The sequence below is a fragment of the Schistocerca nitens genome, chromosome 4 (assembly GCF_023898315.1).
Source record: "Schistocerca nitens isolate TAMUIC-IGC-003100 chromosome 4, iqSchNite1.1, whole genome shotgun sequence".
Classification (NCBI taxonomy): domain Eukaryota; kingdom Metazoa; phylum Arthropoda; class Insecta; order Orthoptera; family Acrididae; genus Schistocerca; species Schistocerca nitens.
Genome location: NC_064617.1, coordinates 980,755,718 through 980,899,896, shown reverse-complemented (window position 1 = coordinate 980,899,896; position 144,179 = coordinate 980,755,718). Strand labels below are relative to the sequence as shown.

Sequence of the window (144,179 nt, the reverse complement as noted above, 5' to 3'; positions counted from 1 at the left end):
TATCCAGGTCCCATCTCCTTAAATTCCCACCTTTTTGCAGTTTCTTCAGTTTTAATCTACAGTTCATTACCAATAGAGTGTGGTCAGAGTCTACATCTGCCCCTGGAAATGTCTTACAACTTAAAACCTGGTTCCTAAATCTCTGCCTTACCATTATATAATCTGATACCTTCTAGTATGTCCAGGATTCTTCCATGTATACTGTTGAGTGGTACTTAAGTAAATAAATTAGTGAAATCAAAGTGAACTAGAAATTAGAATATAAACGAAAAACTTGGTTTAGTTTAGAGAGTTACATACTCGCAAACAGCGGGCCGAACAGCAGAACAGAAGAGACAATGACCGTGAAGTCAGCAAGTTCCACATAAGCGGGCGCTGTCGATTCAGCCGTCAGGGCATCGCTCGACCGGCTCACGTGTTTCTCAGTTGTCGTATGTGAGCAAAGGCCCTCGCCTACATCCCAAGAGCCAATGACCGACGTTAAGAAGGTTCTTCGAGAAGCTTTTCAACGTGACAGAAGAGGCAATGACCGGCTCACGTGTTTCTCAGTCGTCATGTGTGATCAAAGGCCCTCGCCTACATTCCAAGAGCCAATGACCGACGTTAAGAAGATTCTTCGAGAAGCTTTTCAACGTGACAGAAGAGGCAATGGCCGTGAATTCGTTCACCTCCAGTGAACTGAAGTAAATAAATACGCGAGACGCAGTGAGCCAGACGGGATGAAGACAGACGAAGACGGAGAGGAAGACGGGGACGGAGACGGAGACGGAGACAGAGACGGAGACGGAGAGACGAAGAAGTCTTCGGTCAGTTTCGGTGCTGAAGACCGTCATGCAAGAAGAGTCTGCATCACGCACAGACGAACCAAGTCTGCCGCTGTAATGGAATAGCAAGCAGCAGCCGCGGCGCCAGAAGACCGAAGTTAAAAGGTATTTAAAGTCGTATTTTTACATACCCGGGTGACTCGTGAGGACGGGAAGGAGACGGCCTCACATCAGCAGTCACCTGTGAGCTGGGATGAAGACCTGACAGCCGAAGACTGGCAAGCGGGAGTCCGTGGTTCGAGTCCGCCACACTGGCCTTCCCCCGCCGCGCCGCTCCGCTGGCCGACGCACAACACACGCAGCCGCTTAGAGAAGAGAAACACTGGGACGCCACACCCAAGGTATCATCCGATGCACGACTTCTCTCGCAATAATTAAACGGGCCACCTCGCGCTGCGCGTCTCCAGTCAACTGGGCAAGACGGCGACACGAGATACACACCGCTACGCGTAATCAGACGCCGCCGCCGCCGCCGCCGCCGCTGCCGCAGCAGAAGACTTCACAAACGACACAGCTGCCGCTCTCCGAACCAGAACAATAAAAGTTATCTTATGTAAAAATGATGTTTCATTCGACCTCATACCCGAGCCAAGGAAGAACCCACCCTGCCCACATGTTGTTAAGAGAGAAAAGTTAATTTAGTTAATATTTTCACCCTGACAGAATGCTTTAGAATGCTCATCCTGACAATTGACTTGCATCAAAAGAGAAAACCCAGTTACATTTAGTGACAGAAGTGTCACATTTAGTAACACAACTGTTACAATACAACCTTCTTTCATGATTCTTGAACCAAGTGCTAGTTATGATTAAGTTTTGCTCTGTGCAAAATTCTACCAGAAGGCTTCCTCTTTCATTTATCTCCCCCAATCCATATTCACCCACTATGTTTCCCTCTCTCCCTTTTCCTACTCTCGAATTCCGGTCACCCATGGCTATTAAATTTTCGTCTCCCTTCACTATCTGAATAATTTCTTTTATGTCATCATACATTTCATCAATTTCTTCATCATCTGCAGAGCTAGTTGGCATATAAACTTGTACTACTGTGGTAGGTATGGATTTCGTATCTATCTTGGCCACAATAATGCATTCACTATGCTGTTTGTAGTAGCTTACACGCATTCCTATTTTTTATTCATTATTAAACCTACTCCTGCATTACCCCTATTTAATTTTGTATTTATAACCCTGTATTCACTTGACCAAAAGTCTTGTTCTTTCTGCCACCGAACTTCACTAATTCCCACTATATCTAGATTTAATTTATCCATTTCCCTTTTTAAATTTTCTAACCTTTGGATATTGTTACAGGGCCAGATCAGTCAATCATCCAGACTATTGCCCCTGCAACTACTGAAAAGGCTGCTGCCCCTCTTCAGGAACCACACGTTTGTCTGGCCTCTCAACAGATACCCCTCCGTTGTGGTTGCACCTACGGTACGGCCATCTGTATCGCTGAGGCACGCAAGCCTCCCCACCGACGACAAGGTCCATGGTTCATGGGGGGGGGAGGGGTAAAATACAGGGAGCGAAAAGCTGTTTACAATTTGTACAGAAACCAGATGGCAGTTATAAGAGTCGAGGGACATGAAAGGGAAGCAGTGATTGGGAAGGGAGTGAGACAGGGTTGTAGCCTATCCCCGATGTTATTCAATCTGTATATTGAGCAAGCAGTAAAGGAAACAAAAGAAAAATTCGGAGTAGGTATCGAAATACACTCCTGGAAATGGAAAAAAGAACACATTGACACCGGTGTGTCAGACCCACCATACTTGCTCCGGACACTGCGAGAGGGCTGTACAAGCAATGATCACACGCACGGCACAGCGGACACACCAGGAACCGCGGTGTTGGCCGTCGAATGGCGCTAGCTGCGCAGCATTTGTGCACCGCCGCCGTCAGTGTCAGCCAGTTTGCCGTGGCATACGGAGCTCCATCGCAGTCTTTAACACTGGTAGCATGCCGCGACAGCGTGGACGTGAACCGTATGTGCAGTTGACGGACTTTGAGCGAGGGCGTATAGTGGGCATGCGGGAGGCCGGGTGGACGTACCGCCGAATTGCTCAACACGTGGGGCGTGAGGTCTCCACAGTACATCGATGTTGTCTCTAGTGGTCGGCGGAAGGTGCACGTGCCCGTCGACCTGGGACTGGACCGCAGCGACGCACGGATGCACGCCAAGACCGTAGGATCCTACGCAGTGCCGTAGGGGACCGCACCGCCACTTACCAGCAAATTAGGGACACTGTTGCTCCTGGGGTATCGGCGAGGACCATTCGCAACCGTCTCCATGAAGCTGGGCTACGGTCCCGCACACCGTTAGGCCGTCTTCCGCTCACGCCCCAACATCGTGCAGCCCGCCTCCAGTGGTGTCGCGACAGGCGTGAATGGAGGGACGAATGGAGACGTGTCGTCTTCAGCGATGAGAGTCGCTTCTGCCTTGGTGCCAATGATGGTCGTATGCGTGTTTGGCGCCGTGCAGGTGAGCGCCACAATCAGGACTGCATACGACCGAGGCACACAGGGCCAACACCCGGCATCATGGTGTGGGGAGCGATCTCGTACACTGGCCGTACACCACTGGTGATCGTCGAGGGGACACTGAATAGTGCACGGTACATCCAAACCGTCATCGAACCCATCGTTCTACCATTCCTAGACCGGCAAGGGAACTTGCTGTTCCAACAGGACAATGCACGTCCGCATGTATCCCGTGCCACCCAACGTGCTCTAGAAGGTGTAAGTCAACTACCCTGGCCAGCAAGATCTCCGGATCTGTCCCCCATTGAGCATGTTTGGGACTGGATGAAGCGTCGTCTCACGCGGTCTGCACGTCCAGCACGAACGCTGGTCCAACTGAGGCGCCAGGTGGAAATGGCATGGCAAGCCGTTCCACAGGACTACATCCAGCATCTCTACGATCGTCTCCATGGGAGAATAGCAGCCTGCATTGCTGCGAAGGGTGGATATACACTGTACTAGTGCCGACATTGTGCATGCTCTGTTGCCTGTGTCTATGTGCCTGTGGTTCTGTCAGTGTGATCATGTGATGTATCTGACCCCAGGAATGTGTCAATAAAGTTTCCACTTCCTGGGACAATGAATTCACGGTGTTCTTATTTCAATTTCCAGGAGTGTATATGGAGAAGAAATGAAAACTTTGAGGTTCGCCGATGGCATTGTAATTCTGTCAGAGACAGCAAAGGACTTGGAAGAGCAGCTGAACGGAATGGATAGTGTCTTGAAGGGAGGGTATAAGATGAACATCAACAAAATCAAAACGAGGATAATGGAATGTAGTCGAATTAAGTCGGGTGATGCTGAGGGAATCACATTAGGAAATGAGACACTTAAAGTAGTAAAGGAGTTTTGCTATTTGGGGAGCAAAATAACTGATGATGGTCGAAGTAGAGAGGATAATAATGTAGACTGGCAATGGCAAGGAAAGCGTTTCTGAAGAAGAGAAATTTGTTAACATGGAGACCAAGAGAGACCAAGAGATGAATACACTAAGCAGATTCAGAAGGATGTAGGTTGCAGTAGGTACTGGGAGATGAAGAAGCTTGCACAGGTTAGAGTGGCATGGAGAGCTGCATCAAACCAGTCTCAGGACTGAAGACCACAACAACAACAACAATGCACCAATTCAGACAGCCAGGACAGTACAATCGTGATGTGAAGAGCATGCAACTGAACTGCAGCGTCTTCACTGGCGAGCATAGTCCCCGGACTTGAACATTACCGAATCCTTGAGGACAGAACTGGAACGCAGACACCGAAGCAGATTTCCGCCTCCCTCGTCACTAGAAGAGTTAGAAGAGTTTCTGATTGAAGAGTGGCGTAACATTCCACTGGAGACTAAACAATCATTATATGTCAGTATTCCAAGAAGAATCGCAGCTGTATTACTAGCAATTGGGGGTCCAATCCCTTATTAATAAAGCCGGCCGGAGTGGCCGTGCGGTTCTAGGCGCTACAGTCTGGAACCGAGCGACCGCTACGGTCGCAGGTTCGAATCCTGCCTCGGGCATGGATGTGTGTGAAGTCCTTAGGTTAGTTAGGTTTAATTAGTTCTAAGTTCTAGGCGACTGATGACCTCAGAAGTTAAGCCGCATAGTGCCCAGAGCCATTTTTGAACCTTATTAATAAACCATTCCCATGTAAGCACAGGTGTTCAGGCTATTTTGCCTCTCCCCTGTTACAGACCGATTAAACACATGAATGTTTCCACCCCAACTGCAGCCATGTTCGTTGACCAGACAAAAGCTTATGACAAAGTTTGGCAACAGTACATCATCGTGATACTTTAGGAACAAATACTAGACTGTATATCCATGTCGTAGACAGTTTTCTAGTAAATCGGACTTTGAGAATAGTCAAAGTTCTCCACTAAAGCCACGAACACTGGCTTACCGCAGGGTTCTGTTTTATCACCTATGTTTATTTTAACTTATACACAAACAATGACCTTATCGCTAATTTGCGAATGATACAGTTTATTTTGCTGTTAGTGGACAACAACAAAGGAACATAAACGAAGTACAATGCCATATAGAAGCTACTGAAATCCGGTGTAGTAAGAGAAGGACGCAAATCAACGTTACATTTTGTTGACCAGAAACCACTACCACGTCAGTCTGCAATAGCTACGGAAATGCCATCGCTGTGTTCTTGAATAACAAAATGCAGTGTTTTCGTGCGAGACCCGCTCTCATTCCTCCTGCAATGACGGTTGCAAGATTACATCTGTGGATTGGCGGGGGGGGGGGGGGGGGGGGGGGGAGACCAGGACTGGACCGATGGCCATAGCGCTCCGACTGGCTGGCACATTTCCCCTACCTCCACGCCTCCCTGTCTGAGCGCTTGGATGGGATAGAGGGGGGAACCGCGAAAGCGCCCATACGACTTTGCTTTATATTACCACATTTGTCAACAACATAGGTCACAAGCAAAACAAATGTACAGTATTTAATTTTTTGAGGCCCTGAACACATAGGGTCTAATATAATTGTTATTTTGTACAAACTGTCGGCATACGGTCAGATGTATACAATTCCACAAATTTTCTCATGTTGCTACGTAATAGTGACTTATTTAGTTTCATAGTCGAAAAATGTTCTTTCACACAAATATGTCGATCGTAATATTGTCGTACTTTTGCAACCTCATCATGGAGATGTAGAAACTCTACCTGAGGAAAGCAATGTAGACGTCCTGGGCAGTTTTAACTTAAAAGAGTCTCTGATCAAAACTGGAATTACATCCCAGGTCAGTCAGTTACATCTGTACATGTACAGGTGCGCTTTTAACGGAAACGGCAAACCGTCTCGAAAACAGCTGTAAGACTGACAGTGTCGTCAAAACGTAGAGGAAATTATCCTTGTAATTCTTTCGAGGCCACAATGAGTTGTTCAAACTCAGCGTTCTCTTTAATGGAAGTGATCTTAGGGAACAGGATTGTGTTTGTCAGAATGTATCCCTCCTATACCACGATTTGCTTTTCAGCTGTATCACTACCAAATCAGAAAGAAGTTGTTTCTCGTCATGCATACCTTACAGTAAATAGTGCGCCGTCAAGTCCATTTAAAATGCGAGGTGTGCAATCTATTCCGGATGTTCTAATTTTCGTTCCTGCACTGCTCCTCCCTCATAAGCTCAACAACTACGAGTTTTAAACTGGAGAAGTTTTCCAGACATGCCCCTTGTATTAAGGGGCTCCGGAACGCCCTATACTTGCAATGTTAAAATAACGCTTATAAATTACATCTTTCCTCACAAAGTATTTGAGATAGGAAGTTGAACTTTTTGCAGATTATTTATTGGAATATGGGCTACAACTTAACACAGGGATTTTACAAAATTTTAGTTCAGTTATTAAAGATGATTTTTTTTCCAATTGTAACGAAAATTCACATTTTTTGCAATTTTTTATTTATATATTCAAAAATATACAGTTTTTTGGAAAAAGGCTGTGTTAAATTATGCAGAAGGTACTGTGTAACATTTACTGAAACTTTGAAAGAAATATGTTTGGAAGATCCTTAGAAAACATGTAATTAGTATGAGAAAATAAAAGTTTTGGGAATCGAGCGACAAAGATTGGATTAACTATTTAGTGCATTCCAGGTCCATAGGATGGATTATCTTCATCCTCTGCAAGCTCCTCCTCCAGCTTCCTCTTGTTCCTCCTCCTGTTTACTCTTGCTTGTATTTCTAGACTCTTTACTGCCCTGTCTGCAGCCCGAAGGCGTTCCTTGTCTAAAGCAAGCATCGCTCGTTGTTGTGTTCGTAGATTTTGCTACCATTTTCTTCAGTTGCAGTTACTGCAACACTGTTCCAAAAGGTGGTCATGTATGAACACTTATCACATTTCAGTTGTATTTCACTAGCAAGTCCTACGTGCTTTATTATGGAGAGTTCCAGACCAACTTCACTACAATGAATACATCTTACACAGTTTGAAAAAATTCCTTTGAGAACCGACATATCAAATATTTCATTCACATCCGATTCGCCCATAAAACATTCATAGTTTTCACTCATTGAACCAAGCTTCTTCTGTGAAGTATTTTCTTTCCCACTTTGACTGCTATGGGCAGGTGTACTTGAGAGGTTAGGTTCACTCACTTGGTTATCGTCTTTATTGTTTACAGTAATAACACATACTTTTGGCTTTCCAACATTTCTCCTTTTCTTAAAAGCCTTCAGAGGATTTCTAATAACTTTACTTTTACTCATTATTATACTTCAACAAAACAGAGACTCAAGAAACAGAATTAATTACGAATATTTTCGAGATAACGACAGAGTAAATAAACATGAAACAATCGACAATCACACCAGCGATATATATTGAACCATCACAGGTTAGTAACAACACATACTTTATCTCACATCACTAAAATGTACCTGATGAACACGGACGTTAATAATAACACCATTTGACAGCAGTTTAACAGCGCCACAGTGGGTCACGCCCATGTAGAACACATTTCAAAAAAAATGTAAAAATAGTTGTAGTCTTCGGAATTGAATAAATTATATATCTATTAAAAGGTAATAGTCTGCAGATTCAGAAAACGCAAAAAAGTAAAAATTGAACTTTTCATGATTTTGAGCCTTTCCGGAGCCCCTTAACCAATGTACTTTTTAGTAATGTATTGCTTTGGTGCGGAAGCATGTAGTATTTTTCCATAATTTTAACAAACACAACAGATACACAACACAGAGACTTTAGTCACCAAGAACATACTCTCTTTCATTACTTACAACAGTCTGCCAAACCTAGTGCAACTTCTCGATTTTGCGACTGTGAAATCACTAGATTTTGAGGCTAAGAACTTGTCCCCGATGTTGGGGACACATTTTCATCTGGAAACGAAGTTTCTTGAAAACTGTTCGATGGGGAGCGGAAAAAGTTAAAATCTGACGGCGCAAGATGAGGTGAATAACGTGGGCGCAGAATGACTTCCCCATTCAGCTCACGTATAACCTTTTTTTGTCAGTCTAGCAGAATGCGAGCAGTCTTTATCGTGGAATAGCATCGCTTCACGCAGTCTTCCTCGTCGTTCTTCTCTGACCGCGTCTGCAAGACGTCTCAGTTGTAGACAATAAATGTCAGCAGCGAGGGTTGCACCTAGCGGAAGCAATACACGGTACACCACACGGTCGTTGTCGCACCAGATGTGTGACATTATGTTTTGTGGATGCGCGCATGTCTTCCCGCTGGGATTTGCTGCTTTGTTTGGGCTCAGTCATTCCCATCTTTTCCTTAGGTTAGCATGAACATACCATTTCTCGCCACGAGTAACGATATTGGATAGGAATGGTCGGTGTTGATGAGTAAGCAGAGATGCATATATGGCCACGCACGGATTTTTCTGATTTTGGCTTAAATCATGTGGTATCCGTACAACCAATTTCTGAACATTCCTCGTTGCATGCAAATGCCGCAAGATGGTGCAGTGGTCACAGTTCATCACATTTGCCAGTTCTCCAGTCCACTGACGTGGATCGTAATGGATTAATGCGTTTAAACCGTCTTCATCAAGCCACAGAGGCCTTCCTGAACGTGGAGGGTTTCTTGCTGTGCATTATCCAGTAGCATTATTCTCACACAAGGCGCGAATGTTTCTGGCTGCCTCCGCTGCTGTCACCCCTTTATTGAACTCAAACAGAGGACAAAGTCCGAATGTTTCGATTTCTCCACATGGTATTCCATTCTATAGCATACACAATTACGCTCACTGTTCCCAAATGACGGAATGATAATGTGTAAACTGAAATAGCAACAGTGAACAACAAATACAAAATGACAATCGATAAACCCATAGCAACTGGAATTCCAAGACGCTAAACAAAAACGCTACGAAGTTACGCACCAAACTAATATAAAGTGAATGTAGGTTGATTCTTACAAAGAAGAAGGCAGCAACCATCCACTATTAATAATGCTATTTATTTAAGTAAACAGCGCCGTAACCGGTTTCGAACTGGCAAGTTCATCATCAGACAGATGTTCACATGATTTGCAAGATACACTTTATACAATCGTCAGTTTTCGATTTTTATTCTTCCACTGTGCCGAAGTATTCTTGGTGTGTTGGTGCGCTAAGATAGAAAATAATGTTAAAATGGCTCTGAGCACTATGGGACTCAACTGCTGAGGTCATTAGTGCCCTAGAACTTAGAACTAGTTAAACCTAACTAACCTAAGGACATCACAAACATCCATGCCCGAGGCAGGATTCGAACCTGCGACCGTAGCGGTCTCGCGGTTCCAGACTGCAGCGCCTTTAACCGCACGACCACTTCGGCCGGCAAAATAATGTTAGAAGCGCCCTATGTGAAAATAAGTAACCTCGAAACGATGAAATACAGAGTAAGTAAATATGTGAGGTTAAGTGGTTATGATAGTTACGTCGCAAATTCCGTGCGATTGTGTTGCGAAGTTGCAGGATTGTATTTTTCAAATGTTCCAAAACGTATCCAGCACTTATGTTATTTGTACATCACCATATTGCATATTGTGCAAAGCACCACACACACACACACTTACACACACACACACCAAAAAGTATTTGCCACATGTGATGTTATCACAAAGATTGCAGATTTACAAATACAACAGTGTCAGAGACGTTCTCTCTCAGAGAGATTACAATATACAGATTGCTTTGATTTCACAGTATGACTTTTTTTTAAAGAAAAGACATAACGTAATGGAAATTAAAACACAGAGATAAACCTTTCATTATAAGCGCGTAACATTACAGATGAAGTTGACAGATGTAGTAACCACCTTGTGTAAATGCTACTTATTTGGTATTATGTAAGTACTGTGCTATATACAGGGAGCAACATAGAGGTGAGATAAAATGAATAATATGACAGTAACAATTATATTAACATCATCAACAAGTATTTATATTAGAAACAATAAACGTTACATTATGAGCATACCATATTCAATGAGCATTAATTACAAATAAATTGGGAAAATGTGGTGGCCAGTTGTATGAATGTTACTTATATGGTATTGTGTAAATACAATGCCATAAACAGGCAACAACATATACATGAGATACATGAATAATGTGACAGTAGTAATTATATCAATGTTGTATGGCAATATATACTACATCTGTCAACTTCATCTGTAATATTTCGCGCTCATAGTGTAAGGTTTATCTCTGTGTTTTAATTTTCATTACGTTATGTCTTTTCTTTAAAAACAAACATACTGTGAAATCAAAGCAATCCGTATACTGTAATGTCTCTGAGAGAGAACATCTCTGACACTGTTGTATTTGTAAATCTGCAATCTTTGTGATAACTTCACATGTGGCAAATACTTTTTGGTGTGCGTGTGTGTGTGTGTGTGTGTGTGTGTGTGTGTGTGTGTGTGTGTGTGGTGCTTTGCACAATATGGTGATGTACAAGTTACAGAGGTGCTGGATATATTTTGGAATATTTGAAAAATACAATCCTGCAACTTGGCAACAAAATCACGCGGAATTTTCGATGTAACTACCATACCCCCTTAACCTCACATATTTATCTACTCTGTATTGCATCGTTTGGAGGTTAGTTATGTTCACATAGGGCGCTTCTAACACTGTTTCCTACCGTAGGGCGTCAACACAGCAAGAATATTTCGCCACAGTGTGAGAATAAAAATTGAATACTGACGATTATGTAAAGTGTATCTTGCAAATCATGTGAACAGACGTCTGATGATGAAATTGCCAGTTCGAAACCGGTTACGGCGCTATTTACTTAAATAAGCAGCTGTTTGCTGTCTTCTTCTTTGTAAGAATCAACCTACATTAACTGTGCAACAGCCACGGTCTCACTATGTCAGTTTTAGAGAAAATATCATAATATAAAGAGTCCATACTCTTTTCGTTCAGTTGCAACTAATGGGTGCGACTTTACAAATTTTACTGTACATACCACCAATTTCTTCACGTGCTGTTTCCCTGCAAATTTAGCACTAAGTGCCTCTTGATTTACTGAACAAAGAATTCTGTCTGTTTATCGTTATAATATTTTCCTCTTCCATTGTCAGCTAAATCTTTATATTCTTTCTGCGTGGTACTGCAATACCGTTTTATAAGAAATTTCAGTTACCCGTCCCTCATGCGACTGACAACTCTCGTCCCCAAATCCTGTCGTTTCCATTCATGTTTAAAGGTTCGTGACGATGAATTGCTGGACTGCCTCTTTTTGTCAACGACCTTCATACCACGGACAAATAGCGGAGGGTAAACAGAGCTGACACCACGATTCTGCCGAACTGAAGAGAGCTGTGACGACCGAAAATTGCCACACAGCAGTGCTAAATGAAGTGTGCTGCTGCTCCTGGTACCTCCGAGAAGGAGCGAGCAAAGCCGAGGAAGGCCGAACGCGTGAAGTTTGGCCGGCTCTCTGTTAGACGCTCCCAAGGTGGCCACAGTTTGTTACCCTATACAGGTTGCCGCGTGGTTCTTCACTGGACACAGCAGTCAGGAACAGATGCCGTTCACGAACAAACAATGCAGACATTAATTTATTCTACATGTAATACTAAACAGTAAAAATAATACATATCATTGTTGACAGAGCACTTAAAGACCTGAGTCGAAACAAGGCCCCGGGAGTAGACAACATTCCATTAGAACTACTGATGGCCTTGCGAGAGTCAGTCCTGACAAAACTCTACCATCTGGTGAGCAGGATGTATGAGAGAGGCGAAATACCCTCAGACTTCAAGAAGAATGTAATAATTCCAATCCCAAAGAAAGCAGGTGCTGACAGATGTGAAAATTACCGAATTATCAGTTTAATAAGTCACAGCTGCAAAATACTAACGCGAATTCTTTACAGACGAATGGAAAAACTGGTAGAAGCGGACCTCGAGGAAGATCAGTTTGGATTCCGTAGAAATGTTGGAACACGTGAGGCAATACTAACCTCACGACTTATCTTAGAAGAAAGATTAAGAAAAGGCAAACCTACGTTTCTAGCATTTGTAGACTTAGAGAAAGCTTTTGACAATGTTAACTGGAATACTCTCTTTCAAATTCTGAAGGTGGCAGGGGTAAAATACAGGGAGCGAGAGGCTATTTACAATTTGTACAGAAACCAGATGGCAGTTATAAGAGTCGAGGGGCATGAAAGGGAAGCAGTGGTTGGGAAAGGAGTGAGACAGGGTTGTAGCCTCTCCCCGATGTTATTCAATCTGTATATTGAGCAAGCAGTAAAGGAAACAAAAGAAAAATTCGGAGTAGGTATTAAAACTCATGGAGAACAAGCAAAACCTTTGAGTTTCGCCGATGACACTGTAATTCTGTCAGAGACAGCAAAGGACTTGGAAGAGCAGTTGAACGGAATGGACAGTGTCTTGAAAGGAGGATTTAAGATGAACATCAACAAAAGCACAACGAGGATAATGGAATGTAGTCAAATTAAATCGGGTGATGCTGAGGGGATTAGATTAGGAAATGAGACACTTAAAGTAGTAAAGGAGTTTTGCTATTTAGCGAGTAAAATAACTGATGATGGTCGAAGTAGAGAGGATATAAAATGTAGACTGGCAATGGCAAGGAAAGCGTTTCTGAAGAAGAGAAATTTGTTAACATCGAGTATAGATTTAAGTGTCAGGAAGCCGTTTCTGAAAGTATTTGTATGGAGTGTAGCCATGTATGGAAGTGAAACATGGACGATAACTAGTTTGGACAAGAAGAGAATAGAAGCTTTCGAAATGTGGTACTACAGAAGAATGCTGAAGATAAGGTGGGTAGATCACGTAACTAATGAGGAGGTATTGAATAGGATTGGGGAGAAGTTTGTGGCACAAATTGACTAGAAGAAGGGATCGGTTGGTGGGAGAAGTTTTGAGGCATCAAGGGATCACAAATTTAGCATTGGAGGGTAGCGTGGAGGGTAAAAATCGTAGAGGGAGACCAAGAGATGAACACACTAAGCAGATTCAGAAGGATGTAGGTTGCTGTACGTACTGGGAGATGAAGAAGCTTGCACAGGATAGAGTAGCATGGAGAGCTGCATCAAACCAGTCTCAGGACTGAAGACCACAACAACAACAACATATTTACCGCGTCAGTTGCTAACGGTAGATTTGATTGTAGAAATGGATGCAGATACAAAAGATTTATCAATCTGTCACTCTTCAATACAGTGTCTCTTCAGGAGATGTCGAGCGCTGGGCACTACGAAAGTCTGGAAATGCTATTCAATTGGCAAACACAAAAAATGGGCCTAGTGCGTGAATGTTCGAACTTAAGCACACCCGCCGCTGGAACTAGTGAGAGGGGATGCTTGCATCCCATTGGCAGAGGCGTGACCGTTCGTGGCTGAAGGAAATGCGGCGTTGTAGCTGGGGGCGCGCATATTTGAAAGTGATATCGAGCGGGTAACAGCTGATACCGCCTCCATAAAGTCGCGAAATCATTCCACTAAACCAGAAGTTGGAAACTATTAGAGAAAGGGAATCGTGGTTTGTTGTAAAACGTTTAGCATATCTCACGCCTCTTTTTCTTCCTTTGTTGCACATTTGACTTGAAGTACATCGAAATGGCGGCAGAGCACGAGTCTGTCATCTGGTATGCACTCCAAATACACTCCTGGAAATGGAAAAAAGAACACATTGACACCGGTGTGTCAGACCCACCATACTTGCTCCGGACACTGCGAGAGGGCTGTACAAGCAATGATCACACGCACGGCACAGCGGACACACCAGGAACCGCGGTGTTGGCCGTCGAATGGCGCTAGCTGCGCAGCATTTGTGCACCGCCGCCGTCAGTGTCAGCCAGTTTGCCGTGGCACACGGAGCTCCATCGCAGTCTTTAACACTGGTAGCATGCCGCGACAGCGCGGACGTGAACCGTATGTGCAGCTGACGGACTTTGAGCGAGGGCGTATAGTGGGCATGCGGGAGGCCGGGTGGACGTACCGCCGAATTGCTCAACACGTGGGGCGTGAGGTCTCCACAGTACATCGATGTTGTCGCCAGTGGTCGGCGGAAGGTGCACGTGCCCGTCGACCTGGGACCGGACCGCAGCGACGCACGGATGCACGCCAAGACCGTAGGATCCTACGCAGTGCCGTAGGGGACCGCACCGCCACTTCCCAGCAAATTAGGGACACTGTTGCTCCTGGGGTATCGGCGAGGACCATTCGCAACCGTCTCCATGAAGCTGGGCTACGGTCCCGCACACCGTTAGGCCGTCTTCCGCTCACGCCCCAACATCGTGCAGCCCGCCTCCAGTGGTGTCGCGACAGGCGTGAATGGAGGGACGAATGGAGACGTGTCGTCTTCAGCGATGAGAGTCGCTTCTGCCTCGGTGCCAATGATGGTCGTATGCGTGTTTGGCGCCGTGCAGGTGAGCGCCACAATCAGGACTGCATACGACCGAGGCACAGAGGGCCAACACCCGGCATCATGGTGTGGGGAGCGATCTCCTACACTGGCCGTACACCACTGGTGATCGTCGAGGGGACACTGAATAGTGCACGGTACATCCAAACCGTCATCGAACCCATCGTTCTACCATTCCTAGACCGGCAAGGGAACTTGCTGTTCCAACAGGACAATGCACGTCCGCATGTATCCCGTGCCACCCAACGTGCTCTAGAAGGTGTAAGTCAACTACCCTGGCCAGCAAGATCTCCGGATCTGTCCCCCATTGAGCGTGTTTGGGACTGGATGAAGCGTCGTCTCACGCGGTCTGCACGTCCAGCACGAACGCTGGTCCAACTGAGGCGCCAGGTGGAAATGGCATGGCAAGCCGTTCCACAGGACTACATCCAGCATCTCTACGATCGTCTCCATGGGAGAATAGCAGCCTGCGTTGCTGCGAAAGGTGGATATACACTGTACTAGTGCCGACATTGTGCATGCTCTGTTGCCTGTGTCTATGTGCCTGTGGTTCTGTCAGTGTGATCATGTGATGTATCTGACCCCAGGAATGTGTCAATAAAGTTTCCCCTTCCTGGGACAATGAATTCACGGTGTTCTTATTTTAAATTTCCAGGAGTGTATGTGACAACACTGCGGCGGAATTATTGGCGGCAGTATGAGAAGGTACAACTGGCAAAAAGAGAAGCTTAATGATGTGGATGACAAACTTTAAGGAGACAGGCGGTGGCAAAGAAGATCATCACACGGCCCCCGCAATCCACATGTCACGCCATTAGCCTTCTTTTTTTTGTTGGGTTATGTCAAGGATCGTGCGTACACAACAACAGTCAATGAGATTGCTACCCTTGGTGCACGAATCAGTGAAGAAATCACGACTCCAGATGCTGCCATGTTGACCCATGCTAATATCGCCTTGATGTTGTGAGAGAGGCGAGTTGGGGCACAGACTGAAACTCTGGGAAAACAAAACTCCGAAAGCTGCTAAAAGATTTACAACAAACGACGATGCTCATTTTTTTGCTAGTAATAGAACCCAGTGTTTTCTGGATGTCAAGTAATCGTCTCGTACATAGGTAATTCAGCAGTTCCCCAGAGAAGTGTGGTAGGAATGCTGCTGAACTCCATGTACATACACGACACGTCGGCTAGGCTGCCAGCTAGTAGAGCTATGTGTAGGGGAGGGTGTCATCGTTGAATGGGTTTCAGGATGTCTTGAATAGAATGGCAGCGTGCTTTACACGTGGGTAGTTGTAAATTAGCGTGGATGAGTTAGAGAAACGTTCCTTTACTGTTAGAATACGTTATTAATTCTGTACTGATTGACTCAGTCACGCCTATTAAATATTCACGTTTGACATTTGAAACGTCCCCTTAGAAAAATTATACATGACTGTGCTTAAACTGACACACAGTATTTTTAGCGCAACGCAATCTGACTTTCAAAAATCCCTGCAAAAGAATGGCCCGGACTAACATTAACCTATACCTTTCACAAATCACTTACCTCACAAAAATCTTCGTTACTCGCACTACTGCAATACAGCGAGCGCCACTACTGCCAGCTAAATAAAAGATTCAAACTACGGAAGGCACTAACTACTGATAGGGATAGTTAGCAAATGAAAGATTTTAATAGAGAACAAACAATGTATTCACCTTAATATCATCAAAAGTCATAATATATATAGCAGTTCATGACATCCAGTCTTACAAATTTCAAACCTCCGCCATTTCTTTCCCCACATCCACCACTGCTGGCGGCTCACCTCCAACTGCGCAACGCTACGCGCTGTTCACATCCAGCTGCCCAACACTACAATGGCAGCGAACAATGCAAACTAGCCACAGACTGCATACAGCACAGCCAGTGATTTTCATACAGAGCGCTACGTGGCGTTACCAATACAAAAACCTAAACAGCTTACTTACACATTGCGAAACAACAAGAAGTGGAACAAGCATATGTCAGTTTTAGGGAAATATGGGGAGAGATATTGTAAAGTTCAGGGAAGCTATAAAGGAAAAGCGCGTACAGGTAACTGTGCAACCGATTCTTGAGTACTGCTGAAACGTTTGGGAACACCAACACTTCGGATTAGAGGAAGCCAGAGCAAGTCAGAGGTATCTCCTAGATTTGTGGCATCTAGGGAATCTTAACAGGAAAGCTCCATGTGTTTGAATTGGAATCCTTGTTATTACCCCTGGGACCACGTTAGGTGATGGTCTTAGATCATCGATGTCAGGAATAGGGTAGACCATCAAGCCTTGGGCGCGGGTGAGCTGTAGGTGGGTGGGACATGGCTTGCTTTGCACCTGAAGGCACTTATGAAGTACCGTTAACAAACAAGCATTTAGAGGGACTGCAATGGCTCCCGCACATGTAGTGCGTCTCGTCCGCTGCAGCTGTGGAGGCTCCGTGACGTCACGGCACGTTGGTCTCAGCTCGGTCGGTGTCATCCACGCTGACTCTGGTGTTAGCAGCTCAGGGCAGCGCCGTCGTTGACATCGCAGACTGCGCCCACCTGAGCGTTCACTGGTTCTGCATGGAGTGTGTGACCTCGAGCTGGGCGACACTGCGACCTTCGACGAGAGGAAGGCCCGCAGCATCGGAGCTCGTCTACGAGGATGGAAGGGGGCCGGCGGCTGTGGCGCGCCCCTCCGTGATGACGACTGTTACCTGCCTGCTTCCCGGCCCCACCGGCTAAGTCTCCCGGAGGGCTGATGTCAACGTCGCCCACAGCTTCCCACCAGTCTCAACTACGACAGGTGCACTGCGGCTTGCGATGACGAAGTCCTCCGGGCAGGACCCGCTGTTCCGTCAGAGTCCGAAGAACTCTCGATGAACAGATGATAGGCCGACACCGGCCTCACGTCCAGGTTGGTCAGCTGCGAACGGAGTATGTAACATGCCAGGCTGAATCCTTGTATTAGTGGCACTTAAAGTTCACGTCACAACCGGATGTATTGAAACATTTCCTCACCCAGTACGAGGTGCATTCAAGTTCTAAGGCCTCCGATTTTTTTTCTCAGGACTGGAAAGAGAAACATGCGCAATGTTTTAAAATCAGGCCGCGTTCATTGTCAATACGTCCCAGAGATGTCAGCACCGTACGGCAGATGGAATTTTACCACCAGCGGTGAGAACGAGAACTGTTTTAAATACTTAAAATGGCGACGTTTTCCTTACTTGAACAGCGTGCAGTCATTCGTTTTCTGAATTTGCTTGGTGTGAAACCAATTGAAATTCACCGACAGTTGAAGGAGACATGTGGTGATGGAGTTATGGATGTGTCGAAATTGCGTTCGTGGGTGCGACAGTTTAATGAAGGCAGAACATCTTGTGACAGCAAACCGAAACAACCTGGGGCTCGCACAACCCAGTCTGACGACACGATCGAGAAAGTGGAGAGAATTGTTTTGGGGGATCGCCGAATGACTGTTGAACAGATCGCCTCCAGAGTTGGCATTTCTGTGGGTTCTGTGCACACAATCCTGCATGACGACCTGAAAATGCGAGAAGTGTCATCCAGGTGGGTGCCACGAATGCTGACGGACGACCACATGGCTGCCCGTGTGGCATGTTGCCGAGCAATGTTGACGCGCAATGACAGCGTGAATGGGACTTTCTTTTCGTCGGTTGTGACAATGGATGAGACGTGGATGCCATTTTCCAATCCAGAAACAAAGCGCCAGTCAGCTCAATGGAAGCACACAGATCCACCGCCACCAAAAAAATTTCGGGTAACCGCCAGTGCTGCAAAAATGATGGTGTCCATGTTCTGGGACAGCGAGGGCGTAATCCTTACCGATTGCGTTCCAAAGGGCACTACGGTAACAGGTGCATCCTACGAAAATGTTTTGAAGAACAAATTCCTTCCTGCACTGCAACAAAAACGTCCGGGAAGGGCTGCGCGTGTGCTGTTTCACCGAGACAACGCACCCGCACATCGAGCTAACGTTACGCAACAGTTTCTTCGTGATAACAACTTTGAAGTGATTCCTCATGCTCCCTACTCACCTGACCTGGCTCCTAGTGACTTTTGGCTTTTTCCAACAATGAAAGACACTCTCCGTGGCCGCACATTCACCAGCCGTGCTGCTATTGCCTCAGCGATTTTCCAGTGGTCAAAACAGACTCCTAAAGAAGCCTTCGCCGCTGCCATGGAATCATGGCGTCAGCGTTGTGAAAAATGTGTACGTCTGCAGGGCGATTACGTCGAGAAGTAACGCCAGTTTTATCGATTTCGGGTGAGTAGTTAATTAGAAAAAAAAATCGGAGGCCTTAGAACTTGAATGCACCTCGTAGAGAGTGCGCAGTGTTCCTGACCTACCTTGCTTTGCTTATTCAATATTGTCTTCTCGGTAGCTGCGTCCGTCTCACCCAAATCACACTGCAATTAAGAAGCCAGGATCCTAGATCATATTTTCCAAAATCAAAAGTCAAGACCGTATTCATCGTTCAACACTTATGACAACCACAGTGCGATGTATTTGTTATCACTCACACACACAATATTCATGTGACCAGGCCACTTACACTTAATAATCGTCACATTAGTGGGGTCAAAAACTTCCAGTCTTTAACAATGTTCACAATACGCGTTAAATGTTCAAAGCCGAATACAGTTAAACTTTTTTGGTACCTACCCGAGAAAGTTAAGCTTCTGTTTCAATTATTATCACACCGCATTCCGGCACCGACTTGCCGCAGTTTTGCTCCATGAGAATCTGACCGAGAACTAACTGAGAACTGCACCAGCTCGGACCCTATATAGGCGAGTGCTTCAATATTTAACTATTTCTGTTAATATATTATAGTTTATAATTTCCCAGGGTTAAAATGATCCTTTCTAATTGGTTTTGAAGTTAACTATTGGGTTTTATTACTTAAATAATATGAGTGAGCTGTATCAGTTTAAATACGTAGAACTAACTTATGCATCCGCAGTGGGAATCCCCGACTTATAACCATGCCTGCCCTCTTGAACAATAATTTTTACTTATTCAGATTCACTTAATTCTTAATTAATGCACTTACAAAGTTGACACTGGAGTCATTTTACGTAGAAAAATATAGGTAGCAAAAGTATCAAAAGAGATCTCAGAATTATTCAGTAGTTTGGTCACAATTGACACTGAAAGTCATACAGGCTACAGATTTCAAGTCTTAATATCTATTTAAGTAATAGGCTTTAGGTTAATTTAAACACTTCGCTGGAATCAGTGAAATTTAGGCTTTCTTTTGGATGCAGTCTTATAGCTGAATTCGATCTATTAGCTCACTCGAATTCTACTTGATATGTATTGCACAATATACGTCATTGTTCATAACTTTTAATAGAATGCATTTCCAATAAAACTAATTAGCTCATTACTTTCAGAGTACAAATGGTTCAAATGGCTCTGAGCACTATGGGACTCAACTGCTGTGGTCATAAGTCCCCTAGAACTTAGAAGTACTTAAACCTAACTAACCTAAGGACATCACACACATCCACGCCCGAGGCAGGATTCGAACCTGCGACCGTAACGGTCGTGCGGTTCCAGACTGTTGCGCCTTTAACCGCTCGGCCACTCCGGTCGGCTTCAGAGTACACATTAGAATGTTCTGAAATAATAGATTTTACTAGGGAAATTTTATTTAAACTATTTATGAATTCTGTGCTATGACGCTGATGGCCACAGAATCTGTAGTCGGAATCTGAGCAGTGAAAATAAAAAAAAAAATAAAAGTTCATTGCTTAACTAAGTTACTGAAGGAGTGTAAAACCAAAACAGGATAGCAGTGGGCAACCCTGCTTCGTTACAAGTAGAAGTAGATCAAACTACCAGATAGGAGCAATGTTTATACAGCAACTGTCTCACATGTGTTGACATTGCGAGGCGACAATGACTTCACTTGGCCTGCTTTTCTAGACTGATGAAGTTTACGGACACTTTGGCTGTAGTTGAAAGGTGTCTTAACTTCGCTTTTTAGAAACAGATCTGGATGTATACTGCATTGACAATGCTTTGAACAATCGTTCTTATGTCTGACTTATAACTTGTTACTTCATTCACTCAGCATGGTCAACACATTTATGGCCTCCTTCTCTCTCTCTGATGTCATTCTGTTGTATTGTCACTTTGGACAACCAAGTCTTATAATGTGTAGCAATTAACTTTGTCTTGTGGCCACATTGCATGTAATAACAGTAATCCTGCCTTATTAGCATTCCACCTGGCCTTCGTGCAGTAACCTGATTTACTTCTAAAATTCTACTGCACTCCCACACATATTATTTCGGCGTGCTCTGCTTTAAAATTCTACTCCACTCCCAAGCGTATTATTTCGGGGCGATTCATCTTGGAAGAAAGAATATGATTTTTTCATAAAATGCTATTGGAGGAGTTTAGAGACAAATATTTCAGAGAGATTGCAGCACTATCCTAATGCTTCCAACATATAACTCGCGCATGGACCCTAAGGACAGAATAAGGGAAATTAGGGTTCACAAGGGGCCATGCTGGTAGGAGCTTTTCCTTCGCTCAGTTAACGAGTGGGACAGGAATATGACTTACTAACCGTGCTTCGAAATTTTCTCTGCCATGCACTATACAATATTTTCGGATTATTTATGTGCGAGGGCGGTTCAGAAAGTAACCTCCGATTGGTCACAGTGCGGGTTGTGGGGGGAGTAGCGACGCCATCTGTGCGTTCACGCACTCAACAGGTCAGTCGGCGTCAAGCCGTGGTCGAGTGAACGTCGTACCTGCGCTAGTTTAGTTTTTGTGGCAGTTTGAAATGTGTGCTGCAATAGAAAACCCCGCCAAATGTGAAGTGCGTGCTGTCATAAGGTTTTTTACAGCCAAAGGATATTCTGCAGCAGCTATTCATCGTGAGCTTTGTGCCGTGTACGGACCGAGAGTTATGAGTGAAGGAGTTGTCCGTGAATGGGTACGTTTATTTAAAAGTGGACGAGAAAACGTTCATGATGAAGAGAGGAGTGGTAGACCATCATTGGTGACTGACGAACTCGTTCAGACAGTTGATGCAAAAGTTCGTGAAAATCGACGTTTCTCAATGTCGGAGTTGTCTACTGGTTTTCCACAGATTTCTAAGACTCTCTTGTACGTGATAGTGACAGCAAGATTGGGTTACCGTAAGTTCTGTGCACGATGGGTGCCCAAAATTCTTACCGACCACCACAAAACTCAAAGAATGGCCTCTGCATTAGACTTTCTGTCACGTTATGAGGACGAAGGAGAACCATTGTTAAACAGAATCGTGACTGGTGACGAAACCTGGATTAAGTACGTGAACCCTGAGACAAAAGAACAATCAAAGATGTGGGCACATTCAAATTCGCCTACCAAACCAAGAAAAGCCTCGCAAGATTTTTCTGCCAGAAAACTGATGGCAACGGTGTTTTGGGATGCCAAAGGGGTGTTGTTGGTTGAATTCATGGAACGTGGTACGACCATTAATCAAGACGTGTACTGTGAAACAATAAAAAAGTTACGACGGGCTATACAGAACAAACGCCGTGGTATGCTGACTTCCGGTATCGTTTGTTTGCACGATAACGCCCGTCCTCACTCTGCTCGCAGAACAACGGCCCTTCTTGAGTCCTTCAAGTGGGACGTTATCAACCATCCACCTTACAGCCCAGACCTGGCGCCAAGTGATTATCACCTCTTCATGCATTTGAAGAAATGGCTCGGGTCACAGCGGTTTGATGACGACGAAGAGCTCAAAGATGCGGTCACAGGCTGGCTCCAGGCACAAGCGGGTGATTTTATTGCAGAAGGAATTTCAAAGCTTGTGAAGAGATACGATAAGTGCCTCAATCGCTATGGAGACTATGTAGAAAAATAGTGCAAAGATGTAGTTGTAAGATGTATATATTAAAATATTTTTATTTAACTTGGTGTATTTTTTTAAATCAACCGGAGGTTACTTTCTGAACGGCCCTCGTAGATATACAGGGTGGTCCATTGATTGTGACCGGTCCAAATATCTCACGACATAAACATCAAACGAAAATGCTACAAAGAACGATACTCGTCTAGCTTCAAGGGGGAAACCATATGGCGCTATGGTTGGCCCGCTAGATGGCGCTGCCATAGGTCAAACGGATATCAACTGCATTTTTTTAAATAGGAACCCCCATTTCAATTACATATTGGTGTAGTACGTAATTAGTTGGACCACTTTATCCGCTTTGTGATAGATGGCGCTTTAATAGTCACAAACGTATAAGTACATTGTATCACGTAACATTCCGCCAGTGCGGACAGCATTTGCTTCGTGATACATTACCAGTGTTAAAATAGACCGTTTACCATTTCTGGAAAAGGTCGACATCGTGTTGACGTATAGCTATTGTGATCAAAATGCCCAACGGGCGTGTGCTATGTATGTTGTTCGGTATCCTGGACGACATCATCCAAGTGTCCGGACCGTTCGCCGGATAGTTACGTTATTTAAGGATACAGGAAGTGTTCAGCCACATGTGAAACGTCAACCACGACCTGCAACAAATGATGGTGCCCGAGTAGGTGTTTTAGCTGCTGTCGCGGCTAATCCTAACATCAGTAGCAGACAAATTCCGCGAGAATCGGAAATCTCAAAGACGTCGGTGTTGAGAATGCTACATCAACATCGATTGCACCCGTACCATATTTCTACGCACCAGGCATTGCGCTCTGAGCACTATGGGACTTAACTTCTGAGGTCATCAGTCCCCTAGAACTTAAAACTATTTAAACCTAACTAATCTAAGGACATCACACACATCCATGCCCGAGGCAGGATTTGAACCTGCGACCGTAGCGGTCGCACGGTTCCAGACTGTAGCGCCTAGAACCGCTCGGCCACCCCGGCCGGCCTGGATGTCTGGCACATAGCTCGCGTGCGGTTGAAGCGGTATTGAATAGCATATTTCATGACAGGTGGATTGGTCGTCGAAGCACCATACCGTGGCCCGCACGTTCACCGGATCTGACGTCCCCGGATTTCTTTCTGTGGGGAAAGTTGAAGGATATTTGCTATCGTGATCCACCGACAACGCCTGACAACATGCGTCAGCGCATTGTCAATGCATGTGCGAACATTACGGAAGACGAAATACTCGCTGTTGAGAGGAATGTCGTTACACGTATTGCCAAATGCATTGAGGTTGACGGACATCATTTTGAACATTTATTGCATTAATGTGCTATTTACAGGCAATCACGCTGTAACAGCATGCGTACTCAGAAATGATAAGTTCACAAAGGTTCATGTATCACATTGGAACAACCGAAATAAAATGTTCAAACGTACCTAAGTTCTGTATTTTAATTTAAAAAAACCTACTTGTTACCAACTGTTCGTCTAGAATTGTGAGCCATATGTTTGTGACTATTACAGCGCCATCTATCACAAAGCGAAAAAAGTGGTCCAACTAAAACATTTCTTTACGTACTACTCGAATATGTAATAAAAAATGGGGGCACCTATTTAAAAAAACGCTGTTGATACCCGTTTGACCTATGGCAGCGCCATCTAGCGGGTCAACCATAGCGCCATCTGGTTTCCCCCTTCAAGCTAGACAAGTTTCGCTCTTTGTAGTTTTTTCGTTTGACGCTTATTCCTTGAGATATTTGGCCCGGTCACGATCAATGGACCACCCTGTATATGTATGGTAGAAGCAGGTGTAGATGCGCGCTAGATTTAAGGTGCACGTGTGGATGTAGCTCTAGCTGTAGATGTACATATTTGTGCAGATGTAAGTGCTTGCTGGTTTAGATAATCTGAACAGACAGTCTCTACATGATGGACCATAGTCCTTCTTGATGCAACATCATGTGTCGTACTCCACTCTTCGAGGAATGTGCCAGTCTTCTCAGAGTAAAGAACGGCACCATTGCTTCGCTGGATCCCACATTAGCTTGACTCACCATCCGAAGAACTGCTCTAGGATTTGGTGGTTGACAGCTTTCTCGTCAGAGTCGTCCACCTACAATTATTTATTGTTTGGCGGCTCGCATACGCAAGGCGTGGATCAGTCCTCCTCAGGATATGTGTCACAGCCGTACTTGGCTCCTGCATGAATATGTAGACACATGGGAGCATCACACAATTTTGTATTTCCAAAGTCAGAGATCGTGTTCAGTTCTAAGTTCCTAGTCACTTTTACAGTGGAGTGTACCTACTATGGTACAGGTCATTTCCGACACGCATATCCTTTCTGTTGCATTTGTCACACAGTTGGGAAACAAATGATAAAATAGGATTTTAGTCGGTTCGGAAACATTAAAAATACAGTGTATTTGACGGTTAGAGGAAGTAAAACAAGAATTTGTATAAGAAAGTGCTTATTTTCATAACTGTGTTACACAGTGAAGTCACCAGCACAAGAATAGACACTATATGGTTCTGCTGATTAACAAAGTAAAAAAATAATTAAATATATCGTGTTTCCTGGTAGTAGGATGTACTGCAGTCCTTCATACAGTTGTAACCGTAGACCCTGGAACAGGACGACCACAGACGCCGCCCGGAATGTGTTTCGTGTAATTACTCTCCCGTCATCACCTCCATAAACTCTGCAACCAGACAGAAAAAAAATCATAAAAATATGTTCCACAAAAGTGAGCCTAACTATCATGAGTAGAGAATGACAAATTCACAATGTTAAAGAAAATACACACGAGTGCACACATACATATTTTTATTTTTGTGTGGGAAATGGGCATATTTGTCATGGAAAAAAATTAAAAATAGCTGGTACAGTCCGGTTCCGCCGGAAGTCTTCTGGAGGTTTCCTTGGTTGTAAGGTATATGCTGAAGCTGGTAATTCCCTACCGACTACTCCTAACTGGGAGCCAAATAGCGCCATTTCCAGCTGGTGGGGATTTGTCTGAAAAGACTCAGCCCACTGTGCTGTCATGAGAAGGAAATGAAACATGGTAACACCATCAGAAAGCGGAATAGAATGCGCCACACGATTTACATGGGCAGATCTCAATGGACTGTCCTGAAGTTTGGACAGGACAGCTGAATCACAAACATAATACGTGCAATGAGATGATATTCAGGCTATGTCGCATATTTCCCATGGTCAGTAATTGGCTACTTCAGCCGGGCGTGTTACGTTTATAAACCTGTGATAGAGTAAATAGCTCGCGTATCAATAAAATTCGGATGCTTCTGTTAAAGCAAAACGTTCACTTTAAACCTTGCTTTCGACAAGACATTCAATGCTACAGTAACCAGCCACTAATTAGTACGCTTTCAGCTTTTTCTGTACGGTCACAGCAAGAATACTACTTTCCCAGTAAGCACGAAATATCATCTGCAACAAATGTTCAACATCGAGAAAATAACAAATTCCAGAAAAAGCTCCGTTTATAGTCTTTTGTAGTTCTGAACAGTACAACATGCTGGGGATTAATTTTTCGGGTTAGTGTAGTTGAGATCCGCAATGAATCAACGCTGTCAAGTAGGTTGTGGTTTTTACTGGTGTTCGAATTTTGATCACGCAGATTGTCGAGTTGGTGCCCAGTCTAGAACTCCGATATCCATCACGTCACGAGTTAAAATAAGGAAGTATGCAGGAAGTTTTGTTAATAATGGCCACACATTATTTCTTCTACTTAGCTGATATTTTACAAGTAAGATGACACAGGAGACGAATAAACATACGAAATCGTTTATAATTACCGACTCATCATATGGCATATAATTAATGATACGGGATAATCTCACACCGAAGTCAAATTGTAAATGACTTGCGACCCGCCCCGCCCTCGCACTGGTGTACTAAGTAACTACGGCCCCATGATCTGTCCAGTGCACAGACAATAAATTATTTACTCAAACCAGACTAACGAATAAGTCTGTGTAATAGTGCAAACTATATCAAAACTCTACAGTAGTTCCTGAGATTAGCGTTCACATACAGACAGAAAAAGGCGGGGACGGACTTTATAACACATATAGAAGAGACAATCATTACAAAACCATTCTATTTGATATCCAAGATACACTTAAGAGCCAAAGAAACTGGTACACCTACCTAATATCGTGTAGGGCTCGGAGATATGCCGCAACACGACGTGGGATGGATTCGACTAACGTCTGAAGTCGTGCTGGAGGAAACTGGCACAATGAATCCTGCAGGGCTGTCCGTAAATCCATAAAAGTACGAGGGGGTCGCGATCTCTTCTGAACAGCACATTGCAAGGCATGCCAGATATGCTCAATAATGTTCATGTCTGGCGAGTTTGATGGGCACTTATAAGAGTGCTCCTGGAGCCACTCTGTAGCAATTCTGGACGTGTGGGCTCCTGCTAGAATTGCCCAAGTCAGTCGGAATGCCAAATGGACACGAATGGATGCAGGTGATCAGACAGCACGCCTACGTACGTGTCACCTGCCAGAGTCGTATCTAGACGTATCAGGGGTCCCATATCACTCCAACTGCACACGCCCCACACCATTACAGAGCCACCACCAACTTGAGCAGTCCCCTAAAGACATGAAGTCTCCATCGATTCATGTGGTTGTCTCCATACCCGTACACATCAATTCCGCTCGATACAATTTGAAACGAGACTCGTCATGTTTAGGTCATCAACAGACCAATTTAGATGTTGACGAGTCCAGGCACGCCGTAAAGCTTTGTGTCCCGCAGTGATCAGGGTGCACGAGTGGGCCTTCGGCTCCGAAAGCCCATATCGATGATGTGTCGTTGAATGCTTCGTACGCTGACATATGTTGATGGCCCAGCATTGAAATCTGCAGCAATTCGCGGAAGGGTTGCACTTCCGCCACGTTGAACGATTCTCTTCAGTCGTCGTTGGTCCCGTTCTTGCAGGATCTGCCGCAGCGATGTCGGAGATTTGATGTTTTACCGGATTCCTGGTACTCACGGTACACTCGTGAAACGGTCGTAGGGGAAAATCCCCACTTCATCACTATCTCGCAGATGCTGTGCCCCATAGCTAGAGCGCCACCTGTATCACCACGTTGAAATTCCCTTAAAGCTTGAGACCTGCCATTGTAGCAGTAGTAACAGATCTAATAACTGCGCCAGATACTTGTTGTCTCATAGAGGCGTTGCCGATGGCAGCGCTGTATTTTGCCTGTTTACATTTCTTTGTATTTGAATACCAGTCTCTTTGGCGCATTAAGTGTGTAACGGCACTAGTTAGATCCGTAATTCTACATACGAGAATATGAAGCATTTTGCTGGTCTCTGGATGGAAGGTAAATGAGACGTGACAGGTTCTTCCTACTACGTCTACGTTCACATTGAATGGAAATCTATTAAATCGTACGAAATATTATCAGAGAGACGAGCGCGAAGTAACTAAATGCGATCACGACGATATTTTCATTTAAACTACCCAGGGCGGTCTTCTATTTACTAATGTCCCACATGCCACAGCTGCGAGAAATGAGTAAGCCTACAGCACGAATGATCACATTAAAATCACGTGAATTGCGAAAGGAAAGGAGTTTAAAATTTCATAAACAAACACTTATTTAATTCAGGAATAAACCAGTGCACAATTGTTTTGTAAATACCTGTGGGAACAGTTTCTGACGGACAAAGGCTGCCTAACCAAAACACGCTCTACACACGTAAATGAATTAAGTAGAACCGAAAAGTGACCGTAAGACAATTATTGAGTGTTAGGTCTAAACGAAAACCTATCGAAAGCTGCTTTATGATCAAAGATCAACTCAGTGCCTAAATCCAAACCACATCAGTAAGCTCAAGGAAGATATCGTCCTGTGCTTACGAGATGCTGACCAAAAGTAAAGTGCCTTCCCGTTCGTAAATTTCGGCAGGATCATCCTCCTCGACAACTGCGTGGGGGGGCAATGATAGCACTGTAATTATGTTAGAGACGTCAAATAACTTCGAAGAGCAGTCGAATGGAATGAATAATGTCTTGAAAAGCAATTATAACATAATCATCCTCAAATATAAAACTGGCTTAACGGAATGCAGTCAAATTAATTCAGAAACGCTTTTCTTCGTGTTCATCTGAAAAGACCGCCCGTCGCCACACAGTGGGAGTTGAGTTGTTGAATTGGCGTGCAAATTCCAGCCTGTGAACAGCAGTCAGCATTGGTATAGGAACCAGGCACCTGGTGCAGGGGCCCATACGCAGTGGCGTTTGTTGAGCGCTCGTTGAACATACGCTGTTGGCAGCCACTCGGTTCGTCTGGCGGTCAGTTGCTCAACAGCTGCACCTCTGCACATCTCCGCAGCTGCCATTCACCCCTGTGCACCACAGTTACTTCGGCGCCGTTTTTGGATAGCGCTATTTTTTCATCCACGGCAAATGTAACCCAAAGCGGCACGTTGTTTACAGACTTCGCCGTTTGGAAAATTCTTCCACCGTAGGCGCGAAAGCCAATGATTGTGCCCTTTTAGACGTCAGATGACTCGCTCCGTTTCCAAAATACGACAAGGACTGCATTGTTTTCTGCGTCTCCCCGACATACTTTATACAGCTTCCACTGCTAGTGCTTGCGCCTGCCGTTGTGAGTGGCTACTGAACGTTGACGTCGATCATAGGCACTTCCACGTTAATGTGGCTGGACCGTGTGTTTACGTAACGTGAAACGGAAAGACGTGCTTCGTTTGAAAATCTTCCTTTTTTCTCATAACAATAAAAATACACTGAAGCGCCAAAGAAACTGGTATAGGCGTGCGTATTCAGATACAGTGATATGCAAACAGGCAGAATACGGCGCTGCGGTCGGCAATGCCTATAAAAGACAACGAATGTCTGGAGAAGTTGTTACATCGGTTACTGCTGCTGGCAGAAAACCCAAAGAGATTCTGGTCATACATAAAGCACACCAGTGGCAAGACACAATCAACACCTTCACTGCGCGATCACAACGGTGAAGTCACTGATGACAGTGCCACTAAAGCAGAGTTATTAAACACGATTTTCTGAAACTCCTTCAGCAAAGAAGACGAAGTAAGTATTCCTGAATTCCATTCAAGAGCAACTGCCAAGATGAGAAACGTAGAAGTAGATATCCTCGGAATAACGAAGCAGCTTAAATCACTTAATAAAGGCAAGGCCTCCGGTCCACATTGCATACCAGTCAGGTTCCACTCAGAGTATGCTGATAAAATAGCTCCATATTTAGCAATTATGTACAAGCACTTCCTGACAGAAAGATCCGTACCTAAGGGCTGGAAAATTGCTCAAGTCACACCAATACCCAAAAAGGGAAGTAGGAGTAATCCACTGAATTACAGCCCTATATCACTAACGTCGATATGCAGTACGGTTATGGAACATATAATGTATTCAAACATTCCGAAGTACCTCGAAGAAACCGATTTATTGACATATAGTCAGCACGGATTCAGAAAATATCGTTCTTTTGAAACACTACTGGCTCTTTATACCCATGAAGTAATAAGTGCTATCGACAGGTGACGTCAAATTGATTCCGTATTTTTAGATTTCCAGAAGGCTTTCGACACCGTTCCTCGCAAGCGTCTTCTAACTAAACTGAGTGCCTACGGAGTATCGCCTCAGTTGGGCGACTGGATTCGTGATGTCCTGTCAGAAAGGTCACAGTTCATAGTAACAGACAGAAAGTCATCGAGTAAAACAGAAATAATATCCGGCGTTCCCCAAGGAAGTGTTATAGGCCCTCTGTTGTTCCTGATCTATGTTAACGACATAGGAGACAATCTGAGTAGCCGTCTTAGATTGTTTGCAGGTGATGCTGTCATTTACAGTCTTGTAAAGTCATCATATGATCAAAACTTGCAAAATGATTTAGGTAAGATATCTGTATGGTGCGAAAAATGGCAACTGACCCTGACTAAAGAAAAGTATGAAGTTATTCACATGAGTACTAAAAGAAACCAGCTTAATTTCGATTGCGCGATAAGTCACACAAATCTTAAGGCTGTAAATTCAGCTAAATACTTAGGGATTACAATTACAAATAACCTAAATTAGAACGATCACATAGATAATATTGTGGATAGAGCAAACGAAAGACGGCGATTCATTGGCAGAACGTTTAGAAGGTGCACCAGGTCTACCAAAGAGACTGCTTACACTACGCTTGTCCGCCCTACTCTGGAGTACTGCTGTGCTGTGTGGGATCCGCATCGGTTGGGACTGATGGATGACATCGAAAAAGAACAAAGAAGGGCAGCTCGTTTTGTATTATCGGGAATAGGGGAGGGAGATAGTGCCACAGGCATGATACGTGAATTGGAGTGGCAATCATTAAAACAAAGGCGTTTTTCGTTGAGTCGGGATCTTCTCATGCAATTTCAAAGACCAGTTTTCTCCTCCGATAGCGAAAACATTCTGTTGCCACCCACCTACATAGGGAGAAATGATCATCACGATAAAATAAGAGAAATCAGAGCTCCCACAGAAAAATTTAAGTGCTCGTTTTTCCTGCGTGCCGTTCGAGAGTGGAACGGTAGAGAGAGACAGCTTGATGGTGGTTCATTGAACCCTCTGCCAGGCACTTTATTGTGAATAGCAGAGTAATCACGTAGGTGTAGATGACTGCACGACACAAAGCTTTACGCCTCGCCTCGGCCCGTCAGCACCGATATTGGACTGTTGATGACTGGAAACATGTTACCTGGTAGGGCTAGCCTCGTTTAAAATTGTATCGAGCGGATGGACGTGTACGGGTACGGAGACAGCCCCATCCTGTCTGATCACCTGCACCCATGCATGTCCATTGTGCATTCCGACGGCACTTGGGCTATTCTAGCACGACAATGCGACACCCCACACATCCATAATTGCTACAGAATGGCTCCAGGAACAGTGTTTTGAGTTTAAACACTTCCGCTGGCCACCAAACGCCCGCAGACATGAACATTATTTGAGCATATCTGGGATGCTTTGAAACGTACCGTTCAGGAGAGATCTCCACCCCCACGTACTCTTACGGATTTATGGACACACCTGCAGGATTCACGATGTCAGTTCTCTCCAGCACTACTTCAGACATTAGTCGAGTCCATGCCACGTCGTGCTGCGGCACTTCTGCATGCTCGTGGGGGGCCTACACGATATCAGGAAGCTGTACCGGTTTCTTTGGCTCTTCAGTGTATATGATTTAAAAGAATTACTGCTGTCAACCGGTACTGTACATTGAATTAAATTCAGTGGCAACAAGTGAAATACTATCCTGGACCGGGGCTCAACCCCAAATTTCTCGTTTTACGCGAGCGGTTGCCTTAGTCGCTTCGGCTATCCGGACATGCTTCCCTTCCAATCCTAATTCCCAACTTATAACTCACTTAATGCAGGGTGTTTATAAATGAATATTGGGGTTTTAACGCTTTATAATATTTATTGTATTAAACTTACCGTTATAAATGATGTGTGAAATGAAAGAGCAACTCAAACAGTTTTACCAAGAACCTTATACCTCACTGGCATAGCGAAGTGCGCGATTGGTTGAACTTCACTGTAGCCAAGCGCTGGATAGGCCGCAAGGGGCCCAGTGACAGGGCTTGCTTTGCATGGCCTCCACGTTCACCCGACCTAACGCCATGCGATTTTCTACATCTACATTTATACTTCGCAAGCCACCGAACGGTGTGTGGCGGAGGGCACTTTACGTGCCACTGTCATTACCTCCCTTTCCTGTTCCAGTCGCGTATAGTTCGCGGGAAGAACGACTGCCGGAAAGCCTCCGTGCGCGCTCTAATCTCTCTAATTTTACATTCGTGATCTCCTCGGGAGGTATAAGTAGGGGGAAACGATATATTCGATACCTCATCCAGAAACGCACCCTCTCGAAACCCGGAAAGCAAGCTACACCGCGATGCAGAGCGCCTCTCTTGCAGAGTCTGCCACTAGAGTTTGCTAAACATCTCCGTAACGCTATGACGCTTATCAAATTACCCTGTGACGAAACGCGCCGCTATTCTTTGGATCTTCTCTATCTCCTCTGTCAACCCGATCTGGTACGGATCCCACACTGATGAGCAATACTCAAGTATAGGTCGAACGAGTGTTTTGTAAGCCACCTCCTTTGTTGATGGGCTACATCTTCTAAGGACTCTCCCAATGAATCTCAACCTGGCACCCGCCTTAGCAACAATTAATTTTATATGATCATTCCACTTCAAATCGTTCCGCACGCATACTGCCAGATATTTTACAGAAGTATCTGCTACCAGTGTTTGTTCCGCTATCATATAATCATACAATAAAGGATCCTTCTTTCTATGTATTCGCAATACATTACATTTGTCTATGTTAAGGGTCAGTTGCCACTCCCTGCACCAAGTGCCTATCCGCTGCAGATCTTCCTGCATTTCGCTACAATTTTCTAATGCTGCAACTTCTCTGTATACACAGCATCATCCGCGAAAAGCCACATGGAACTCCCGACATTATCTACTAGGTCATTTATAAATATTGTGAACAGCAATGGTCCCATAACACTCCCCTGTGGCACGCCAGAGGTTACTTTAACGTCTGTAGACTTCTCTCCATTGAGAACAACATGCTGTGTTCTGTTTGCTAAAAACTCTTCAATCCAGCCACACAGCTGGTCTGATATTCCGTAGGCTCTTACTCTCTTTATCAGGCGACAGTGCGGAACTGTATCGAACGCCTTCCGGAAGTCAAGGAAAGTGGCATCTACCTTGGAGCCTATATCTAATATTTTCTGGGTCTCATGAACAAATAAAGCGAGTTGGGTCTCACACGATCGCTGTTTCCTGAATCCATGTTGATTCCTACAGAGTAGATTCTGGGTTTCCAGAAATGACGTGATACGCGAGCAAATGACATGTTCTAAAATTCTATAACAGATCGACGTCAGGGATGTAGGCCTATAGTTTTGCGCATCTGCTAGACGACCCTTCTTGAAGACTGGGACTACCTGTTCTCTTTTCCAATCATTTGGAACCTTCCGTTCCTCTAGAGACTTGCGGTGCACGGCTGTTAGAAGGGGGACAAGTTCTTTTCCTTTGGGGCTTCATCAAGGATCCTGTGTACGCGCCTCCGCTACCAGCAGACCTCCCTGAATTAAGAAACCGGATTGAAGCAGCTGTTGCTACAATCACTGAAGACACACTTATCAACGTTTGGGATGAACTCGGCTGTAGACTTGATGTGTGTCGTGTGACAAATGGCGCTCACATTGAACATTTATAAGGTTCTTGGCAAAACTGTTTGAGTTTCTCTTTCATTTGACATATCATTTATAACTGTAAGTTTAATACAATAAACATTATAAAGCGTTAAAACGCCGATATTCATTTATAAACACCCTGTATGTAGCGTCCGTCGTCCAATATCCTCATCGCACATAGTGCGCATCTATACTACATCTACATACATCTACATACATACTCCGCAATGCAGCATACGGTGCGTGGCGGAGGGTACCTCGTACCACAACTAGCATCTTCTCTCCCTGTTCCACTCCCAAACAGAACGAGGGAAAAATGACCGCCTATATGCCTCTGTACGAGCCCCAATCTCTCTTTTCTTATCTTTGTGGTCTTTCCGCGAAATGTAAGTTGGCGGCAGTAAAATTGTATTGCAGTCAGCCTCAAATGCTGGTTCTCTAAATTTCCTCAGTAGCGATTCACGAAAAGAACACCTCCTTTCCTCTAGAGACTCCCACCCGAGTTCCTGAAGCATTTCCGTAACACTCGCGTGATGATCAAACCTACCAGTAACAAATCTAGCAGCCCGCCTCTGAATTGCTTCTATGTCCTCCATCAATCCGACCTGATAGGGATCCCAAACGCTCGAGCAGTACTCAAGAATAGGTCGTATTAGTGTTTTATAAGCGGTCTCCTTTACAGATGAACCACATCTTCTAAAAATTCTACCAATGAACCGAAGACGACTATCCGCCTTCCCCAAAACTGCCATTACATGCTTGTCCCACTACATATCGCTCTGCAATGTTACGCCCAAATATTTATTCAACGTGACTGTGTCAAGCACTACACTACTAATGGAGTATTGAAACGTTAACAAACTGCCTATTGGCTTCTGTCTCGGGTTCTTCGGCCGACGTTCATCTAATGATTTTTCTGACGTTTCGCCAGCACGAGTGGCTGGCATTGTCAAAGCTTCACCCTCCATTGCCGGTGGTGAACTGGAGCCGAGCTCGCGGCCGCAGACTATATGTACCTGGCGCGCCAACGTCCGAGGGCTTCTCCGCGGTCATTTCCGGTGCGGTTCTCCTCTTGCTACCTGCGACGGTCGTTCGCTGCAGTACGGGAAGCCAGGATCCCTTTACCTTAAGGCTTTCCTCTTTCTTGTTCAAACTGTTCGCGTGTTTTTGTATTTCTACAGCTTCTCTGAACAAGCGCGTGTGATAGTGGTTCTCTACAGCCAGAACTTCCGTATCGGCGAATTTTATTACGTGGTCGGTCTCATTCAGTGCGTGTCCTGCCACGGCCGATTTCTCCACCTGCCCCAACCTGCAATGTCGCTTATGCTCTTTGATCCTGGTGTTAATGGATCGTCCAGTCATTCCGACATAAACTTTTCCGCATGTGCATGGTATGCGGTATATTCCCGACATTGCAAGTGGGTCTCTTTTCTCCTTCGCCGATCTAAGACACTCTTTGATCTTCCTTGTCGGTTTGAAAACCGTCTTTACGCCATGTTTGCGCAATATACGGCCGATTCTGTCCGTCACTCTGGGAATGTATGGCAGAAAGGCCGTACCCGACATTTCTTTTTCTGGTTCCTTACTTCGCCGAGTGTTTGGCTCAGTTACACTTCTAATATAATTTGTGGAGTACCCATTGCTTCTCAGGAGAGTTTCCAGGTGTTGCATTTCTCGATTGAGGTGTTGCGGCTCACATATTCGTCCTGCTCTCGTTACGAGCGTACTAATCATGCCTCTTTTCTGGAGAAGGAGAAAAGAGACCCACTTGCAATGTCGGGAATATACCGCATACCATGCACATGCGGAAAAGTTTATGTCGGAATGACTGGACGATCCATTAACACCAGGATCAAGGAGCATAAGCGACATTGCAGGTTGGGGCAGGTGGAGAAATCGGCCGTGGCAGAGCACGCACTCAATGAGACCGACCACGTAATAAAATTCGCCGACACGGAAGTTCTGGCTGTAGAGAAGCACTATCACACGCGCTTGTTCAGAGAAGCTGTAGAAATACAAAAACACGCGAACAGTTTGAACAAGAAAGAGGAAAGCCTTAAGGTAAAGGGATCCTGGCTTCCCGTACTGCAGCGAACGACAGTCGCAGGTAGCAAGAGGAGAACCGCACCGGAAATGACCGCGGAGAAGCCCTCGGACGTTGGCGCGCCAGGTACATATAGTCTGCGCCCGCGAGCTCGGCTCCAGTTCACCACCGGCAATGGAGGGTGAAGCTTTGACAATGCCAGCCACTCGTGCTGGCGAAACGTCAGAAAAATCATTAGATGAACGTCGGCCGAAGAACCCGAGACAGAAGCCAATAGGCAGTTTGTCAACAAGTGGCCACGAAAGCCTCAACAATTTTGTAGTCAAACGTTACATGATTCTTTTTCCTATTCATCTGCGTTAATTTACATTTATCTATATTTAGAGTTAGCTTCCATTCGCTACACCAATCACAAATCCTGTCCAAGCCTACACTGAAGTTATCGTTATCGTCAAGGTACATGTATGTTATTATATGCGTGGCGCCTGTTTTCTCGAACATGTGGGACGGAACAGACACTACATACGTCATAATCAAACTACATGTTCTGTAGTTCTTCCCTTTTTGACCGTTTGATGTCATTAACTTCGCCGGCCGCTGGTGGCCGAGCGGTTCTGGCGCTACAGTCTGGAACCGCGCGACCGCTACGGTCGCAGGTTCGAATCCTGCCTCGGGCATGGATGTGTGTGATGTCCTTAGGTTAGTTAGGTTTAAGTAGTTCTAAGTTCTAGGGTACTTATGACCTCAGCAGTTGAGTCCCATAGTGCTCAGAGCCATTTGAACCATTCATTAACTTCCATCGTCTCTTAATGTATCAGATAGAGACACGACCGAAAGGATTTAAAAAGGCAGATCGTATCACTATTAAGGTCAAATCTAACTTTTGCTCAGAAGGGGCTAAATTATGCTGCACAGAAGTCTCTAGTCACTTACCTAATAGCATCAATAGTCTGACAGATAGCCATATAGCGTTTAAAAGGAAGTTAAAAGAATTTCTTAATGGCAACTCCTTCTACTCATTAGATGAATTTTTGGATATAGTAAGTGGGTAATTTTCCCATCCCCTACAAAAAAAATTAAAAATATTAAGTGTCATGTAATATTTTGTGTAATGTAATATCTTGTATAGACACCTTTTATTAACCTGACACGTTCCACATTATTACGAAGTGTCGTATTCATGATCGATGGGACAAGTACTAATCTAATCTAATCACTACAAATCTTCTGGTGGGAGCAATGACAACTCGATAGGCTGCTATTGAATCGTGTCCTGGTTTTCTCAGCCTTGCGCCGGAGTGAATGTAAGGACTTCAGTGGCGATCTCAATACGTTTGTGAAATACGGTAACGAATGAAATAACTGCACCGACCACCTCCGAAAATTACTGGATGTGTTCTCCAAGCAGTCGAATATCAAATGTCACCACGGTATATTTCTTTCGTGAGATTTAGTATGTGCTGTATCGAGGACATAAGAAACGAATTGCCCAACGCACATTAGCCTCAATCGAAAGCAGGAAAGCCTTCAGCGCCATACGAGGACACCCTTGAAAAATAGCTCGTCTTTTGTATTTGCATTTGGACTATACAAACAGAAATACGGGCGCATCATCCATGTTGATACACCCGAAAGCGAAAAATCATTATAGAAACGCTCACGAACATAATGACACGTCAGATGCCATACTAAGCCAGTTAATGCTGGATCGTCAAAGGTCGATGAGACCAACATTGTTTCATAGACGTCGAAATACAGAAATGAAAGCATGGCTTGAAATATTATAAATAAAAATAAGGGCCACCTAGAACTAACACTGAACGATGAAATAGATTTTTCTTCCTCCCTGTTTTCGGATTCTCCTAGATTGGCTACCGTGAAACCAGATTGGTTTTTCCCCTACTTAAGCTCTATGTTCTATCATAATTATGTGGTTCGTGCCAAAAATTCACTTCTTGAACACTGTGAGAATTGTAGCAATCCACTGACTTCCTGTTGTGTAGTACATATAGCAACACAGACAATGCTGTAAAGTGGGAAAAAAATATATAATTTTAGTTAAATATTACGCCAACAATCTTTCTCGTCTTTCATTTTATTTCTTTTGTACTGAAATATTCGTTGTACTTCTACCTGCCAATACCTTTTTTATGGTAGTATAACGGAAGCTTTAAGACTCAGTAAATGAAGATGGCCTAGTAAGCCGAAGACCGGTTAACAATAAAAGTAATATTGTAGAACAAAAGCAAACTGGTGCTTTTCATTTATTATGAAAGAAAACTTTGAAATATTAACAGTAGTAAATGAGTTTGCGATCAGAGGCCTAGATCACGTGAAATAAGACGTTGGTAACCATAGGCAAGATTTTATTTATGGTGTCAATAATTATCATGTTTCACGTCAATTTAAATGCAACTTTTTTTAGTATGTCGTTTCTTGCAAGTCTTAAATACCCTAAGAAAGAAATTTCCATATGTGAAACAAACTTGCATTAATTTTACTGACTGACTAGCTTCGGGCGTAACTCACTTTTACAAGTCAAATGTTTTTTATTCTAGTCTCTGATCACAATATCAATTCCTTAAACGATGACCGGTTTCAGTTTGCAATGACCATCCTCGGATCTTTTTTACACCATGTAATCAGCACAGCATCGTCACATAGATCTAAAATAAGCTGTAGAATAGGTTCTGTTTTTGTAATTGTGCATACCTTGTATGGACAGTTATATTTCTGACACGGTACTTTAAGCTCAGATATCAAAACATATAGAGAACTATGTATCCTAGTACAAAATAACAAAGACGATTTCTTTAATAATGCAACGATTCGTAGAAGTTGATTCATCTCAGAACAATACACGCCGGAAGAAATGTTTGAACAGAATCCCATTGTAAAACCATGAGGCAATTCATTTGAAATGGGGTGATAAAATAACAGTTGTCCACACAAATTTCACATAGTTTCAAATACATACTATTTGGTTTGTCAAAATATATTACGCCTGAAATCAGCCACCTTAAAAAATAAATAATGGAGTCGGTTCACACGTGAAAATATCTTCTTCATCTGTGATCGCACTACAGTTTTATCCAGTGTTTGTCGTAAAGGATGGGCTATACCAAACACGGACAAGTACGCAAGAATTTGGCCAAAACACAACATTCCTCTAATTATTAAGTTTCATAAAATCTAGGATGAACAGTAGAGTCAGATGTAAGAGGGTCTTCAGGAAGTGCGTTCAGAGTTATCTGAAACTATAGATAATGCGATACTCAATCCCACAGTAGCTAGTTCAGTTCAGTAGGAGTGAACATCTCTGAAAAGAGTAATAACAGAAGTTGTAAGGTCAGACATAGTTATAAGAAGGTTAAATGCAAAGCAAGTGAGAGTAATACGGCATGTAACTCACATATGAAAGCGATCACTAGTGCAAGGAAGCTTAAATCGAATGGCTGCAGGAAAAGTGTGAGGAAATCTAAAAGGTCGTCGGACAGATAGATTCAGCATACGGAAAGGTCAAAATAATTCTCGGCGAATTTAAAAGCAAACATGTCAACAGTGGCACTGCAAAAGCCCCTACAATTGCGCAGCGCAATCTGAGTGGGGCCGTTCCCATGTCCTCCGCTTGGGAGGAAAAGACGAAAGGTGAACGTGTTCAAAGCAGTCGATATCTGTAAACATCTAACAATCATTGTTTGGTTTTAAATGCTCGAACGCAGTTTGCAGTTCCGATCTCTTAGACTTTATCGAAACTACTACCTCTCTGTTCTTTCCAGCCTACTTACCCCTTTGAATTTGCGTTTATTTTTCTTTAATTTTTTGATGTACTGGAAATCGCTAAACAGTTTTCTGAGGTCACGTGCAATACTTTAATTATTTTATAGCATCTGTCGTAAACATATAACTTGGGGAATAATTGTATAAATTCAACATAGTTGCAGTAGAAATTTTAGCTACGTACCAGTTTCACCGTTCACATGCACTCCACTTCCCAGAAAAAAAAAAAATCGCTTCACTTTTTTCTTGACTTATTTTGAACAGATTCTGATCTCTCTGTTGACCTATCTTCTATGGTTTCATTCTACGAATATTTGCAATATGCGAGGTTTGGTGAAAAATAACGTGAATAATTGTATTAGATACAAAGTAAAGAGCTTACATAGAATTTCATTTAATCTCCTTCAAAGTTTTGCCTTTGGCTAGTAATGCACTTATCCCAATGTTGAATTCATGACGGGAAACATTTCTGGAAGGCTTCTTTTTGGACGGGCTTTCAGCAACTCTGTCGTGGCCCTCACAGTGTCAGGAATGGTGTCAAAACATTGTCCTTAAGGAACGGTTTTAATTTTTGGGAAGAGCCGGAAGTCGCATAGTGCTAAATCGGGTAAGGCGGATTTGGACCGACAGGAACACACTTTCCGGCACAAAACTGGCGAATTAAAAGCGAGATCTGGAACGATGCTTTGTCTTCATGAAGAAGTAACGCATTGGTCCTTTTTCCGGTACATCGTCTCGCAAACGTTGCAGTACGTCCTTGAAAAATTCGGCGTTTACAGTTGTTTCACTTGGAACTAATTCTCGTCGCACTATGCCCTCTGTATCGAAAAAATGAATGAGTTTGACTTTGATATCCGTTTCAGACCGACGTACATGTTTAGGGCGAGAAGATTCACTGGTTTCCCAATGAGAAATGAATTTTCGTCTAGAGGTCATACCCACAGACTGAAGTTCATCTTCAGTTAAAATTTTCAACATGAAGTGCGGATCTGAATGAAGACGACCCTTCAATTCTGTGAAAACTGACACACGATTATTCTTCTGTCTGGAAACAAATTTGGCACTAACTCGTGTCATTTGCAATTTATCGATTTTGCTCGAATCCATACAAGATGCTAAGTTCTTCGATAAGCTCTCGAACAGTCATTCGCCTGCTTGAACAATCAATTTTTGTGATTTTTTTGCACGTTTTCTTCTGTTTGTTATGTTAATGGACGTCCAGAACGTTGCTATTTATATTAAAACATCTACATTGTACTCGTACCTTTTGATGATTCCAGGTCTTTCGGAAAATACTTAAAGAACTCATGCAAACAATTCTTCCTGAATTAATAACTGCAAGAAGTTATTTAGCATTTTTTCAGTCTCTGCAAAGCGAGCAGCGGTGATCTTTGACTGGCAGCAATTGGCCGGCATTACGTTGCGTATTTAAATTTATTTTTTTGTGTAACGTATCACCACAGCCGGAGCAGAAAGAATCGTTTCAAGTTATTCAATTAACTAAAGTGCAAAGCTTCACTACTTTTATTTCGTCAAAAAATGCATACTTTCAAAGACACGGTTTATTCTAGGTCAGTGAACTTGCCCTGCATTACATTTCGCCGAAAGCATTTGAAATAATTTGTAGGGAGCCTGGCGCTCATTTGAAAAATAATTTAATATTTATTTTGGCCACCTACAAATCAATATATATATATATATATATATATATATATATATATATATATATATATATATATAATCTCTTTCTTGTATTTCACTTAATAATAATAATAATTAATAACTACAGAGAGGAACGGAGGATAACTGTCTTCCATTTCAACTATGGATGTACGAAGAACGTTGCTCGTCTTCTAACGGCTCATTTCCATTTTTAAATCGCTCATATCACTTATAAACAGTCTGTAGAGTTACAGAATTATGGCTATACACCAATTTCAACATTTCATGACTTTATTTGACACTTCCTTGCAAATTGAGACTGGACTTAACGTCCTCGCTTTGTCCGAAATTCACGATGCGCGCCAGACACGGACAAGTCATTTAAATATTTGGACAAATCGTTTTAAAGCAATCTGAAATGGAACAAGCATGTGAGAACTGTGGTAGGAAAGGCGAATCGTCGACTTCGGTTTACTGGGAGAATTTTGGGAAACAGTGCTTCCCCTGTAAAGGAGACCGCATATAGGACGCTGGTGCGACCTACTCTTGAGTACTGGTCGAGTGTTTGGGATCAGTACGAGGTCGAACTGAAGGGAGACATCGAAGCAATTCAGAGGCGGGCTGCTAGATTTGTTACCGGTAGGTTCGAACAACAGGTAAGTGCTACGGAGCTGCTTCGGAAGCTCAAATGGGAATCTCTGGAGGGAATGCGACGTTCTTTTCGAGGAACACTATCGAGAAAATTTAGAGAACCGGCATTTGAGCTGAGTGCCGAATGATTCTTCTGCCGCCAACATAGACTGCGCGTAAGGTCCATGAATGTTAAGATACGAGAAATTAGGACTCTTACGGCGGCATAGAGACAGTCGTTTTTCCCTCGCTCTGTTTGCGAGTGGAACAGGAAAGGAAATGACAAGTTGTGGCACAGGGTACCCTCCACCACGCACCATAGGTGACTTGCGGAGTATCGATGTAGATGCAGATGTAGAACACAACGTCACTCTAGCGTTCCCGGACGCTGACTGAGAAGTCTGAAAGTGTTCCAACTTGATACTTACTGTCTCAGCCGGCCAGACTATCGGACAAATGACATCAAACGATTGTAGCGTCAGCAGTTGCTGCTAAAGAAATACATTCAACCTATTTTTTTTTTTATCATAACACGTATCTGTAGACGTTAATATATGTTCCAAAGATGTCCAGTTCAGCATCGTCTTTTATGCTATAGTCATTTACTGAATGGCCACGAACTTTTAAGCAAAACATTAAACACTCGAGAACAATCACAGCTTGTGTTTTGAGCATGAGTACTTACTAAAAGGTTTTCTCCATAAAGGTGTGTTTACTGCGTTTTGTGTACATGTGGTCTTTACGGGCCTTTCGCTGTCCACTTCTTTGTATTATATTAGCGCTGTCTGTACAAAGTTCTCAATCTGTCCTGACGGAAAATTATACGCCGAGTCTGTAAAATGCTCCACATTTGTCAAGTACGTCATTCGGACGTGTTTCAACACAGACGATGTAAACGTTTTTCGTGCTGCCCTGGCGTTATTTGCTGTAGGCACACATAACTCGTCTCGAACCTCCGAGGAATGCGTTTAGCGGCAGCAAAATGGAAGACGTAAATGTCGCCGTCTGCAATTTCGAGAACCGTTGGCAGGGACTCGAGCCGGTGCAGGAGTGACTGTTATTGGCAGGTATTATGAGGGGACCGCCCTCTAATTCTCGCAGGAGGAACTGGTTCCCTAGCACTCCTTTATATAGCACGCTCATACGGCTGTAGCCGCTGAAATAATTTAGTGCAAGAGAAAAACGACATCACCTCGAGGCTACAGAAGGCGGGCAGTATTATGACAGTGGATGCTTTGTGTTTTGAGACATCTCTCGTCGCATTAGCATCAGTAAGCAAAATAAATTTTCCAACCATGGTCATGTTTGCCATACTTGGCGAAGGCATCGATTCCCAACTGGGGAGTTTAGTGCAGTCAAAACTGTCGCGATAGTAGCCACATTGTTATTACAGGAGTTTTGATTACAGTACACTTTATTTCCCTGTTATAACCTCTAAGATTAACCTAGAGCTACGCTGCTAGTCTTCTGAAATAATAATTCAGAAAATGTATTTCGTCCTCTTTTGATGAAGCGGAGAGCCAACAAAGTTCAGGACACGTGTCTTCTAGTAACACATGGTAACATGTGGTTGTCAAGGCCCACTGTACAGGGTGGTTATAATTCAACTTTCGGTACTTGAGGCAGTGTAGACTGAAAACTACACTCCTGGAAATGGAAAAAAGAACACATTGACACCGGTGTGTCAGACCCACCATACTTGCTCCGGACACTGCGAGAGGGCTGTACAAGCAATGATCACACGCACGGCACAGCGGACACACCAGGAACCGCGGTGTTGGCCGTCGAATGGCGCTAGCTGCGCAGCATTTGTGCACCGCCGCCGTCAGTGTCAGCCAGTTTGCCGTGGCATACGGAGCTCCATCGCAGTCTTTAACACTGGTAGCATGCCGCGACAGCGTGGACGTGAACCGTATGTGCAGTTGACGGACTTTGAGCGAGGGCGTATAGTGGGCATGCGGGAGGCCGGGTGGACGTACCGCCGAATTGCTCAACACGTGGGGCGTGAGGTCTCCACAGTACATCGATGTTGTCGCCAGTGGTCGGCGGAAGGTGCACGTGCCCGTCGACCTGGGACCGGACCGCAGCGACGCACGGATGCACGCCAAGACCGTAGGATCCTACGCAGTGCCGTAGGGGACCGCACCGCCACTTCCCAGCAAATTAGGGACACTGTTGCTCCTGGGGTATCGGCAAGGACCATTCGCAACCGTCTCCATGAAGCTGGGCTACGGTCCCGCACACCGTTAGGCCGTCTTCCGCTCACGCCCCAACATCGTGCAGCCCGCCTCCAGTGGTGTCGCGACAGGCGTGAATGGAGGGACGAATGGAGACGTGTCGTCTTCAGCGATGAGAGTCGCTTCTGCCTTGGTGCCAATGATGGTCGTATGCGTGTTTGGCGCCGTGCAGGTGAGCGCCACAATCAGGACTGCATACGACCGAGGCACACAGGGCCAACACCCGGCATCATGGTGTGGGGAGCGATCTCCTACACTGGCCGTACACCACTGGTGATCGTCGAGGGGACACTGAATAGTGCACGGTACATCCAAACCGTCATCGAACCCATCGTTCTACCATTCCTAGACCGGCAAGGGAACTTGCTGTTCCAACAGGACAATGCACGTCCGAATGTATCCCGTGCCACCCAACGTGCTCTAGAAGGTGTAAGTCAACTACCCTGGCCAGCAAGATCTCCGGATCTGTCCCCCATTGAGCATGTTTGGGACTGGATGAAGCGTCGTCTCACGCGGTCTGCACGTCCAGCACGAACGCTGGTCCAACTGAGGCGCCAGGCGGAAATGGCATGGCAAGCCGTTCCACAGGACTACATCCAGCATCTCTACGATCGTCTCCATGGGAGAATAGCAGCCTGCATTGCTGCGAAAGGTGGATATACACTGTACTAGTGCCGACATTGTGCATGCTCTGTTGCCTGTGTCTATGTGCCTGTGGTTCTGTCGGTGTGATCATGTGATGTATCGGACCCCAGGAATGTGTCAATAAAGTTTCCCCTTCCTGGGACAATGAATTCACGGTGTTCTTATTTCAATTTCCAGGAGTGTATTTACCCTTGCATACCCAGACTGTGCGCTTCAGGATTTGCGTTGTTAGTAATGATAGAGTCATTACTTGCCGTTAGGCTGAAACACAAGTATCAGTGTGCATTTACAATTGCAGACAGTGAACATGGGTCTGGACAAGGTGAACAGGGCTTTATTCGTAAAGCTGTTTTACCAAAACCACAGCTATAGTGCTGCTCCACGAGTATCGAAACGACCTCTTTTGGCACCGGGGTTGAAGAATGTGATTCGGAGGTCCGAGTTAACTGGCGACTTGGGAAGTTCTCCCAGGACAGACCGTTGCCCAATTGCGCCTCAACTTACTGGAGACGTACTGTTGCTATGGCTAACAATGCTGGACGCAATGTGCGAAAAAGCAGTGCACCGGCTGTGTCACGACACCTGAGTATTCCGTGGCCCACCGTTGCTTCGGGCAACAATAGAGCTATCTCTAGTGCAATTTCAGGCTGTCGTTGATGCAAATGGTCTTCACATTGAGCGACGTTTGTAACCTGGAACGTAAAGATGGTACGCAATTAAACAATGTTACCCTTTCATGTGGAAGTTAAAATGTGTTTCTTTCAGTGGTTTATTCGTTACTTCTCTTCCACACGTCGTTGCAAACGTTTGGAAAACGTTTCTTTGTCGTACTATCACTAGTTTGTCTTGGGAACCCTCTCACGTTGAGAAAATTTAATTCTATCCACAATGTATATGCTCTAAGCTTTACAGCCGTGCTCAGCTTATTAGTTTCAGTGTTTAAAATACACTAGAGCGCCAAAGAAACTGGTATAACATGCGTATTCAAATCCAGAGATATGTAAACAGGCAGAATACGCCGCTGCGGTCGGCAACGCCTATATAAGAAAGCAAGTGTCTGGCGCAGTTGTTACATCGATTACTGCTGCTACAATTGCAGATTATCAAGAGTTATGTGAGCTTTAACGTGGTGTTATAGTCGGAGCACGAGGCAGCGGTAAAGTGGAGATTTTTCCGTACGACCATTTCACAAGTTTACCGTGAATGTCAGGCATAGTTCCAATGGCTCTAAGCACTATGGGACTTAACATCTGAGGTCATCAGTCCCCTAGACTTATAACTACTTAATCCTAAGGACACCACACACATCCATGCCCGAGGCAGGATTCGAACTTGCGACCGTAGCAGCAGCGTGGTTCCGGACTGAAATTATCGAGCATCCGCTAAAACATCAATTCTCCGTCAACGGTACGGCCGGAAAAAGATCCTGCACTAACGGTACCAAGGAAGAACGAAGAGAATCGTTCACCGTGACAGAAGTGCAACCCTTCCGCTGATTGCTGCAGATTTCAATACTGGGTCATCAACAAGTGTCAGCGTGCGAACCATTCCACGAAACATCATCGAAATGGGCTTTGGGAGCCGAAGGCAGACGCGTGTACCCTTGCTGACTGCACGACACAGAGCTTTACGCCTCTTCTGGGCCCGTCAACACTGACATTGGACTGTTGATGACTGGAAACATGTTGCTTGGTCGGACGAGTCTCATTTCGAATTGTATCGAGTGGATGGACTTGTACGGGTATTGGGACAACCTCACGAATCCATGAATTCTGCATGTCAGCAGAGGATTGCTCAAGGTGGTGGAGGCTCTGTAATGGTATGGGGCTTATGCAGTTGGAGTCATATGTGACCCTTGATACGTCTAGATACGAGTCTGACTGATGACAAGCCCGTAAGGATCCTGGCTGATTACATGCATCCATTCATATCCACTGTGCATTCCGACGGGCTTCGGCAATTCCAGCAGGACAATGCGACACCCCACACGTCCAGAACTGCTACAGAGTGGCTCCAGGAACACTCTTCTGAGTTTGAACACTTCCGCTGGCCACCAAACTCCCCAGATATGAAAATGTGGTAGTGCTGTTCAGAAGAGATCTCCACCCCCTCGTACTCTCACGGATTTATGGACAGTCCTGCTGTATTCAAGGTGTCAGTTCCCTCCGGCCGTACTTCAGGCATGAGTCGAGTCCATGCCATCCCGTGTTCTTCGCGCTCGCGGGGGTCCTACGTGATATTAGGCGGGTCTACCAGTTTCCTTGGCTCTGCAGTGTGACACTGCAAGTCAGAATCGTTATCGGTCTCATTACAACAACGTTCAAAGACTGCTGACAGATTTAGGTGAGACAGCAACACATCTTTGTTGCCGCATCTTCCCATCATATCATCGTGTAACAGCTTGTGCGTGAGAGCTCGACTTATTTCGAAGCGCGGTGATGGAAGTAATTTCTTCGTCAGTACCTGAGTGGCCGGTGGAGGAGGGATGGTGGCGAACAGTTCGTAACCGCCGGACACGGTGGCTGTGCATTGTTACGGAGTTGTTCCTAGTCTCTCATGGAGCGAAGATTTGTGTCACTGTCGATGTTTATCCGTGCGTCGATTGGGTTATTAAACTCGGCAGCCATTTGGTGTTATTCAAGTGGCGCACAGGTAGGCTGTGTGATGATGCATAGGGTCATCCTCCGTCTTCTCTCATCACAGTCAACAACGAAAGAAACACATTATTCTTCCCACGCACCTCTACCTGTCACAGGCAGCAGCTACGTTGAAACGTTTAATCAATACACGAGCAGATATGGTAGCGTTAAGCGAAAGTCTTGCACCAGGGGAACTATCAAGAATGGAGTTCCACAAGGGTCAGTCTTGGGTCCTTTGTTGTTCTTATTATATATTAATGACTTGCCATTCTATATTCATGAAGAGGCAAAGTTAGTTCTCTTTGCTGATGATACAAGTATAGTAACCACACCTGACAAACAAGAATTAACTGATGAAATTGTCAATACTGTCTTTCAGAAAATTACTAAGTGGTTCCTTGTAAACGGACTGTCACTGAATTTTGATAAGACACAGTACATACAGTTCCGTACAGTGAATGGTATGACGCCATTAATAAATATAGACCTTAATCAGAAGCATATAGCTAAGGTAGAATATTCCAAATTTTTAGGTGTGTCCATTGATGAGAGATTAAATTGGAAGAAACACATTGATGATCTGCTGAAACGTTTGAGTTCAGCTACTTATGCAATAAGGGTCATTGCAAATTTTGGTAATAAACATCTTAGTAAATTAGCTTACTACGCCTATTTTCACTCATTGCTTTCATATGGCATCATATTTTGGGGTAATTCATCACTGAGGAATAAAGTATTTATTGCACAAAAGCGTGTAATCAGAATAATAGCTGGAGTCCACCCAAGATCATCCTGCAGACATTTATTTAAGGATCTAGGGATATTCACAGTAGCTTCTCAGTATATATACTCTCTTATGAAATTTGGTATTAACAACCAAACCCAATTCAAAAGTAATAGCAGTGTGCATAACTACAATACTAGGAGAAAGGATGATCTTCACTATTCAAGATTAAATCTAACTTTGGCACAGAAAGGGGGTGAATTATACTGGCACTAAAGTCTTTGGTCACTTACCAAATAGTATCAAAAGTCTGACAGATAACCAACAAGTATTTAAGAAGAAATTAAAAGAATTTCTGAATGACAACTCCTTCTACTCCATAGAGGAATTTTTAGATATAAATTAAGGAAAAAAAAACAAAAAAATATTAAAAAAATAAAAATAAAGAAAAACAAAAAACACAATAAAATAAAGTTGTTATATTAACTTAAGTATGTTGTTAAATTAACCTAATTATGTCATGTATTGGAAAATTCGACTCGTTCCACATCATTACGAAATATCGTATTCATGATCCATGGAACTAGTATTAATCTAATCTAATCTAATCTAATCCAGGCAATGAACCACAGGAAGAAGATCCATTATATCCACAACAGACCACTTAGTGTCTTTCACTTTTTCTAGAGCACTGATTTTTGTTTCCCTGTGCATTTCTTCCAGACTGTCCTCACTGCTTGTTAACGTTTATATTTTTTTGAACGATGACTCCATCAGGAGTTGCGTGCATCACGACTGCCACATCAGAATCAGTAACGGAAGGAGGTTTAGCACTGGTCGTTGAAGTAGAAACGTTTATTTCTGTTGCAAATCGATTTCAGCCACAACGTGACCATCATCAGTGATGTAGATGACACAAGAATAAAAAGAATTAGACTTCACTATTACATACGTACTATATCTGGCCAACTGTACAAGTAAGAACTTACGGAAGAGACCATTTGCGTCAACAACCTAGTATTAAAGTCCTGTGGACTTATAAACACAATCAGTGAAACTGCAATGTGCGCATACACCAATGAAGAGTACTTGTCACACCCAAGGTGCGAATTCAGCTGGGCTACCTGCTTACAAGGACCTGCGCAACAATGTTCATTGCCAGACTTGGACGCAACAGCGCCCTCTTTAATGACCACTATTGCAAAATCTTTTGTTAGTAAAATCAGGAGACATAATGAAATGTAGTACCTAATCCACGCACGCAACAAGAACATTAAACATGAAGTCTGTAGGATGAATAGCAAAATCATAAAACTGAATTGCTCACGCCCACTAATGTGTGTTTCGGGAACCACGTCCCAACGTACATGGTGTGGCAAGAACCATTCTAGAACATAGTATTGCAATTATTATATTAAGATAACACTGAAATAAATGCAGCTAAACCAAAAGAATTGTTTACATAGTTATACTCTTACAATCCCAACTGTCTACAAGACAGACAATTTTTAAAATATACGTCATTTAAAAGTTATATGTATAATCTTTTAAAAAAGAAAATTCTATTAACCATATTTAGATAAAGTGACATTGGCATCACGTGTTGCCATATCACGCTCTTGGCGTTTGAAGAATGATTACTCCCGTTTCAAAGTAATATATATATATATATATATATATATATATATATATATATATATATATATATATAAAACTCCGCCAAAGCCGGTCCCAAGCCCCTGTTGAAAAAGGAGGAGGGGGAGGAGTAACACCTCGTTAAAAAACCTTAGTTCACCTGGCATGAAAGTTGGAATACTAAAACACCTAACAGACACTCTCAATCAACGCAACATACTTATATTAGCACTTCAAGAAACAAGCTATCTGGATGAAAATGCATTTGAGAGTCAGCTGCATACAGGATCTACAAAGGAAACCAGCCATTAAAAATTCCAATAATACGACTATATTAGGGACCGCATTTATGGTCAAACAGCAATTTACGGAATCAATAACTACTTTTAGCTCCCCATCAGAACGAATTTCATTTCTGTCGTTCAAGTCAGGCAATAAACGTTACCCTATTATTAATGCACCTATCAACCAACATAACAGAACAAATGTTGACAAAGTGGAAGATTTTTGGGAAATGTTAGAACACGAAAGATCCATATTACCAAAAGAACATATAAAAATTTTAGTGGGTGACTTTAATGCACAAGTTGGCAAAGAAATAAAATTTAATTCAGTAGTTGGAGATTATTCAGTACATGCAAGAACCATCAGAAATGGGGATGACTCACAGATTTTTGATCTAAAACTAATGTCGACATGTTTCAGGAAACTTGCAAGAAAGAAAAAAACGTGGGTATCACCTAATCCAAACCAAGGTGAATATCAATTGGACCATATGGCAATAACGACACGCAACTATAAGGAAATCTTGGACGTCAGAGTGGGTAAGGGCCTATACATAGACTCAGACCATTATCTGACTGAAATAAAGACCATGTTCCAACCGAACAAATCTAAACCAAAACCAAGAAGATTTCCAAGAGTAGACACTAAATTTGTCATGCAAAATCGGAACAAATTCTGTGATATACTAAACACAAGAAAAATGGATGATTGGGAACAAATTAAAGAAACAATACTAGAGTCAGTTAAAGAAATCGGACAACCACGAAGAATACCTAGACACAGATGGTGGAATGAGCTGTGTGATGAAGCAATTGGCAATCGATTTAAGGCCTGGAAAAAATGGAACAGTAATAAGAAACATGAATACTGGGAAGAGTTTAAAGAAGAAAGGAAAAAGACACGAAAAATCATCAGTTCAGTGAAAAGAAAATATAACAAAGACAGATTAGAAGAAATGGATTCAGACTTTAAATGGAACAACACTAGAGACTTCTATAAGACTTTCAGAGAAGTTTTAACAGGATTCCAGTCACCAAGGTTACATTTTAAAGATAAAAATGGAAAAATGTTTTTAAGCAATAAAGAGAACTACCAAATTTTAGCTGAATACTTTGAAAATCTATTAAATTGTGAAGAGCCTAATGACAGATTACGATTTCAAAAACTACAACATGAAAATCGGAACCACCTACAGAAGAAGAAATACAGAAGATTATCAAAGCATTGAAGAATAATAAAGCACCAGGAGAGGATGGGATCGTAGCAGAAATGTGGAAATTAGGGGGCTTATCCGCGTGACAGAAAATTCACAAAGTAATTAAGGACATTTGGTCAAAAGGAATCATACCCTGTGACTGGAAACAAGCATTGATCCATCCTCTCCATAAAAAGAGATAAAACAGACACCAACAACTACAGGGGCATATCCTTATTACCAGTGAGATACAAAATACTTTCTAAAGCACTTTTAAATAGAATAGAGAAACAAGCGGGACCAAATATGGTGGATTATCAAGCAAGATTTAGAATAGGTAGATCATGTGCAGAACAGATTCTTAATTTAAAAACAATTTTGAGAGTGAGAGCTATACAAAATAAAAATACAGTAGTTACTTTCATAGACTTCAAGAAGGCCTACTCAGTTGACAGACAAACACTATTTCAGATACTTTGCGAATCAGGGATAGATGAAAACACCAGAAGACTTGTTGAACAAACGCTCACAGATACAATATCAAGAATTAAGTTTCAAGGCGAAATTTCTGAACCATTCAAAATCAAAACAGGAGTTCGACAAGGATATGGACTGTCCCCAATTCTCTTTAACTTGGTTTTAGGTAACATAGTAAAAACATGGGAAAGCACATTGAAAAACAGAGGCACAAAGGGTATAAGCATGGGCCAAGGAAAGAACAAATTTGAAGTGAAATGTTTAGCCTTTGCGGATGATATGGCATTGATAACTGAAAACTAAACAGAGGCAACAGTTATGCTTGACCTGTTACACGAGACTGCTGAAAAGACTGGGCTAAAAATATCCTATGAAAAAACCGAGTATACAGAACACAAACATAATACAGAAAAGTTTATGAAAACAAAGCATGGAAAAATTAAAAGAGTTGATAGGTTCAAATACCTGGGGGAGTGGATCCAAGCCAATGGACTGGATAACACAACAAATAAAGAAAGAATAAAAAAGTTAGAATTTGCATATAAATGAACACAAAACGACTACAATAAGAAATCAATATCCATACAAGCGAAAATTAGACATTATAATTCAGTTATTATGACACAAGCAACGTATGGATGAGAGTGCCTAACATTGAACAAGAAAGGCGAATTAAGAGAACTAGAAAAAAGAGAGAGAAAAATACTGAGAAAAATTCTAGGTCCTGAGAAAAACAAGGAAAACAGGTGGATTAAAAGGAGAAATGAAGACTTGTACAAAAATACAGAAAAGATCACAGATACAATGAGGAAGAGACGGCTAAAATTTTATGGACATTTAAAAAGAATAGAAGATACACAGATTACAAAGAAAAATTTTAATTACGTTAGTAAGCTGAAAAAAGCTGTAGGATGGAGTGAAGCAGTAGAGAAAGACGCCAACAAAATAGGTGTTACAGAAGAAATAATACGTGACAGGAATCACTTCAGGCTACTGATAGAAAACGCAAACTATGAAGAAGATGAGCCAAAACCTGGAGCCAAGAGAGTGTGGACATACGAGCAGTTGGCGAGAAAATGAAGAAGTACTGGGAAGAACGGAAGAAAAAGAAACACCGTAAGTCTTAAGTTGTATGCGGTCCATAGATGGCCAAATTCATGTATGTGTATATGATTTTCTACGTCATTTCAAAATGTATGAGTGTCAGAATTAATGACAGAAGATGTGAGTACAGTCACTCTATCAAGATATGAATAATGACGAAATTGTCATCTGGTTTCCAAAATTTTTTACACGGTGTTGCGTACTTTTTCATACTTACATTATATTTTAAACATTGTCTGTCATATAAGCAGTTGGAACTGTATGAGTATAAAAAGGCAATGTCAAAGAGATTAACGGTGTAACCCAATTCTTTTGGTTCAGCTGGAATTATTTCAGTGTTATGTTAATATAATAGTTGCAGTGCTAATATAATCTAGTACGTTTCTTGCTACACAATTTACGGTGGGTCATGGATCTTGAAACACACGCTAGAGGGCGTGAGCACTACCAGTTTTATGATTTTGCAATTCATCCTAGAGATTTTACGTTTAATATTCTTGTTGTGTGCGTGAATTAGGTACTACATTTCATTATGTTTTCTATTTCATTAATAAAAGATTTTGCAATAATGGTCATTAAAGAGGGCACTGTTGCGTCTAAGTCTGGCGATTAACGTAGCTGCATAGGTCCTTGTAAGCAGGTAGCCCAGCTGAATTCGTACCTTGGGTGTGAGAAGTATTCTTCATTGTTATATGCAGTCCGCAGCCCGTGGTCGTGAGGTTGCGTTCTCGCTTACTGCGCACGGGGTCCCGGGTTCGATTCCCGGCGGGGTCAGGGATTTTCTCTGCCTCGTGATGACTGGGTGTTGTGTGTTCATCATCATTTCATGCTCATTGACTCGCAAGTCGCCGAAGTGGCTCAACTAAAAAGGACTTGGAGTATGGCGGCCGAACTCCCCCGCATGGGTCCTCCCGGCCAACAATGCCACACGATCATTTCATTTCATTGGTATATGCAGATCTCGCAGTTTTACTGCTTGTAAGTCCACAGGGCTTTAATAGTAGGTTGTTGATGCAAACGATATTTTCTGTATGTTCTTACTTGTATGGTTGGGCAGATGTAGTACCTGTGTAATAGCGCAGTCTGATTATTTTATTCTTGTTTTATCTATAACACTGATGAGGGTCATGCTGACTCAAATCGATTTGCAACTGTAATAAATTTCTACTTCATCGACCAATGCTGACCCTCCTTTCGTTATTAATTTCTATATTTCTTTCCAGCGGTATGTGATACTAACTTCCAGATATATCTTGGCCTAAGCCATCTCGTTCAGCCATTTATTTTTCGGGATGTCATGGTAAAGGCGTCACATCAAGTATGTTTAGTACGCGAAGATTATACGGGAGTATTGTTTTCTTCATACTGAATCACAAATATTATAAATTTACTCGGTTGCAAACCACTGCCGGCCGAAGTGGCCGAGCGGTTCTAGGCGCTTCAGTCTGGAACCGCGCGACCGCTGCGGTCGCAGGTTCGAATCCTGCCTCGGGCATGGATGTGTGTGGTGTCCTTAGGTTAGTTAGCTTTAAGTAGTTCTAAGTTCTAGGGGACTGGTGACCTCTGATGTTAAGTCCCATTTGAACCATTTTTGCCAACCACTTATGGCCTTTGATGCTTTTACACCAAGGAAAACAGTGAATTTAACTAATCTTCATTACATTGTTGTTCCAATTACGATGGTCTCAGTAGTTCACTCCTCACTAGGTAAAATTGAACAGATAATTCACTATGAAATGACAACTTTTTTAACAGAATAGATAATTCAATATGAAATTACATTTTTTTCTATACTTCCACAGTACGAACCAACACTCGTCACATTTCCTGTCGCCATGGGACGGTTTTTAATATGTACTTTCCACAGATTCCCTGTTTTCGAAGTATCTGCACACAACTGCTTTCAGGGCGACTCGCATTAAGTAATGCTCTTCTCCAGTATCCTTTTCCCAGTCAGTCTAAATTGCCTGCACTGAACTGGTGGTGACATTCGAGCTTCTTAAAACTCTTGTCGCTCTTAAATGGAGAGCATGTTGCAGAGTGACTGTTATAATAGATAATAACAAATAGGAGAACAAAATAATGAATTATGCCTGCATCAATGAAAGAATAATAACTGTGAGATTAAGAACTATAGGGCCCTTCTACCAAGGGAAGCTCCCCATCGCAACCCCCTCATGTTTCGTGGTGAGATGGCCCAGTGGGTAGGAGGTGTGCTGAACTGTGAAAAGAAGGCGAAATACACTCCTGGAAATTGAAATAAGAACACCGTGAATTCATTGTCCCAGGAAGGGGAAACTTTATTGACACATTCCTGGGGTCAGATACATCACATGATCACACTGACAGAACCACAGGCACATAGACACAGGCAACAGAGCATGCACAATGTCGGCACTAGTACAGTGTATATCCACCTTTCGCAGCAATGCAGGCTGCTATTCTCCCATGGAGACGATCGTAGAGATGCTGGATGTAGTCCTGTGGAACGGCTTGCCATGCCATTTCCACCTGGCGCCTCAGTTGGACCAGCGTTCGTGCTGGACGTGCAGACCGCGTGAGACGACGCTTCATCCAGTCCCAAACATGCTCAATGGGGGACAGACCCGGAGATCTTGCTGGCCAGGGTAGTTGACTTACACCTTCTAGAGCACGTTGGGTGGCACGGGATACATGCGGACGTGCATTGTCCTGTTGGAACAGCAAGTTCCCTTGCCGGTCTAGGAATGGTAGAACGATGGGTTCGATGACGGTTTGGATGTACCGTGCACTATTCAGTGTCCCCTCGACGATCACCAGTGGTGTACGGCCAGTGTAGGAGATCGCTCCCCACACCATGATGCCGGGTGTTGGCCCTGTGTGCCTCGGTCGTATGCAGTCCTGATTGTGGCGCTCACCTGCACGGCGCCAAACACGCATACGACCATCATTGGCACCAAGGCAGAAGCGACTCACATCGCTGAAGACGACACGTCTCCATTCGTCCCTCCATTCACGCCTGTCGCGACACCACTGGAGGCGGGCTGCACGATGGTGGGGCGTGAGCGGAAGACGGCCTAACGGTGTGCGGGACCGTAGCCCAGCTTCATGGAGACGGTTGCGAATGGTCCTCGCCGATACCCCAGGAGCAACAGTGTCCCTAATTTGCTGGGAAGTGGCGGTGCGGTCCCCTACGGCACTGCGTAGGATCCTAAGGTCTTGGCGTGCATCCGTGCGTCGCTGCGGTCCGGTCCCAGGTCGAAGGGCACATGCACCTTCCGCCGACCACTGGCGACAACATCGATGTACTGTGGAGACCTCACGCCCCACGTGTTGAGCAATTCGGCGGTACGTCCACCCGGCCTCCCGCATGCCCACTATACGCCCTCGCTCAAAGTCCGTCAACTGCACATACGGTTCACGTCCACGCTGTCGCGGCATGCTACCAGTGTTAAAGACTGCGATGGAGCTCGGTATGCCACGGCAAACTGGCTGACACTGACGGCGGCGGTGCACAAATGCTGCGCAGCTAGCGCCATTCGACGGCCAACACCGCGGTTCCTGGTGTGTCCGCTGTGCCGTGCGTGTGATCATTGCTTGTACAGCCCTCTCGCAGTGTCCGGAGCAAGTATGGTGGGTCTGACACACCGGTGTCAATGTGTTCTTTTTTCTATTTCCAGGAGTGTAGAAACAGAGAATAGTCCAAGAACAAGATGTGCAATTTAGAGTACCGGAAAAAGAAATGGCGTCATGGCTAAGTGGTTATGGTGATGGATTGTGAAATTGGCGAGCCATGTTCTATCTTCCCTTTTGCATTTTTCTTTTTCTTCGCTCTTCGCTTTATTCAGATTTGTGCCTGTGTCGTGGTGTAATGTCCATTTGCAGCAGCGAGGTAGGAATCTATAATGACAGTTGATTCTGCAAAACTATCTATTAGTAGCGGAAAGGAAGTGGTTTTCGAATGGGAACCGCAAACGTTTGATGATGAGGCGACAAGTCAACAGAATCCTCCACCGGAAAACCAGTATGGTGTGTCATACACAGCATTAGGGACAGTACGTGTGTCACATAATGGGAATCTCTTATCGACGCACCTAATTTGTACGCCTGGTAAGTGAGTGATATATGCCTCCTTGCCCGATATAGCTGTTCGTATGGATGTGAATGTGATCACTCGCAAGGAAATGATTAAAACATAATAGTTTGTCACATAGGCTGCAACAAATAAATGCAACTGTTTCACTATCACACTTCTCTGTGCTCTGTCAAAACATGTTTTTAAAATTTTTGAAGTTGCGTTCGGTTTTGGAAGTCTTGACTCTTGAATTGCTTTCTTTAACATAGTTCACATCCTTGATTTGTTATTTTCATTTCATCGAGATGTCCATGTGGCATCTCGGCTGCTCTCACTATTCACCACATTTACATGCGACGGTAACGCATTCTGACCACATGATTCATATTGTGTAACCAATGTATAATATAACAACTGTCAAGACTACAGGAAGAGAATAAACATTTCAATGACCGGACGGACAGTTCATAATGTCGTGAAAAAAAAGTTAAAAATAAATGGCACTAGAGGGTTTTGAATCCGGATCAACCGCTTCGCAGTCCAACACCGTTAATACTTTTTTTTTAATCTCATTTTGTTGGTTATTGTTCGTTCCATTAGTCCCTGGCAGACATCCCCTGCCACCCATTCCTTTTTTTTTTTCCTTTCTTATGTCGAGCAGTGTGTCAGCAGTGCGCAAGTAGCAGCATTACTGCATTTACTAGGCAATCTTGTATTTTAATAACCGTTTAAATTTTGTCGATTTGTTTGCGCTATCTGTAGATTAGTTTAGACGTTCTTTGCAAAACAGTTTTTAGCATGGATAGGGACTGCAACTGCTGTGTTCGGATGCAGGCTGAGTTGGCATCCCTTCGCTCCCAGCTTCAGGCAGTGTTGGCTTCGGTCACACAGCTTGAGGCTGTTGCCAATGGGCATCACTGTGGGGATCCGGATGGGGGTTTGTCGGGGACGGCCAGCTCGTCCCACTCATCCCCCCGATTGGACTACGGCTGTGGCTGCCCGGGATACTGCCCGCATTGAGGCTGACCCCTCACCCGTGGTAGAGTGGGAGGTCGTCTCGAGGTGTGGCAGGGGGCGAAAGACATTCCGGAGGGCTGAACGGAAGGCCTCTCCAGTTTGTCTGACGAACCGGTTTCAGGCTCTGTCTCAGGCTGATACTGATCTTCGGCTGGACATGGCTGCTTGTCCTGTTCCAGAGGTTGCCCCTCAGTCTGCAAGATCCGGGCGGTCGCAGAGGGTGGGCTTACTGGTAGTTGGGAGCTCCAACGTCAGGCGCGTAATGGGGCCCCTTAGGGATATGGCAGCAAGAGAGGGGAAGAAAACCAATGTGCTACCCGTGTGCATACCGGGGGGAGTCATTCCAGATGTGGAAAGGGTCCTTCCGGATGCCATGAAGGGTACAGGGTGCACCCATCTGCAGGTGGTCGCTCATGTCGGCACCAATGATGTGTGTCGCTATGGATCGGAGGAAATCCTCTCTGGCTTCCGGCGGCTATTTGGTGAAGACTGCCAGTCTCGCTAGCGGGATGAAAGCAGAGCCCACCATCTGCAGCATCGTCGACAGGACTGACTGCGGACCTTTGGTACAGAGCCGAGTGGAGGGTCTGAATCAGAGGCTGAGACGGTTCTGCGGCCGTGTGGGCTGCAGATTCCTCGACTTGCGCCATAGGGTGGTGGGCTTTCGGGTTCCGCTGGATAGGTCAGGAGTCCACTACACGCAACAAGCGGCTACACGGGTAGCAGGGGTTGTGTGGCGTGGGCTGGGCGGTTTTTTAGGTTAGATGGCCTTGGGCAAGTACAGAAAGGGCAACAGCCTCAACGGGTGCGGGGCAAAGTCAGGACATGCGGGGACCAAGCAGCAATCGGTATTGTAATTATCAACTGTCGAAGCTGCGTTGGTAAAGTACCGGACCTTCAAGCGCTGATAGAAAGCACCGAAGCTGAAATCGTTATAGGTACAGAAAGCTGGCTTAAGCCAGAGATAAATTCTGCCGAAATTTTTACAAAGGTACAGACGGTGTTTAGGAAGGATAGATTGCATGCAACCGGTGGTGGAGTGTTCGTCGCTGTTAGTAGTAGTTTATCCTGTAGTGAAGTAGAAGTGGATAGTTCCTGTGAATTATTATGGGTGGAGGTTACACTCAACAACCGAGCTAGGTTAATAATTGGCTCCTTTTACCGACCTCCCGACTCAGCAGCGTTAGTGGCAGAACAACTGAGAGAAAATTTGGAATACATTTCACATAAATTTCCTCAGCATGTTATAGTCTTAGGTGGAGATTTCAATTTACCAGATATAGACTGGGACACTCAGATGTTTAGGACGGGTGGTAGGGACAGAGCATCGAGTGACATTATACTGAGTGCACTATCCGAAAATTACCTCGAGCAATTAAACAGAGGACCGACTCGTGGAGATAACATCTTGGACCTACTGATAACAAATAGACCCGAACTTTTCGACTCTGTAAGTGCAGAACAGGGAATCAGTGATCATAAGGCCGTTGCAGCATCCCTGAATATGGAAGTTAATAGGAATATAAAATAAGGGAGGAAGGTTTATCTGTTTAGCAAGAGTAATAGAAGGCAGATTTCAGACTACCTAACAGATCAAAACGAAAATTTCTGTTCCGACACTGACAATGTTGAGTGTTTATGGAAAAAGTTCAAGGCAATCGTAAAATGCGTTTTAGACAGGCACGTGCCGAGTAAAACTGTGAGGGACGGGAAAAACCCACCGTGGTACAACAACGAAGTTAGGAAACTACTGCGAAAGCAAAGAGAGCTTCAAGTTTAAACGCAGCCAAAACCTCTCAGACAAACAGAAGCTAAACGATGTCAAAGTTAGCGTAAGGAGGGCTATGCGAGAAACGTTCAGTGAATTCGAAAGTAAAATTCTATGTACCGACTTGACAGAAAATCCTAGGAAGTTCTGGTCTTACGTTAAATCAGTAAGTGGCTCGAAACAGCATATTCAGACACTCCGGGATGATGATGGCATTGAAACAGAGGATGACACGCGTAAAGCTGAAATACTAAACACCTTTTTCCAAAGCTGTTTCACAGAGGAAGACCGCACTGCAGTTCTTTCTCTAAATCCTCGCACAAACGAAAAAATGGCTGACATCGAAATAAGTGTCCAAGGAATAGAAAAGCAACTGGAATCACTGAACAGAGGAAAGTCCACTGGACCTGACGGGATACCAATTCGATTCTACACTGAGTACGCGAAAGAACTTGCCCCCCTTCTAACAGCCGTTTACCGCAAGTCTCTAGAGGAACGGAGAGTTCCAAATGATTGGAAAAGAGCACAGGTAGTCCCAGTCTTCAAGAAGGGTCATCGAGCAGATGCGCAAAACTATAGACCTATATCTCTGACGTCGATCTGTTGTAGAATTTTAGAACATGTTTTTTGCTCGAGTATCATGTCGTTTTTGGAAACCCAGAATCTACTATGTAGGAATCAACATGGATTCCGGAAACAGCGATCGTGTGAGACCCAACTCGCGTTATTTGTTCATGAGACCCAGAAAATATTAGATACAGGCTCCCAGGTAGATGCTATTTTTCTTGACTTCCGGAAGGCGTTCGATACAGTTCCGCACTGTCGCCTAATAAACAAAGTAAGAGCCTACGGAATATCAGACCAGCTGTGTGGCTGGATTGAAGAGTTTTTAGCAAACAGAACACAGCATGTTGTTATCAATGGAGAGACGTCTACAGACGTTAAAGTAACCTCTGGCGTGCCACAGGGGAGTGTTATGGGACCATTGCTTTTCACAATAGATATAAATGACCTAGTAGATAGTGTCGGAAGTTCCATGCGGCTTTTCGCGGATGATGCTGTAGTATACAGAGAAGTTGCAGCATTAGAAAATTGTAGCGAAATGCAGGAAGATCTGCAGCGGATAGGCACTTGGTGCAGGGAGTGGCAACTGTCCCTTTAGACAAATGTAATGTATTGCGAATACATAGAAAGAAGGATCCTTTATTGTATGATTATATGATAGCGGAACAAACACTGGTAGCAGTTACTTCTGTAAAATATCTGGGAGTATGCGTGCGGAACGATTTGAAGTGGAATGATCATATAAAATTAATTGTTGGTAAGGCGGGTACCAGGTTGAGATTCATTGGGAGAGTACTTAGAAAATGTAGTCCATCAACAAAGGAGGTGGCTTACAAAACACTCGTTCGACCTATACTTGAGTATTGCTCATGGTGTGGGATCCGTACCAGATAGGGTTGACGGAGGGGATAGAGAAGATCCAAAGAAGAGCGGCGCGTTTCGTCACAGGGTTATTTGGTAACCGTGATAGCGTTACGGAGATGTTTAATAAACTCAAGTGGCAGACTCTGCAAGAGAGGCGCTCTGCATCGCGGTGTAGCTTGCTCGCCAGGTTTCGAGAGGTTGCGTTTCTGGATGAGGTATCGAATATATTGCTTCCCCCTACTTATACCTCCCGAGGAGATCACGAATGTAAAATTGGAGAGATTAGAGCGCGCACGGAGGCTTTCAGACAGTCGTTCTTCCCGCGAACCATACGCGACTAGAACAGGAAAGGGAGGTAATGACAGTGGCACGTAAAGTGCCCTCCGCCACACACCGTTGGGTGGCTTGCGGAGTATAAATGTAGATGTAGATGTAGAACACGCTGAGCTACCGTGCCAGCGTTAACCACGGCACCATGGCTTCAAAACTCCACTCAATGTTTCACTTGTTCAGCTTGGACCGTTCACCATCTCTAATTTGCTTTTTTTTTCACAGTACAGAACACCTTCTCCGTGTTTTCATGCTTGATTTGTGTTTAGCTTTTGACGGGCTGTCCATCTTATCACTAAATCTGAGGGGGATGCCATGTGAAGTTTCCCTTGTAAGCAACATTTGTGCTCACGCCCCAGAAGAATGAAGAAAGGAACATACAGCTTCGTTCTATGACCAACTGTAAGAAACAATCAACAAAATCAATAAAACTACAGACCATTCTTTTTCATTTGCAGGGATCTAGATGCCCATCTTAGAAATCTTCCAATACCAGAAATAATGGGAAACTTAGGAGAAAATCGAGTGAACGATAGTGGAACTAAAACTCTCTTCCCTCAAAAAAGATGCGTATAATACACATGTTCAACAGGCAGGTATAAGACGACTCTGATCATTTGAAAATGTAGTCACGGTTTTCGTGCTATTTCCAATAAAAGGATAATATTTACCTGAGCATTCAACTCGTGCTATAGCCTTTTGTCCACAATGAAGACCCGAAATCTCTTGGATTTTCATAAGTGCAGGAGAGTAATAAAAAGATACCGGCTTTGGTATCCAGTTGCCTCGGAAGAACTGTTCAGCATCAGATAGCGTGAACTTGAAGTATATGTCAGTAAAATTAGAGCCGGCTTGTCCCGGCGGAGGTTAGAGTCCTCCCTCGGGCATGGGTGTGTGTGTTTGTCCTTAGGATAATTTAGGTTAAGTAGTGTGTAAGCTTAGGAACTGATGACCTTAGCAATTAAGTCCCATAAGATTAAAAAAAAAAATTGAGCGTAGTGTTCTGTCGATTGCAGAGTCCTTGGAGCACTAACTCGGCGTGGACAACGATGGACAGAGAAAACATTTTTGCTCTTGTTGTAAAAAGAGATCCTCACATTTCCCTAATTCGATTTAGGGAAACAAAAGAAAAGCGAAATCGTGGTTTTCGTTCGGATAGTTGAATTGCTCGCCTCAGGAATATCAGTCCACTTTCTTAACCACTGTGCTTCCATGCTCGGCCACCTCTACTTTGGTTCTTCTAAAGACTCCTTGGGGAATGTTAATACCACGCTTATTCAAAGACCTTCACTTTATTGAAGTTGACAAAAATATTGTCTCTATTGAGGTCGAGATGGATTGCGAGAGTGAGGTCGTCTGGTTGCGTATAACGGATGTAGGTGAGACCAAGTCAAGTGTTGGATGTTTTTACCGGCCACCCAATTCCGCTGTGAAAATTCTAGAATAATTCAAAGAAAGTTTGCAGTCAGCACCACGTTAATACACAGATCATGCAAAACTAGTTGAAAACGACGTTAAGCTATCGGGTATAGACTGGGGTATCTATGGACTCATTGAGGGGGGTACATACGGAAAGTCATACGAAATAATTTTGAACACGTTTTCTGAAAATTGTCTTGAGTAGCTAGCTCGGCAGCCCACACGCAGTGGAAATATTTAGGCCTTGTAGCTACAAATAGGCCAGATTTTACCGACAATGTCAGTATAGACACGGGGGTTATCGATCACAATGTCTACTGTTACGAAAGTTAATAAATCAGTCAAGAAGGCTAGGAGAGTGTTTCTGCTAGACAGAGCTGGTAAGAAGTTCTTAGTATCTGACTTAGAGAGTGAACTGAAGTCACTTAGTTCCAGTAACAGGGACTAAAGCGATTATGGACAAAGTTGAAGCAAATTGCAAATCGTCGTCTGGAGAAGTGTGTGCCTAGTAAGTGGATAAAGGGTGGAAAAGATCCACCGTGGTCTAATAACGAAATCCGGAAGACGATGACGAAGCAGAGGCTGTTACCACTCTCGGTTCAAAAGAGAACGCACAAATGACGACAAGCGAACGTTAGCAGAGATTCGTGCGTCTCTGAAAAGATATATGCGCGAAGCATACAGCTACCACCGTCATACTTTAGCAAAAGATCTGCCAGAGAACACGAGAAAATTCTGGTTCTATGTAAAATCGTTAAGCCGGTCTAAGGTTTCCATTCAGTCCCTTGTTGACCACGCTAGTGTGGCAGTTGAAGATAGCAAAACGAAAGCCGAAGTTTTAAATTTCGCGTTCAAGGAATCGTTCACACGGGAGAGTCGTACAAACATACCATCATTTGATCATAGGACAGACTATTCGGTTTTGCAAAGAGTACTCTATGGCATTGGCCCCTTACCTAGCTTGCATGTATAACGAATGTCTCACCCAGCACAAAGCCCCACAAGCGACTGGAAGAAAGCGCAGGTGACTCCTCTGTATAAGAAGCGTAAAAGAACGGACCCGCAAAATTATAGACCAATATCATTAACTTCGGTTTGCAGCGGAGTCTGTAACACCATAGCTCTAATGCGGTGCTGATTTAGTTTGCTTTTGTTTCATTTAATGTTACATTGCTGTGCTTCTGTAAATGTGTTTGAATAGATAACATAAAATTGTATACTGCTTTCTTTATACAAACTTTGATGTCGTGGTTTGGTTTTAGGCTGTGTAGCATATCTTTCATTTAAACTCTTTGTCCCATTTGGAGGGAACAAAACTTACTGTATATAATTGTAATTTTGTGTGAATAATTTTTTGTAGAAATATCTATATGTGCAAATGTTCTGTTTTGTTTAAAATGATTGGTTGCTGTTATGTAAATTGCTGATCCTCACTTAGGGCTCTTAGTATTCTGTGTATAAGAGGTGTAGTGGTTCCCCTCGGGAACGGAACTGTGTAGCGCGCGCAAATTGTGGTTGGCCTAGGTGGAAAAGGTGGAGCTGATAGTCAGTCGGGGACGAGCCACCAGTCCGTGCACTGCCATGTAAAAGATGCATATTGTGCTGATTTCGAGAGAGGCTTTTCCTGCTTCTTTCCAAGGCCTCGGATGTATGGATAAATAGATGGAACTATTCTGGAATTTGTATCTATCATCGCCACCAAGAAATGACAGAGCCCAGCAATTCTGCCTGCAATTCCACCTACCAACATGCAGTTGCCACCACATTGCGCAATCATTGCAACGTAGTACTATATTGATGTACAGTGAAAGATCAGCTTAATGGATGTGTTATTGTGCTCAAATACAAGGTAATTTATGTCTGAATTTATGTACCTACCTTGACTTTTCTCCTCATCATAACACCTCTCAGGTTCCTTTCCGTTTGAACTAAAGTGATTACCGAGTGTCCTTACTGAAAGTATGTTAAAACCCAGTTTTCTATTTAATGTCTCTTGAACATAGTAAAGTTAAAGTTAATATGGCAAGAGAGTGGGTTAAAGTTAATGATGCTTGCTGAAAATAATTTTCCTAGTAAAACTGCTTATTAATGTGTTGTTGCCTACCTCAAAATTAAAAGTTCTTAAGATTGAGGTTTCTAAAGTTTTGCTTAGCTAATGATCATCTTGATATCTGTAGTAAATTCTAAAAAGGTGAGCCAGTTGCAATTTTGTTAACATTTTGTTTCTATGTAGTAAAAGTGAGAAAGCTACTGTTGTGAAACGTTATACACTCTTGTTTGCTATGTGTTAGTCTCTCTTGTGTTCATATTAACAGTATAAAGACCACTCAGTTTGTGTAAGCCCTGAAAGTGATAGTGTTTTTCTGTACCTGTTATAATTTTGCAAATAGTTTGTGCTGCTCCAACTGTTAGTTTCACTCTCACCGTAAACATATGAGTGTGTCAGAGTTCATTGCACTCGCGTGTGGCCAAGTATAGGTTGTGTTCATCCATTAAAGTTACTAATAACTATTTTCTTGAACGAGAATGTTTATCATTCTCTTGTCTAGTTAGGCTGGCGACCGTTTTCTTTATCAATTAAACAGTGCAGATAGGCAATATTTCGATTGTCGCTGTTTAATTATTTACGTAATTCTGACTTTCACTTCCGATAAGCCACCCCCATTAGGAATAACACGGTCAACTAAACAAAATTCCTCTCAGAGGGTAACACTGCTCTGTTGCTTTATACCATAATTGCTAAAACAAAATAATTCTGTTTTGCAACTGACTCCAACTTAAACGTTATGATATAACAGTAGTAGAAAAGGGAGTGTTGTACGTGGCTTTTCCGTGGCAGGACTATTTGTTCTGTTGGGGCACACTACGTAATAAACCAAACTTGGTATTTCATAGTGTAAGCTACGTAAATACGCTGCTGTAGTGTTATAAGTCCTTAAACATATTCTCTGTTCGAATATAATAAACTTTCTTGAGACTAAGAGCTTATGTCCACGAATCATTATGATTTTAGAAAGCGTTGTTAGTGCGAAACTCACTTGCCCTTTTCTCACATGATATGCTGCGAGCCATGGATGAAGGGCAACAGGCAGATACCATACTTTCATATTTTTAGATTTCCGGAAAGCATTTGAGACGGTGCCCCATTTGCAGACTGTTAAAGAAGGTACGAGCACACGGAATAAGTTCACGGATATGTGAGTGGCTCGAAGACTACGTCAGTAATAGAATCCAGTACGTCGTCCTCGAAGGCGAGTGTTCATCAGAGACAAGGGAATCGTCAGGAGTGCCCCAGGGAAGTGTGATAGTACCGCTGCTGTCCCCTGTATACACAAATGATTCGGCGTAAATGGTGGGCAACAATCTGCGGTTGTTTGCTGATGATGCTGTGGTGTGCGGTAAGGTGTCGAAGTTGAGTGAGTGTAGGAAAATAGAAGACGAAGTAGACAAAATTTGTAGTTGGTGTGATTAATGGCAGCTAGCATTAAATGTGAGAAAATTTGAGTTAATGCGGCTGAGCCGGCCGTGGTGGCCGAGCGCTTCTAGGCGCTACAGTCCGCGCGACCGCTACGGTCGCAGTTTCGAATCCTGCCTCGGGCATGGATGTGTGTGATGTCCTTAGGTTAGTTAGGTTTAACTAGTTCTAAGTTCTAGGGGACTGATGACCACAGAAGTTAAGTCTCATAGTGCTCAGAGCCTTTTTTGAATGCGGCTGAGTAGAAAAAACCAACCGGTAACGTTCCGATACAGCATTAGTAGTGTCCCGCTTGACACAGTCACGTGGTTTACGAGGTGCATTCAAGTTCTAAGGCCTCCGTTTTTTTTTCTAATTAACTACTCACCCGAAATCGATGAAACTGGCGTTACTTCTCGACGTAATCGCCCTGCAGACGTACACATTTTTCACAACGCTGACGCCATGATTCCATGGCAGCGGCGAAGGATTCTTTAGGAGTCTGTTTTGACCACAGGAAAATCGCTGAGGCAATAGCAGCATGGCTGGTGAACGTGCGGCCACGGAGAGTGTCTTTCAGTGTTGGAAAAAGCCAAAAGTCACTAGAAGCCAGGTCAGGTGAGTAGGGAGCATGAGGAATCACTTCAAAGTTGTTATAACGAAGAAACTGTTGCGTAACGTTAGCTCGATGTGCGGGTGCGTTGCCTTGGTGAAACAGCACACGCGCAGCCCTTCCTGGACGTTTTTGTTGCAGTGCAGGAAGGAATTTGTTCTTCAAACCATTTTCGTAGGATGCACCTGTTACCGTAGTGCCCTTTGGAACGCAATGGGTAAGGATTACGCCCTCGCTGTCCCAGAACATGGACACCATCATTTTTTCAGCACTGGCGGTTACCCGAAATTTTTTTGGTGGCGGTGAATCTGTGTGCTTCCATTGAGCTGACTGGCGCTTTGTTTCTGGATTGAAAAATGGCATCCACGTCTCATCCATTGTCACAACCGACGAAAAGAACGTCCCATTCGTGCTGTCGTTGCGCGTCAACATTGTTCGGCAACATGCCACACGGGCAGCCGTGTGGTCGTCCGTCAGCATTCCTGGCACCCACCTGGATGACACTTTTCGCATTTTCAGGTCGTCATGCAGGATTGTGTGCACAGAACCCACAGAAATGCCAACTCTGGAGGCGATCTGTTCGACAGTCATTCGGCGATCCCCCAAAACAATTCTCTCCACTTTCTCGATCGTGTCGTCAGACCGGCTTGTGCGAGCCCGAGGTTGTTTCGGTTTGTTGTCACACGATGTTCTGCCTTCATTAAACTGTCGCATCCACGAACGCACTTTCGACACATCCATAACTCCATCACCACATGTCTCCTTCAACTGTCGATGAATTTCAATTGGTTTCACACCACGCAAATTCAGAAAACGAATGATTGCACGCTGTTCAAGTAAGGAAAACGTCGCCATTTTAAGTATTTAAAACAGTTCTCATTCTCGCCGCTGGCGGTAAAATTCCATCAGCCATACGGTGCTGCCATCTCTGGGACGTATTGACAATGAACTCGGCCTCATTTTAAAACAATGCACATGTTTCTATCTCTTTCCAGTCCGGAGAAAAAAAATCGGAGACCTTAGTACTTGAATGCACCTCGTAAATACACTCCTGGAAATTGAAATAAGAACACCGTGAATTCATTGTTCCAGGAAGGGGAAACTTTATTGACACATTCCTGGGGTCAGATACATCACATGATCACACTGACAGAACCACAGGCACATAGACACAGGCAACAGAGCATGCACAATGTCGGCACTAGTACAGTGTATATCCACCTTTCGCAGCAATGCAGGCTGCTATTCTCCCATGGAGACGATCGTAGAGATGCTGGATGTAGTCCTGTGGAACGGCTTGCCATGCCATTTCCACCTGGCGCCTCAGTTGGACCAGCGTTCGTGCTGGACGTGCAGACCGCGTGAGACGACGCTTCATCCAGTCCCAAACATGCTCAATGGGGGACAGATCCGGAGATCTTGCTGGCCAGGGTAGTTGAGTTACACCTTCTAGAGCACGTTGGGTGGCACGGGATACATGCGGACGTGCATTGTCCTGTTGGAACAGCAAGTTCCCTTGCCGGTATAGGAATGGTAGAACGATGGGTTCGATGACGGTTTGGATGTACCGTGCACTATTCAGTGTCCCCTCGACGATCACCAGTGGTGTACGGCCAGTGTAGGAGATCGCTCCCCACACCATGATGCCGGGTGTTGGCCCTGTGTGCCTCGGTCGTATGCAGTCCTGATTGTGGCGCTCACTTGCACGGCGCCAAACACGCATACGACCATCATTGGCACCAAGGCAGAAGCGACTCTCATCGCTGAAGACGACACGTCTCCATTCGTCCCTCCATTCACGCCTGTCGCGACACCACTAGAGGCGGGCTGCACGATGTTGGGGCGTGAGCGGAAGACGGCCTAACGGTGTGCGGGACCGTAGCCCAGCTTCATGGAGACGGTTGCGAATGGTCCTCGCCGATACCCCAGGAGCAACAGTGTCCCTAATTTGCTGGGAAGTGGCGGTGCGGTCCCCTACGGCACTGCGTAGGATCCTACGGTCTTGGCGTGCATCCGTGCGTCGCTGCGGTCCGGTCCCAGGTCGACGGGCACGTGCACCTTCCGCCGACCACTGGCGACAACATCGATGTACTGTGGAGACCTCACGCCCCACGTGTTGAGCAATTCGGCGGTACGTCCACCCGGCCTCCCGCATGCCCACTATACGCCCTCGCTCAAAGTCCGTCAACTGCACATACGGTTCACGTCCACGCTGTCGCGGCATGCTACCAGTGTTAAAGACTGCGATGGAGCTCCGTATGCCACGGCAAACTGGCTGACACTGACGGCGGCGGTGCACAAATGCTGCGCAGCTAGCGCCATTCGACGGCCAACACCGCGGTTCCCGGTGTGTGCGCTGTGCCGTGCGTGTGATCATTGCTTGTACAGCCCTCTCGCAGTGTCCGGAGCAAGTATGTTGGGTCTGACACACCGGTGTCAATGTGTTCTTTTTTCCATTTCCAGGAGTGCATCTGGTCGTAATGTAGCAAAGCGATATGACATGGTACAAGCATGTGAAGGCTGTGTAAGGGAAGACGAATAGTCGACTTCGGTTATTGGGAGAATTTTAGAAAAGTGTTGTTCATTTGTAAAGGAGACTGTATATAGGACGCTGGTGCAACCTACTCTTGAATACTACTCAAGTGTTTGGGATCCGTACCAGGTCGGATTGATGGTGGACATCAAAGCAGTTCAGAGGCGGAGTACTAGATTTGTTACCGGTAGGTTCGAACAATACGTTAAGTCTTACGGAGATGCTTCAGGAACTCAGATCGGAATCCCTGGAGGGAGAGCGACGTTCTCTTCGAAGAACAATTTTGAGAAAATTTAGAGACCCGGTATTTCAAGCTTATTGACGAAAGATTCTACTTCCGCCAACGTGCATTGCGAGGAAGCTCCATAAACGTACGATACGGGAAATTAGGGTTCATTCGGAGGCATACATACAATCGTTCTCCCCCGCTCTATTTGCGAGTGGAACAGGAAAGGAAATGACTAGTAGTGGTACAGGATACCCTGCGCCACGCATTGTACTTGGCTTGCGGGGTATCTATGTTGTTGTTGTTGTGGTCTTCAGTCCTGAGACTGGTTTTATGCAGCTCTCCATGCTACTCTATCCTGTGCAAGCTTCTTCATCTCCCAGTACCTACTGCAACCTACATCCTTCTGAATCTGCTTACTGTATTGATCTCTTGGTCTCCCTCTACGATTTTTACCCTCCACGCTGCCCTCCAATGCTAAATTTGCGATCCCTTGATGCCTCAAAACATGTCCTACCAACCGATCCCTTCTTCTAGTCAAGTTGTGCCACAAACTTCTCTTCTCCCCAATCCTATTCAATACCTCCTCATTAGTTACGTGATCTACCCACCTTATCTTCAGCATTCGTCTGTAGCACCACATTTCGAAAGCTTCTATTCTCTTCTTGTCCAAACTGGTTATCGTCCATGTTTCACTTCCATACATGGCTACACTCCATACAAATACTTTCAGAAACGACTTCCTGACACTTAAATCTATACTCGATGTTAACAAATTTCTCTTCTTCAGAAACGCTTTCCTTGCCATTGCCAGTCTACATTTTATATCCTCTCTACTTCGATCATCATCGGTTATTTTGCTCCCTAAATAGCAAAACTCCTTTACTACTTTAAGTGTCTCATTTCCTAATCTAATCCCCTCAGCATCACCCGATTTAATTTGACTACATTCCATTATCCTTGTTTTGCTTTTGTTGATGTTCATCTTATACCCTCCTTTCAAGACACTGTCCATTCCGTTCAACTGCTCTTCCAAGTCCTTTGCTGTCTCAGACAGAATTACAATGTCATCGGCGAACCTCAAAGTTTTTACTTCTTCTCCATGAATTTTAATACCTACTCCGAATTTTTCTTTCGTTTCCTTTACTGCTTGCTCAATATACAGATTGAATAACATCGGGGAGAGGCTACAACCCTGTCTCACTCCTTTCCCAACCACTGCTTCCCTTTCATGCCCCTCGACTCTTATAACTGCCATCTGGTTTCTGTACAAATTGTAAATAGCCTTTCGCTCCCTGTATTTTATCCCTGCCACCTTCAGAATTTGAAAGAGAGTATTCCAGTTAACGTTGTCAAAAGCTTTCTCTAAGTCTACAAATGCTAGAAACGTACGTTTGCCTTTTCTTAATCTTTCTTCTAAGATAAGTCGTAAGGTTAGTGTTGCCTCACGTGTTCCAACATTTCTACGGAATCCAAACTGATCTTCCCCGAGGTCCGCTTCTACCAGTTTTTCCATTCGTCTGTAAAGAATTCGCGTTAGTATTTTGCAGCTGTGACTTATTAAACTGATAGTTCGATAATTTTCACATCTGTCAACACCTGCTTTCTTTGGGATTGGAATTATTATATTCTTCTTGAAGTCTGTGGGTATTTGGCCTGTCTCATACATCTTGCTCACCAGATGGTAGAGTTTTGTCATGACTGGCTCTCCCAAGGCCATCAGTAGTTCTAATGGAATGTTGTCTACTCCCGGGGCCTTGTTTCGACTCAGGTCTTTCAGTGATCTGTCAAACTCTTCACGCAGTATCTTATCTCCCATTTCATCTTCATCTACATCCTCTTCCATTTCCATAATATTGTCTTCAAGTACATCGCCCTTGTATAAACCCTCTATATACTCCTTCCACATTTCTGCCTTCCCTTCTTTGCTTAGAACTGGGTTGCCATCTGAGCTCTTGATATTCATACAAGTGGTTTTCTTCTCTCCAAAGGTCTCTTTAATTTTCCTGTAGGCAGTATCTATCTTACCCCTAGTGAGACAAGCCTCTACATCCTTACATTTGTCAACCGAGCGGGGTGGCGCAGTGGTTAGACACTGGACTCGCATTCGGAAGGACGACGGTTCAATCCCGCGTCCGGCCATCCTGATTTAGGTTTTCCGTGATTTCCCTGAATCGCTCCGAGCAAATGCCGGGATGGTTCCTTTGAAAGGGCACGGCCGACTTGCTTCCCCATCCTTCCCCAGTCCGATGAGACCGATGACCTCGCTGTCTGGTCTCCTTCCCCAAACAAACCAACCAACCTTACATTTGTCCTCTAGCCATCCCTGCTTAGCCATTTTGGACTTCCCGTCGATATCATTTTTGTGACGTTTGTATTCCTTTTTGCCTGCTTGATTTACTGCATTTTTATATTTTCTCCTTTCATCAATTAAATTCAATATTTCTTCTGTTACCCAAGGATTTCTATTAGCCCTCGTCTTTTTACCTACTTGATCCTCTGCTGCCTTCACTACTTCATCCCTCAGAGCTACCCATTCTTCTTCTACTGTATTTCTTTCCCCCATTCCTGTCAATTGTTCCCTTATGCTCTACCTGAAACTCTCTACAACCTCTGGTTCTTTCAGTTTATCCAGGTCCCATCTATGTAGATGTATAAATTCGCACTATTACAGAGAGGTCCAGTGACTGCAAAGAACAAGCACAAACTGTCGTAAAATTACCCTCCTGAGACAACAGAACATTGTGTAATACTACTTCGAAATTACTAATATTGCAGTAATTGAACAATTTTCCAACTTCATGATCCTTATAAACATAGTTATCCGTCAGTTAGATAGGAATAAATTGCTCTGTAATGGAAAATGGCTATGAAGACAAATACAGGCGTATTGGAGTGAGTGAAGTATGATCCAGGCAAAACAATGCATAGGGGAAAAAACGGGTGCAACCAGTTTTCCGGAACACAACTTTGCACCGTTATTCAGAACGGAATATTATGACCATCATCATCATCATCTGCATTGGATTTTTAGCATTTTGCTAAATGCCAGAATCATAATCGCCAAAATGGACGTTAAACTTCCTGTAAGTCAGGCTCGTCCAAACTGTGCCCCCGGCGAATTCGTATGTTGTCGCAGTGGCCGAGCCGTCTCGCTTAGCTGGCCGTGCGGATCGCCCGAACGCCAGCCGATAGAAATATTTGTTCGCCCGTTTTCCCTTCGGGCAGAGGATGTCTCACAAGAGCTTTAACTAGAGCTGATTGACCTGCACTGCCATATCCGCCTGACGGACCGCTTTCTTACGCGTTAAACTTTGGGTGACTTTCACAGCTGTCTTCCACAAGAGAAATATCCTCTATTGCCCAAGCACGCGGTCAAAGTTCTCTCAATGTTTGGTTCCACGTATATTGGTGAGCGCTTTTTCTCTCTTTTAAAACTTGCTAAAACTAAGAACCGTTCATTCCTTGGCGATAAAAATTTGACCAGTTCTTTGAGGTTAGCAGTCCCACAGAATATTGTACCAAGCCTAGACAAAATAGTTTCCTCGAAAAAGAAAAACGTGTAAAATGTTAATTGTCTTCTTTCACAATGTTGACTGTAAGAATTAAGGAGCTTTATAACCTTAATTCTATTTTAATAAGTTTTCAAACTTGGTCAATTAAAATTATTACTTACAAAACAGCAAACTAAGGATCCAATTTCTAAACTGTGAAAAGGGATACAAAGAATTGTAGCATGAAGTATAACAAAAAATACTTACTTGTAACCACCAACAGTAACAATGAGACTCTATATCCCTTACATAAAATTAATTCTAAAAGAGAATATTTTGTTTACCTTAGATCTGACCGCGTGACAGTCCAGCGCAGAAGAGCAGTGCTGAGTAGAGATGGGCAAAACTGTTCTTTTCAGAGATTGGATCAGAACTGTTCACTCCCTGAAATGAATTAGCTCTTTTTCATGACTCACCACTCATTTACAATAGAAAATAAATGGAAGGCACATTGCCCTTTAAACTTGGTTTATTCCAGTACTATACCTGTATTTTGATCTTATTTGATCCTATTTTGAAGTAACACAGATAATGAGTAAGAATTTTGTATTGTTTATTGAAATTTCCACGATATGACAAAGTTTTTGATTATTGATTTATTTTGCACTATCGTGGTTTTTTGGGTGATCGGAAAATGTTGTAACTTCAGATTTACATTAACAATATATTTGGCTATAATGTATTAAAATTTCATTAACCTCATACAAATACATCGCAAGCCATATATTTTTAAAGTGAACGTTTCCTTCCGAAGACGCCTAAAATCGCAAAATCCGTACCAGAATAAGAAAAAAAATATAAATTTGACTGTAAAACGAGTGCTGCATATAGCCTTACGCAGAATAAAACAAGGAAAATATTGGTGTATCACATTTTGCGATACGTTTATCGGTTCGCTCGTAATTAAAGCGTAAATTCGAGTGTCCATAATAAAAATCCTATGGTAAGAGGAGTCATCAGGAACCTAATCTAATCAGTTTAAACAAATAAAAATAAAATAAAAGCGATTGATGTATACATAACATAATAATGTAATATACATAGCGGTATTACTACGAAGAACAATATCCAGTGGGGACGAACTCCGATGCAGAGGCGCTGAGTCGAGCAGGTCGAGCCGCGAGCTGTATTACTGCATGAGCTGAGACCGCAGAGACCAGAGTGACACCAGAGTCGCTTTGCTCAACGCTCTGGCTAGAGTCGAGACGGTGGGGTGAGCGCTGAGCGGGCGAGTTCCGAGGGTGGGGGGAGCGGTGAACTCACCCGCTCCGAGACAAATCGTCCGTTCCCTTGCGAGCAGGTTTTTGCAAGTAGTTCCTATGTTATCCGCTAGGTGGCTCTCTGTCCTGTTGCTCGCATCAACTGCCCAGAGGGCAGGACGTTGGACTGAAACGATCGCCAACAGAGTGCGATGCGAAGTTAAGCTGCGCCAGACACTGCACACGGCAGACGACGCACAGAGACGGCGCGGCATATGTGAAACACAAAATCCAATGGGGCACTGCACAATGCAGGCAGCCAAGGTAGAAGAAAGGGCAGAGGCCGGCGCTGGCTCTGTTGTGTGGCATGCACTGTGCTCTGACCAGCAGAGGCGCTGCTGATTTGCTCCGTCTCTCTCTCTCTCTCTCTGCCGTGGGAAACGTTTGGAGCTACCGTTCTTTTTTTCTGAATCACTGATTGTTCACTCCTTTGAAAGATTCAACTCTATGAATTAGTTCAAGAGCGGATCCCCCATCTCTAGTGCTGAGCGGTCTCACTCAGTCTGCAGCTCTCTCTCTCTCTCTCTCTCTCACCAGGCGCAATTCTTGAATGAGCTTGCTGTAAGTACGAGGTGCATTCAAGTTCTAAGGCCTCCGATTTTTTTCTCCGGACTGGAAAGAGATAGAAACATGTGCATTGTTTTAAAATCAGACCGCGTTCATTGTCAATACGTCCCAGAGATGGCAGCACCGTACGGCAGATGGAATTTTACCGCCAGCGGCGAGAATGAGAACTGTTTTAAGTACTTAAAATGGCGACGTTTTCCTTACTTGAACAGCGTGCAATCAATCATTTTCTGAATTTGCGTGGTATGAAACCAATTGAAATTCATCGACAGTTGAAGCAGACATGTGGTGACGGAGTTATGGATGTGTCGAAAGTGCGTTCGTGGGTGCGACAGTTTAATGAAGGCAGAACATCGTGTGACAACAAACCGAAACAACCTCGGGCTCGCACAAGCCGGTCTGACGACACGATCGAGAAAGTGGAGAGAATTGTTTTGGGGGATCGCCGAATGACTGTTGAACAGATCGCCTCCAGAGTTGGCATTTCTGTGGGTTCTGTGCACACAATCCTGCATGACGTCCTGAAAATGCGAGAAGTGTCATCCAGGTGGGTGCCACGAATGCTGACGGACGACCACACGGCTGCCCGTGTGGCACGTTGCCGAGCAATGTTGACGCACAACGACAGCACGAATGGGACTTTCTTTTCGTCAGTTGTGACAATGGATGAGACGTGGATGCCATTTTTCAATCCAGAAACAAAGCGCCAGTCAGCTCAATGGAAGCACACAGATTCACCGCCACCAAAAAAATTTCGGGTAACCGCCAGTGCTGAAAAAATGATGGTGTCCATGTTCTGGGACAGTGAGGGCGTAATCCTTACCCATTGCGTTCCAAAGGGCACTACAGTAACAGGTGCATCCTACGAAATTGTTTTGAAGAACAAATTCCTTCCTGCACTGCAACAAAAACGTCCGGGTAGGGCTGCGCGTGTGCTGTTTCACCAAGACAACGCACCCGCACATCGAGCTAATGTTACGCAACAGTTTCTTCGTGATAACAACTTTGAAGTGATTCCTCATGCTCCCTACTCACCTGACCTGGCTCGTAGTGACTTTTGGCTTTTTCCAACAATGAAAGACACTCTCCGTGGCCGCACATTCACCAGCCGTGCTGCTATTTCCTCAGCGATTTTCCAGTGGTCAAAACAGACTCCTAAAGGAGCCTTCACCGCTGCCGTGGAATCATGGCGTCAGCGTTGTGAAAAATGTGTACGTCTGCAGGGCGATTACGTCGAGAAGTAACGCCAGTTTCATCGATTTCGGGTGAGTAGTTAATTAGAAAAAAAATCGGAGGCCTTAGAACTTGATTGCACCTCGTACTTTGATAATGGCGCAAAAGTCCATACCTTCGAAATCAACGGTCCCGGAGCCGTCCGAGTCGATCTCCTCGATCATCATGTCGAGCTCTTCCTGCGTGATCTTGTCGTCCAGCTCTCGCAGGATCTCCCTCAGGACTCCGGTCGTGATGTAGCCGTTCCCTGTAAACAAAAGGACCCTGTGACCTCGGTACACGGCGATGCGTAGAAGCACTGGGAAATGCACTGCTTGTAATTTGATTGGCCGTTCTGACAGTATTTCCTGCATCAACAACTTTGTTTAGCAAATTTCGTAACAGCACGTGGCGATGGGTACTTTACCTGCCTACCAAGATTTGCTACTATAGATCGTCGATGTTTAGGCATCGAACTGTTTAACTAAACGAGTGTGTCCAATAGCAAGTAAACTTCAGAAAATCGCTTGCAAAAACTACTTCTGAAAAGTTGTTTGACGTAGAAACACCCCCGGCAAGCCGACTTCGCGCAAAATTCGTCAACTTGCAAAAGTAACTTCCGTAAGCTTCTTGCTACAAGTACTTGACGAACTGGCCAGCTGCTGGAAGTTTTTCTCAAACTTGCAGAAGTTTAGTGTGCTCATTACCGGCAAGAAAATGTCAGTGTCGAAAAGGAGAAGGGCGCAAAGACTGACGGCCCAAAACAGATGTACCACTGCAACCCCTAAACGTATATAATCGACCACCACAATCAAAGAAGCCCGAAATTAATTTACAGACTTCCTTCTTTCACGAGAAGGGGAAGCAGAATGGCAGTAGAGAAGTCTTTAAATTTTGGCTGATTTTTAATTGTAGCATAAGCAAATATGCATTGCGTTTGTAATAAAAGTAATAGGCGAAGAGAAATTAAAAGGCCACATATTAAAGGCCATCTCTTGGTGGTACAACTTGCCGCGTTTTTGTAACCTGTTATCAAATATTTGATTCCACAATTAACAAGGGATGGTCGAAACTAGCATACTACATTCTCAGAAAGATTTTAGTCTGATCGAATTTCTCTGATTTCGCCAGCACGAGTCGCTGGCATTCTCAAAGGTTTATCCCCCATCAACAGTCTGCCACCGGCAATGGAGCGTGGACCTCCGACAAACTGCTGGCTAAACAGTAGAAAAATCGTTATACACCGTCCGAAGATCCGCGAGACAGAAGCCAACAGGCAACACATCAAACTGAATCATTTTCATGTATCTTACACACTGAAGTGCCAAAGACACTGCTATAGACATGCGTATTCAAAGAGAGAGATTTGCAAACAGGCAAAATACGGCACTGCGGTTGGAAAGGCCTATATAAGACAAGAAGGGTCTGGCGCAGTTGTTCGATCGGCTACTGCTGTTACAATGGCAGGTTATAAAGATTTAAGTGAGCTTGAACGTGGTGTTATAGTCGGCGCATGAGCGATGGGACACAGCATCTCCCAAGTAGCGATGAAGTGGGGATTTTCCAGTACGACCATTCCACGAGTCTACTGTGAATACCAGGAATCCAGTAAAACATCTAATCTCCGACATCGCTGCGGCCTCAGAAAGAACCTGCAAGAACGGGACCAACGACGACTGAAGAGAATCCTTCAACGTGACAGAAGTGCAACCATTCCCCAAATTGTTGAGGATTTCAACGCTGGGCCATTAACAAGTGTCAGCTTGCGAGCCGTTTAACGAAACATCATCAATATCGCCGTTCAGAGCCGAAGGTCCACTCGAGCACACTTGATAACTGCACGACACAAAGCTATACGCCTCGCCTGGGCCCGTCAACACCGACATTGGACTGTTGATGACTGGATACATGTTGCCTGGTTGAACAAGTCTCGTTTCAAATTGAATCTAGCGGATGAACGTGTACGGCTATGAAGACATGGAGCCTGCATGTCAGCAAGGGACTCTTCCCGTTGGTGGAGGCTCTGTAATGGTGTGGGGCGTGTGTAATTGAAGTGATATGGGACCCCTGATACGTGTAGATAAGACTATGACAGGTGACACGTACTTACGCATCCTGTCCGATTATCTGCATCCATTCATGTCCATTGTACATTCCGATGGACTTGGGCAATTCCAGCAGGACAATGCGACACCCGACACGTCCAGAACTGTTGCAGAGTGGCTCCAGGAACACTCTCCTGAGAGCGGCGCGGGGTAGCCGCGCGGTCTAGGGCGCCTTGTCACGGTCCGCGTGGCGCCCCCCGTCGTAAGATCGGGTCCTCCGTCGGGTATGGTTGTGTGTGTTGTACTTAGCGTAAGTTAGTTTAAGTTAGATGAAGTAGTGCGTAAGCTAAGGGGCCGATGACCTCAGCAGGTTGGTCCCATAAGCACTTACTACAGATTTCCAAATTTTTTACTCTTCTGAGTATAAACACTTCCACTGGCCACCAAAACCCCCAGACATGAACATTATTGAGCATATGTGAGATGCCTTGCAGCGTGCTGTTCAGAAGAGATCTCCAGTCCCTCGAACTTTTGCGGGTTTATGTACAGCCCTGCAGGATTCATGGTGTTTATTCCCTCCAGTACTACTTGTAACGTTCCCTGGCAAACTCACGATATTAATAAAATAAAATTTATTTGTACCATATACGCCGCTCTGAGCAATCTGTATATACTGTAATTATTTAACAAAAATATTATTGAATTTTGTGTAAAAGACATTTGTTATTATCGTAATATTTTTTGTAGTAATATTCTTTCTGTATTTAGGATAGTAATTTTTCTATATTTATTATGTGATTGTAAAATGTGTCAGTATCTGCGATAACAGAGATGTGAAATTTAGCCAGAGGAGAATAATATTGTCAAATTACAAAGAAATGTTAATTGTCAGCAGTCGTATAAAAGAACCATGTACAGCGTATTCTTTGGTCTTATGTGTGTAGATGCGAATGCGAGAAGAAGCTGTGTTGAAGCGATTCATGAAAGGGTAGATGTCTTTTGTCTCTGTCTAGACTTAGCCGCCATTAGAGGAGGCGTTACGAATTAATGTGAGTTCAATTATTGTTTGATCTAAATATATCAGAATTTATCAAAAGTGTGTATTATTAATGTCAATTAGCTTGCCCATGTCATCTATATTATTTCTTTGAAGAATTTTCAGCATTTTTAGCGGAGTTGCTGGGCTGTGCCGCGACCGATCGATTTGCAGCGGCGGCACATTTAAAAAATTGTTCCGCTAAAGAAAAAATCAACCAAACCCGTAAATCTGGAACAGATAGATAAAAATTAACAGTGAATTAAGAAATTGTTCTTCCTTTACAGTGATCCTGAGACTTAAGAATTTTTAACCTAATAATACATTTGTGCATTCGTAGACGGATAGTTAATGTTAGTTAACATTGAAATTTAACAATTTTGGTTCTTTCAAATAGCTTAAATGTATAGCGAAGTAGGTTTGATCAGTGATAATTAAATGTCGGCTTGGCAATAATTAACCATTTTCTGCTAATAGAGATAATCTTGTGTTCTATAGTTAACGCCGGGATAGAATTCAGTAATTATTTAACAAAAAAATCCACTGCATTTAGAAAATGTGTGCCAAGGCCGAATGATATAAAGGATTTAATTCTCAACTAAATATTCTTAATCAGTTAATATGAGTTCACGTAATTTTTAAATGTACGTAATTCTTTTGAAAGTGAAATTTTTTTATTACCACACGTAAATAAGAGTGAGGTTCTACAACAAAGTTCGCACGCAAAGAAAGTAAGGTAAAGGTAAAGAAAATTAACTTAAAAGCAAAATTTATTATTCTTTAACGAAATTTCATTCAGCATCGATTTCGTTAAATACTTCAGACATTAGTCGAGTCCATGCCATATCGAGTTGCGGCACTTCTGCCTGCTTTCTGGGGCCCTACACGATTTTAGGCATTTGTACCAGTTTCATTGGCTGCTCAGCGTACATCCAATGGATTTCGTAATTGATTTACGTAAAGTCTAATGTAGCAAACAACAAGTCACTTTTGTCTGACTTCCGCACAATATTTCAGTAATTAATAAAAAGGGCTTATTTCAATAGTGGTACAAGTCCATTACCTCCACGTTTCTGCCTATAATGCTTCTGAAATTAATGATCCAAACAAACAGAAAGAAAGGTTCATCTCCAGCAGGAAGCCATATGCTTGAATATTTCTGGTATGTCAACTGCAGGTGTTTCAGCGCTCATTTAACTTTAGGACTCTGTATCTCAAATTGAACAAAAATGGTCTTGCACCACTATTGAAGTAAGCTCTTCAATTGCCCCTTTGTTTTGAATTTGAATGCAATCTTTGAACGCAGTGTCTGCCCATCGAAAATAAACTAGGTTGATTCCTCAGGGTGGGCGCGCCGTTGCGGTCCACAACTCACCCTCCTTGTCGTACAGGCGGAATGCCTCCCGCAGCTCCTCTTGCATCGCCTCCGCGTCCTCCTCAACCAGGAACCTGGCCGCCAGGATCACGAACTCGTCAAAACCCAGTTGGCCCAAGCCTGCAAACACAGGAGGGAGCGTTTGAGAGGTTACTCTAGCTAAGGCGAGACCAGCAAATCATGCAGCCGCGTGTGAGTGTGTGTTTCTGGAATGTGAACATTGGTTGGCTAGCGGGTAAGCAGGGGTGATGCTACAGATACGAAGAGCTGAGGGTCATTTCTCGGTCGGTTCTGCGATTTTATTGAGAGTTATTTTTTGCTTCTTTCACCTGAGGCCATGGTTCCATAGCGCGAAAAATCTGATTGCGCTGTGTTTCGGAGTCCACGTTTAATTTTATGTTTCCACGTAAGTAGCTATATACTCTTTTTCGACTAGATTTGCTATTTACAGAATGAGATTTTCATTCTGCAGCGGAGTGTGCGCTGATATGAAACTTCCTGGCAGATTAAAACTGTGTGCCGGACCGAGACTCGAACTCGGGAGCTTTGCCTTTCGCGGGCAACTGCTCTACCAACTGACCTACCCAAGCACGACTCACACCCCGTCCTCACACAGCTTTACTTCTGCCAGTACCTCGTCTCCTACCTTCCAAACTTTACAGAAGCTCTCCTGCGAACCTCGCAGAACATCCCCCAGGCTGTGGCTAAGCCATGTTCAAATGGTTCAAATGGCTCTGAGCACTATGGGACTCAACTGCTGTGGTCATAAGTCCCCTAGAACTTAGAACTACTTAAACCTAACTAACCTAAGGACAGCACACAACACCCAGCCATCACGAGGCAGAGAAAATCCCTGACCCCGCCGGGAATCGAACCCGCGAACCCGGGCGTGGGAAGCGAGAACGCTACCGCACGACCACGAGATGCGGGCGGCTAAGCCATGTCTCCGCAATATTCTCTCTTTCAGGAGTGCTAGTTCTGCAAGGTTTGCAGGAGAGCTTATGGAAAGTTTGGAAGGTAGGAGACGAGGTACTGGCAGAAGTAAAGCTGTGAGTACCGGTCGTGAGTCGTGCTTGGGTAGCTCAGTTGGTGGAGCACTTGCCTGCGAAAGGCAAAGCTCCCGAGTTCGAGTCCGGCACACAGTTTTAATGTGCCAGGAAGTTTCATAGATTTGCTATTATTCCTACCTTTCTCACCTCAAAGTGATTTCATGAATTACCATCCTCGACGAAACATCCGTACCCAAAGACTGGAAAGTTACACAGGTCACACCAATGTTCAAGAAAGGCAATATGAGTAATCCACTAAGTTACAAGCCCATATCATTAACGTCGACATGGAGCAGGCTTTTAGAACATATATTGTGTTCGAACATTATGAATTACCTCGAAGAGAACGGTCTATTGAGACATAGTCACACGGATTTAGAAAACATAGTTCCTGTGAAACACAACTATCTCCTTACTCACACAAACTTTTGAGTGCTATTGACAAGGGATTTCAAATTGATTCCGTATTTCTAGATTTCCAGAAGACTTTGGACACTGTACTCAGCGGCTTGTAATGAAATTGCGTGCTTATGGAATATCGTCTCAGTTATGCTACTGGATTCGTGATTTCCTGTCAGAGAGGTCACAGTTAGTAGTAACGGGCGGACAATCGTAAAACAGAAGTCATATCTGGCGTTCCCCGAGGTAGTGCTGTAGGCCCTGTGCTGTTCCTTATCTATATAAGCGATTTAGGGTTCAAATGGTTCTGAGCACTATGGGACTTAACATCTGTGGCAATCAGTCCCCTAGGACTTACAACTACTTAAACCTAACTAAGCTAAGGACATCACACACATCCATGTCCCAGGCAGGATTCGAACCTGCGACGGTAGTAGTCGGGCGGTTCCGGACTGAAGCGCGTAGAACTGCTCGGCCACCGCGGCCGGCTAGTGTGAGGTCATCCACATCAGTGCTAGAAGCAATCCGTTGATCTTCCGTTATTATTGTGAAGGTGGTGCGACGAACTCTCTGCCGGGCACTTATGTGTCCTTCTTTCCTCGTAATTCAGTTTTTGCATTACATCTCGAAGTATCGTTTTCCTTAGAAATATCGCACTCATCTTCCCCTCGTAATATTGTCGTATTTCATGGAAGATGCCTTCATTTACAATGTTGTACATGTAAGCAATTTTTAACGTTGAACTGTAATATCATAATTGTCTGGCAAAATCCTTCCGGAAATTTCCACGGAGATGTGTAACTTAAGACTGCGTCCCCCATGAACAACAGTGACATACACTCCTGGAAATTGAAATAAGAACACCGTGAATTCATTGTCCCAGGAATGGGAAACTTAATTGACACACTCCTGGGGTCAGATACATCACATGATCACACTGACAGAACCACAGGCACATAGACACAGGCAACAGAGCATGCACAATGTCGGCACTAGTACAGTGTATATCCAGGCTGCAATGCAGGCTGCTATTCTCCCATGGAGACGATCGTAGAGATGCTGGATGTAGTCCTGTGGAACGGCTTGCCATGCCATTTCCACCTGGCGCCTCAGTTGGACCAGCGTTCGTGCTGGACGTGCAGACCGCGTGAGACGACGCTTCATCCAGTCCCAAACATGCTCAATGGGGGACAGATCCGGAGATCTTGCTGGCCAGGGTAGTTGACTTACACCTTCTACAGCACGTTGGGTGGCACGGGATACATGCGGACGTGCATTGTCCTGTTGGAACAGCAAGTTCCCTTGCCGGTCTAGGAATGGTAGAACGATGGGTTCGATGACGGTTTGGATGTACCGTGCACTATTCAGTGTCCCCTCGACGATCACCAGTGGTGTACGGCCAGTGTAGGAGATCGCTCCCCACACCATGATGCCGGCTGTTGGCCCTGTGTGCCTCGGTCGTATGCAGTCCTGATTGTGGCACTCACCTGCACGGCGCCAAACACGCATACTACCATCATTGGCACCGAGGCAGAAGCGACTCTCATCGCTGAAGACGACACGTCTCCATTCGTCCCTCCATTCACGCCTGTCGCGACACCACTGGAGGCGGGCTGCACGATGTTGGGGCGTGAGCGGAAGACGGCCTAACGGTGTGCGGGACCGTAGCCCAGCTTCATGGAGACGGTTGCGAATGGTCCTCGCCGATACCCCAGGAGCAACAGTGTCCCTAATTTGCTGGGAAGTGGCGGTGCGGTCCCCTACGGCACTGCGTAGGATCCTACGGTCTTGGCGTGCATCCGTGCGTCGCTGCGGTCCGGTCCCAGGTCGACGGGCACGTGCACCTTCCGCCGACCACTGGCGACAACATCGATGTACTGTGGAGACCTCACGCCCCACGTGTTGAGCAATTCGTCGGTACGTCCACCCGGCCTCCCGCATGCCCACTATACGCCCTCGCTCAAAGTCCGTCAACTGCACATACGGTTCACGTCCACGCTGTCGCGGCATGCTACCAGTGTTAAAGACTGCGATGGAGCTCCGTATGCCACGGCAAACTGGCTGACACTGACGGCGGCGGTGCACAAATGCTGCGCAGCTAGCGCCATTCGACGGCCAACACCGCGGTTCCTGGTGTGTCCGCTGTGCCGTGCGTGTGATCATTGCTTGTACAGCCCTCTCGCAGTGTCCGGAGCAAGTATGGTGGGTCTGACACACCGGTGTCAATGTGTTCTTTTTTCCATTTCCAGGAGTGTATATTTATCGTAAGTATTATATGTCATTTCACTTTCTGACCTCCCTCTATACAGAAAAACTTTTTCCACCATACTACGAATAACTTTAAGCAAAAGTAACATCGGCGATTAGTAACATGCAGTAGAGCTACTTAGGAGCATTCTAACAGTGCGCCAGGTGCAATATAAATTATCATTATTGTTTCGAAAGTGCTGAGGTACTGAATGTGGAAATCACCGTTTGGTTACAGAATGAAATCTTCACCCCGCACCGGTGTGTACGCTGATGTGAAATTTCCCGACAGCTTAACACTGTGCGGGACCGAAACTCGAATTCGGGACCTTTGCCTTTCGCGGGCATACGTCCTACCGACACTGCTACCCAAGCACGACTCACACAGCCTTAACCTGCCCCAAGTTCCATATCATGGCACACTCTGCTACAGAGTGAAAATTTCATTCTGGAAACATTCCGCAGGCTGTGGCTAAGTTATGTCTCCCAAATGTCCTTTCTTCCAGGAGTTTTGGATGTATGAGATGAGCTATTGGGGGACGTAAAGCTGTGAAGACAGGTCGTGAGTCGGGCTTGGGTAGCTCAGATGTTGGCTATGAGGATTCAGGCGGTTTTTGGGTGCTATGTAAGCTTCGGACAGCTATTTAAGGTACGAGGTACATTCAAGTTCTAAGGCCTCCGATTTTTTTTCTAATTAACTACTCACCCAAAATCGATGAAACTGGCGTTACTTCTCGACGTAATCGCCCTGCACACGTACACATTTTTCACAACGCTGACGCCATGATTCCATGGCAGCGGCGAAGGCTTCTTTAGGAGTCTTGTTTTGACCACTGGAAAATCGCTGAGGCAATAGCAGCACGGCTGGTGAATGTGCGGCCACGGAGAGTGTCTTTCATTGTTGGAAAAAGCCAAAAGTCACTAGGAGCCAGGTCAGGTGAGTAGGGAGCATGAGGAATCACTTCAAAGTTGTTATCACGAAGAAACGTGCGTAACGTTAGCTCGATGTGCGGGTGCGTTGTCTTGGTGAAACAGCACACGAACAGCCCTTCCCGGACGTTTTTGTTGCAGGGCAGGAAGGAATTTGTTCTTCAAAACATTTTCGTAGGATGCACCTGTTACCGTAGTGCCCTTTGGAACGCAATGGGTAATGATTACGCCATCGCTGTCCCAGAACATGGACACCATCATTTTTGCAGCACTGGCGGTTACCCGAAATTTTTTTGGTGGCGGTGGATCTGTGTGCTTCCATTGAGCTGACTGGCGCTTTGTTTCTGGATTGAAAAATGGCATCCACGGCTCATCCATTGTCACAACCGACGAAAAGAAAGTCCCATTCATACTGTCGTTGCGCGTCAACATTGCTTGGCAACGTGCCACACGGGCAGCCGTGTGGTCGTCCGTCAGCATTCGTGGCACCCACCTGGATGACACTTTTCGTATTTTCAGGTCGTCATGCAGGATTGTGTGCACAGAACCCACAGAAATGCCAACTCTGGAGGCGATCTGTTCAACAGCCATTCGGCGATCCCCCAAAACAATTCTCTCCACTTTCTCGATCGTGTCGTCAGACCGGCTTGTGCGAGCCCGAGGTTGTTTCGGTTTGTTGTCACACGATGTTCTGCCTTCATTAAACTGTCGCACCCACAAACGCACTTTCGACACATCCATTACTCCATCACCACATGTCTCCTTCAACTGTCGATGAATTTCAATTGGTTTCACACCAGGCAAATTCAGAAAACGAATGATTCCACGCTGTTCAAGTAAGGAAAACGTCGCCATTTTAAGTATTTAAAACAGTTCTCATTCTCGCCGCTGGCGGTAAAATTCCATCTGCCGTACGGTGCTGCCATCTCTGGGACATATTGACAATGAACACAGCCTCATTTTAAAACAATGCGCATGTTTCTATCTCTTTCCAGTCCGGAGAAAAAAAATCGGAGGCCTTAGAACTTGAATGCACCTCGTACAGTACAACACGCTTACCCTCCCAGCACTAGTAGGGGGCGTTTAGTCAACGACCAGATGAGGCGAATGCCATGTTTATTAATACCATGCTGGAACGGTGGGACGGCAGGAATCACTCCCTTACGGGGACGATTATCGAAGAACTAGTGCCAACATCGCATCTTCCCCCAGTCAGTGTCGGCCATATACCTCCCCCGGTAACGTACGTGCGCACATTCATCGCTGAACGTAGTTGCGTTCTGGAGCATTTACCGACGTCCCGAGAGCCGACATCGAAGGATGTGCACCATCTGCTTCTTCGACAGATCTGCAAACCGGAAATCCAACGAATGACAGAAAGAACGCAAAACATTTGGCGGATTCGCCCATGTGTCACGGACGACCACCAGCGAGGACTTGGCTGTCAGGATTCTGGTGAGAAAGATCATAGCGTTCATGCGGCGCACTGTACATACAGCAATATCTTTCGAGACTGTACGTTTTCTAGAGGAAACGTATTTTCCGCATTATAAGACAAACGTAGTTGCGTGGATCACTGGTATGACGGTCCATTACGTATATAGAGATACACATATGAACGTACTGGATTACTGGCAATGCTTACTAGACGGACACACAAAACTCTTACAGCTACGGAAGTACAAGGACAGGCGTGCAAATTTCCTAGGAACGGTTTTTGCGGACCCACCAGATAGTTGGGGTGTGCCAGGTGCGCAAAGATGGGCGGCGGTGTTTGTGGAACCGAGCAAGATGAGTGATCAGCTAAGGAAAACTACGCGAGTATGCGCCAGGAAGAACTAAAAGTTGCACAGCTAGCAATGGGATGTTTCTTTAAATTTTGTTTTAATACACGAGGGCTATCCGGAAAGTAAGGAACGATAGGTCACCGAAATGGAAACCACAGTGAAAATCAAAACTGTTTTATTTGCAATGGTTAGCTACACCTTCCAGCTACTTCTACACACAGTCGCCGCTCAGACTCAGACATCCGTCGTAGCGTTGTACGGATTTTTCAATTCCCTCGTTATAGGAGACAGCCGCCAGTACTGTTCGACAATTTTCTACTGTGGACTGCAGCCCGTTTTCTGTGTCAAAATATTGTCTTTATAGCCAGCGGTTCATTTGAGCAGAGATGGACCTCAGGGGTAGCCGCTTACGGGCTGTATTGTGGGTGATCAAACACTTGCCACCGAAAACGCTGCTGGATTATCTCCGTTGCCCCTGCAGAGTGCGGCCGAGAATTGTCGTGTGGAACGAACCGCATGACGGTTATGTTATGTGGATTGCATAGCTTCAGGCGAAATCTTTCCCCAAGCCCTCATGCTTGAAGGGAGGCGCTAATTTCCAGCCACCTTTACGTTCTCACTGTGAGCTCAGAACTGAAAAGAGCGACATGAAGCGATCGACGGGCGTTCTAGACACAGTGCCCAACGCATCTGTGCAAAGCTTCATCAGATTTTCACTGCATTTTCCATTTCGCGGCCGATCATTCCTTACTTTCCGAATAACCCTCGTGTATAAACAAGTTTTTAAAGGTGCCGGAGGTGCCCTACTTTGACTTTGTTGTTATTTCCTGCTGCATTTTCGGACTGCAGCAAGGTTCCATCCAGGACTTATAATGTTATAACAACACATAACGGTTTTGTGAATAATAAAGCTTTTTGTTTCTCCTACATTCCTTAAAAAATAAAATAAAAAAAGTCGGCAGAGCTCTTCCTCGCGAAGGGCAAAGAGGCTGAGTTCGAGCCTCTTTCAGCACATAGTTCTTATCTGCCAAGAAGTTTCACTGCGTAGTTAATCAATATAAAGAATTTAGATTCATCTTGTGGACTGGTATTTGCTTAAATATTGTATGTATGTATCTTTGCTTAAAGATTGTATGTAGTGTGAGTACAAATTCATAATGGAAAAATTGTCTATAAAATATTACTGACCAAGAAATTTTTTCTTCACATTAATTCCTTCTATACTGTTGTCATGCATTTCTGTTAGAGGTCGCTTATTCATTACCATAGATATTATTATTATACCATACAAATTTCAGTGTTTATCAACTGAGGAAGTCTGGTTAGAGGTTGAAGGCCTTAATATTGCTATCTGAAACAACTGTATAAATAAGTAAATGATGCTACATCTGATCAGTATATAACACTTTTTAAAGAGGAATCTCAATGTACCGTTAGGAGACAATGCTATAACAGTTTATAAGCTAAACAAAAAGATAAGTCCGAAGAAATAATCCAATCCTAAAAAAGCAGATCGAAACAGCTGTGAGAACTAAAGAATAAATAGTATAGATATTGGAAAGATTATAAACAAGAGACTGACAGTAGTGGCTGTCGTATTATGAAGGTCACAGATTAGTTTTACAGAAGGAAGATGGATTTCCTGACGTACGCAAGTAGTTTTTAAAGTTTTTACGAGTAGCTGTGGAACTGTGACACCAATCTTTTTTTAATGGAACTATATTTTTTGCAGTACCGAAAAGAGACATCGAAGAGCAATTCAACGACATAACATATGTGAAACTTGTTCATATTGTAGCGCAAAGTTTCTATATTTGCAAAGACAGCCGCGCGGTTAGAGGCGCCATGTCACGGATTTGCACGGCCAGTCGCGCCGGAGGTTCGAGTCCTCCCTCGGGCATGGATGTGTGTATTGTTCTCAGCATAAGTTAGTTTCAGTAGTGTGTAAGTCTAGGGACCGATGACCTCAGCAGTTTGGTCCCTTAGGAATTCACATTTGAACATTTCTAAAAACAGATCACCAGGGCTTGGCAGCATCATAAAGCCTTTCCGCAATACAAAATTTACGACATTCGCGTCAATCGAATAGTGCTCCAGTTTTTCGTCTGCCTTGTACACTGCCGGCCGGGGTGGCCGAGCGGTTCTAGGTGCTACAGTCTTGAACCGCGCGACCGCTACGGTCGCAGGTTCGAATCCTGCCTCGGGCTTGGATGTGTGTGATGTCCTTAGGTTAGTTAGGTTTAAGTAGTTCTAAGTTCTGGGGGACTGATGACCTCAGATGTTAAGTCCCACAGTGCTCAGAGCCATTTGAACCATTTTGAACCTTGTACATTGCGAATGAATAACTAAGTTGTCTGATCGCTAAAACAGCAGAAGACCGACCTACGGGCTTCAAGCGCACATGTGAACATATGAAACATATGAGAGTCACGTGTTCTCTTACATTTCATTCTGTAGGGGAGACTGCGGAAGGGCGTGTGAGACGCTGTTACCTTGTTACTTTGTAAGGTAGTAGTTGGTTGGTTGTTTCGGGGAAGGAGACCAGACAGCGAGGTCATCGGTCTCATCGGATTAGGAAAGGATGGGGAAGGAAGTCGGCCGTGCCCTTTCAGAGGAACCATCCCGGCATTTACCTGGAGTGATTTAGGGAAATCACGGAAAACCTAAATCAGGATGGCCGGACGCGGGATTGAACCGTCGTCCTCCCGAATGCGAGTCCAGTGTCTAACCACTGCGCCACCTCGCTCGGTGTAAGGTAGTAGTACTTTGTACATTACAAGGAGCCTTTCCCTCCAATATTACATGATTAAGCGACTACAAGGAGATATGAAATAGGTACTAATTCGTTATTGATTAATTCATATTGTTTGTGCATTTTGGGTGACTGGGTAGAAGCAATTCTGTACTAGCTCAGTGTAAGAGAGAGTGGGAGCGTGTGGTTATACCAAACTGTTTTCCTTCCGCGAAATTCTTAAGACGCATAGCTGAGGGCATAACTATCGGTCCGTGGTGGCAATCTTTGTAGAGTTCGGCGGTGAATAGGGGCAGCAGTTTAAATGTAGAGCACGCACGCATGGCGTGATCCTGAGGAACGTGTAACCAACTTGACGCACATTGTTAGGTTATATTTCGTTGATGAAGTAGGGAGATATTCCAGGAACTTCGGCGCCGAAACCGAAATTTAAGTCGGAGATTGTTCGGAACGCGGAAGAAAGCGACTTCCAGAAACATGATTCGCCACCCACGTTTAAAGAGGAGGGGAACCGAGACTTGGTAGAGGAAACGCAGGATCAGTCTGCCATCTTCGTCGTTTAGATCGGACGCGCTTTGCGCAGATTACAGACAGGCTTGCCGTCTTGTGCTCTTTTGTAGTAGATAGCTGTTACGACACTGTACTTGCGGCTGTACTTGGCATTACCCGAACTTCACCCCACGGCCTGAGTTGGCGTCTGGTTCAGCAAAGAGTGATAGAGAGCGCTTCATCTGATGTACAGTGAAGTTACAAGGCAGTACTGGTTGAGCAGTATTTGGACCGCAGTCAACCATTCAAGGTTTCCGAGTCATGTTCCAGAGATCTGAGAGGCTTCAGCAGAGCTGTTGCCTTCTGTATCGCCGCATTTCTACGATACCTGTGATATGCGTACGGTCTGACGATGATTAATCTGATGTTCACAGCTGGACACACGTGGCAAAGGCCAGAACGTTGTATTTCACTTTTGACTTGCTGTTTAGCAATGTAGTTTTGCGATTTGTGAAAATTTCATGCTGATGAAGGCACCCCTAGTAGGTGTCGAAATGTAGGTCAATGTACCTACCAATCACGCGCAACCGGTCGGCTGTAAAATACTATGTTGAAAGTAGTATACGGTTGCTAAGTAACAGCCATGTTTAAAACTACAACTATTCTTTCGGCACTCACATTTCACATTGCTTAATAGGGTAGTAATTTCTTCTGATATTTCTTACATTGGGTGTGATGTCGGTAATTCCATGTGTATTATCAGCAGATTGCAAGCGTTAAACAGGGCAGGGCTAAGCAGTGAAGGACCAATACCAAGGCAGCGAAAATCTGTACTTTATATTATTTCAGAGAATATTAATTTTGTCAGTGATTTCAATATCTACGGGTTCAGTATTAAAAAGATGTGATGAAGATAACAACATTGGATCTTTCGTAGGTAGTAATTTACCCTGATCATTTCATTTACTTGTGTTTGATTTTTTGATGCAGTATGACTTTTGAGTCAGTTTGAAGGGGACAGGCAACTTGTCTGCTTATCCTGAATAACTAATTCTCCGCAGGATAAATCTAGGAAACGGATGGGCAAACCATTGGCATTTTGACAGATTAATGGAAATAAGATTAATGAGCTCTTACTGAGGGTACATACACTCCTGGAAATGGAAAAAAGAACACATTGACACCGGTGTGTCAGACCCACCATACTTGCTCCGGACACTGCGAGAGGGCTGTACAAGCAATGATCACACGCACGGCACAGCGGACACACCAGGAACCGCGGTGTTGGCCGTCGAATGGCGCTAGCTGCGCAGCATTTGTGCACCGCCGCCGTCAGTGTCAGCCAGTTTGCCGTGGCATACGGAGCTCCATCGCAGTCTTTAACACTGGTAGCATGCCGCGACAGCGTGGACGTGAACCGTATGTGCAGTTGACGGACTTTGAGCGAGGGCGTATAGTGGGCATGCGGGAGGCCGGGTGGACGTACCGCCGAATTGCTCAACACGTGGGGCGTGAGGTCTCCACAGTACATCGATGTTGTCGCCAGTGGTCGGCGGAAGGTGCACGTGCCCGTCGACCTGGGACCGGACCGCAGCGACGCACGGATGCACGCCGAGACCGTAGGATCCTACGCAGTGCCGTAGGGGACCGCACCGCCACTTCCCAGCAAATTAGGGACACTGTTGCTCCTGGGGTATCGGCGAGGACCATTCGCAACCGTCTCCATGAAGCTGGGCTACGGTCCCGCACACCGTTAGGCCGTCTTCCGCTCACGCCCCAACATCGTGCAGCCCGCCTCCAGTGGTGTCGCGACAGGCGTGAATGGAGGGACGAATGGAGACGTGTCGTCTTCAGCGATGAGAGTCGCTTCTGCCTTGGTGCCAATGATGGTCGTATGCGTGTTTGGCGCCGTGCAGGTGAGCGCCACAATCAGGACTGCATACGACCGAGGCACACAGGGCCAACACCCGGCATCATGGTGTGGGGAGCGATCTCCTACACTGGCCGTACACCACTGGTGATCGTCGAGGGGACACTGAATAGTGCACGGTACATCCAAACCGTCATCGAACCCATCGTTCTACCATTCCTAGACCGGCAAGGGAACTTGCTGTTCCAACAGGACAATGCACGTCCGCATGTATCCCGTGCCACCCAACGTGCTCTAGAAGGTGTAAGTCAACTACCCTGGCCAGCAAGATCTCCGGATCTGTCCCCCATTGAGCATGTTTGGGACTGGATGAAGCGTCGTCTCACGCGGTCTGCACGTCCAGCACGAACGCTGGTCCAACTGAGGCGCCAGGTGGAAATGGCATGGCAAGCCGTTCCACAGGACTACATCCAGCATCTCTACGATCGTCTCCATGGGAGAATAGCAGCCTGCATTGCTGCGAAAGGTGGATATACACTGTACTAGTGCCGACATTGTGCATGCTCTGTTGCCTGTGTCTATGTGCCTGTGGTTCTGTCAGTGTGATCATGTGATGTATCTGACCCCAGGAATGTGTCAATAAAGTTTCCCCTTCCTGGGACAATGAATTCACGGTGTTCTTGTTTCAATTTCCAGGAGTGTATATCTGTCAAGGCACTCATCACATTGCATTATAAAATCTATTGCGTTAATGAAGCTCTCCGTCTTGAGGCCACAAGTAGCCCATCGGGATCATCCGACCGCCGTGTCATCCTCAGTGAGGTTGCGGATAGGAGGGGCGTGTGGTCAGCACACCGCTCTCCTGGTCGTTATGATGGTATTCTTTGACTGGAGCCGCTACTAGTCGGTCGGGTAGCTCCTCACTTGGCATCACGAGGCTGAGTGCACCTTGAAAAATGGCAACAGCGCATGGTCACCCATCCAAGTGCCGGCCATACCCGACAGCTCTTAACTTCGATGATCTGAGGGGAACCGGTGTATCCACTGCGGCAAGGCCGTTGCCATTGCGTTAAATAGATCACTAATAATATACCTATGGCCAGTCCCCACCATCACTAGCCAGTGGACAGCCATAGGGGACGATCAGAAAGTTTCAGTTCGAAGACTGTACAGTTCAGAAGGTCGTACAGTCCAGAATCGGTATTGCCAATGTGGCAAAATCTCAGCGAGCATTAAGACAATTATCCCATCAACGCACCAGTTTGATGATAAACATTTGGTAAAACACCGTATCCTGCTGCGTGAAGGAATCCGCATCTGCCTACTGCATATCCTCGTCCAAAATGAATCTTCGACACTTCAAGGCCTTTTTTAAGTTGCCGATGGTGTGATAATTGCATGGGGAGAGATCAGTATTATAGGGCGGGTGTTCGACTGCCTCCCATTTGAGTTGGCGTAACGTCTGCCTTACGATATCTGCGATATGGGAATATGCATTATATACTTGTCGCACCATTCTACAACGTTGGTTTCCGACAGATATGCTGCCCCGTACACATTATTCATTCTCCAGTGGATGTCTGTCAGTGTTTATCATTCGACAGCCAAGAAAAGAATAACAGCATGTTGGTCCTGTTTGGACCCGTTCGGTAATAACGTCGCTATAGTTCACGCTTCCGCATGTACGACAGGCACGTCCGAAAAGCACGAATGCCACACTAATTCCTTGCCTGAATGTTGGTGCTTATACGAGGGCAGTTCAATAAGTAATGCAACACATTTTTTTTCTCGGCCAATTTTGGTTGACAAAACCGGAAATTTCTTTTGGAATATTTTCAAACATTCCCGCTTCGTCTCGTATAGTGTCAGTGACTTCCGACAGGTGGCAGCGCTGTACGGACCTGTTAAAATGGCGTCTCTAACGGATGTGCGTTGCAAACAACGGGCAGTGATCGAGTTTCTTTTGGCGGAAAACCAGGGCATCTCAGATATTCATAGGCTCTTGCAGAATGTCTACGGTGATCTGGCAGTGGACAAAAGCACAGTGAGTCGTTGGGCAAAGCGTGTGTCATCATCGCCGCAAGGTCAAGCGAGACTGTCTGATCTCCCGCGTGCGGGCCGGCCGTGCACAGCTGTGACTCCTGCAATGGCGGAGCGTGCGAACACACTCGTTCGAGATGATCGACGGATCACCATCAAACAACTCAGTGCTCAACTTGACATCTCTGTTGGTAGTGCTGTCACAATTGTTCACCAGTCGGGATATTCAAAGGTTTCTTCCCGCTGGGTCCCTCGTTGTCTAACCGAACACCATAAAGAGCAAAGGAGAACCATCTGTGCGGAATTGCTTGCTCGTCATGTGGCTGAGGGTGACAATTTCTTGTCAAAGATTGTTACAGGCGATGAAACATGGGTTCATCACTTCGAACCTGAAACAAAACGGCAATCAATGGAGTGGCGCCACACCCACTCCCCTACCAAGAAAAAGTTTAAAGCCATACCCTCAGCCGGTAAAGTCATGGTTACAGTCTTCTGGGACGCTGAAGGGGTTATTCTGTTCGATGTCCTTCCCCATGGTCAAACGATCAACTCTGAAGTGTATTGTGCTACTCTTCAGAAATTGAAGAAACGACTTCAGCGTGTTCGTAGGCACAAAAATCTGAACGAAATTCTCCTTCTTCGTGACAACGCAAGACCTCACACAAGTCTTCGCACCCGAGAGGAGCTCACAAAACTTCAGTGGACTGTTCTTCCTCATGCACCCTACAGCCCCGATCTCGCACCGTCGGATTTCCATATGTTTGGCCCAATGAAGGACGCAATCCGTGGGACGCACTACGCGGATGATGAAGAAGTTATTGATGCAGTACGACGTTGGCTCCGACATCGACCAGTGGAATGGTACCGTGCAGTCATACAGGCCCTCATTTCAAGGTGGCGTAAGGCCGTAGCATTGAATGGAGATTACGTTGAAAAATAGTGTTGTGTAGCTAAAAGATTGGGGAATAACCTGGTGTATTTCAATGCTCAATAAAACAACCCCTGTTTCAGAAAAAAAAATGTGTTGCATTACTTATTGAACTGCCCTCGTATATCCGCATCGGAGTCGCGCTGCATTGTGTATAAGCTGTAGCAACGACATACATCGGAAATTTTTGATCGCTCCTTATACACTCCTGGAAATGGAAAAAAGAACACATTGACCCCGGTGTGTCAGACCCACCATACTTGCTCCGGACACTGCGAGAGGGCTGTACAAGCAATGATCACACGCACGGCACAGCGGACACACCAGGAACCGCGGTGTTGGCCGTCGAATGGCGCTAGCTGCGCAGCATTTGTGCACCGCCGCCGTCAGAGTCAGCCAGTTTGCCGTGGCACACGGAGCTCCATCGCAGTCTTTAACACTGGTAGCATGCCGCGACAGCGTGGACGTGAACCGTATGTGCAGCTGACGGACTTTGAGCGAGGGCGCATAGTGGGCATGCGGGAGGCCGGGTGGACGTACCGCCGAATTGCTCAACACGTGGGGCGTGAGGTCTCCACAGTACATCGATGTTGTCGCCAGTGGTCGGCGGAAGGTGCACGTGCCCGTCGACCTGGGACCGGACCGCAGCGACGCACGGATGCACGCCAAGACCGTAGGATCCTACGCAGTGCCGTAGGGGACCGCACCGCCACTTCCTAGCAAATTAGGGACACTGTTGCTCCTGGGGTATCGGCGAGGACCATTCGCAACCGTCTCCATGAAGCTGGGCTACGGTCCCGCACACCGTTAGGCCGTCTTCCGCTCACGCCCCAACATCGTGCAGCCCGCCTCCAGTGGTGTCGCGACAGGCGTGAATGGAGGGACGAATGGAGACGTGTCGTCTTCAGCGATGAGAGTCGCTTCTGCCTTGGTGCCAATGATGGTCGTATGCGTGTTTGGCGCCGTGCAGGTGAGCGCCACAATCAGGACTGCATACGACCGAGGCACACAGGGCCAACACCCGGCATCATGGTGTGGGGAGCGATCTCCTACACTGGCCGTACACCACTGGTGATCGTCGAGGGGACACTGAATAGTGCACGGTACATCCAAACCGTCATCGAACCCATCGTTCTACCATTCCTAGACCGGCAAGGGAACTTGCTGTTCCAACAGGACAATGCACGTCCGCATGTATCCCGTGCCACCCAACGTGCTCTAGAAGGTGTAAGTCAACTACCCTGGCCAGCAAGATCTCCGGATCTGTCCCCCATTGAGCATGTTTGGGACTGGATGAAGCGTCGTCTCACGCGGTCTGCACGTCCAGCACGAACGCTGGTCCAACTGAGGCGCCAGGTGGAAATGGCATGGCAAGCCGTTCCACAGGACTACATCCAGCATCTCTACGATCGTCTCCATGGGAGAATAGCAGCCTGCATTGCTGCGAAAGGTGGATATACACTGTACTAGTGCCGACATTGTGCATGCTCTGTTGCCTGTGTCTATGTGCCTGTGGTTCTGTCAGTGTGATCATGTGATGTATCTGACCCCAGGAATGTGTCAATAAAGTTTCCCCTTCCTGGGACAATGAATTCACGGTGTTCTTATTTCAATTTCCAGGAGTGTATTTGATCTAGACTCGCAAATGTTGTGTCATTTAAGTTCCCAGTGCCACAGAGAAGTTTAAAGTTCCATAAAATAAAAAATTCAGTGTCATAATTCGGTGTCTATAAAGGCCAGAAAACTTATTGCCCCCTATAACTTGTGGAAATGAAATGAAATGAGCGTATGGCATTGTTGGCTGGAAGGCCCCGTCCAGGGAAGTTTGGCCGCCGGGTGCGAGTCTTACTCCAGCCGACGCCACACTGGGCGACTTGCGTGCCGGTGATGAAGATGAAATGATTGTGAGGACAACACAACAGCCAGTCCACGAGTAAACGTGGCCTACAATGCATATCTGAAGAGCTAAGGGCACCTGTTCAGTAGAAGAGATGAGTTTGACAGTACCGAAGATGAACAAGAGCACTCAGCTGTCAGGGAATGCACTTTAAAACCCAACTTCATTAGACTTTTTTTCGTGTTTTGGTCCATACTACCATCTCTCAAAATATGGAAAGCAAAGATTTTGCAGTAGAAGAGATTTGTTTCACAGCGTCGAAGCTGAGGAAGTGCTTGTAGCTCTTAAGGCATGGATTGTTGAGCCCATGTTTAGTAAAATTTTTGCCTTAGAATGGTCGTTCATGTCATACCTCTACTGACTATTCCTGCTGGGACACCCTGCAGATATTGCGTTCCCTAACAAAATACAAAATGAGTTATTGTGATCGTTTCATAGCTTTGGTTACTGATAATAACTTGACACCAGTGCCTATGAGTTTTAATTCCTACATTACAGTACTGAAGACGATCATTATGTGATTGAAAATCGATTTTGTTGTCAATAAACCATCAAAATTACGGCCAACGCTGACCTTCCTTCTAAAAGACAAAACGTCAAATACACAGGAATCTGAAACGAAGTTCCTCGACTAAGCCGGCCGGAGTGGCCGTGCGGTTCGAGGCGCTGCAGTCTGGAGCCGAGCCACCGCTACGGTCGCAGGTTCGAATCCTGCCTCGGGCATGGATGTGTGTGATGTCCTTAGGTTAGTTAGGTTTAATTAGTTCTAAGTTCTAGGCAACTGATGACCTCAGAAGTTAAGTCGCATAGTGCTCAGAGCCTCGACTAAGTGAAAGCGTGCATGCTACTGTAAAGTTAGAGTAAAGAAGACACAAAACAGAAGCAGACCTCACACAGGTCAATTTGTTGCCTCATTTGGCCATTTCTCACCCTTCGTGTGGCCGTGAAAAAACGGACAAAAATTTTCCCTCAAATCTCTTATCAAGTTTATCTTAATTACACTGAATACTTTCAAGCAAATAAACCCTTTTTTGCAGAACTAGACTTCACACACTGGTCGATGTGATACCCCACTCGTTCACTTCCGACTCTTCGTTTGATTATGAAAATTCGGACAAAAAGCTACTGTGCAACATATTGGGAGTCTTATTTTCGTACCATTCAATCATTTGACCAACCACATCTGCTTAAATACACTGTAATTGATGAAGTGTAGCAATATAGACAAAAACGGTAAACTCATTTGAAGTAAATTGATGATGTCAGACTACATAAACAAGTAAATCAATATTATGCAACAGGAAAGAGGATTCTAGGAAGACTACGTACAAGAAAGACTGTAGAGCGAGCTGCTCATATATCTCGCCTTATTCGTGTTGTACAGTAAAGAAGAACAACTTGAAGACAAATATTGGAATATTTATTATTTTGTCTTTGATATGAACTAAACTTTTCAACATTAATGGAAATAGAGGCAACAAATTTGTTGTGATACAGCCTTAACCAAAATCATTTTGAATATCGTGTCAGATAGCACATAAGAAAAGTGCTTAGATTTTAGAACAAATAATGTCACATATTTTCGGTATCTATTGCAGAGCGTAATTCAAGTGTCATGTTTCTTAACAAAAAAAGCCGTTATCTAAGAAAATTATTACGAATCTGTCCCACTGTATCTATATGACATCTTCATTTCCATCTCTCTTCCCTCTTTCATCACCGGAGCTGTTTTATTTCCCCCTTATCCTCTCTCTCTCTCTCTCTCTCTCTCTCTCTCTCAACCATTACTTCATAATTATCTTCCAGCTCAGTACCTCTCCACTACTCCCTTCCCCCTCCCTTTCTTTCTTTCTTTCGCTCTTTCGCTCTTTCGCTCTCTCTCTCTCTCTCGTTCTTAACTTTCTCTTTCGTGTGTCTCCCTGTGTCTCATTTTCTCTCACTGTGATTTTCTGTCTGAAGTCATGTCTCTCTGTATCGCATACACTCACACATACATACACACTACAAACAAACATATCCTTTCTCTCTTTCTGTATCTCGTTAACTCACTCTATCCCCTCTGACGTGACACTTCATTTATAGTTTCCTGACACGTGTGTATTAGACACGTCATTTACAGTTTTAGAGCTGGGAGATACTGAATAAATCTTATATGAATGTGGTTCTGTTAATCGCACGCAGCTTTATCATAATGTAGTTTTCGATAGCAGTTGTTGAGCCTTGTGCATCAGTTTCTGAAGCTATGTATAGCATTTCTGTTAAATAATAATTTCTCACAATTCTGTTCAAAAATTCGTAGATTCTAAAGAGATATTCGGCAGCGATGGAAACAGAAATCAAATTAACATCTCACAACAATCATATAAGAACAATACAAATTTTATAATAATGAATTTAACAAAGAGTGTTTGTAGGGCGCAACATTTTGTTGATACGAAAAAGTTTGTAAATTACAAAATTATCTCAGAGACTCAATCACTCTTTTATGTCTGTTGTCTTTGTTTATAATAATGAATTTAACAAAGAGTGTTTGTAGGGCGCAACATTTTGTTGATACGAAAAAGTTTGTAAATTACAAAATTATCTCAGAGACTCAATCAGTCTTTTATGTCTGTTGTCTTTGTTTTGTCCGCAACGTTGGCGGACCCGTGATTACAGAGGGGTAGTTCTTCGTGCAGGTTCATGGAGAGTGAATGTATTAACGTGGGAATGGTCGCTAGTGTACTATAACATGTATATAATTTTAAACATCGATAAACAACAGTAAATGGTATGAAAAGCCATTTGAAAAAAATTATTTCTTTACAGAAGCAACAACCTAAGGATCGAAACTTCCTGGCAGATTAAAACTGTGTGTCCGACCGAGACTCGAACTCGGGACCTTTGCCTTTCGCGGGCAAATGCTCTACCATCTGAGCTACCGAAGCACGACTCACGCCCGGTACTCACAGCTTTACTTCTGCCAGTATCTCGTCTCCTACCTTCCAAACTTTACAGGAGCTCTTCTGCGAACCTTGCAGAACTAGCACTCCTGAAAGAAAGGATACTGCGGAGACATGGCTTAGCCACAGCCTGGGGGATGTTTCCAGAATGAGATTTTCACTCTGCAGCGGAGTGTGCGCTGATATGAAACTTCCTGGCAGATTAAAACTGTATGCCCGACCGAGACTCGAACTCGGGACCTTTGTCTTTCGCGGGCTCTACCATCTGAGCTACCGAAGCACGACTCACGGCCGGTACTCACAGCTTTACTTCTGCCAGTATCTCGTCTCCCACCTTCCAAACGTCCCGAGTTCGAGTCTCGGTCGGGCACACAGTTTTAATCTGCCAGGAAGTTTCATATCAGCGCACACTCCGCTGCAGAGTGAAAATCTCATTCTGGAAACATCCCCCAGGCTGTGGCTAAGCCATGTCTCCACAGTATCCTTTCTTTCAGGAGTGCTAGTTCTGCAAGGTTCGCAGAAGAGCTTCTGTAAAGTTTGGAAGGTAGGAGACGAGGTACTGGCAGAAGTAAAGCTGTGAGTACCGGGCGTGAGTGGTGCTTCGGTAGCTCAGATGGTAGAGCACTTGCCCGCGAAAGGCAAAGGTCCCGAGTTCGAGTCTCGGTCGGGCACACAGTTTTAATCTGCCAGGAAGTTTCATATCAGCGCACACTCCACTGCAGAGTGAAAATCTCATTCTGGAAACCTAAGGATCATTCTTTTGAATTAGGAAAATGGATCTAAGAAAAAACTATAATGCAACACAAACAATAAAGATTGCAAGATTAATATAAAATCTTAGTATTGTTTTCAGTTAACATTGAAATACGTATCTGCTGAGACTGTTTCTTCTTAAGCTTATCCATTACAGATCTTTAAGGACTCGCGACTGTTTAGTCAAGATAAATACAGAAAACTGCAACCAGTCACTTTTCTGAATTAGTTATTTATTGCATGAACCGGTTTTCGAATGTTTATAGGCTCATCCTCAAACGGTGCATATGAGTTGTTCTGTGGAATGGAGAACCTCAATGTGACAGTGGAGAAAACTACTCGTACAGACCCTTCATCACTGAAGACATGTGGGTATAATGGATATAATGACTCTAGGAACAGGTGAACATAAAAGTATATCCAGACTTTTGTTGTGTATTTTATGTTAAGGCAGAATTCGTTATCGTGCATACTCGTAGGAGGGTACAAATTGTAGATGTTTCAAAGTGGCCCTGAGGCAAAAAGCATGTTCCACCGACACGTCACAGAGCATTACATTTTGAAACACACTCCTGGAAATGGAAAAAAGAACACATTGACACCGGTGTGTCAGACCCACCATACTTGCTCCGGACACTGCGAGAGGGCTGTACAAGCAATGATCACACGCACGGCACAGCGGGCACACCAGGAACCGCGGTGTTGGCCGTCGAATGGCGCTAGCTGCGCAGCATTTGTGCACCGCCGCCGTCAGTGTCAGCCAGTTTGCCGTGGCATACGGAGCTCCATCGCAGTCTTTAACACTGGTAGCATGCCGCGACAGCGTGGACGTGAACCGTATGTGCAGTTGACGGACTTTGAGCGAGGGCGTATAGTGGGCATGCGGGAGGCCGGGTGGACGTACCGCCGAATTGCTCAACACGTGGGGCGTGAGGTCTCCACAGTACATCGATGTTGTCGCCAGTGGTCGGCGGAAGGTGCACGTGCCCGTCGACCTGGGACCGGACCGCAGCGACGCACGGATGCACGCCAAGACCGTAGGATCCTACGCAGTGCCGTAGGGGACCGCACCGCCACTTCCCAGCAAATTAGGGACACTGTTGCTCCTGGGGCATCGGCGAGGACCATTCGCAACCGTCTCCATGAAGCTGGGCTACGGTCCCGCACACCGTTAGGCCGTCTTCCACTCACGACCCAACATCGTGCAGCCCGCCTCCAGTGGTGTCGCGACAGGCGTGAATGGAGGGACGAATGGAGACGTGTCGTCTTCAGCGATGAGAGTCGCTTCTGCCTTGGTGCCAATGATGGTCGTATGCGTGTTTGGCGCCGTGCAGGTGAGCGCCACAATCAGGACTGCATACGACCGAGGCACACAGGGCCAACACCCGGCATCATGGTGTGGGGAGCGATCTCCTACACTGGCCGTACACCACTGGTGATCGTCGAGGGGACACTGAATAGCGCACGGTACATCCAAACCGTCATCAAACCCATCGTTCTACCATTCCTAGACCGGCAAGGGAACTTGCTGTTCCAACAGGACATTGCACGTCCGCATGTATCCCGTGCCACCCAACGTGCTCTAGAAGGTGTAAGTCAACTACCCTGGCCAGCAAGATCTCCGGATCTGTCCCCCATTGAGCATGTTTGGGACTGGATGAAGCGTCGTCTCACGCGGTCTGCACGTCCAGCACGAACGCTGGTCCAACTGAGGCGCCAGGTGGAAATGGCATGGCAAGCCGTTCCACAGGACTACATCCAGCATCTCTACGATCGTCTCCGTGGGAGAATAGCAGCCTGCATTGCTGCGAAAGGTGGATATACACTGTACTAGTGCCGACATTGTGCATGCTCTGTTGCCTGTGTCTATGATGTGCCTGTGGTTCTGTCAGTGTGATCATGTGATGTATCTGACCCCAGGAATGTGTCAATAAAGTTTCCCCTTCCTGGGACAATGAATTCACGGTGTTCTTATTTCAATTTCCAGGAGTGTAGCTACAGTACGCACCCTCCTGAGGGTGAGTCTGTGATGATTCGAAAAACGGTTCATGCAATCAATAACTATTTCAAAAAAAGCGACGGGTTGCAGTTTTCTGTATTTCAATTTTTTTTTACGTAAGGTGCTTAGTGTCTGTTAAGTGTCGGGATACTGTAGTGTTTTCGCTCACCGTCTGCATCCAGCTCGTCGATGACCTCCTGCAGCGTGTCGGCGTCCAGCTTGATGCCCAGCATGTCCAGGATGGTCTGCACCGTGTCTATGGTGATGTAGCCCTTCTTCTCGTGGTCAAAGGCATCGAACGCCTTTTTCAGGACTGGAGCAGAAAACGAATGGCCGTTACGACAACTACACATCAGCATTCCTTTCGCAAGCTATGAATAAAATGTAGCAATTGGATTGGAATCTTTGCTCTGTGGAATGGAAAACCTCAATCTGACCGCGAAGAAAACTGTTCATACAAACTCTCAATCACTAAATACTTGGGGGAACTTACATGTGGTGGATATAATGACTTCAGTGTCAAGTATTAGATAAAAGTGTCACCAGACTTTTGTTGTGTATTTTAGGTTAATGTTGAATTCGTTATCGCGTAAATTGCACCAACCGAAAAGTTTCTCTGAAGCAACATATTGGTTTCGCATGCTGTTGTAGAGAATGCTCGCATCTAGATATCTCCTACACCGTCTTGTCACCTAATGGTAAAAAAGTCAGCGACTTGTTTCAGTTGAAGTGCTTTGACGTTGGGCAGCTCGAAAATGGTTGTCAGAGGATTGAAGACTGCGACAGTTGGATACTAAATTCCAAGTTTGATATGCGCAATTATTTGGTGCTACGTTTTCAGGAATTGGGAAGTCAACGACTCTAATGTTTGACGAGCGTAACCTGTCAGATCCATAGACAATGACCAGTTTCGTGTCCATTTGTATAATAAGAAGAGTATAATAAGAAGAACTGACTATTTTTTTCCTCCATTAGCGCACGTACGTGCCTGCAACTTCAAAATGGACGTTAACTTAAAGCGAGTCGAGACTTAAAACAAAATTAAATTTAAAATTCAGCAGTGATAGAATTTGGCCCTGTGGCATCCACTTTCTTATTGATGTTACGGCTACTGCTCTCAAAATAGGTTTTTTCCCTTGGCCAGCAATTCCATTCGATAAGTGACATTTGAATATGACGCTGATGGATCAGCAAGATTTGTGCTCTACTCACCTTGTATCTGTTCTGCAGGAAGGTCATCCTGAAATAAGAAACAACAGAATTAGTGACGGGTGCGTAATATCCAAAGTGTTTATAGCGACTGAAAATCAAGGCAATAGCTGAGAAATATTTTAGCCTGAAAAACTGCCTTGAAATGATAAATTATAAATAAACATAAGTTATGTAAATTAAATACTGTTTTTTTTGCGACGGCAATGAACGGGGTATTAGCTTTTATCTTTATTTGAAAGCATCTTCAGTGGTCACTGTAACAAAATGGTTTTTTCTTACAGTTTTGTTTGCTAGGATCGCGAACAGTTCACATGTTTTAAGTTACTTCTATAAACAGTATTAAATATTATATGTACTCACTGTTTTCTGTTGCTTACGTCCTTCTTCCTGTTCTTCTACATGTATGTTGTAGATTTTAGCACACAGAACTTTCACTGACACTAAATATATTCACGGTTTTGTGTTGTGACGAACGACTGCCATCTCTCCTTTTCGAGTGATTTTGTTTTGCTATTGCGGGATGCATTCGTCATTTGCTTTCATAGCAGCTTGGTCGTCTGCTGCTGCTCTGTATGTACGAGTGTTTATATTTTTTGGCTAGTGTATGTGTTTATATTTTCCGACAGGTGTGTGTGTGTGTGTGTGTGTGTGTGTGTGTGTGTGTGTGTGTGTGTCTGTGTATTTGAAGGTAGCTAACATGTTCTAACTATTGTGTGTGTAAATTATTAGCCGGCCTGGGTGGCCGAGCGGTTCTACGCGCTACAGTCTGGAACCGTGCGACCGCTACGGTCGCAGGTTCGAATCCTGCCTCGGGCATGGATCTGTGTGATGTCCTTAGGTTAGTTACGTTTCAGTAGTTCTAAGTTCTAGGGGACTGATAACCTCAGAAATTAAGTCCCATAGTGCTCAGAGCCATTTGAATATTTTTTTTTATTTTATTTATTTATTTTTTTTTTTTGTTAAATATTCCTTTGCTATGGTACAGTAGTGGGTGATATAGGGTGGAGATACTACCAAGTTTGTGATATTATTTTGTGATGTCTATGGGAGTTTCTCTTTATCTATAATATGTTTTATTAATTCAAATAACGTTTGGTTGCTGGTGTTTATCTGGTAATTTATTATATGTTTCCTCTCTGTTATAGCTGTTTGGACTTGGAAGTTCTATTGTAGGGATAGCACATGCTTTTTGTTACTAAATCTGACTGTTTTCATTCCCTGTTCAGTTGTGGTGGGGTGGAGGTTTTATTGCTGAAGGTGCTCTGCAAATATTGAATGGCTGGTACCATACTTCTAGGCCTTTTTATATTCTTTATACCTTATTTCAACACTAGAGTTGGTAAATGCCAGATTTTTGGTGTATATCAGTGTCATCTTCCTTCTTTAGACATTTCTGTATTGAGTTATAACAACTCAATACAAAAAAGTGCAAAGAACTAGATGACACTGACATACACCAAAAATCTCGGTACAGAAAAGTGTAAAGAAGGAAGATGACACTGATGTATACAAAAAATCTCACTGCAAAAAAGTCTAAAGAAGGAATGTGACACCGACATGTACCAAAAATTTGCCATTTATAATAACTCAGTACAAAAATAGCCAAAGAAGGAAGATGATACTGACATATACCAAAAATCTGGCATGTATAATAACTCAGTACTTGAATATTTAAACAATGTGCAATTTAAGTATCTAGTGGTACAGCTACGAATTGGTAAATGAAATGGGACAAACAAAATAAATCAAAAGCACAGAAGGCGACTCCAACATTGATGCATCTTTTATCTCGTATAGGGACCATGAGAATAAGATGTGAGAGATCATAAAGTCTACCGAGTCACATAAACAGCCGTTTTTCTCTCGCTGAGTAAGTAGATGAAAGAGGACTGAAACTGGCAATGTTGGTACGAAGTGTTTTCAGTTATGGTGTGTGCAATGGGCTGCAGAATACAAAAGGTAAAAGCCGTGAAACTAACAACATTTCCATCGAATTCTTGCCCAGCCTTTGCGAAAACTGATCGAGCGGTCTGAGTTTCCGGACTGTTTTTCACACTCACACAAATCTCCATTTCGGCAACATACGGAACATGAAAATGAGACGTTTAAAGTACTAAATGAGTTTTGCTATTTGGGGAGCAAAATAACCGATGATGGTCGAAGTAGAGAGGATATAATATGTAGACCGGCAGTGGCAAGCAAAGCGTTTCTGAAGAAGAGAAATTTGTTAACATCGAGTATAGATTCAAGTTTCAGGAAGTCGTTTCTGAAAGTATTTGTATGGAGCGTAGCCATGTATGGAAGTGAAACATGGACGATAAATAGTTTGGACAAGAAGAGAATAGAAGCTTTCGAAATGTGGTGCTACAGAAGGATGCTGAAGATTAGATGGGTAGATCACATAACTAATGAGGAGGTATTGAACAGAATTGGGGAGGAGAGAAATTTGTGGCACAACTTGACTAGAAGAAGGGATCGGTTGGTAGGACAATTCTGAGGCATCAAGGGATCACCAATTTAGTATTGGAGGGCAGCGTGGAGGGTAAAAATCATAGAGGGAGACCAAGAGATGAATACACTAAACAGATTCAGAAGGATGTAGGTTGTGGTAGGTACTGGGAGATGAAGAAGCTTGCACAGGATGGAGTAGCATGGAGAGCTGCATCAAACCAGTCTCTGGACTGAAGACCACAACAACAACAATATGGTACATGTGGTTTATTCATTTATTGCCATCAGTCTTCTCACTGGTTTGATGACCCGTCACAATTTCCTATCCCTGTACTTCAGAGTACTGCTTGCACGCATCGTCCTCAATTATTTGCAGGATGAATTCCAAGCTCTGTGTTCCGCTACAGTTTTTACCCTCTACAAATCACTCTAGAACCATGGTAGTTATTCCCCGATGTTTAACAGACATCATAACATCTTAGCATTCTGTCCCTTCTACTTAGTGTTTCCCATATGACCTTTTCTTCGTCGATTCAGCAGAGGGCCACTTCAGATTGTACCTTCGTACTGAGATCAACATATCCTGTGTTAGATGTTCCAGTGAATATATATATATATATATATATATATATATATATATATATATATATATATATATATATATATATATAGGGTGAGTCACCTAACATTACCGCTGGATATATTTCGTAAACCACATCAGTGATATATATATATATATATATATATATACTCCTGGAAATGGAAAAAAGAACACATTGACACCGGTGTGTCAGACCCACCATACTTGCTCCGGACACTGCGAGAGGGCTGTACAAGCAATGATCACACGCACGGCACAGCGGACACACCAGGAACCGCGGTGTTGGCCGTCGAATGGCGCTAGCTGCGCAGCATTTGTGCACCGCCGCCGTCAGTGTCAGCCAGTTTGCCGTGGCATACGGAGCTCCATCGCAGTCTTTAACACTGGTAGCATGCCGCGACAGCGTGGACGTGAACCGTATGTGCAGTTGACGGACTTTGAGCGAGGGCGTATAGTGGGCATGCGGGAGGCCGGGTGGACGTACCGCCGAATTGCCCAACACGTGGGGCGTGAGGTCTCCACAGTACATCGATGTTGTCGCCAGTGGTCGGCGGAAGGTGCACGTGCCCGTCGACCTGGGACCGGACCGCAGCGACGCACGGATGCACGCCAAGACCGTAGGATCCTACGCAGTGCCGTAGGGGACCGCACCGCCACTTCCCAGCAAATTAGGGACACTGTTGCTCCTGGGGTATCGGCGAGGACCATTCGCAACCGTCTCCATGAAGCTGGGCTACGGTCCCGCACACCGTTAGGCCGTCTTCCGCTCACGCCCCAACATCGTGCAGCCCGCCTCCAGTGGTGTCGCGACAGGCGTGAATGGAGGGACGAATGGAGACGTGTCGTCTTCAGCGATAAGAGTCGCTTCTGCCTTGGTGCCAATGATGGTCGTATGCGTGTTTGGCGCCGTGCAGGTGAGCGCCACAATCAGGACTGCATACGACCGAGGCACACAGGGCCAACACCCGGCATCATGGTGTAGGGAGCGATCTCCTACATTGGCCGTACACCACTGGTGATCGTCGAGGGGACACTGAATAGTGCACGGTACATCCAAACCGTCATCGAACCCATCGTTCTACCATTCCTAGACCGGCAAGGGAACTTGCTGTTCCAACAGGACAATGCACGTCCGCATGTATCCCGTGCCACCCAACGTGCTCTAGAAGGTGTAAGTCAACTACCCTGGCCAGCAAGATCTCCGGATCTGTCCCCCATTGAGCATGTCTGGGACTGGATGAAGCGTCGTCTCACGCGGTCTGCACGTCCAGCACGAACGCTGGTCCAACTGAGGCGCCAGGTGGAAATGGCATGGCAAGCCGTTCCACAGGACTACATCCAGCATCTCTACGATCGTCTCCATGGGAGAATAGCAGCCTGCATTGCTGCGAAAGGTGGATATACACTGTACTAGTGCCGACATTGTGCATGCTCTGTTGCCTGTGTCTATGTGCCTGTGGTTCTGTCAGTGTGATCATGTGATGTATCTGACCCCAGGAATGTGTCAATAAAGTTTCCCCTTCCTGGGACAATGAATTCACGGTGTTCTTATTTCAATTTCCAGGAGTATATATATATATATATATATATATATATATATATATATATATATATATATCCAACAAGAAAATCGGGCTCCAACCCGTGCGGGAAGACGTCAGATGTGCAACGTAATTTACAGCGGCGTCATTGTGTGATGTCATTTGATCGTTTCATGAACAGGGTATAGGCAAAATAATGTGGACAGTGGTAGTAATGGGATGGTTGTGTTTGAGAGTCAACAACGCATGTAAAGTACATGTCGTGCTGGACTGTGCGTGTTCACTACGGACTAGGCATGAGTTGACGTTGTTTAGAGTGGTGCACACACTTCGTATTTGCACTCACAGGCCGAGGTCGACACTCAATGAAAGACCTAACAGAGCTCCAAAGATGGCAGATTGTGGGGGCCCGATTAGCTGGAGCATCAGTAACCAAGGGAGACAACTTATTGAACATTTCAAGAGCAACTGTATTCACAGTCATCACAGCCTACACAAAACATGGAAAGACATCATCGTGTAAACGTAATAGTTGGGCGTAGATCATAGCTAAATGACAGAGACTGTTGTAAACACGAATTGTGTCAAAACAACACAAAACTGCAGCGGCTAAAATGACTGCAGAGCTCAATGTCCATCTCTGAGACTCCGTATCTATCAACACTGTGCGCCGAGAGCTCCATAAAACGAATGTTCATAGGCGAGCTGCTATAGCAAAATCTTTACTGAGGACAACGAATGCAAAGAAGCGTAAAACACAGTGTTAGGAGCATAAATCCTGGACAGTTGATCAGTAGAAACACGTCACGTAGTCCGACGGGTCTACGTCTTACTTATTTGCAACATCGGGCCGGGTTTATGTCTGGAGAACACCAGAAGAAGCCTACAATCCTGGCTGCTTGATTCCCGTGGTTGAGCATGGAGGTGGAAGTGGGATGGTGTGGGCAGCCATGTCATTGTATTCCGCTGTTCCCATCATTAATCTCAAAGGCCGTGTTAAGCCAGCGATTATGTGAACGTTTTAGGCAATCAGTTGCACCTCATGATTCATCATGATTCCAATGTTCTTCCCCAACAACGATGCCATATTTCAGTAAGATAATGCACCCCTTCACACAGCCAGGACCAAAATCGTGGTGTGAGGAGCTTGCAACTGAACTGGAGAGTCTTCCCCGGCCGGCACAGTCCCCGGACTTGAACGTTATGGAACCCATGTGGGCGGTATTGGAGCGCAGACTCCAGAGTAGATATCCGCCTCCCTCGCCACTACAGGAGTTAGAAGAAGTTCTGATCGAAGAGTGGCATAACATTCCACTGGAGACTATACAATCATTGTATGCCAGTATTGCAAGAAGAATCGCAGCTGCATTATGGGGGCCCAATCCTTTATTAATTAACCATTCCCAAGTAAGTATAGGTGTTCACATTATTTGCCCTATCCCCTGTAAGTTCTGAATTTTGAAAACTTACTGTCCTGCAAAAATATGTAGGAAGTCACTATTAGTGCCCTCGTCCAAAATTTGAGTCGCTTTGATTTCCTAGTAACGTAGGAACGGGACCGTATGAGTACACAGTGTTCTTGTGTAAAACGTTATCTTCGGAGGCCCGTCTACAAAGACTAGAAGAAAATAACAGCAATCGCCGAACAGCGTGTGCTCCGAGTCTTGCAACGCTGCGCTCAGGCCTAAGGTCGTTTTGAACACTGCAATGTTTCACAATGCTTAATCCTACCAAACGAGGTAGCCAGTTACTTCCCTCCGAACTTTGGACTGACTTAAACAGCCAGTAACAAAGGAATCTACTGTTTGCCTTGGATTCTGATCCACTTTTTCAAACTGGCATTCATCTCAAACGTATATCACTGTCAAAGGTGGAAGAAGCGATGTAGTTGCTACTGTTGTTGTTCTTGTTGTTGTTACCATTGTTGTTTGTATGTGGTCTCAAGTCCGTTTCTATGCAGCTGTTCACGCTACTGCGGCCTTTTCAAGTCTCTTCTCCTCTGGATTAATACTGCAACCTACATCTACTTCAGTACTTGTATGATTTTTGTAATCAGTTCGTACTCTATGTCTACATTTTTTCAACGTCACACAATTCTCTCCATTACTGACCTAACTATTCCTTGATGCTTCAAGACGTGGCCTATCATGGTATCTCTTCTCTCAGTCAAATTGTGCCGTAAAACTGCTCGTGAACCGTGGAGCGTGCTGCGATGGCTTGGCCTGAGTGACTCAATGATTCACAGATAGCCTGCCGTACCGTAGCTGCAACCTCATCAAAGCAGTCTCAGACAAGAGCCTAAGAAATGATTCTTGAACAGGGCTACCGACATTTTCTGTAGTTACAGCGCAACAGTCTGGCCGACTGACTGATCTGGCCATGTACGAGGGCCGTTCAGAAAGTAACCTCCGGTTGATTTAAAAAACTACACCAAGTTAAATAAAAATATTTTAATATATACATCTTACAACTACATCTTTGCACTATTTTTCTACATAGTCTCCATAGCGATTGAGGCACTTATCGTATCTCTTCACAAGCTTTGAAATTCCTTCTGCATAAAAATCACCCGCTTGTGCCTGGAGCCAGCCTGTGACCGCATCTTTGAGCTCTTCGTCGTCATCAAACCGCTGTGACCCGAGCCATTTCTTCAAATGCATGAAGAGGTGATAATCACTTGGCGCCAGGTCTGGGCTGTAAGGTGGATGGTTGATAACGTCCCACTTGAAAGACTCGAGAAGGGCCGTTGTTCTGCGAGCAGAGTGAGGACGGGCGTTATCGTGCAAAAAAACGATACCGGAAGTCAGCATACCACGGCGTTTGTTCTGTATAGCCCGTCGTAACTTTTTTATTGTTTCACAGTACACGTCTTGATTAATGGTCGTACCACGTTCCATGAATTCAACCAACAACACCCCTTTGGCATCCCAAAACACCGTTGCCATCAGTTTTCTGGCAGAAAAATCTTGCGAGGCTTTTCTTGGTTTGGTAGGCGAATTTGAATGTGGCCACATTTTTTATTGTTCTTTTGTCTCAGGGTTCACGTACTTAATCCAGGTTTCGTCACCGGTCACGATTCTGTTTAACAATAGTTCTCCTTCGTCCTCATAACGTGACAGAAAGTCGAATGCAGAGGCCATTCTTTGAGTTTTGTGGTGGTCGGTAAGAATTTTGGGCACCCATCGTGCACAGAACTTACGGTAACCCAATCTTGCTGTCACTATCTCGTACAAGAGAGTCTTAGAAATCTGTGGAAAACCAGTAGACAACTCCGACATTGAGAGACGTCGATTTTCACGAACTTTTGCATCAACTGTCTGAACGAGTTCGTCAGTCACCAATGATGGTCTACCACTCCTCTCTTCATCATGAACGTTTTCTCGTCCACTTTTAAATAAACGTACCCATTCACGGACAACTCCTTCACTCATAACTCTTGGTCCGTACACGGCACAAAGCTCACGATGAATAGCTGCTGCAGAATATCCTTTGGCTGTAAAAAAACCTTATGACAGCACGCACTTCACATTTGGCGGGGTTTTCTATTGCAGCACACATTTCAAACTGCCACAAAAACTAAACTAGCGCAGGTACGACGTTCACTCGACCACGGCTTGATGCCGACTGACCTGTTGAGTGCGTGAACGCACAGATGGCGTCGCTACTCCCCCCACAACCCGCACTGTGACCAATCGGAGGTTACTTTCTGAACCGCCCTTGTATTATTAGCTAACGTTGTCTTGCTATGTTGGTACTGCAGACTGCTAAAAGCAAGACAACACCCAGTATAGTTCTCGAGGATATACAACTTTGGTTTTATGATAATGTCGTCCTCCAGTGTTTTCCGGAGAGAAAATAGTCCTCTATTTTGATATCCGGACGGGGACTACTTATCTTTTTTTTTATAAAAAATAAAAAATCTAGCTTTGGATGAAAGGAACGTTAGATCTTTTAACCGAGTAGGCAGGTAGACAATCTGAAAAGAGAAATGAATAGATAAGATATGGGCTGGTGAGACTCAGTGAAGTGCGGAAGCAGGAACTACGCGGTTTCTGGCCAGGTGACTCCCGAGATATCAACACGAAATCGAATAGGCGTGCGGGTAAACTAACACGAAGAGCGTAGCGGATAGTTCGCCATAGCCAAAAGGACAAAAAGCCGCGCGCGACACACCACAGCAGTACATGAATACAGAATGAACCAGAACTGTACTGACAAACCATTAGAGGTTACTCGGGGATATTTCCTGACAAGAACCGTCACCAAATTGAACTCATGTTTTAAGCAGAAAAAAGGAAATTTGAAAGATTTCAGCCCCAGCAATCGGTCTCGTGCGGAAATCTGGGTCATAATTCTGATATTACGTAGTTAAGACCTTCTGGAAGTACGGCTTTTAAATTTTCGCGCATACGGTTTATCACTCGCTTTTCCCCACTGCAGCCGCCTAATGTCAGAGTGCGAAATACTACTGTACGGCGGGGTCGCGACCAGAGTCCTCCTATCCATGGGATCTTGAAGGCGAAGAAGTAGGAGAAGGGAGATGGACATATTTGCCCAACATTGTTTGAAATCTTGTTCCAGGACATTCTATTGTATGCCAAAAGTAATAATTAATGTATGTAGTATGTCAACCTCAGCACATACAGGGTTATTACAAATGATTGAAGCGATTTCACAGCTCTACAATAACTTTATTATCTGAGATATTTTCACAATGCTTTGCACACACATACAAAAACTCAAAAAGTTTTTTTAGGCATTCACAAATGTTTGATATGTGCCCCTTTAGCGATTCGGGAGACATCAAGCCGATAATCAAGTTCCTCCCACACTCGGTGCAGCATGTCCCCATCAATGAGTTCGAAAGCATCGTTGATGCGAGCTCGCAGTTCTGGCACGTTTCTTGGTAGAGGAGGTTTAAACACTGAATCTTTCACATAACCCCACAGAAAGAAATCGCATGGGGTTAAGTCGGCAGAGCGTGGAGGCCATGACATGAATTGCTGATCATGATCTCCACCACGACCGATCCATCGGTTTTCCAATCTCCTGTTTAAGAAATGCCAAACATCATGATGGAAGTGCAGTGGAGCACCATCCTGTTGAAAGATGAAGTCGGCGCTGTCGGTCTCCAGTTGTGGCATGAGCCAATGTTCCAGCATGTCCATATACACGTGTCCTGTAACGTTTTTTTCGCAGAAGAAAAAGGGGCCGTAAACTTTAAACCGTGAGATTGCACAAAACACGTTAACTTTTGGTGAATTGCGAATTTGCTGCACGAATGCGTGAGGATTCTCTACTGCCCAGATTCGCACATTGTGTCTGTTCACTTCACCATTAAGAAAAAATGTTGCTTCATCACTGAAAACAAGTTTCGCACTGAACGCATCCTCTTCCATGAGCTGTTGCAACCGCGCCGAAAATTCAAAGCGTTTGACTTTGTCATCGGGTGTCAGGGCATGTAGCAGTTGTAAACGGTAAGGCTTCTGCTTTAGCCTTTTCCGTAAGATTTTCCAAACCGTCGGCTGTGGTACGTTTAGCTCCCTGCTTGCTTTATTCGTCGACTTCCGCGGGCTACGCGTGAAACTTGCCCGCACGCGTTCAACCGTTTCTTCGCTCACTGCTGGCCGACCCGTTGATTTCCCCTTACAGAGGCATCCAGAAGCTTTAAACTGCGCATGCCATCGCCGAATGGAGTTATCAGTTGGTGGATCTTTGTTGAACTTCGTCCTGAAGTGTCGTTGCACTGTTAGGATTGACTGATGAGAGTGCATTTCAAGCACGACATACGCTTTCTCGGCTCCTGTCGCCATTTTGTCTCACTGCGCTCTCGAGCGCTCTGGCGGCAGAAACCTGAAGTGCGGCTTCAGCCGAACAAAACTTTATGAGTTTTTCTACGTATCTGTAGTGTGTCGTGACCATATGTCAATGAATGGAGCTACAGTGAATTTATGAAATCGCTTCAATCATTTGTAATAGCCCTGTATATGTTCAACATTCTCATATTGGTATTCTACCCGTCAGGTTAGCCAAGAGCGCTAACGCGCTGCTTCATGGACTCGAGAAGGCGCGGCGGCCCCGGATCGAATCCGCCTGGCGGACTAACGACTTGGACGTGGTTTTTAGGCGGTTTTCCACATCCCACTAGCTGAATACTGGGCTGGTCCCCATGTCCCGCCTCAGTTACACGACTCGCACTATTTCATGGCTCATGCTAGACGCAGGCAGCTGCGGTACGCTAATTCCGCCCCAAGGGGTAGAGGGTGGCGCCAGAAAGGGCATCTGGCCACCCTCTAACATCGCCAAATCTCGCAACAAGGCCGATCCGACGTTGAAAGTGGGACAAAAGCCCTAAGGAAATGATGCTGATGATTCTCATATTGATATTCTGCAGCTACGTGTATGCCTCAAAATCAAAATGAAGAAACCCAAGAAACTGAAGAATTATTATGAAGTAAAGTTAACGATTTTCGACTTAACAATTTAATCACGTCAACGTATTGAATAGTAGTACATCTCCTACAAATGCAATCCACTTTAACGTGCCGGCTTCAAAATCCAAAGAAAATCACGCACAGCAGTGATGTTAATAATTAAATGGCGCTGCACTGCGTCTTTAATGAAGCACTCATTCGTTTCATTCAGTCAGGCTGCAGCTGTGAATCGCAACATCTAAACGTTCAAAGCCAAAAGATCTCTGGCACCAGCTGCAGGTTAGAAACTGCGCCCGTTGCTGTTGACACACTGAAAAAGGTATGCTACGAATGTCGAAACAGTATTTCGCAAACCTCTTACTCCACTGCACAGTACTTGGCGACCGGCAGTAAGTGGCTGCAACGGGACTGAACGAGTGACAAGTTGCGCATGCACGTGTTTAAAAGCTGTCCTTTCAGAAGGTCGTAACTGCGTTCTGTCAGAATTACGGCCCAAATGTTCGCGTGGTATCGGTTGCTGGGGCTGATATCTCGCAAGTGTGTTTTTCCTCCTTAAAATACGAGGTCACGTTGGTGATCTTTTCTTGTGATGTCGGGCGACTCGTTACCGAGTGACAACGTAGTTATAATTTTTTTCGGTTTGGTACTAGAGTCACCCTTGTTTCTGCGAGAGAACCTTCGTAAAAGTGAAGAGACCAGCTACAGGGTGTTTCAAAAATGACCGGTATATTTGAAACGGCAGTAAAAACTAAACGAGCAGCGATAGAAATACACCGTTTGTTGCAATATGCTTGGGACAACAGTACATTTGCAGGCGGACAAACTTTCGAAATTACAGTAGTTACAATTTTCAACAACAGATGGCGCTGCAAGTGATGTGAAAGATATAGACGACAACGCAGTCTGTGGGTGCGCCATTCTGTACGTCGTCTTTCTGCTGTAAGCGTGTGCTGTTCACAACGCGCAAGTGTGCTGTAGACAACATGGTTTATTCCTTAGAACAGAGGATTTTTGTGGTGTTGGAATTCCACCGCCTAGAACACAGTGTTGTTGCAACAAGACGAAGTTTTCAACGGAGGTTTAATGTAACCAAAGGACCGAAAAGCGATACAATAAAGGATCTGTTTGAAAAATTTCAACGGACTGGGAACGTGACGGATGAACGTGCTGGAAAGGTACGGCGACCGCGTACGGCAACCACAGAGGGCAACGCGCAGCTAGTGCAGCAGGTGATCCGACAGCGGCCTCGGGTTTCCGTTCGCCGTGTTGCAGCTGCGGTCCAAATGACGCCAACGTCCACGTATCGTCTCGTGCGCCAGAGTTTACACCTCTATCCGTACAAAATTCAAATGCGGCAACCCCTCAGCGCCGCTACCATTGCTGCACGAGAGACATTCGCTAACGATATAGTGCACAGGATTGATGACGGCGATATGCATGTGGGCAGCATTTGGTTTAGTGACGAAGCTTATTTTTACCTGGACGGCTTCGTCAATAAACAGAACTGGCGCATATGGGGAACCGAAAAGCCCCATGTTGCAGTCCCATCGTCCCCGCATCCTCAAAAAGTACTGGTCTGGGCCGCCATGTCTTCCAAAGGAATCATTGGCCCATTTTTCAGATCCGAAACGATTACTGCATCACGCTATCTGGACATTCTTCGTGAATTTGTGGCGGTACAAACTGCCTTAGACGACACTGCGAACACCTCGTGGTTTATGCAAGATGGTGCCCGGCCACATCGCACGGCCGACGTCTTTAATTTCCTGAATGAATATTTCGATGATCGTGTGATTGCTTTGGGCTATCCGAAACATACAGGAGGCGGCGTGGATTGGCCTCCCTATTCGCCAGACATGAACCCCTGTGACTTCTTTCTGTGGGGACACTTGAAAGACCAGGTGTACCGCCAGAATCCAGAAACAATTGCACAGCTGAAGCAGTACATCTCATCTGCATGTGAAGCCATTCCGCCAGACACGTTGTCAAAGGTTTCGGGTAATTTCATTCAGAGACTACGCCATATTATTGCTACGCATGTTGGATATGTGGAAAATATCGTACTATAGAGTTTCCCAGACCGCAGCGCCATCTGTTGTTGAAAATTGTAACTACTGTAATTTCGAAAGTTTGTCTGCCTGAAAATGTACTGTTGTCCCAAGCATATTGCAACAAACGGTGTATTTCTATCGCTGCTCGTTTAGTTTTTATTGCCGTTTCAAATATACCGGTCATTTTTGAAACACCCTGTATATGCAGCAACCAAAACGTGCACCACACAACACAGAGTAATGCGACAGCTCTAACGCCGCACGCGGAGCAACTGAAAAGGAACGCAACGGGCAGGCGATTTGCCAGTATCGGCAACTGGTTGCTGACTAGCTGGTAACGCTGTTCCGCGCACGGACTAGCTCTGAAACGAGAACTTTCAGTTGCCATGTGCGAGTGTGGAAGACAGGGAGTATTGTTTGTCGCACCCGAGATTCTTTTGGCTACACTCTGCATGTCGATCACAGATTCAGGCTCAGAGGGAGATACGCTTCTGTATTATTACTACACACGATTAAGAAAACGAAGGAAGTTCTGGATTGATACGTACATCGAAACAAACAAACTATAGGCTGTATCTAGCAGTCAAGTAGACAGGCAGAATCGAAATTCGTAGCTGTTTATAGGACGACCAAGCAGTGCTACGGTCATTTGGCGCAGTTAATTTCTTCCGCCATAGCACATGGTTACTTTTATTTTGAAAACCCAGATAACGTATCCTGAGTTTTACTCACACGGAAATGTGACAACGGTGGTTTGTGCTCGTTATATCATTTGTATATGAGCACAATTGTATTTAGAGGTATCGGAGATCTGTGGCTTTCCATTGTTTGCTTCCACTCGAGAATTTAATTTTACAGTACGACAAAGTCTGTCACGCAAGAGAATACAGGGCGGGTCAAAAATGACTATACAACTTTGAAATGATACAGAAATTTATTGAGACAACTTACATAACTGGTAGATGTGTCATTTTGCAGCAAGCAAAACTTAGTTTAAATGATGTAGTACATCAGTACCCCAATCCGCCACCAGGAGCGCCAGTGTAGTGCACAGTTAACACTGGCTCTTTCTTCTTCGTGGAAAAAACTGCCCCTGCTATTGATTATCTCTGTCCGCCTCCGTAGCGTAGCGGTAGCGTTACCGCCTACCACGCAGGGGTCCGGGTTCGATTCCCGGCAGGGGACTGGGTGTTGTGTGTCCTTCATCATCATTGACACGCAAGTCGCCAAAGTGCCGTCAACTAAAAAGGACTTCCAATACGGAGGCCGAAATCCCCTGAAAGGGGCCTCTCGGCCAACAATGCCATCCGATCGCTTTTTCATTTGTCTATTTCTATAGGCTTCAAAATTTTTTAATTCCTCAGATCGATGAAGATGACCGAGATGGGATGGTTTACTACCAGCAAGACGGCGCTACACCTCACTTCCTCAAGGAGGTTCAAAATTTCCTCGGTAATCCCTTCAGCCGGCCGGTGTGGCCGAGCGGTTCTAGGCGCTTCAGTCTGGAACCGCGTGACCGCTACGGTCGCAGGTTCGAATACTGCCTCGGGCATGGCTGTGTGTGATGTCAGGTTAGTTAGGTTTAAGTAGTTCTAAGTTCTAGGGGACTGATGACCTCAGAAGTTAAGCCCCATAGTGCTCAGAGCCATTTGAAAGATTTTTCGGTAATCCCTTCCCAGGTCGGTGTATTGACTGTGAAGAGCCAGTCGCACGGCCATCTCGCTCCCCAGACTTGACGCAGTCGATTTCTTTCTCTGGTGTTTCATTAAAGACCTTGTGAATGTTCCTCCCCTACCAAACAATTTAGCCGACCTGAAAAATCGAATCTACGCTACCGCCGCACAAGTTACGCCGGATGTGCTGCGACAATTGTGGGAAGAAATTGATTATCGGTGGAATGTTTGCCATATCATAAATGATACTCACGTCGAACCAAAATGAGACCTCACACTTTTACGTTCAAATTCAAATGGCTCTAAGCACTATGGGACTTAACATCTGATGTCATCAGTCCCCTAGACTTAGAACTACTTAAACCTAACTATCCTGAGGACATCACACACATCCATGCCCGAAGCAGGATTCGAACCTGCAACAGTAGCAGAAGCGCGGTTCCGGACTGAAGCGCCTAGAACCGCTCGGCCACAGCGGCCGGCCACTTTTACGTGGAAGTTGAGGTTGTTTGCTACAAAATGACACATTACCAATTGTGTATGTTATCTGAATGAATTTCTGCATCACTGCAAACTGATAGTCCTTTTTGACTCATCTTGTAATAATGGTACAATTTGCAGTTTTTTTTGTGTACATTTGCTGCCACTGACATACCGATAAATTTATTTGAAGCAATTTATGTACAGGGTACTGCACACGTCATATGAAATTCTTTCCCCACTTCACATCCCGCTTTCTCTGTCAGATCTCTTCTGTAGTAGCATGGGAGCTTCTAGTTGTATATAATAAAATGTTTTTCGATTTTTCATACAAACGTAATGTTCGCGATCTTCTTGTTGACCTTTAAAGTAAACTAATACTCAACTGGTATGTAGAAGAGCTTCTGCGAAGTTTGGAAGGTGGCAGACGAGGTACTGGCTGAATTAAAACTGTGTGGGCGGGTCGTGAGTCGTGCTTGCGTAGCTCACTGCCGGCACGGTAGCTCAGCGTGTTCGGTCAGGGCGTTTACTGCCCTCTGCAATAAAAAAAAATGAGCTAACCGATCAACGGCAAACTTGGACGGACGACTTACGACGTCCGCCCCAAGCAGATACAACGAACAAAATAAGATTAATAAAAAAAAAAAAAAAAAGTTGGTAGAGAACTTGCCTTCGAAAGGCAAAGGTCCCGAGTTCGAGTCTCGGTCCGGCACACAGTTTTAATCTGCAAGGAAGTTTCATATCAGCGCACACTCCGCTACGGAGTGAAAATCACATTCTCTAAACCAATACTCAACTGTTTTCGAGGACACGACGCATCTCGGATCGCTTAGCAATGCGGGCGCCAAATCTCTGGCAACCGTTTGGCAACGCGTTTAAGCGAACGCCTGGGGAATCGCTGTGCAGGCGCGCTGTCTCCGAGGCACTGTTTAGCTACACAGGAAGTGATTCGCTGTGACCCGCTGGCAAAACACACACACATCGGCAAAGGGTTGCTTGTGAGTCGCTCCGTGTGCGGAAACACTGAACTGCAATGTGGCTGCCTCGACGCGCGGACAGTTGAACATAGCGTCATCGTGGCGCTGTTCCATTGCTTTCAAAATGGCTCTGAGCACTATGGGACTCAACATCTTAGGTCATAAGTCCCCTAGAACTTAGAACTACTTAAAGCTAACTAACCTAAGGACATCACACACACCCATGACCGAGGCAGGATTCGAACCTGCGACCGTAGCAGTCCCGCGGTTCCGGACTGCAGCGCCAGAACCGCTAGACCACCGCGGCCGGTCCATTGCTTTCAGCGAACCCGCACGCGAGGCGCATATCGACAAACTCCATACGTCTGTGTATAGTAACATACAACTAACATTGTTGTAAAAACAAACCCAAGACAGAACCGAGTAGTACCGAATGCAGACTTGAAGGCAAAGAGTAAAACGTCTACTACTGTTGTCAACAGCTGGAAGCGCGAGCGAATGGAAACAAGACACACCGCATACTGTCGACATTTTCACTATAACGCACTGTTTTAACTGTTTACCGAGCCGCTGGAGACGGTGGGTCTTGTAAGGGGTCCGTAGACCCTTACTATAACTTTGCACTCGGCGCAGGTCGATAGGGCGAACAATCGATTGTGACGTGTTGCGAGAGCGAGTGTCGAGATGCGCCAGAGTGGTTGGCGGGAATGGTTCAAATGGCTCTGAGCACTATGGGACTTAACATCTATGGTCATCAGTCCCATAGAACTTAGAACTACTTAAACCTAACTAACCTAAGGACATCGCACACAACACCCAGCCATCACGAGGGAGAGAAAATCCCTGACCCCGCCGGGAATCGAACCCGGGAACCCGGGCGTGGGAAGCGAGAACGCTACCGCACGACCACGAGATGCGGGCGCGGGAATGGTCCGTGTGTGGAGGCCATTATTGGAATACAGGGTTTTTAACCGAGGAGGGTGTCACCATCGCCGTGGTTACACCCCTAAATAATAAATGAATACCGGGAAAGTGATGAAGTGTCTTTATAAAAGTGTTCAGTGACGCTACTAGTGCCGATATTTGGTTTCGCGTCTACCGCGCCAGCCTAACCTTGGATTGCAGTGTTGGATGCAGTGATGGATTAGCGTGTGACGATAATGGCAAATGAAGAAAGCCTCTGCTGAGATTAGCCGTAATTAAATATGTGTGACGAAGGCAGTGGCTGTCTCCTTTTTGTGTTTTGAGAAGAATATAAGTTCGTAATTAGTAAAACTGTGTTGCTGTTCCTTATTACCATACATTCAGTGTTATACACTCCTGGAAATGGAAAAAAGAACACATTGACACCGGTGTGTCAGACCCACCATACTTGCTCCGGACACTGCGAAAGGGCTGTACAAGCAATGATCACACGCACGGCACAGCGGACACACCAGGAACCGCGGTGTTGGCCGTCGAATGGCGCTAGCTGCGCAGCATTTGTGCACCGCCGCCGTCAGTGTCAGCCAGTTTGCCGTGGCATACGGAGCTCCATCGCAGTCTTTAACACTGGTAGCATGCCGCGACAGCGTGGACGTGAACCGTATGTGCAGTTGACGGACTTTGAGCGAGGGCGTATAGTGGGCATGCGGGAGGCCGGGTGGACGTACCGCCGAATTGCTCAACACGTGGGGCGTGAGGTCTCCACAGTACATCGATGTTGTCGCCAGTGGTCGGCGGAAGGTGCACGTGCCCGTCGACCTGGGACCGGACCGCAGCGACGCACGGATGCACGCCAAGACCGTAGGATCCTACGCAGTGCCGTAGGGGACCGCACCGCCACTTCCCAGCAAATTAGGGACACTGTTGCTCCTGGGGTATCGGCGAGGACCATTCGCAACCGTCTCCATGAAGCTGGGCTACGGTCCCGCACACCGCTAGGCCGTCTTCCGCTCACGCCCCAACATCGTACAGCCCGCCTCCAGTGGTGTCGCGACAGGCGTGAATGGAGGGACGAATGGAGACGTGTCGTCTTCAGCGATGAGAGTCGCTTCTGCCTTGGTGCCAATGATGGTCGTATGCGTGTTTGGCGCCGTGCAGGTGAGCGCCACAATCAGGACTGCATACGACCGAGGCACACAGGGCCAACACCCGGCATCATGGTGTGGGGAACGATCTCCTACACTGGCCGTACACCACTGGTGATCGTCAAGGGGACACTGAATAGTGCACGGTACATCCAAACCGTCATCGAACCCATCGTTCTACCATTCCTAGACCGGCAAGGGAACTTGCTGTTCCAACAGGACAATGCACGTCCGCATGTATCCCGTGCCACCCAACGTGCTCTAGAAGGTGTAAGTCAACTACCCTGGCCAGCAAGATCTCCGGATCTGTCCCCCATTGAGCATGTTTGGGACTGGATGAAGCGTCGTCTCACGCGGTCTGCACGTCCAGCACGAACGCTGGTCCAACTGAGGCGCCAGGTGGAAATGGCATGGCAAGCCGTTCCACAGGACTACATCCAGCATCTCTACGATCGTCTCCATGGGAGAATAGCAGCCTGCATTGCTGCGAAAGGTGGATATACACTGTACTAGTGCCGACATTGTGCATGCTCTGTTGCCTGTGTCTATGTGCCTGTGGTTCTGTCAGTGTGATCATGTGATGTATCTGACCCCAGGAATGTGTCAATAAAGTTTCCCCTTCCTGGGACAAGTAATTCACGGTCTTCTTATTCCAATTTCCAGGAGTGTAGTACTGAACAGGACGAACTGGAAACTTCCGTAGCAGTCAGTTCCGATTACCAGCGCCATTAGGTTCACGGTCATGTTAATAATAAATACTGGGCTGCTATTCCATCAGATCAGGTCGGGATAAAAACGGAGGTGTTACAGTCTCTTACCTCAAAATGTTCAGAAGCTATCCCTGAACAACGTCTGTAAGTCTCTCCAGTCTCACCTTGTATATGCCTACTAGTACAGCGGATGATGAAGGAATTTAAATGCGTCATTGATTTCCTTGTTACTGACTGGCAGTTTCAGTTCAACATTACGATATGAAGAAAAGCAGCACAGTACTCAAACCAATCCTACTATTAACAGAGTATTTACTTCAAGAATCGTCGTATGATACTTATCCAATTAGCCTCCGAACCACACCGTATCCGTCATAATGCTGCGTTATTGCCGAGCAAGCTTGAGTACAATAAAATTTGATGTGGTCGCACACATACAATAATTTTAATCAGACTGAGTAGAAACGCCACGGGCACACACACACGCTGCGGAGCGCACAGTTGCCTGAAATCGCGTCAGCATGCACGAGAATCCGTTGTACAGTACTCATTGTCAGACGTACCATGATGTCCGGTGGCGATGGTGCAGCGTTCTGTCGCTTCTCAACTACTGGGGCCGTTCGGTTGCGCGCACGTGGTTACTTAAACACTCTAATTTTATGACCGCCGTCGAAATAAGCGGCAGTAACTCAGCACGCGCTCTGCAATGCACTGTATTGTACCCGTGGCACGACGTGTTGCGCCCGATATAGCGCTCGCATGACTGACATTTGACGCAGTCCTAAGCGTCCACAGGGCACATTCCTCGCCCACTGCATGCCGCGCCAGGGAGCACCGGCCGGCTTTACCAGCATAGTTCGCCAACTGCATCGTGTTAACTCGCTCGTGGACCGTTTTCTTCCACCCGCAAAAGAAAATAAAAGAAATTCCTGTCTTCACTAATCTACATCTACATCTACATGATTACTCTGCAATTCACATTTAAGTGCTTGGCAGAGGGTTCATCGAACCACAATCACACTATCTCTCTACCATTCCACTCCCGAACAGCGCGCGGGAAAAACGAACACCTAAACCTTTCTGTTCGAGCCCTGATTTCTCTTATTTTATTTTGATCATTCCTACCTATGTAGGTTGGGCTCAATAAAATATTTTCGCATTCGGAAGAGAAAGTTGGTGACTTAAATTTCGTAAATAGATCTCGCCGCGACGAAAAGCGTCTTTGCTTTAATGACTTCCATCCCAACTCGCGTATCATATCTGCCACACTCTCTACCCTATTACGTGATAATACAAAACGAGCTCCCCTTTTTTGCACCCCTTCGATGTCCTCCGTCAATCCCACCTGGTAAGGATCCCACACCGCGCAGCAATATTCTAACAGAGGACGAACGAGTGTAGTGTAAGCTGTCTCTTCAGTGGACTTGTTGCATCTTCTAAGTGTCCTGCCAATGAAACGCAACCTTTGACTCGCCTTCCCCACAATATTATCTATGTGGTCTTTCCAACTGAAGTTGTTCGTAATTTTAACACCCAGGTACTTAGTTGAATTGATAGCCTTGAGAATTATACTATTTATCGAGTAATCGAATTCCAACGAATTTCTTCTGGAACTCATGTGGATATGAGATTAGCATGCCATTCGTCCGTTTTCAAAACTTTTACAGATGAATATTGATATCATGAGGAAATTATTTTCCATAACGTCTCCGGAAAGAGTGCTCAGCAATCAAGGGTACCTAGATGTAAATGCATGCATACACAGTGACGACAACGGATAGCGTGACACCATTGAAATCTTCATTGAGGGCTACCAGACTGACACTGCAGTGTTTTTCCAAACATGTGGGACACGTTGATAAAACGTTAATCCTTAGGCGAGCTTATTTTCAGTACTTCCAGTACAGAAAATAAAACATTCTTACAGATGATTAAAGGATTAAGTGCGTGATGGTTGCTCTGCGTGTAATGTTAGATGATTCCGGAATGAGATTTTCACTCCGTAGCGGAGTGTGCGCTGTTATGAAACTTTCTGGCGGATTAAAACTGTGTGCCGGACCGAGACTCGAACTCGGGACCTTTGCCTTTCGCGGGCAAGTGCTCTACCATCTCTTTTTTTGTGTGTGTGTTTGGTCGTTGCGGACGTCACATGACATCCGGTCAAGTTCGTTTGTTGATCCTTCCACTCGGTATTTTATTACAGAGGGCAGCTAACCCTCTCACCGAACACGCTGAGCTACCGTGCCGGCTATACCATCTGAGCTATCCAAGCACGACTCACGCCCCGTCCTCACAGCCTTACTTCTGCCAGTACCTCGCCTCCTATCTTCCAAACTTCACAGAAGATCTCCTGCGAACCTTGCACAACTAGCACTGCTGAAAGAAAGGATACTGCGGAGACATGGCTTAGCCACAGCCTGGGGGATGTTTCCAGAACGAGATTTTCACTCTGCAGCGGAGTGTGCGCTGATATGAATGTTAGCTGAGTTTTTTCAGAAGGAGCCTGCAACACAGCTTGCCTTGAAGAGACAAAGCGCACGTGCTACTTGTCCCAGTATTGTAAGTAGGCTGTTTAGGTTTTTTTATTGGTAACGCCACCTCTGTATGAAAATCACTGGCTGTGCTGTGTGCAGTCTGTGGCTGCTTTGCATTGTTGTAATACTCGCCATTGTAGTGTTAGGCAGCTGGCTGTGAACAGCGCGTAGCGTTGCGCAGTTGGAGGTGAGCCGCCAGCAGTGGTGGATGTGGGGAGAGAGATGGCGGAGTTTTGAAATTTGTCATGAACTGCTATATTTATATATGATGATATCAAGGTAAATACATTGTTTGTTCTCTATTAATATCTTTCATTTTCTAACTATCCCTATCAGTAGTTAGTGCCTTCCATAGTTTGAATCTTTTATTTAGCTGTCAGTAGTGGCGCTTGCTGTATTGCAGTAGTGGTAGAAACGAAGATTATTGTGAGGTAAGTGATTTAGTGATTTGTGAAAGGTATAGTTTAATGTTAGTCAGGGCCATTCTCTTGTAGAGATTATTTAAAGTCAGATTGCGTTGCGCTAAAAAAAAAAAAAAAAAAAAAAAAAAAATATTGTGTGTCAGTTTAAGCACAGTCATGTACAATTGTTTAAAAACGGGAAGTTTCAGTATTTCGGACTTTGAGAAAGGTAGAATCATTGGTATGAGGGACGGGGCAGCATCACACCGACCGATCGCACACATTTCAGAATGAGTGGCGACGAGACGGACTCAGTAAAAGTGTGTGGCAAAAAGAGTAGGCCCAGGTCCCAGAAGAACAACAATGTGAAGAGTTCGTGGAATTGCTCGACTGGCTCTGACCAACAGCGGAAATCGGGCTGGAGGCTATAGTCTGCGGTGTCACGTGTAATATATCACACCACCCCTGGCAGCGACATTTAATTTTTATCACTGTGGTGTTAAATAGCGTTTTTTTTATAGTAACTATTCCTTATTATTGACCAGGAGCTCACACCAGTAATATTAACGCTGCTCCTATTTCATTTTCACTTACTGCAAAACAAATGTAGGAAGCCCAACCTAATAGTAGTGTAGTAGGGAATTTTCCTCGTCATTTTGTAGCATGATATCCAACCCACACCACTCCGGAAATTGCGAGTGGTATACTGAGGGAAGGCAGAAAGGTGGAAGGAGTATATAGAGGGTTTATACAAGGGCGATGTACTTGAGGACAATATTATGGAAATGGAAGAGGATGTAGATGAAGACGAAATGGGAGATAAGATACTGCGTGAAGAGTTTGACGGAGCACTGAAAGACCTGAGTCGAAACAAGGCCCCGGGACTAGACAACATTCCATTAGAACTACTGATGGCCTTGGGAGAGCCAGTCATGACAAAACTCTACCATCTGGTGAGCAAGATGTATGAGACAGGCGAAATACCCACAGACTTCAAGAAGAATATAATAATTCCAATCCCAAAGAAAGCAGGTGTTGACAGATGTGAAAATTACCGAACTATCAGTTTAATAAGTCACAGCTGCAAAATACTAACGCGAATTCTTTACAGACGAATGGAAAAACTGGTAGAAGCGGACCTCGGGGAAGATCAGTTTGGATTCCGTAGAAATGTTGGAACACGTGAGGCAATACTAACCTTACGACTTATCTTAGAAGAAAGATTAAGAAAAGACAAACCTACGTTTCTAGCATTTGTAGACTTAGAGAAAGCTTTTGACAACGTTAACTGGAATACTCTCTTTCAAATTCTGAAGGTGGCAGGGGTAAAATACAGGGAGCGAAAGGCTATTTACAATTTGTACAGAAACCAGATGGCAGTTATAAGAGTCGAGGGGTATGAAAGGGAAGCAGTGGTTGGGATGGGAGTGAGACAGGGTTGTAGCCTCTCCCCGATGTTATTCAATCTGTATATTGAGCAAGCAGTAAAGGAAACAAAAGAAAAATTCGGAGTAGGTATTAAAATTCATGGAGAAGAAATAAAAACTTTGAGGTTTGCCGATGACATTGTAATTCTGTCAGAGACAGCAAAGGACTTGGAAGAGCAGTTGAACGGAATGGACAGTGTCTTGAAAGGAGGATATAAGATGAACATCAACAAAAGCAAAACGAGGATAATGGAATGTAGTCTAATTAAATCGGGTAACGCTGAGGAGATTAGATTAGGAAGTGAGACACTTAAAGTAGTAAAGGAGTTTTGCTATTTAGGGAGTAAAATAACTGATGATGGTCGAAGTAGAGAGGATATAAAATGTAGACTGGCAATGGCAAGGAAATCGTTTCTGAAGAAGAGAAATTTGTTAACATCGAGTATAGATTTAAGTGTCAGGAAGTCGTTTCTGAAAGTATTTGTATGGAGTGTAGCCATGTATGGAAGTGAAACATGGACGATAACCAGTTTGGACAAGAAGAGAATAGAAGCTTTCGAAATGTGGTGCTACAGAAGAATGCTGAAGATAAGGTGGGTAGATCACGTAACTAATGAGGAGGTATTGAATAGGATTGGGGAGAAGAGAAGTTTGTGGCACAACTTGACTAGAAGAAGGGATCGGTTGGTAGGACATGTTTTGAGGCATCAAGGGATCACAAATTTAGCATTGGAGGGCAGCGTGGAGGGTAAAAATCGTAGAGGGAGACCAAGAGATCAATACACTAAGGAGATTCAGAAGGATGTAGGTTGCAGTAGGTACTGGGAGATGAAGAAGCTTGCACAGGATAGAGTAGCATGGAGAGCTGCATCAAACCAGTCTCAGGACTGAAGACTACAACAACAACAACATACTGAGGCCAGGATGTATTCTGATACCAGTCACGCGTCGCGGTAAGCCCTCGTTCCACCGTTCACGCCTCTAGGTCATTTGTGTGACTAAAAAAGTGGAGCAAAAACGAAGATCACCCATCCACTGTGCCGGTACATTAACCATAATGAAGGTCATCCGCCCTACATTGATCAAGATCAATAGCATTACACAAAAATGGTGGAAAAACAAGTCCGCCATCTCCGCTTCCTCTCTCTAGGAGAACTGAGTGTCGTCATTCGAGCTCTCTGCTCCTTATTGAAAGGATCACTTAAAAGTGGCGGTAAATATTATCCTAATTTATTATCCAAAATTACGTAAGATACAGTGACTACCAAACGGCAAAATATTCGAAGAGTTGCATTGCCCTACTGGCTGCATTACTCTAATTCAATTACCTCATCGCATATTCTGTAAGCGCACCTAAGAGTGACCGCCTTCCATCGCTGTTTACAATTTTATAATAATCGGTTGTATTTTTACTCGATTTCTCTCAATCACCAAACTTTCCAGTATCATAATCTAAATACGACACTTGTAATGTTGCACAATTACGATACTGAGTAATTAAATAAAATAAACAATTACCATATAGCAAGTCTACATTACACTATAAGGAACTTGTCACTGGATTATTAATGTCTGAAGCCTAAGTACTCCAATGTATAATTCACATCTAATTACAGTTACGGGGTAATTTGTCGAGATGTCCCCCATTTTTTCCAGCTTTCCGTAATCATCATCCTAAGACACTCATAGATACCAGACTTAAAATATTAAGCAATATCCACAGTGTAATACTTTAAACAATTTCCCCGATATCGCATGTCACACAATTAGCACAGTATGATATTTTAACAAATAAGCTGCTATCCACGTTAAATAATTAGCAAATTGCAACAACTACGCTCTTACTATGTTCCAAGATAACGTTTCACGTAAGGAAATTATCCCACAATTATTAGTGTCTTAAAATATCAAAGACATCGCTGAAAGAACCCCCTTGGAGGAGACTGATCCTATAGGTCTATGGTGGACTTGTAAATAACGGCGGAAAATCCAAATACGTAGACACACACACCCACGACATGGTTAAATTTACGACGTAAATAATTACCCGAACCTACTTGTGCTGCTAACCACCAACAGCAACATATAAATTACTTCAAAGTTGGTTAAAAACAATGACATCACTAACAGGAATCTTTCAGTTGTGCTGCTGACCACTGTCTGTGTCGCACAGGCAGAAGCGTCTCAACACCTACGTGAGTGAGTGTGGCAGAGATGGAGAATGATCTCTTTGTCACACCAGCTGGTGCATCCAGGATGGGAAATAGTTATAAGTGTCCCGCACAGCTGACAGACAACGCTTTAGGAGAAAGCAGGTGAGATGACCTCTTCGGGGCTCTCGGCTGCACCAGCCACCAATCATCAAAAAAACTCGCACTCGACAAATGACAGACAGCAGGTTGTCATAGCAGAGTTAAAGAGACCACACGCCACCAGCCATATTGTACGAGGGATATTCGGAAAGTAAATTCCGATCGGTCAAGAAATGGAAACCACTGTGAAAATCTAATAAAGATTTGCGCATATGTGTTCGACAGTGTCTCAAATATGCCTTTCGGTTACATCACTTCGCTCTTTCCAGTTCTGAGCGCATGGTGAGCACATAAAGATGCGTAGAAAATAGCGTCTCCCGCCAAGCATGAGGTCCTGGTGAGAGATTTCGCCTGATGTTATGCAGCCCACATTACAGAACTGTCATACTGTTCCTACTTCGTGACAATTCTCGGTCGCAATCTGCAGGGGCAATGAAAATGCTCCTGCAGCGTTTTCGATGGGAAGTGTTTGATCACAGCCCGTAATTGGCTCCCTCTGTGTTTCATCTCTGCTCACATTAGCTACTGGCTATGAAGACAACATTTTCACACAGATAACGGGCTATAGATGAGCGTAGATAATTGTCGGGAAGCACAGGCGGCTGCCTTCTATGACGAGTGTATTGGAAAGTTGGTACAACGCTACGACAAATGTCTAAGTCGGAGTGGTGACTATGTAGAGCAGTGGCTGGAAGCTGTAGCTAACTGTTGCAGATAAAATATTTCTGATCTTCAAAGTGGTTTCCATTTCGCGATCAATCGGCACTTACTATCCGCATAGCCCTAGTATAATACGGATCCAGCAGCGACAAGAACTGCAACTTGAGGACACAACATGCACCCTGTGTTACAACAGTCTAATATTTTGTGACTACGAAGGCTTTCCCGGCGTAATAATTTATAAAATTCTTCTCGGGTATGCAGCCGGATCATGACGTCTTCAAGACACAATATTTCTGCGGTCCAACTGGCCGCCATCATCAGGTGAGAGCGCTGGTGCACAATCTCGCCGGAACTGATTGTGCACCAGCGCTCTCACCTGATGATGGCGGCCAGTTGGACCGCAGAAATATTGTGTCTTGAAGACGTCATGATCCGGCTGCATACCCGAGAAGAATTTTATAGTCTAATATTTTATTTTATTAAGTGTCTTTCTAATTCCCTGGAAATATTTCCAGTAATGAGTTGTTATTAGCATTCCACATGCTAATGAAGTTCACCTGTACAGTAATCATTTTTTTTATGCTGACTGTAGTAAACGTATTCTGGGGCATTAGTAATGACAATTATACAATGAGTTAGATCATACTGACAGCCCGACCATGATTAACAACCGCGATGGAATCATTAAATGTACGCTTTTGTTTATGTATATAGTGGTTAACCAAATGTTCAAATGTGTGTGAAATCTTATGAGACTTAACTGCTAAGGTCATCAGTTCCTAAACTTACACACTACTTAACCTAAATTATCCTAAGGACAAACACACACACCCAAGCCCGAGGGAGGACTCGAACCTCCGCCGGGACCAGCCGCACACAGTGGTTAACCAAGATAGGTGTGTCTGGTGGTGGTAAGTTCCTGCGCGACCAAACAGCGAAGGTTATCGGTCCGCAGGCTTACGCAATACTTAATCTAACTTAAACTAACGTACACTACACACACACCCATGCCCCAGGAAGGTCTCGAACCTCCGACGTTGGGGAGCCACGCGATCCGTGGCAAGGCGCCTTGCAGCCCACGGCTACCCCGCGCGGCTAGGTGTGTCTCTTGAACTCTCTCATGACAGTGACACGTATCACGTGACATAATTATGTCACTTACAGTACACGTCCTCACATTGGTTCCTTGGTTCCTTGCCGGCCGGTGTAGCCGAGCGGTTCTAGGCGCTACAGTCTGGAACCGCGCGGCCGCTGCGGTCGCAGGTTCGAATCCTGCCTCGGGCATGGATGTGTGTGATGTCCTTAGGTTAGTTAGGTTTAATTAGTTCTAAGTTCTAGGCGACTGATGACCTCAGAAGTTAAGCCGCATAGTGCTCAGAGCCATTTGAACCATTGGTTCCTTGTGTAACTTTTTCCCGCCTCTCATTTCCTAACACATGGAGTGGACAGACAATTATCAGCTAGTTGGGAAAAGATGGTTCCCAACTGGGAGCGAAAGAAACCTGATGCACACATACCTTTGTAAGTAGTGGTAAGCTTACAGCTGTAGTTGCTTGGTATTATTTATAAATCATTTTGAGCGTGCTTATTTTCTCGTGATGTCTCGTAACCTGTTGTAGTTTTGCACAAACAGAGAAATTAATTTCCAAAGTCACACCACACTCAGCGGTGTTTGAAATGTGTTGCCTAACTAACATGGTAGTTTTGTTTTGTGGGTACTTTTTGTCCCACTCGGATTATGCTGACTGATTCCATCTTACTGTCACTGAAAGCACTCTGTGACAAACGAATTCAGGAAGCCATGTTCTTGGTCTAGGTATCACACTGAGGTTTTTGGACATCCACGGCATATTCTATGTTCGACAAGAAACTGAAATGGCCCGGGTTGCCGGGTTCGATTCCCGGCGGGGTCAGGGATTTTCTCTGCCTCGTGATGACTGGGTGTTGTGTGATGTCCTTAGGTTAGTTAGGTTTAAGTAGTTCTAAGTCCCATAGTGCTCAGAGCCAAGGAACTGAAATGATACCAAAACTTAGTAGAGGACGAGAAGGATTTATTATTCAGTGTCAATATGTATTTGCTTGCTGTCTTGTGTGACAAACGGATGGACACCGTCATGTTATACGATAGTGTCTGAACTCAGTCTTAGATGTCTGAGGACCGTCAGAACTGAATGCTACTTTGTAAAATTCGGCATTACGCCAATTCATAGCGATTGTTTCACTCGTGCGAGGGAAGAGAACCACTCAATCATTGTGTGGCGACTGACATTGGACACTATTTTGAGGGAGGGGTAAAAAATGTAAGGAATATTGTAGGCTAACGTCCTGTCTCCGATATCGATGTTGAAGACAAAGCACAAATCAGGTAATAGAGCATATATCTCGCCCATCTCTTGCAGCAACCTGCAAGTAAATTCTTTAATAGGAACCTACCTAAGCCTACTCGATATGTGGCAACATTTTGTTAAGACCTGCAGCATAATGATATTTGTGGGAGCACCAGCAGCTTAAGGCACTTTTTTCCTCAAGACTCATGGGATAGCAACAATGACCACTTCACTCAATCTTCTTCTTCTTCTTCTTTCTTGGCTCTACAGGTCATGATGAGCCTTGGCCTATTCTACAGTTTCCTTAGATTTCTCTGTCGTTTGCCAATACTCTCCAGTTTCTATAGCCCATCTTCCTAAGATCTTCGATTACTCCATCTTCCCATCTGGCTCTTGGTCGACCACGTCCTCTCTGCCCTCCTGCCTTTCCTTGTAATATTCTTTTTGGTACTTCTGTATCATTCATGCGAGCCACATGTCCCCCCCCCCCCCCCCCCCACCTCAGTATGGATGACTTCGCTACCCTTCTGATGGATTGGTCTTTGTATATGGTATACAACTCATGGTTGTATCTCCTCCTCCATCTTCCTCGTTCACATATTGGGCCGATAATTCCTCTACCTACCATTCTTTCAAATGCATCCAGTATTTCAATACCTTTAGTTGTTAATGTCCAGGTTTCAGAGGCATATGTAAGCACCTACTGGGGGAACACCATTTCACTATATGCTGATACAATATATATGTAGATGCAGTTGTATGGAAAAGTGGATTCAATAAAGCAAAGTTTGCGTCTCTTCACGGTATTACTCAGAACAATGAGATTACTGCATTCGTAATTCACATGCATACAGGACCGTTATTCATATCCTTTGGCTGAGCATTCATATTAGCTGTAATTTCTCGAGACGTGTGTGTGTGGCAGAATGTCATCAGTTGAAGAGGTATTTGTCAAGTCGTATATTCTTTAGACGAAGAACTGAATTTCCTTAAGATTCTAGCATTGAAGCTCTGCATGCATCTGGTTTTCCTAAAACATGTAAACATTCTACGTAAGATATTATATCTTTGTTACCGATTCCTATAGCTTTCTGCCAATAGCGTAACAGAAGACAAATCGTTGTTTCACCTCTTTATGCACACAACACGTTACATTTATTTACAGCCAGTACTTTCATCAATCATCGATCCTATGTGCAGTTTCTATTCGTACCTTTCTCTGTATCTTTATGGCACGGCAACCACCCTGTACATCCAATGGGATATTCTACAAGGTGCTTTAATTGAATGGCGGAGGGTACAATGTAGCAGCAGTAGCAGTTTTCTTTCCTATTCCACTACGACGTACTGACTGAGGGAAAATGATTATCTATATGTCCTACGATCGCTGCGCCATATAGATGATGATGTTGCAGTCCTCATTGTATACATTTTCCCCGAGTAGCATTTCGCGAGCAATATGACGTGTTTTTTCTGACCTTTTTTCGTCACGTATTGGTGAGTTAAAGTGACACATATTGCATCCTTGTGCAGTAATGCGATACCTACAACAAAGCCCCTAGTATCTACAATGTTTTTCTTTGGTGATCGTGATTTGCCTTGTTACATGGTATCCTCACAAAATTCATCGAGCACTTCTGTGTGTGTGTGTGTGTGTGTGTGTGTGTGTGTGTGTGTGTGTGTGTGCGTAAGATAAGCCATATGCTCCAAGACGTGCTACCTCCTCCTGTGCAACAGTGTCCAACTCATGTGGAAGAACAAATCAAAGACTGCAAAACAGAAGATGTACGAATCAGTGATACCATCTGTCCTCGTCTAGTCTACTGCTGTGCGATATGGTATTCTTGCCAGTTAGATTAGATAGAGAAGGACCCAGCTGATGTACACACCGAGCTTACCTATCATGTCCTCATGTTTCCTCTGTAGTAAATGTCCAGAATGCATTTTTCATACGGGTGCACCAAGTATATGAGTTTGTGTAATGTGGATCCACGTTTGATCACTACCCCAACCTATCGCTACTGGATCCACCTCTGAACACTATCCAGGATATAGCACAGTTATATCAACCCCTCAATCTATCCTGGTTAGGGGAGGGGGGGGGGGGAGGCGATTAAATGTTTACACAAGGATAAAGTCACTTCCTTGAACATTATTTTCACCAGTGACATACAATATGGATCTTTAGTGTATGTGAGAAGCTTTGACAGCTCCACCTGATCAGCATTTTGAATGTTACTTGCACCTGTTAGATGCATCTTGTAACTTTATTGTATGTATGAAGCTTTGGTAGCCGTAGTTGAAATGTGTTGTTAATATACGAGAAAGTGCAAATGGATATCGTCGTTGTTAGGTGGTCACTGGGCGATCTTTTGCAGGAATCAGTAGGCATAAAGCTGTATTTAAGGTATCTGAAGTCGGTACTCCAGCTCATCTGCAACCCATACGTGTTTCGCTGTGTATAAGGGTTGGTTTTGGTAGCTATAATTGTGTGCTGACAAAGCTTTTTTTTTTCTGCGTTGACGTGTGGATGAAGTAGAAGAACAAGCGATCTTGCAAACACATTGTAAATTCTCTCTGGCTTGTTGAGGAATCTGAATCACTGGTGGATACTAAAGAAACTTGGTGGGGTAAACAATAAGATCACAAATATTCTTGTCTGTAAAAATGAGTAAAAAATTTGAAAAAATATTGAAATATGAAAATATTGTTGACGAGTGACCAAAGAAACTTGATGCTAATAATCACATTGTAATAGCTTTCACTGCCCACCTGTGAAGAGATACAACATTTCCACAAGGATTCTAAATATGTGTGGAAGTTATAGCTCAGCTGGTAAGATGCTAGATTGTTAAGCAAAAATAATATGTCTCCGTTACCATACCGTAATTGATGGTAACAAATTCAAATGAATTCGTGCAGAAAATAGATTACTGTTCCCCCAACCAGCAGCGTTGTAATGACTGCATAATTTTTGTATACATTCAAGATTAGCAACTAATATTATTAGTCAACATGTGCCTAATGGTAAGTCAAATATCATAATCGTAGTAATTTTTTTGCTGGTATCTTTGGCAGTATTAGTGATAGAAAATTCACTGTTTTCGATATAAAACCAACCGATTCCCAGACAAAATTTATAATTTCAGTATGCAAATGATTTCAACAGAGAATTCGATGATTTCGATCCAGCCTAACTGATTTCGACATAAATACAGTTGACTGAGTTTGACATAAAATTGACTGAGTTTGATGGCATACTTGCATGAAAATGATGGATTTGATGCTGTTTGCTATATCCACATTACTTTACATGACGCTTGAGATATAAGGGGTATCAAAGGTAAGTTGGTGTTTTGGATTCTAAAGTCATTTCTACTGACACAGCCACATGCAGCCCGAGTGAATCCTGGCGTAGCACGTCTCTCATACCTGGTCGTGCCTAACCTCGCCGCTGTGCGGTGAGCCTTGCTGCCGCCAATGACTCATCAGAGGCTCCTACATCAGCATGGCAACACCAACAGCCAGCAACTACCTGTTGGCATCCCGTGGTCTATTCTTTGACAGTTATCGTAGTGGATTATTTAAACAAACAAATGCACTCTTAAGTGCAAAGTGGTACTGGCTGGATCGACTACCTGAACTATGAACTAGTGCCACAGTTCGATGTCATACGACATAAGTATAGGGTGCCCATAAAGTTCCAGTTTCAAAACACTCTAGAAAGGGAACCACTGCTCAGAAGGTCGTCAAATTTGTACAGGGTATTGCTGACGTAGGACAAAACGTCTTGGAAAAAAAAACAAAATCTCACTAAAAGATACCACTGTAAGTGGCTTAATGCAAGTGGGGTCAGCTATAAAAGACTAATTGCTGATGTAGGACAAAACGTCGTGGAAAAATAACCTTAAACAAAATTTCACTAAAAGATACCACTGTACGTGGCTTAATGCAAGTGGGGTCAGCTATAAAAGACAATTGCTGATGTAGGACAAAACGTCGTGGAAAAATAACCTTAAACAAAATTTCACTAAACGATACCACTGTACGTGGCTTAATGCAAGTGGGGTCAGCTATAAAAGACTAATAAATCGCAATATTTATGGCTATGGCCTGAGTTGCACCTAATACCATCCATACTGTTCAATGTGGATGACTACACAAGTTCGGTAGTCAACAGTTATGGCACTGTTAGGTAAGCCTATCCACCACAACATTGATTGGAAATAAATCTGTTTTTAATTGTCCTGAGGCCACAAACAGGATAAAAAACGAAATGACGTCGGTTTCTAGTTGTACTGTGGAAAATGACGTAATTACACCCGCTTTTAATTGTCCTGCGGCCAAAAACTGCATAAAAAAGCAAAATGACATCCACCGTTTTGTTCCACAATTTGAAATCGAGAAACAGGGTGATCCGCAACAGATTGAAATGTCTCAGGGGTCACTTTCAGGATCCATTGCGCAACTCGTGCCTCCAATTCAGCGACGTTCGTAATTGGAGCACTAATTGCAAAATCTTTCAGATAAGACCACGGCCAGAAATCGCATTAAAATCAGGTAATCTGGACGGCCAGGCTGTAGGTAAATGATGGCTGTTAAGCGTAGCTTTTCTGGAACGCCTCTGCAGCAGATGCTTCACTGGTTGTGCAAAGGGCACAGATGCGCCATTTTGCGTAAAAATGATCCTACCCACACATTCACACTGCTGAGGAGTTGGCATGATGTTGGTATAAAAAACACTCTCATAGCGTTTACCAGTTACGGTTCACGTAAAAGGATCTGCAGGACACATCTCCTCGAAAAAATACTGCCCTGTGGTAAAAGATGTACCCATTGTTACGTTACACCTATTTAGGCTAGTTAATAGGCCTCCCAGTGCTGGTACGAGGTGAGGTGAACTTTTTTGCACAAGCGAACTCTAGTGGTCCCACGGCACAGGCTGCACCGCGGCCGTCCCGGCTAGTTGACCGGTTCCCGCCAGCTTGGTATAGAGAAGAGCATTGTCACTGGATGTGGCCGTATCCTAACGCTGGAACTATGGATGGTTGTCAGTCGCATGGCGTTTGTGCAGGAGACAATGCTCCAAAAAATGGCGGAGTGTGAGACAAGCTGGAAGGCGGCTTCTTACAACTCTCTGAGAGTCTACAATAATTTACAGCCAAATATTAATGGGAATCTGAATATACAGGGTGATTCAAAAATAATACCACAACTTTAAAAATGTGTACTTAATGAAAGAAACATAATATAACCTTCTGTTATACATCATTACAAAGAGTATTTAAAAAGGTTTTTTTTCACTCAAAAACAAGTTCAGAGATGTTCAATATGGCCCCCTCCAGACACTCGAGCAGTATCAACCCGATACACCAAGTCGTTCCACACTCTCTGTAGCATATCAGGCGTAACAGTTTGGATAGCTGCTGTTATTTCTCGTTTCAAATCATCAATGGTGGCTGGGAGAGGTGGCCGAAACACCATATCCTTAACATACCCCCATAAGAAAAAATCGCAGGGGGTAAGATCAGGGCTTCTTGGAGGCCAGTGATGAAGTGCTCTGTCACGGGCTGCCTGGCGGCCGATCCATCGCCTCATGAATTGTTGTGCTTCTTGTTCGAGCTGAGGGAACAGTCAATTCTCTAACATCTCCAGATACTGTAGTCCAGTTACAGTAGCACCTTCGAAGAAAAAGGGACCAAAAACTTTATTGGCTGAAATGGCACAGAAAACGTTCACCTTAGGCGAGTCACGTTCATACTGAGTTGTTTCCCGCGGATTCTCAGTGCCCCATATACAGACATTGTGACGGTTGACTTTCCCGGTAGTGTGGGAAGTTGCTTCATCACTAAACACAATCTTTGAAACGAAAGATTCATCTGTTTCCATTTGAGCAAGGATAAAATCACAGAAATCGATTCTTTTAATCTTATCAGCTGCAGACAGTGCTTGAACCAATTTCAGACGATAAGGTTTCATAACTAACCTTTTTCGTAGGACTCTCGATACAGTTGATTGTGGAATTTGCAGCTCTCTGCTAGCTCTGCGAGTCGATTTTCCTGGGCTGCGAACAAATGCTTGCTGGATGCGTGCTACATTTTCATCACTCGTTCTCGGCCGTCCAGAACTTTTCCCTTTGCACAAACGCCCATTCTCTATAAACTGTTTATACCAACGTTTAATACACCACCTATCAGGAGGTTTAACACCATACTTCGTTCGAAATGCACGCTGAACAACTGTCGTCGATTCACTTCTGCCGTACTCAATAACACAAAAAGCTTTCTGTTGAGCGGTCGCCATCTTAGCATCAACTGACGCTGACGCCTAGTCAACAGCGCCTCAAGCGAACAAATGTACAACTAAATGAAACTTTATAGCTCACTTAATTCGCCGACAGATAGTGCTCAGCTCTGCCTTTTGTCGTTGCAGAGTTTTAAATTCCTAAAGTTGTGGTATTCTTTTTGAATCACCCTGTATTTTCGACCTATGATTAATGAGGCGTATCCAGTGACAATAACATTTCCATATCTTTAAAACTACGGGAATAATATTTCACAGAGAATAAATGTTTTCAAAATGGGTCTCTAAATTCATAACTTTTAAACTCTTAATGCGATTTCAGCATTTCATACCCCAGATGATAGCATTGCACGATAGCTATCGTGCCTCTGTACCTATCAGATGTATTGATGTATGACGTCTTTTATGACTTTTTTGTTACGTAAATGTTTGTCGGAACGTTTTCACAGCTAGTGAGTATACCGTGAATACCTCACATATTGTCATACTCGCGTAGTTATTTAATGCACGATATACTACACTCATGCTCACAAATTAAGGATAATTCCACAATATGGTGCCACAGAACGTGGTAACTACACAAAACTGGCGCTAATAGCATAGGCTCATAGGGAATACACACGACACAGATCTGTAAGTCCATGGTATTGGTGTTAAGTTGAGAAAACCGACCCGAAACACATGTGCTACAAAACGCCACTGTTTCCTGCGCACGTACCCCGACATCAATATGGGATATGATCACCACGCACACGTACACAGGCCGCACAACGGGTTGGCATACTCTGGATCAGGTGGTCGAGCAGCTGCTGGGGTATAGCCTCCCATTCTTGTACCAGTGCCTGTCGGAGCTCCTGAAGTGTCGTAGGGGTCTGAAGACGTTCAGCGATACGTCGAACGAGAGCATCCCAGACGTGCTCGATGGGGTTTAGGTCTGGAGAACAGGCAGGCCACTCCATTTGCCCGATATCTTCTGTTTCAAGGGACTCATCCACGATCGCAGCTCGGTAGGGCCGTGCTTTATCATCCATCAGGAGGAAGGTGGGACCAACTGCACCCCTGAAAAGGCGGACATACTGGTGAAAAATGATGTCGCTATACACCTGACCTGTTCTAGTTTCTCTGTGAAAGACATGCAGGGGTGTACGTGCACCAATCATAATTCCACCCCACACGATCAAATACGGCCACGATACAGGGCCCTTTCAAGGTCATTAAGGGGTTGGTATCTGGTTCCTGGTTCACGCCAGATGAAAACCCGGCGAGAATCACTGTTCAGACTATACCTGGACTCGTCCGCGAACATAACCTGGGACCTCTGTTCCAATGACCATCTACTGTGTTCTTGACACCAGACTTTATGGGCTTTCCTGTGACCAGGTGTCAGTGAAATGCACCTTGTAGGTCTCTGAGCGAATAAACCATGCCTGTTCCGTCGTCTGTAGACTGTGTGTCTCGAGACAACTGTTCCAGTGGCTGCGGTAAGGTCCCGAGCAAGACTTCCTGCGGTACTCCGTGGCTGTCTGCGGGCACTGATGGTGAGATGTCGGTCTTCTTGTGGTGTTGTACACTGTGGACGTCCCGTACTGTAGCGCCTGGACACGTTTCCTGTCTGCTGGAATCGCTGCCATAATCGTGAGATCACACTCTGTGGCACACAGAGGGCCCGTGCTACGACCTGCTGTGTTTGAAAAAATGGTTCAAATGGCTCTGAGCACTATGGGACTCAACTGCTGTGGTCATCAGTCCCCTAGAACTTAGAACTACTTAAACCTAACTAACCTAAGGACATCACACACATCCATGCCCGAGGCAGGATTCGAACCTGCGACCGTAGCAGTCGCACGGTTCCGGACTGCGCGCCTAGAACCGCGAGACCACCGCGGCCGGCTGCTGTGTTTGACCAGCCTGCAGTCGCCCTAGTATTCTACCCCTCATAACGTCATCAATAAGTGTTCTTTGAGCCATTTTCAACACACAGTCACCATTAGCACGTCTGAAAACGTCTGCACACTTACTCGCTGCACCGTACTCTGACATGCACCAACACACCTTTGCGTATGTGGACTGCTGCCAGCGCCACCGTGCGACGACCGCAGGTCCAAAGCACCCTATTGTCATACACCGAGGTGATTTAAACCCGCAAACCGCCCACCAGAGCGTTATTTCACCATATATCAGCATTACCCTTAATTTATGAGCATAAGTGTATTTTGGTACTAACTTTATTTAAATGTTTATTACAAGCGCTGTTATCAAACTGTGGTAATTTAAAAGTGGCCAGTCGCATGTGTTAGCAGACACCACAGTTGGAAAGAGAAACAAAAGACGGTTCTGTCAAGAAGGCATAAATAATTGTTTAAATAACACAGAGTGGTGCAAATTGAAGTGGCCTGGTCGAGTGGCTACGATTGGAGGTGAATGTGTACAAGTAACGCCAGCCCATGAAGCACACACTATGTATATGCCAGCACGTGATCCACACCGGTTCAGAGCGTAGTGTGGACAATGTCAGTGTGAGTGGAGTAGTGGAAAGGGAACGGTGGTACTCACAGTGCAGCAGCGGATGTTCATTGTGAAAAGTTACGTGACAACAAAGTCCTGGAAAATCTTTGGGCTGTTGTTTGCTGACAAGTTTGATGGTGTCAAAGTGCCAGCAACGAGTGTCAGGCAATGCTTTGTCTGAAAATGGCGTCAGACAGGATCTGTTTTGTACAAGTAAAAAAAAAAAAATTACGTAACATCCCCACACACCAGAAAATGTGATTGCAGTTCACCATAAAGTGACGCCTGTTGCAAGAGACCGGCACATCACGTCGATCTTGTTCACTATACTCCGCTTGGACCTGCACCTGCATCCTTACCGAATGTCTGTGCCATGGATTAAATCCAGCAAATGTTCATCAGCACCTCCAGATTTGTGAGTGACTGTTCAATGAGATAACAATGAATGGCTTGGACACGGGTCTGTTCTTTATGTCTGATGAAGCCTGGTTGTACCTGAGTGGTCATGTCTGCTCACAGAATCGCAGAGAATCCACATAACTTACACGAAGCACCACTGCATGATCGGAAGGCTAGGTATTGGTCTGCAGTGTCTGCATGCTGCTTAATGATGCGTCCCATCTTCTTGTCTCGGACGCTGACTTCAGCGCACTACATTACCACATTTTGAAACCACCTTTAGCAGTGTTAACAGAGGAGGAAAGACCTACGGTTTCCCCCAACAGGATGGATAAACTGCCCATACATCCAGCCTAACCTTGGAGAGCATTTACGTAATCTTCACGTTTGACAGTTGTTATGAAAGGTCAGTCTGGTTGCCGCCCAGTTCACCTGATCTGTAAGTGTGTGACTGCTTTGTGTGTGGAGTCCTCAAGTCTGAGGTGTAACGCAACAACCCTCGTAGTCTTGGAGAACTGCAGCAGGACATTTCAGACGAGGCTGCAGCAATTCCAGTAGTCGAGCTTCGATCCGGCTTCAGCACCACCACACATTAGGGTCTCTTGACATCAGAACATGCAGCCATTTATTAATAAAGAATTCCCTATTTGGAGATTTGTGATGATGATTTCATACCACTGGAGTCTTGGTTATTCTAAATGTCAACAAAAAGCAAGTTACATTAACGAGGCCATATGTGTCGTATTACTTGAGCAAAACGTCGGTTTGTTCCCCGTTACCAGAAAAAAAAATCATCTTTAAAGCGGAATTTAACGTTATCATTTGATAGAGCGATTCAAAATTAGTCTAGTACGGGACAGTAAAACAGGAAGAATAACCAGTATTATATCAGTGACTGAGTAGCGCAATGACCCCCCCCCCCTCCCCCCCGCTGAGTGCTACCGCTGCTGAGTACTGGTTATTGTTTGCATTTTCCTTATTTTAGCCGCGTCTGGTTGTAAGAGCAACAGCGGTTTTCCTGCTGCATGCAGTGGCTTGCCGATGTTGTCGCATGCAAATCTATGTTGCTTGCTGTAGGTGGTTATGACGTAGCTACGTGTTTCCCCGTTGCTGCTCATACATATCGATAAATGAATATCGCGCTAGACTAATATGAAACCGTTCGATCGAATAAGAGCATACAGTTCCGCTTTAAAAATGATTTTGTTCATAACGGGAAACAAACTGAGGCCTTCCGTCGGCGCTGGTCATCGCAAAACTTCACTGTCTCATAATTTACTGCTAAACGCTATGCAGCAGGAGTCCAAAATCAAGATTCGATCTGAAGTACTAATTCAGATCACTGGATAGGTCTATGTGTGCGTAAAATGGGCTTATCGTTCCCCTAATCACTGATGTGGGAAATTTTATGGCTTTATTGGATACTGACCTTCCTTTTAAGAACCTAAGTGTCAGTTACGCTATTATATATGTGCTGCTGTTCGTCATGCTCTTCGTATCTGCATGTCCAAATGACTGCATCAAAAATTTCTTCGTTAAACTGAACTCACTTTCACAATATTTAACTCTAAAAACGAAGTCAGGTGATGGAGTAGTTAAGACATGAAGCAGATCCCTGAGTGGCAGTGCTGATTTAGGTTTCCTGAAGTTCCTCCAAGTCACTGCTAGCTACCGGTTGCCGGAAGGATGTGTTTATTGCGTTCACGGCCTTTTTTCGTCCCCACTCTCGTTCACCCAAAGTGTTGTTAACACCTTTAATAACATCAACGTAAACCGGACGTTCAACTCTGCCCTTCCTTGCACTAAGTTTGGAAGCGCAACATTTTAGTTAGCAACGTCACCATGCAATAACAATGCTACAACGTGAATTGTATCCAATCCCTGAGCGCTCTTGTGTAGTTTGTTTGGAGAAGTTACTTTACCTGATACGTGGTAACTAAACTGGTCAGTTTCTTATTGTACGTAAATGGGAATGATAGAGTACTATTTGATAAGGGTGGAAAAAAAACTGTTCAGAAAAATCATCATGTCCTCACTTGCATAGCTTCATGTAAAAAAAATGCGAATTACTATGTCGGAACAGCTGTAACTGCATTTGAAGCACGGACGCGCTGACTGCTAGGATCTATTCTTGCAGGATCACACACCAGTCGTCAGCACTGTGATGACCTCAACCCACAGGAAA

General features: G+C 44.7%; 1 protein-coding gene across 1 annotated transcript; it reads right to left on the bottom strand.

The window, feature by feature from the left end:
- Positions 1 to 25,075: 25,075 nt before the first annotated feature.
- On the bottom strand, positions 25,076 to 106,208 carry LOC126252739 (troponin C, isoallergen Bla g 6.0101-like). Its single transcript, XM_049953642.1, has 6 exons — positions 106,197 to 106,208; positions 104,137 to 104,164; positions 103,094 to 103,237; positions 80,843 to 80,962; positions 76,523 to 76,654; positions 25,076 to 25,323 (listed from the first exon to the last, which is right to left on the bottom strand). The coding sequence occupies exons 1-6, from the start codon at positions 106,206 to 106,208 to the stop codon at positions 25,295 to 25,297; spliced, it is 465 nt and encodes a 154-aa protein (XP_049809599.1). The 3' UTR covers positions 25,076 to 25,294.
- Positions 106,209 to 144,179: the final 37,971 nt, after the last annotated feature.

What these genes read in the sequence shown, in the direction of transcription:
- LOC126252739 (XM_049953642.1), bottom strand. An exon ending in CGACGAGCTGGATGCAGACG is followed by an intron (nt 80,963 to 103,093) that starts GTGAGCGAAAAC and finishes CTGTGTTTGCAG; the next exon opens with GCTTGGGCCAACTGGGTTTT. An exon ending in CGGGACCGTTGATTTCGAAG is followed by an intron (nt 25,324 to 76,522) that starts GTATGGACTTTT and finishes GTCTGGTTGCAG; the next exon opens with AGTTTATGGAGGTGATGACG.